This window comes from Trichomycterus rosablanca, chromosome 14 (assembly GCF_030014385.1).
Source record: "Trichomycterus rosablanca isolate fTriRos1 chromosome 14, fTriRos1.hap1, whole genome shotgun sequence".
In the NCBI taxonomy this organism is placed as follows: Eukaryota; Metazoa; Chordata; class Actinopteri; order Siluriformes; family Trichomycteridae; genus Trichomycterus; species Trichomycterus rosablanca.
This window is the reverse complement of record NC_086001.1, coordinates 34,334,531-34,478,709: the sequence shown is the minus strand read 5'-3', so window position 1 is coordinate 34,478,709 and position 144,179 is coordinate 34,334,531. Positions and strand designations below refer to the sequence as shown.

The window sequence follows — 144,179 nt, the reverse complement described above, 5'->3', positions numbered from 1 at the left end:
TCCTGTATGTCCTTAATTCAAAATGATATGTGTGGATTAAATCTAATAAAACCTAAAAACACCATATATACTGTAAAATGTGCTGGTGGTAGCATACTGTTACAGAATTTCTTTTGAGTGTCAGGAAACAGCAGCCTGGCCAGGACTGGGAAATTCAATGTAGTGATCTTCTCAAGTCTTTACCAGAAAGCTTATACAGTCATTTATGTTTAAGCATCTTGATTCAAAGCAACAATCTATAATCTTCTTGGGTGGCTCAGTCAAAGTCCTAATCTGATCTTATCACCCTTATAATTATCACAACCTCAGAATTGTTGTACAGCATCAATCAAAAACTAACCAGGCAGAATTTATAGATTTTTTTAAATTCATGAACAAAAATGCTCCATCACTTGCAAAGTTACCTGAGATATAAAATATCTCATTTTTAATGGAGATTGGTTTAATGGAGGAGAGTCGGACTGATCCTGAGAGCTTTTTTGTTTATAAAACTTACCTTGTGAGACTCCACAGCGTTTATCAGCTCACAAAGTTCCTTCTCTCTGTTCTGGATTTTCTCCTGGAATTTTCTCTGGATCTTGAGCAGCTCCTTCTACACAGAATAACAATTTTGAATTTACTTGTATTGTGAATGAGCACCACATAAACAATGTCATTGTAAATGCTAATCTGCAGCTGGGCCACCACCCAAAAATTGCAGTGAGGGGAAACAAGTAAATAACACTTTCATTTTTGTTATTTGTTTTATTAAAGGCTAAATCGGAAAAATCCACAGATCATTTATTTATGGTGTCTTGTTTTGTTTTGCTATCATTTTACTGTCAAACAATACTTGACCATGACTTGACAGCACATTCCAACGTGAAATAATTTATTTAATACTCTTGTTATTTATGTGTGGCTTAAATACCTGAACTTCATTAGGACAGATGTCCACATACTTTTGGCCATATAGTGGTTATGTTTGGGGGTGGAAACATCATGCTTTGGGGCTGTTTTTCTGCAAAGGGGACAGGACAACTGATCCGTGTTAAGGGAAGAATGAACGGGGCCATGTATCGTGAGATTTTAAGCCAAAACCTCCATCAGTGAGAGCATTGAAGATGGAACGTGGCTGGGTCTTCCAGCATGACAATGATCCCAAACACACCGCTCGGGCAACGAAGGAGTGGCTCCGTAAAAAGCATTTCAAGGTCCTGGAGTGGCCTAGCCAGTCTCCAGACCTCAACCCCATAGAAAATTTGTGGAGTCCGTGTTGCCCAGTGACAGCCCCAAAACATCACTGCTCTAGAGGAGATCTGCATGGAGGAATGGGCCAAAATACCAGCTACAGTGTGTGCAAACCTGGTGAAGACTTACAGGAAACGTTTGACCTCTGTCATTGCCAACAAAGGTTATGTTACAAAGTATTGAGTTGAACTTTTGTTATTGACCAAATACTTATTTTCCACCATAATTTACAAATAAATTCTTTACAAATCCTACAATGTGATTTCCTGGATTTTTTTTTCTCATTTTGTCTCTCATAGTTGAAGTGTACCTATGATGAAAATTACAGACCTCTCTCATCTTTCTAAGTAGGAGAACTTGCACAATCAGTGGCTGACTAAATACCTTTTGGCCCCACTGTATGTACAAAATATAAAGATATGTATAAAATATAAACAGAACTAATAAGTTGTTACTTGTTAAAGAGAGCTGTATAATATTTTTTACCTGTTTCTCTGTTCTTTCTGCTGCAGCTGATATTGTATCATGTCCCTTATGATCATCCATGGTACACAACACACAGATACACTGCTGATCAGTACGACAGTAAACCTCCAGAAGTTTATTATGCTGAGAGCAGATCTGATCCTGGATTCGCCTGGAGGCTTTAACCAGCTTGTGAGTCTTATAAACAGGAATTTGATAATGAGGCTGAAGATGAGTTTCACAGAAAGAGGCCAAACACACCAGACAGGATTTTACTGCTTTGTATTTTTTCCCAGTGCAGAAATCACACTCCACATCTTCAAGTCCAGAAGGAAATGAACCATGGGCTTCTCTCTTCTTCAGGTCCTCTACAACTTTTGCCAGAATAATGTTTTTCCTCACAACAGGTCTTGGAGTGAAGGTTTGTCTACACTGTGGACAGCTGTATGTTCCCTTATCATTCTCCTGATCCCAGCAGTTATTTATACACACCATACAGAAACTGTGTCCACATGATGTAGTTACTGGATCCTTCAGTGTTTCCAGACAGACTGAACAGCTGAACTCATCCTGAGTTACTGAAATTTTGGACTCAGCCATTTTTCTACGAAAAATCAACTTAAATTATCAACAAAACTACAAACACAGACACGGAACAGATCCACACTCGAACAGAACAGGATCAGATCAGTTTCACTTTTGCTGAACTAAAGGAGAGAGAGAGAGAGAGAGAGAGAGAGAGAGAGAGAGAGAGAGAGAGAGAGAGAGAGAGAGAGAGAGAGAGAGAGAGAGAGAGAGAGAGAGAGAGAGAGAGAGAGAGAGAGAGAGAGAGAGAGAGAGAGAGAGAGAGAGAGAGAGAGAGAGAGAGAGAGAGAGAGAGAGAGAGAGAGAGAGAGAGAGAGAGAGAGAGAGAGAGAGAGAGAGAGAGAATATTTTATTGTGACATCATCTTTTCAGTAAATGTTACAAAAGTATACATATCTCTCCATATATACACTTATTTACAAATAAATAAATAAATAATTAGATGTATAAGAGTCAAGTGATACTTAAATAAAAATAAATACAAATATTTTATAAAAGATTCTTAAGAACATCATATGGAAATTAAGCAAACTCTGCTGCAAAGAAAACTTCACCCTCTTATACTGAGCACACCACCTCCCCATGACACCACACTTGTTTAGAACAGTCCAGGTCATTCATGCTTTTATAGAATTTAAAGTCTATCATTATTCTTGTTTTTACTAGCCGTGCAAAGATTCTTTTTGCATCATAGTCTGTGTTTTGAGTTATTTCGTTCATTCGACTAATGTATATTGCAAATTTTGCTTGACCAAGGATGAAATTAATCAGCTGGCACTTGAACCTTTGGCCTCGACTGTATTTAAAACCGAGGATAAAAACCTGTGGTGTAAAAATAACATTAAAATGTGTAAACAAGCTCCGTAAAATTTCAAAAAGAGGATGTAACCTAAAACAATGGTTAAAAGCATGGAACACTGTTTCTCTTTGCTGGCAGAATGGGCACTTGTGTGAAATCTCAGGATTTAAAACAGATATAAAACAAATTCCCAGAAACAATACCATACAGGATTCGCCACTGAAGGTCAGTAATTTTTTTTGGCCAGTGGTGGTTTGTAAAGAACCCTGCACTCTGGTTTTATATTTTCATTTAACCCCAGCTCAGTGCGCCATGGAGTGTCAACTTTTCCACCCAGTCTTTTTTTTATTGAGGGCCTTTACACAAGCTCTATACAAGAGCTTACCACTTACTCTTAGGTCACTTAGGTTTGGGGTGATGGCACATTTAGGGAATGAGTCTCCATCCCTGGGTTCGGTATCTTCTGCCTCATGGTCCTTCAGTAGTGTTAGTCTGTGAGTGATGATCTCCAATTTCTCAAGAGCTGTTGTGTTACATGTAGCGACCTCATTCCCAGTCGTGCTGCCAAATTCTCTCCATTAGTGAGTTCAGGTCCTGCAAGGCCCACCGGTGTAAGACACCGCCATCCGCCCACCGCTAGGGGGCGATCGCGCGCTACACCTAGGGCGAGTCAAGCTAATTGACATCACCTGGGCAGCACTTCTTAAAAGGGCTTTTGTTGCCAGACCTCGCCGGTAATTTTCTGTGGGTTTTCGTCGTAAAAGACATTTCCTCTTCTCTCTCTCGGGGAAAAGTTTCCCCAAAACCCTTTCTCTGTTCCCTTCCTTAACGCCATTCAGGGTGTCCACGTTAGACGTTGAATGTTATTCCTTTTAAAAACCCTCACACCAGCGTTGAGGTTCCTTTTAGTTCCGGCCAAACTACCCGACGGCCAGCGGGTAGTTTGTTAGTTTTCTTTTCCTGGGTTTGCGCTCCTTTGTTTGTTTCTCTGAGTTTCCTTTGTTTCGCTTCCCGCCTGTTTGTAGGCGACTCCCTCGTCAAGCGATTCAGGTCGCGGTTTTCTCAGTTCGTTCCGCAGCATAGCGGTTAGAGTGACAGGCCCTCGCCCCGACGTCCGGGGATCGAGACTGCACGTCTTGTGTTTTCCTTTCTCAGATCGTGCTCGCCACCGATCTCATTTACTTTATCCCGTTTTTGTTTCTCTTCTTTTATCACACACTCAGTCCTCGTGTGTATATTCATATCCCGCAATATCTCAGTATCCGCCGCCTAGCGGACCTTCGCTTCATAAACGCTCAGTCACAAGCACTCATTACTCCTCCATAGCGCACGGGGATAAGCGCTGCGCATCCACGCCAGCGATCCCGGTTCAAACCCCGCTAACTGCGAAACTTATGATCTGCTTTTGAGTCCACCCAGTCGGTTGGTATAACAGCTGGGAATACAAAACTACACGAGATCACCGTGTCTCGTAACAACCGGTTTTCGGAGCATTGTAATTTCTGAAGATATCAGCTTTCAGGACAGAACGTGGGTGGTTTGAGTAACAATATTTATTCGAGCTCCATTGATGATTGGTTCTTAAGGAAGCCAGTAGTATAATGAACAGCTTTCTCTTTGCAAGTTAAAAAAATTTCATATTTTAAAGAAACCTGCATAAAATGCTGGTAATCCAGAAAAGTCTATTTTTTTTTACTATCCATTAAAAACAAAGTCCTGTCTATTCCTAGTCCCCTCACTGATTTTAAAATTCTGCATACAACAGTTCTCCACGTGATGTTCTCAGGGCTAGTGAGCAGTCTTTGGATGAATTGGATGAAATACATTTTTACTGTAGGAATTTAAAATAATGGGATGGCAAACTTATCTAAAGTGTAAATTAGGTTGTGTTTAGATCAAATTTAAAGATTAATAAAATTAAGAAATCAAATTGTTATCAAGTGCCACCCATACAATCATGAAGAACACTTACTCTAGTACTCATAGTGTGATTTTGAGACAATTTCACTGAAGGAATTTGAAATAATCGAATGGCAAACTTATCTAAAGTGTCAATTCGGTTGTGTTTAGAACATTTAAAGTCCAATAAATATAGCAAATCAAAAAGTTATCAAGTGCCACCCATACTTTCATAAAGAACACTTACTCTAGTACTCACCATGTGATTTTGGGGCATATTTACTGTAGGAATTTGGAATAATGTGTATAATTATAAACTAATAATAAATAATACACTTTAACAGCCTTGGACAGACACTGCCAGAAAGCCACACCCACCAGCCTTTGGTGTTTTTCATAGTTGGCTTGTTGCTCAATTTAAGTTTCTGTCATTCAGGTGTAAAGTGTATTTTCAGTTGTGTACAGACCATATTTGAAGATTAATAAAATTAACAAGTCAAATTGTTATCAAGTGCCACCCCTACATTCATGAAGAACACTAACTCTAGTACTCACCATGTGATTTTGGGACATTTTTACTGTAGGAATTTAAAATAATGGGATGGCAAACTTATCTAAAGTGTAAATTAGGTTGTGTTTAGACCAAATTTGAAGATTAATAAAATTAAAAAATCAAATTGTTATCAAGTGCCACCCATACATTCATGGAGTACACTTAGTCTAGTACTAATGTTGTGAGCTTGGGACAATGTTACTGTAGGAATTTAAAATAATGGGGTGGCAAACTTATGTAAAGTGTCTATTCGGTTGTGTACACGTTTGAAGATCAATAAAATTAACAAATCAAATTGTTATCAAGTGCCACCAATACATTAATGAAAAACTTTGGTTTGGACTTCCAGGTCTTTACAAAACCATTTATGCAATGTTGTGATGCCATTACTCCAAATTTCAGCAGTAAAATTGTCTTCAAATCAAACCATGAGGGGGGGGGGGGGGGGGGGCGCTCGAGATCCCGAGGATGTAGGACGCTTTTCCCGGTCACTCCGTGTAGTTTTAATATAATTCGTACATTAATGCAGTATTTTATTTTTTTATTCGGCAAATGTTATTAAAGTGAAATATTTTACGTATTGCGGGTATATTTTGCGAGTTTGGGTCAACCATGTCGGGTGCTAAACCGAAAGCAGACGTGACTCGCGCAGGCCGCAACAAAGTTTTGCAAGCCACCAAAGCTGCTTCATCGGCAGCTCCGAATCTGGGTCAACTTCGGGATATGCTGGATTCATTAAAACATGACATTTGTGGAAGGATTGATTTTTTGGCGTCGGATCTCCGTGAAGAGGTTGCTTCGGTTCGAAATGAACTGAGGAGTGCAATTGAGCCCCTAAAACTCAAGATCAGCGCGCATGAACAATCTATTAAGGACCTGGAGCATGCATGCTCGGACCATAGTGGCAAGCTTACTGAAATCGAGGCTATGGTCAACACTTTGAAATCACAAATGGGTGTGTTAATGGACAAATGCGAGGACTTGGAGGGAAGATCTAGAAGAAATAACATCCGTCTAGTTGGATTACCAGAGGGCTTGGAAGGCCAACGCCCAACTAACTTCGTTGCACAGTTGTTAACGGATCTTCTTGGCCTAGACGAGGTGCCATTACTAGACAGAGCACACCGCATTTTGCGCCCAAAACCTAAAGTCGGTGACACACCACATCCTATTGTGATTAGGGTGCACTTTTTTCATATCCGAAATGAGATTCTACGGAGAGCCAGTGAAACCTCCCGTTCAACACCGTTACGGTACCAGAACAAAAATCTTTTCATTTTTCCTGACTATACTACTTCCATTGCTAAGAAACGGGCCACTTTTGGAGCAGTGAAACGGCAGCTGCACACATGTTCCGGCATCAAATTCGGATTATTGTATCCAGCTATTCTGAAGATTACTACATCAAATGGTACTTCACACATGTTTGATGACCCAAATGCTGCTATGGCCTTTGTCAATACCAACTTAAAAAGTACTGATCCGACATAGTGGAGGACGAAATGGCCAACTAGTCAGCTCAGGTACACTAAATGTACGTCATGATGCGGACCTGAACACACTAAGCCCTACTGTGAGTAAGAACTGCAATGTGTGATATATCTTCTGACTAAAGATTATTGAGATTATAATGTATGGTCTCAATATTATGAGTGATAGTGGTTATTATTGTTATTATTATAACCTTCGATATCACTTTACTTGTATTCCTAAACATGTTGTAAACCTAAGTTAAAATTTTACTGTATTGGTGAAACATACAGTATATGGTATGTTAAATATACTACATGTGAGTTTCTTTAGTTTTCAATGTTTAAGAAGTTAGACTTTTTCAGTATTAGATTAGGCGCGCGTCTCGTTTGGGGAGACGCTTCAGCACAGACTTGGGGGGGTAAGTTTATCGTTGTTATGTTTTTCTTGTTGTTTATTAAGTTTAACCCAGGCCACCACGTTTTAGGCTGTTTACATTGTTATGGTATTTTTGTTATTCCACACCCAGTGTATGACACTCATTACATCATATTTAGTGTCCAATAATGACTCATAGTGTATCTTCCTCCTCAGGAGGTGAGCTTAAATTCTGTAGTTGGAATTGTAGAGGACTAAATCACCCAATTAAAAGGAGTAAGGTGCTCTACCATCTACACCATTTAAGGGCTCAAATTGTTTATCTTCAAGAGACACACTTAAAACCATCTGACCATGCTAGGTTGAGAACAAGATGGATTGGGCAGGTATTTTACTCCTATTTTCAGGGGAAGTCGAGGGGGGTTACAATCCTGATCCACAAATCAATTAGTTTTACCTGTACTGATATTATAAGCGACCCAAATGGACGCTATATCTTTGTTATAGGACAGCTTTGTGGCACTCTGGTAATTCTGGCGAATATTTACGGGCCAAATTGGGACGATGACAATTTTTTCCAATTAGTCTTTTCTAAATTACCCATGCTTTCAACTCATTTTCTTATTTTAGGGGGGGATTTTACTTGTTGGCTTAATCCTACTTTAGACCGTTCTTCCACCAAGCACAGAGACCCGTTAATGTCAGCTAAAACCATACAATCTTTTATGAAGGAGTTCTCTGTTTCAGACCCCTGGCGCTTCCTTAATCCATTTGCAAAAGAATATTCTTTCTTCTCCCCAGTTCATCACAGCTTCACCCGTATCGACTATTTTCTGATAGATAATCGTCTAATCCCATCAGTACACTCTTGTTCATAAAATGCAATAGTCATATCAGATCATGCCCCAGTACTGATGGACTTACATTTTTTAAAACATAAATACACCCGCCCTCCCTGGCGTTTAAATGTACGTTTATTGTCTGACGAAAACTTTGTCAATTTTGTGTCCAAACAAACTGACGATTTTCTTGCTTTTAATAGAACTGATGGGATCTCCCCATCACTATTATGGGAGTCATTGAAAGCATATTTAAGGGGGCAGATTATCTCATATTAAGCTAATGAGCAGAAACAAAGGAAACAAAAATTATCAGTATTGGTCGAAGAAATTAGACAATTTGATGAAATTTACGCTTCCTCCCCATCCTCAGATACATATAAAAAACGCCTTTCTCTACAGCTGAATTTAATTTACTTTCCTCTCAGCAGGAGGAAGATCTTCTTTTAAAATCCAAATATACTCATTATGAACATGGAGACAAGGCAAGCAGGTTATTAGCTTATCAGTTGCGACAAGCGTCAGTGGCTTATCAGATCCCTCAAATACATACCGAATTAGGTGTTACGTCAGACCCCCAAAAAATAAATGATCAGTTTAGGGATTTTTATGCTTCTTTATACAAGTCGGAATTGGTAGCCGATTCATCATTCTTTGATAGATTTTTTAGTTCAATTGAAGTACCAAATGTGGATCACGGATTATCCAAAAAAATGGGGGAGCCAGTTACTATAGATGAGTTACGCCAAGCAGTTAATCTAATGCAGTCAGGCAAATGCCCAGGGCCGGACGGATATCCCGTTGAATTCTATAAGAAGCTCTTTAATAAATTAGGTAATATTCTGGTCGATGTATATAATGAATCTTTTCATTCATCTAAATTGCCCCCAACATTTTACATGGCCACTATTTCGTTAATCTTAAAATAAAACAAAGACCCTCTCTCCTGTGCTAGCTACCGCCCAATCAGCCTATTGCCTGTTGATTTCAAGCTACTGTCCAAACTTTTAGCCCTACGCCTTGAACCCGTGCTTCCCTCAATAATTTCCCCAGATCAGACTGGATTTATTCAAAATAGGCAGTACTTTTCTAATATTCATCGTCTTCTTAATGTGGTATATAATCCCCCTTCTGTAAAACTGCAAGAGGCTGTTATCTCGTTAGATGCAAAGAAAGCTTTTGATCGGGTGGAGTGGTTGCACCACGTGTTTTTTTACACATTAAAAAAGTTTGGTTTGGGCAAAAATTTTATTTCCTGGGTGAGACTGCTTTATGCTTCCCCATCGGCTTCAGTTAGAACTAACAATATATACTCAAAGCAGTTCCCCCTGCACCGTTCTACCCGACAGGGTTGCAATTTGAGTCCCTTGTTATTTGCCATTGTTATTGCACCCCTAGCCATAGCAATTCGGTCAGACCCTTACATAACAGGTATAATAAGAGAAGGGGTGGAGCAGAGAACTTCTTTATATGCAGATGACCTCCTCCATTTTTGGTTGCATCACATACCTGGGCATTCAGATTACATCAGAATTTGGGGATCTTTACAAGGCCAACTTTGAACCTTTGATTGGACGGCTGCGGGAAGATTTTAATCGTTGGTCATTACTACCTCTGTCCCTTGCAGCCAGGATCAATTCAGTTAAAATGCATTCCCTCCCAAAATTCCTTTATGTCTTCCAGTGCTTGCCTATCTTTCTTCCTCAATCCTTTTTTCAAAAAATTGACAGTCTTATTTTAGAATTTATCTGGAATAAGAAGACTTCTAGAATTGGCAAAAATATTTTGCAAAAATCCAAGTCTCAAGGAGGCCTAGCTCTGCCTAATTTCATGTTTTATTATTGGGCTGCCAATATTAGAATAATACAGTGTTGGCTACAGTTGGAGAAGTCACAACACTGTCCCACATGGATAACTTTGGAAGCAAATTCTTGTAGACCTGCTTCCCTGGCAGCACTCATTCATGCACCTATTAATTTTTCCTCTTTGCCTTTTACTAAAAAATATAACTGTTAAGTCTACTCTAAAAATTTGGAAACAATTTAAACGGTATTTTGGTTTGCAGACCTCTTCTTTTTTAGCTCCTGTATCTTCCAACCCATCATTTATTCCCTCTTTGATGGATGAAGTGTTCTCCTCCTGGTCCGCCCTGGGTATTAACATGCTAAAAGACCTATTTATTGAGGATATCTTTGCGTACTTCCAACAATTGTCAGAGAAATATTGTCTACCTACACAGCACTTCTTTAGGTATCTTCAGATTCGCAGCGATGTCCGTAGTATAAACTCAGTGTTTCCAAATCTCCCAGCAGCGGCCCCTATTGATTCTTTCCTGAAACCATTTTCGACCTTGTTCATTCATTATGCCCAACTTCATTATTAAAAACTAAAACTCTCTGGGAGGAGGATCTGGAATGTGTGATCTTAGAGGACATGTGGCAAAACATCCTAACTCGAGTTCACACTTCGTCTATTTGTGCAAAACTTGGACTGATTCAATGTAAAATTCTTTATCGTGCTCACATAACTAAGGTTAGACAATCCAAATTTGATCGTAATATTGACCCTACTTGTGACAGATGCAAACAGGCACCAGCCTCATATATACACATGTTTTGGACATGTCCCGCCTTACATGAATTCTGGTCTGAAATTTTTAACACCTTTTCCGGAACCATTGGGATTATTTTTGAACCTTCTGCTCTTACAGCTCTTTTTGGAATTCCTTCTCCCCCTTTACAGTTGACAAAATGTGAGGCTGATTTGGTTGCCTTTACAACTCTTTTGGCTAGGTGGCTTATTCTGTTGTGGTGGAAGCGGCCTACCTCACCCTCGTTTTCTTTGTGAATTAGGGAGATTTTTCATTTTGTTAAATTGGTACAAATTGGTCTCAAGTACAGTGAGAGGTTCTCTTTCTAGATTTAGGAACACTTGGGAGCCCTTTCTCAGATATGTGGAGCACCTGCAGTCTGTTAATTATCCAGAGTGACTTCCTAGTCCTCTGGTTTTAGCTAGTCTCTATCATGTAGTCATTTATTAGGATCTTTGTTTGGGATAATATACTGGTGTGGCACTAATATGAAACAGGCCAGGGTTTTGCTTTGTTTTTTGTTTTGTTTGTTTTGTTTAGTTTTTTCCTGTGTGTACCTAGTTATCTCACGTTTAATTGTGTAATTCTCAGGAAAACAGAGTCATATTGCATATTTATATTTATGCTTAACCGTTTCTTATTGTACAACACAATTTAAATTGCTGTAATATGTAATCTGAATAATTTCCTTTGTATCGTGTGAAAAAGCGAATGAATAAAACTGAGAAAAAAAAAAATCAAACCATGAGTACTAAAATACTAGTAAGTGTTCTTCATGAATGTAAGGGTGGTATTTAATAACAATTTGATTTGCATATTGTATTGTACTTAAAAATGTGGTGTTAACACAACCAAACATACACTTTACATAAATTTGCCATACGTTTACTCCAAATTCCTACAGTAAAATTATCTCAAAATCAACACGAGCACTACAGTAAGTGTTCATTATGGTTGTAGGAGTGTACTTTGATAACAATTTGATTTTATTGATCTTTCAAAAGTGGTCTGTACACAATAAAAAAACACTACATATGTTTACCATCCTATTACTCCAAATTCCCTAAGTAAAATTGTCTTAAAATTACATCATTAGTACTAGAGTAGGTGTTCTTCATGGTCATAGTGGTAGCATTTGATAATAATTTGATTGTCTTTTTTTATTGATTTTTAAATAGTGGTCTTAAAAACAACCAAATTGACACTTCACATAAGGTTGGCATCTGATTACTTAAAAATTCTACAATAAAAATGTGTTAAAATCACAAGATAAGTACTAAAGTAATTGTTCTTCATGATAAAAGGGGTGGCATTTGATAACAATTTGATTTATTGTCTTTATTGATCTGCAAAAAGCAATCTAAAAACTAATTTACACAAGTTTAGCATCCTATTATTTCAAATTCCTACAGTAAAATTGTCCCAAAATCACACAATGTGTGTGTTTGAAAACCTAGTGAGCTGCCTTGCTGTCTAACTGCCTACATAGGCAGCTGCCTCAGTAGAGAGGATTCTAATAAGTCAATGACTTATAAGTCAGGTTATTCGAACACACTACTTCGAAAACGGTTACATTCGCTGACAAGCCCAAACTTGCAAATAAAAACACGTGTGCAAGTTTATACAACTTTAAAATCAATAATAATTAATTTACATTTGAAAATAACTCAATTTGTTTCTCCGTTTTTATTATTTTTCTGTGAGAGAAGAGCTGCCACACTGAATGCTTGGATTGCCTTGATCACTAAGGACGCTTCCAATGCTCACTCGTTCTTGAGTCAAATTAAAATTGAAATTTTTAAAGCTTATTAAGGCATCTAGGATTTCGAACAGCTCATTCATGGGAGTGTGCGTAGGATGACGTAAAATGCTGCCTATGTAGAACACACCCAATGAGTAATAGTTTAAGTATTCTTCATTACTGTATGAGTGGCACTTTATAACCATTTTTTTTTTATTGATCTTCAAAAAATGGTCTAAACACAACCAAATGGTCTAAACACAACCAAATGGTCTAAACACAACCAAATACTAAATACCAAATACTTGGCACTTGATAACAATTTGATTTGCTAATTTTATTGGAGTTTAAATGTAGTGTAAACACAACCGAATCGACATTTTACATAAGTTTGCCATTCCATTATTTCAAATTACTACAGTAAAATTGTCCCAAAATCACAGGATAAGTACTAGAGTAAGTGTACTTTAGAACTCTAGGGGTGGCACTTGATAACAATTTGATTTTAATTTTTATTGGTCTTCAAAATGGGATCTAAACACAACTGAATAGACAGTTTACACAAGTGTACCATCCCATTATTTTAAATTCCTACAGGAAAATTGTTCCAAACTCACAACATTAGTACTAGAGTAAGTGTTTTTATGAATGTATGGGTGGCACTTGATAACAATTTGATTTGCTAATTTTATTAGACTTTTAAATGTGGTCTAAACACAACCGAATAGACACTTTACACAAGTTTAAGATCCGATTACAACAAATTCCCACAGTAAAAACATCTGTAATGTATTTCATTAATAACAGAAGCAATGCTCTTCTTTAATGTAGTGGATTTTGTCAATACAGTAGATAATGTTTATTAAACTGTAAACAGCTTTACAACAATTTGAACTACATAAAGTAACAATACACAGAAGTACAGAAGTGTGGAAATGTATAAACTCACCTGCGTTCATCAACTTCAATTATCAACACAACTACAAACACAGACAGAGAACAGATCCGCACTCAAACAGAACAGGTTATACTTGTGTACGTTACATAACAGTTACATGACGGGTACCGTCCCAACATAACTTGAGAGCACACCTTAAGTGAACTAATTCTAAACTAGCACTTACGTTAACACATCCAACTTGCTCTCATGTTACATGAATCACATATTTCAACATGTTACATTCCAAAAAAAAACTCTAAACTTTTGTAACTTCACCTTTGTTTTGTTAATTAACCTTTAATAAATAAATAAAATGAACAAGCTTGTTCTGTGAACCTTGTTTCCTTTATTTTACATCTCCTGTTTTTAATCCCTACATTACAATGAATATGCTAATGACCTTTAGTGGCAGTTATCAATCATGTCAAATACTTGAATATCAGTACATCCCCTTTTCTTTGTAGATATTGAACTAAACATTTCAACAATGTGTTAATGAATGCAATAATAAAAGAACAGATTGTAACAACATCCTTATCACATGACAATGCTACATTTTTCTTCTTGTAACAGTTAAACATTAACATCAATTGTTGTCTGAATTAACATCATGACACTAGAATCTTATTTCACACTTACAAATATAACTTATCAGGTTTTTTTAAGGTTCTTGTGGAGTGTCTTTCTGTGTTTCATATCTAATGTGAGAGTCAGTGTCTGTGCTGAAACTGTTGAGTTCAGATGATGTTGGGTATAACTCGACTCAGCATCATTAGTTTCTGTAAAAGTTTCATGTGTTTTTAGAATATAAGATAAGATAACACTTTATTGATCCCAAAGGAAATTGCAGTGTCACAGTACTTTACAAATTACACAAGGGACAGAGATTAGTCAACACAATTAGACATAACAGAACATAGGCAAAAGACAAGACATGGGCAAAAACAGCAGCATATGTAATTATTTCACTAAAGAGAAATATATACAGTGGGGGAAATAAGTATTTGATCCCCTGCTGATTTTGTAAGTTTACCCCCTTACAAAGACTTGAACAGTCTATAATTTTTATGGAAGGTTTATTTTAACAGAGAGAGACAGAATATCAACAAAAAATCCAGAAAAAAAACATTAAATAAAAGTTATAAATTAATTTGTATTTAATTAAGGGAAATAAGTATTTGATCCCCTACCAACCAGCAAGAATTCTGACCCCCACAGACGGGTTATGTGCCCATGAGGCACACAAATTAGTCTTGTCCCTGTATAAAAGACTCCTGTCACAGAATCAGTTTCTTCCGTTCAAATCTCTCGACCACCATGGGCAAGACCAAAGAGCTATCAAAGGACGTCAGGGACAAGATTGTAGACCTGCACAAGGCTGGAATGGGCTACAAGACCATCAGCAAGAAGCTTGGTGAGAAAGAGACCACTGTTGGTACGATAATTCGAAAATGGAAGAAATACAAAATCATAGTCAATCACCCTCACTCTGGAGCTCCATGCAAGATCTCACCTGGTGGGGTAAGAATGATTCTGAGAAAGGTGAGGTCAGTCCAGAATTACACGGGAGGAGTAATTGATCTCAAGGGAGCTCAAGGCCCGTTTGTCAGTCGGAGCATAGGTCCTCATAACTGGTACAACTGCGGCCCCTGCTGGTTGACTGACGGCGCCTGCACAGGGCTGAGGAATAACATTGAGGGGGGTGTGACCCTCCGTGCGCAGTGTCTCTCTGTGTATGAACTCGGCTCGTGCAGGTGAAAAATGCAGGCTGTACTGATTGCGTGCCAGAGGGGGCGCAAGTCAGTTGAGTGGCGGCAAAGGGTCGAACCAGTATAGAGGACACAATCAGGGTAATTGGACACGACTACAATAGGGACAAAAAATTGGGGGAAAAAAGTGGGAAAAAATATATAATTAAAAAAAAAAAATCAGTCAACACTGTTCGGGCGGCAGAAGATCCGTAGTGTTCCTGGAATAAGGAGAGTCATTGTAAAGTCTTACTGCAGTGGGAAGAAAAGATCTCCACTGTAGTGTGGAGGGATGTGATGTATTGTCCATTATGGTAAGCAGCTTATTGAGTGTCCGTTTTTCTGCCACTTCCTCCAGACAATCCAGTTTGACTTCTACAACAGAGCCAGCCTTCTTAATTAGTTTGTTTATTTAGTTTATTGCACTTTTATTGCTGCTGTTGCCCCAGCACACAACAGCATAGAATATGGCACTAGCAACAACAGACCGGTAGAATGTCCATAGGAGTTTAGTGCACACTCCAAAGGACCTTAGTTTCCTCAGAAAGTACACACGACTCTGTTCTTTTCATGAACACTGCACAGGTGTTAAAACTCCAGGCCAGTTTGTTGTCCAAGTGCACACCCAGGTACTTGTGTCAACCACCTCCACTTCCGCTCCATTGATAGTGACTGGTAACAGGGGAGGTCTGAGTTTCCTGAAGTCCACCACCATCTCCTTCGTCTTATTGATGTTGAGCTGCAGTTTGTTCAGTGTACACCAGTCAACAAAGTCTGAAACCAGCTTCCTGTATTCAGCCTCCTGCCCATTCCTGATACACCCCACGATGGCCGTGTCATCCGAGTATTTCTGCAGATGGCATGTGCCAGAGTTGTATCTGAAATACGAGGTGTAGATGTTAAACAGGAATGGTGCTAATACAGTCCCCTGGGGAGCCCCCGTACTGCACATGGCCATGTCTGAAACGCAGCCCTGCAATCGCACAAACTGGGGTCGACCAGTCAGGTAGTCCATTACCCATGAGATGATAGACCCATCCACCTTCATCTGCCGAAGTTTCTCCCCAAGTAAGACAGGCTGTAAGGTGTTGAACGCACTGGAGAAATCAAAAAACATAATCCTCACAGTGCTGCCTGTAGTGGCCAGATGGGAGTACATTCTGTCCAGCAGATAGATAACAGCATCATCCACTCCAATGCAACGATTTCATCTGAGAAGTTGTCCTTCCTCAGTTTTAACAATGTATGACCTTAGAGTCACTTCCTGAAGAACAGTGGCTTTTTTTGTCCCAAGTCTCAGGACCTTTAATCCTGACTATGTCATTTATTGATAGTGGCTGAAGACATTTTGCAGACCAATCATAAGCTGTTTTCTGCTTGTATTTTAGTTGCTTGAGTTTTTGCTGTAACTCTGCACTTTGTTGTCTTTCTCTTGAGAAGAATAGTAGTGTGGTACTCTATAGCTGAGAGGTGAAGCTCTATAGCTGAGCAGCACAAGATATGGGTCAGAGTTGCTATCAGCAGCCTTCTTGAGGAGTTGTTTGAGAATATGAACACCTTTTTTCTGCTTTGCCATTAGATTGGGCATACAAAGGGCTTGATGTGACATGCTGAAAGTCATAATGAATTGAAAACTCGTGCTACTCTTTGGAACTGAAGCATGGACTACTGTCACTTATTTGGAATCCCATGTCTTGCAAAGATGGATTTCACTTGTATAATGACAGAACCTGCTGTTGTGCTTGAAAGAAGTGCCATTTCAGGAAAGTTTGAATAATAATCAATGACAACTAGATAATCTTTTCCTTTCAGATGAACTAGATCCATTCCTACCTTCTCCTATGGTGCTGTTGGTAAGTCAGCTACCAGCATGGGCTCTTTTGTTTGTTTGTATCTGTGTTTTTAACATGTTTCACATTTGCTAATAAGCCTTTCAACATCCTGATTGATTACAGGCCAGTAAACAGTGTCTCTTGCTCGTCTCTTGCACTTCTCAACACCTACTGTAGATGACCTTCATGAATTCTCTTCAGCAAGTCATTCCACAAGCTTTGTGGTATTTCTGTTCAGTTTTGTCCATTTATTTACATTTTACATTTACATTTCCAGCATTTAGCAGACGCTCTTATCCAGAGCGACTTACAGAAGTGCTTCTATAGTGAACATTTCATTTCTCAAGTTTAGGTAAACAACAGTCGAAGAACACAAATCTGCTAAAACCTGTTAGAACCAAAGTGCTTTTTTTTTTTTTTTTTGAAATGGAAAAGAATGGAACAAAATGTTAGTAAATAAGTACAAGTAAGCCTAAGTGTTTAGTAAAAAGGTGGGTTTTTAATCGTTTTTTAAAGACAGCAAGAGACTCAGATGTTCGGACAGAGGAAGTTCATTCCACCACTTCGGCGCTAGAACAGAGAACAGCCTTGATGCTTGTCTTCCTTTAGTCCTGGATGGAGGCTCAAGTCGAGCGAGACTAGAGGCTCGGAGGTTGCGTGGTACAGAGCGGGGTTTGATTAGGCCACGAAGGTAGCTTGGGGCTGGTCCTTTTTTGGCTTTGTAGGCGAGCGTCAGTGTTTTAAACTGAATGCGTGCAGCTACAGGAAGCCAGTGAAGAGAACGTAGCAGTGGGGTGATGTGGCAGTGTTTGGGTTGGTTAAAAACCAGACGTGCAGCTGCATTTTGAATGAGCTGTAAGGGTTTAATCGTGGACATGGGAGCTCCTGCCAGGAGGGAGTTGCAGTAGTCCAACCGTGAGATTACAAGTGATTGCACCAGAATCTGGGTAGCTTCCCTGGAGAGAAATGGACGAATCTTCCTGATGTTGTACAGGAGGAACCGACACGCTCTATACCGACACGTTGGCTATATGAGGAGAGAATGTCAGCTGGTTATCAAGGACAACACCAAGACTTCTTACCTTATCAGATGGTCTGATCTGGGATTCATCCAGAGAAATTACTAGGTCCTGGGTTGGAGACTGATCTCCAGGAATGAGCAACATCTCTGTCTTGCTGGGATTAAGTTTCAGATGATGAGCCGACATCCATTGTGCGATATCTTGCAGACATGCTGAGATGCGAGCTGAGACTTGCGTGTCTGAAGGAGGAAATGACAGAACGAGCTGAGTGTCATCTGCATAGGTGTGGTAGGAGAAGCCATGGGAGGCTATGACCTTACCCAGAGAGCAGGTGTAGATAGAGAAAATAAGTGGGCCAGGTACAGAGCCCTGAGGAACACCGGTTGAGAGAGTGCATGGGGGAGATATGGATACCCTCCATGACACTTGGTAGGAGCGCCCTTCCAGGTAGGAGGCCATTCATTGCCATGCTGAACCTGTTACTCCAAGGTTGGAGAGAGTGGACAGGAGAATGCCATGATTCACTGTATTGAAGGCTGCAGAGAGGTCAAGAAGAATAAGGACAGATGACAGTTTGGCTGCTTTGGCTGCATGAAGCTTCTCAGTAACAGCTACAAGTGCTGTTTCCGTAGAATGCGCTGCCTTGAAGCCAGACTGGTACGGATCGTGGAGATCATTCTGAGTGAGAAAGGCAGATAGTTGGTTATAAACAGCACGTTCAAGAATTTTGGATAGAAAAGAGAGGAGTGAGACAGGTCTGTAGTTGTTGATGTCTGTAGTGTCTAGTGTAGGTTTCTTAAGAAGGGGAATGACCTGAGCCTTCTTAAAAGCAGTAGGGACAACACCTGATGTCAGGGAGTTGTTGATGATGGGTGTGATGAAGGGGATTAGGTCCTGTGAGATGTCTTTGAGGATGGTGGATGGTATAGGGTCGAGTGTGCATGTAGTGGGATTGCTGGATGAGAGGAGCAGTGTAACCTCATCCATGGTGAGTGGGGTGAAGCTGGTGAGTGTGTTGGTGGGTTGAGGGTCAGTTGAAAGTGGGTCAGTCAGAGAGAAGGATTGATTGATTTTGTCAATCTTGTCCTGAAAGAATGTTGAAAAGTCAGTAGCAGTGAGAGAGGCAGAAGGGGGAGGAGGAGGAGGGTTTAGAAGAGAGGAAAAGATAGCATGAAGCTTTGTAAAAAGATGTTTTTGAGGGTCACGTCAGATGAGAACCTGGACAGCAGATCGTGGTAGGAGTGGAGATCAACACTGAGTTTAGATTTCCTCCACTTTCTCTCAGCTGCCCTTAATTCTCTTCTGTTGCTGTGCAGTGCATCTGAAAGCCAAGGAGCAGGGTGAGAAGGTTTTCCTCGTTTGAGGGTAGGAGGACAGAGCTGATCGAGGGATGTTGAAAGAGAAGAGAGTAGAGTATTAGTTGCGGAGTTGAGTGGAAGGGTAGCAAGCATGTCAGGTTTAGATAGTGAAGTTAGGATGGTGGAGATCAGCAGGGAGGGAGATAAAGAGTGAAGATTGGGGCGTGTTGTAAGGGTGAAAGTGTGGTTGGAGGTAGGAAGAGTTGGGAGACAGAGAGAGAAGGACACAAAGTGATGGTCAGAGAGGTGGAGTGGGGTGACAGTGAGGTCCAGAACAGAAGCTGGACGGCTGAAGACCAGGTCCAGAAGATTGCCTCCTTTGTGTGTCGGAGGGCTGTGGTTAAAGAGGAGGTCAAAAGATGAAAGAAGAGGAAGAAGACAGGAGGACTGAAGTGTAGGGAGATTAAAGTCACCAAGAAGAGTCAGAGGAGTTCCATCTGAAGGGAAGAAACTCAGAAGAACATCCAGCTCTTCTATGAAGTCTCCCAGTGTGCCAGGTGGTCTGTAAATGACAATGATGTGAAGAGTAATCGGAAAAGTAACAGTAATAGCGTGAAATTCAAAAGATGAAATGTTAAGGTGAGAAACATTCACAGTAGTGAATTGCCATTTCCTGGTCAGGAGCAAACCTGTACCACCACCCCTGCCAGATCCTCTCGGTGTATGAGAGAAGGTGTAGGCAGAGGATAAGGCTGCTGGTGTTGCTGAGTTCTCGGTGGTGATCCATGTCTCAGTCAGTGCCAGGAAGTCAAGGCTGTGAGAAAGTGCAAAAGCTGAGATAAAGTCAGCTTTCTGGACGGCTGATTGACTGTTCCAGACCCCACCTACCACCACTGTTTGAGACTGTTGCAACAGTTGGGGGTAGATGAGGTTGCTGGCATTGCTGTTCCTATAATGTGCCCTCTGATGTCTGCAGGGTCTGTGAGATATAAGCACAGGAATGTTTGAGTAGCACATGCTGAGAAAAAAGTTTGATAGATCGAACAATGTCAGAGACTGATAGTACTTACCCAAGTTAGTTTAGATTAGTAGAAAAAAACCTAGTGATAGAGAAGAAGAGATTTAATTTTATACTAAGCTTAGCCCTGCCCCTCAATTCACAGCTAGACCTCTAACAATAGGCACCTGAAGCCACTTTAACCAATCAGCAAAACACAGATTAATGCATCAACAGACTATCTTTTAACAATAGTTAAATGCTACTTAAATGCTACTTCAATTCTAGCAATGTTAATAATCAAAGTTACAAAGATAGAGTCTAGAACAAGTTACAGCAAAAAATATTTTAACCAGAAGCTTACCTTACCCAGGAATACAAATGAACACTATAAAAGTTACAAGCACTGTGGGCCCATTTATGTAGCATAGATCACCTCTGATGTTATAATACATTGGATATGAGCTCGCAGACCATCCATTTTGCATGTTCTCAATAACAGCTTGTTCCCGCTTTATGTTTTTATTAAGATCTTTAGGATCAATGCATAGTCTTAATCTCTATTTATCTTTCTGACACAAACCATGAAGTTCACCCAGTCTGTAGGTTCTTCTGTTTTCTTTATCACTCCAAGCATAATAATTTTATCGAGTTCCTTATTTAGTTTTGTTCTCTGTAGTGCAGGATGCATTTAGAACACTGCTTACCAAATACTGGATATTGTTTTGGAAGATGCTGGGAACCACACCGTTTGCAAGTAAACATTGCTTCTTTTTGTTTTACCCCTTTGTCTGAAAAGACTGCACCGCGGGCCGCTCCCTCATTTGCACTATTAATAAGTAAACCAGGCTTGTTGAATGTCTTTACATGCTGTACTGCTAGCTTGCTTGCTTGACATATTTTAATAGCTCCCTCCAGGGTTAACTCTGTTTCCCTTAATAGACGTTCTCTTATCTTTCTGTCACTGATGCCGAAAACAATCTGTTTTGTTTTCAACAAATTGAAGAGGAAAGTGTCACTTCTACAGAAGTTGAATTGTTCCAGTCTGGTCTGGGTCACCTCAAATATACAGTATAATAATCACTAAGACAAGTTGCAAGAATTTGTACAAATGGATTTATACACATAGATCGTATCTAGGAGCAGCGTCAGACAACAAGGCATCCACTGCCCTAGGATTTTTTCTTCACTCTGTGGAGGAACATGGTGTTCCAAAAAGGTTTGTGACTCAGCCTTTATCCATTAGTCTTTAGGCTGTGACATCCTTTAAAAATATTGCACCATCCCAAAATCTCATCCTTTCCCCAGATTTGTGAGAGGTATTGTCACAGTATGAACACTGTGATTTGAATGATTTGGTTGGTGTCTGGCTGCTGTGTTAAAACAGTCGCTATAGGGGGTGTCATGTGACCCTGCAAGAAATGGCTGTCTAAACATTCAAGGAACATAATGTAATGAGGCATTACGAGACAAAACATGCTAATGCGTACAACAAGCTATCAGAAGGGCCCATCAGTCAAATGAAAAGATTACCAAAGCAAGCTACGAAGTGGCTAAACATGGCTTTTACAAAAGGTGAGTTTATTACAGACTGTGTTATGAAAATAATGAAAAAATATTTGCCCAGAGAGGAAGACAGTTTGACATGAACATAACAGAAGAGATGCTTCACCTCCAAAGCCTTAAAGGCCAAACAAGAGCAACCGAATTAGTCCTTGCTGTTTGCTCAGCTGTTGATGAAATTAAAGTACCATGGAGTAAAGTTAGTGGGATTATTACAGATGCCGCATTTGCCATGGCTGGTAAGCAAAGTGGATTGTCCATGCTGATCTGTAACAAAGTCAGCGAAGAAGGAGACATTGCTATTAAACTTTATTGCATCATTAATCAGCAGGTCTTTGCACTAAACATCTAAGATTTTATCAAACCAGTGTTGCTCAACAGGTTAACGTCCAAAAACACCAGCATATTCACACAGGAGAGAAACCCTATCACCGCTCAGAGTTTTTTGCTAATGAAAGTAATCTTAAACTACATCAGCAAACTAACATAGAAAAACTACATCACTGTTAAAAGTGTGGAAAGTATTTTTATGCATTATTTTCTCTAACAACACCAGCACATTCACACAGGAGGTAAAGCTGTATGGTTTTCTTTGTCTAGAACTGTTCTACTTCAATTATTGAATATACATCATAGAATGAGTATGAATATTAATCATTAAAAGTAATGTGGTGAAATGTACCAACCTCAGATCTGAATCTGTTTTTGTTCATTATTCAGGTTTAATCTACTTTAATAAACACAGAACAACTTTTACTTTCAAGTGGAAGAATTTTACCCTGGTCTTTATGGTGTTTGCAAGAATTCTTCATATTATGAATGCTAAGTTTTCATAAATTAAGATGTGCAACAGTACAGGTTCATCGTTGTCCTATTTTTCCTTTTAAAATTCTCCACACATTCTCTCTAGGGGGCAGGTGAGGACTGCAGGCAGGCCAGTCCAGTACTCGTACCCTCTTCTTCCACAGCCACGCTTTTGTAATGTGTGCAGCAGGTGGTTTTGCATCGTCTTTTTGAAAAATGCTGGACGTCCCTGGAAAAGACGACGTCTTAAAGGCAGCACATGTTGCTCCAAGATCTCAATGTACTTTTCTGCATTAATGCTGCATCACAGAAGTGTTAATGACCTTTGCCAAGGGCACTGACACACCCCCATACCATGACAGACCCTGGTGCTGACACGCCCCATACCACGACAGACCGTGGTACTGACACGCCCCATACCATCACAGACCCTGGTACTGACACACCCCATACCATGACAGACCCTGGTACTGACACATCCCCATACCATCACAGACCCTGGTACTGACACACCCCATACCATGACAGACCCTGGTACTGACACGCCCCATACCATCACAGACCCTGGTACTGACACACCCCATACCATCACAGACCCTGGTACTGACACGCCCCCATACCATGACAGACCCTGGTACTGACACGCCCCATACCATGACAGACCCTGGTACTGACAAACCCCCATACCACGAAAGACCCTGGTACTGACACGCCCCATACCACGACAGACCGTGGTACTGACACGCCCCATACCATCACAGACCCTGGTACTGACACACCCCCATACCATGACAGACCCTGGTACTGACACGCCCCATACCATGACAGACCCTGGTACTGACAAACCCCCATACCACGAAAGACCCTGGTACTGACACGCCCCATACCACGACAGACCGTGGTACTGACACGCCCCATACCATCACAGACCCTGGTACTGACACACCCCATACCATCACAGACCCTGGTACTGACACGCCCCATACCATCACAGACCCTGGTACTGACACACCCCATACCATCACAGACCCTGGTACTGACACGCCCCATACCATCACACACCCTGGTACTGACACGCCCCATACCATGACAGACTCTGGTACTGACACAGCCCCATACCACAACAGACCCTGGCTTTGGAGACCTGAAGTGCTGAATCATCTGACCACAATAAACGTTTCCACTGTGTGATGGTCCATCCTAGATGCCTCTGAGCCCAGAGAAGTCGACGCCGGTTCTGGACATGGTTAACATGAGGCTTCTTTTTTGCACAGTAAAGTTTTAAGTATCATTTGTGCAGTAACTCTGTATTGTAGAGCTTGATAAAGGTTTGATAAACTCCCCATGATCATCTGATCATCTTTGTTCATCAGAGACTTTCCTGGATGCTGCTTTTGTACCAAACCATGATTACAATCACCTGTTTAAAAGCACATAATTATTTAGTTTTTTCACTTCATTACTAGCCCTAAATTCCCCCTGTCCCAATTTTTTTTGGAAAGTGTTGCACGCCTAAAATGCAGGAATGGAGGTTTATTAATAAATGATATGATGTTGATCAGATAAACATGAAATATTTTATCAAATAAAAGTCAACATAAATGTAAGGAACACTGCATTTTTATTTGCATTTTCCATACTGTCCCAACTTTTTCTGATTTGGGGTTGTATTTTCTGTACCAGCATGACTGTGCCTGTGTACACAGTGAAACCGTGGTAAAGTTTTATAGTTTTATATTGGACATTCGCCTGACATTCGAGTTTCTTTCGACATGGTGGTGGTGTGTTAGTGTGTGTTGTGCTGGTATGAGTGGATCAGACACAGCAGCACTGCTGGAGTTTTTAAACACCTCACTGTCACTTTCACATCCAGCTAACAGCGCCCTGTGGGCAGCGTCCTGTGACCACTGATGTCAGTCTAGAAGATGACCAACTCAAACAGCAGCAATAGATGAGCGATCGTCTCTGACTTTACATCTACAAGGTGGACCAACTAGGTAGGAGTGTCTAATAGAGTGGACAGTGAGTGGACACGGTATTTAAAAACTCCAGCAGCGCTGCTGTGTCTTATCTACTCATGCCAGCACAACACACACGGACACACCACCACCATGTCAGAGTCACTGCAGTGCTCAGTCCTGAGTACTCTGTAGTGGTCCTGTGGGGGTTCTGTCAGTACAGTCAGTAATTGTAAAACTACAAAGTGCTTCTATATTGTAAGTGGAGCTGATAAAATGGTCAGTGAGTGTAGAAACAAGGAGGTGGTTTTAATGTTATGGCTGATTGGTGTATAACGCTTTATATTTAATGTTCCTTTGGGGGAGGGGGGTTATTGGGGGAAGGGAGTAGAAGGGGGTAGTGTTTTTATGACGCCTGCTGAAATCATACTCCCACCATGATCTCAGCACTGCAGAGTCTGAATCACACCTCATTTAATTTTACTAGCATGTCTTGGCGTGTGTTCTGAAAAGCATTTTGCCCTAGGCTCAACAGGAGGGTTTTTTGGAGGGTGGAGTAGAATTTTGGCAATGTTAATATGATGTTATTATACTCTCACTATGATTTCTGGGGTAACTGTCAGTTTCAAAGTTGTTTCGATTGTTACTAAGGAGAGTATAGTCGATGTAATCTCATCATGGTGGTAACTGAATGATAATCTTCAACTATTGTATCCTATTTCATGAAAAGCTGTACCAGCAAATTATTATCAAAGCATGTAGAATGTATTTAAATTATTTTTATTGTATAAATAAACTCAGATATAACTCAGAATAATATAATTTGGTAAAGTATTAATCTAATATATACGCCTGTCAGCCATAACATTAAAACCACCTCCTTGTTTCTACACTCACTGTCCATTTTATCAGCTCCACTTACTTATAGAAGCACGGTGGCTATGTGGGTAGCACTATCGCTTTACAGCAAGAAGGTCTTGGGTCCGATCCCCAGGTGGGGCGGTCCAGGTCCTTTCTGTGTTGAGTTTGCATGTTCTCCCTGTGTTTGCGTGGGTTTCCTCTGGGTGCTCTGGTTTCCTCCCACAGTCCAAAGACTTGCAAGTGATGTGAATTGGAGATACAAAATTTTCCATAATTGTGTCAGATATAACCTAGCAAACTGATGAATATTTTGTGGAAAAAAGGGCAAGACCTAAAACAATACTGAATACCATTTGAACTTGTACCTGTACCTCAGACTATGTGTTTCTATAGTAAAAACTGTGCCATACCAGGTGCTGTAAGCTTTTATCCACACACACACACACACACACACACACACACCCACCTTCACTCCAAACCTCCTGTTACACACTGACCCAGCGTCTTTTTCTTCATCAAAGCTACACAATGAGACAAAGATCAGCTCATACTTTCATTCTTACTACAGTAAAACACACTGAACTGACTTTTAAAGTAAAGTTCAAAATGTTGTACAGACATCGTCACCATCTAGTGGTGCTAGAAATAAATTACAGCTTGTTGCTTTGGTACAGATTTTATAATATATAAAAATTAGAGAGTGTTTATGGCTCTTCTGTCCCAAGTGTTTTTGTAACGTGTTGTAGACTGTTTTTGGTATACAGGAAAGAAAAGGACAAATGCAGGTGGAAAAGTGTTATTTGGCAACCAGCACTGTGTAAATATTGGACAGAACACACGATGGGATTTTTTAACTTGTTGGGTTGTGCAGTTTAACTATTGTGATGAGTTATTACAACAACCCAACAAAGTACACAGATCTCACACTTGTCAGAGACAATGTTTGAAGCCCAGGTCAATAGGACCTGGTAGTTAGAGAAGGCTCACTTGTTTGTTAGTTCAAGTCCAACAGTGGGTGTGGCCCGTATGGGGATCGAACTCACGACCTTGGCGTTATTAGCACAACGCTCTAACCAACTGAGCTAACCGGCCAATGTACAAGGGCAGGGCATATACCCACATACCCGATTCTACACCGACAGCCCTTCAGTTATGGAGCTGCCACACAGAAACGATGGAGAGCTTTACTGTTGTTCTCAAGTTCGTCTCGGCTGCTACTATCCTGAACAAGAATATGGAAAACCCATCCTTATGTGCTGAAGTAGATGTAGGCAGATACTGTTATCTACAATACCCGGGTCTTCTCTGTCGGACACTGAGACTCTCTCAACCTCAGCAGCCCTCCTTGACGTGTGGTCATTTTCCTGGAATAAAAATACTGTTTTTAATTTCATATTTAAAATCTGTAGTTAACAGAATGCTACAATAGCTTAAACACAGTGGCACAAATGCAGGGTTTTCCCTGGGTTGTTGGCAGGCTTACGTGGTGTGGTCACTGGGCTTGGGCTTAGGTGGTGCCCAAGTTTTATAGGGAGTAGGGAAAGAGTAGGAAAACCTGAAATGTGTGTTCATAGACATTTCCTGAATAAATCATATAAACTTTGATCAACTGCCTCAGTTTCACAGCAATAATTTAAAGCACACATATCACCCATCATTCCAAAGAAAATGCTGAACCTCCACTATTTTAGGAGCAACTTGCAGGTTAACGTTCACTTTTAATTAAGACGTGTATAAATAAGACATAAAAGGTGAATTGTCTTGTAGGAAATATTAAAAGCATTTATATTATCTGTACACTTAGAATTATAAAAAGTGATAGGTTTATTATAGTGCAGTTTAGCACTGTAACAACACTATAAACTAAGTAATTGTACCAGTCTTAACGTGTTGCAAGTATTACTACACATTTAAAAAGAGCACAATCAACTACCGTCAGATAACAGACTGTTTATACTAATGGTTTAGTAACGTCCCAAGTAACTCATTTGAAGACATAGAATCCTGAGACCTGTGTTATTTTCGGCTTTCTAATATGGCCACTTATTTTTAATAACATTTCAGGCATAGTAAATATATTATTGTGTATTATTATAAACTGTTTAAGTTAATGACTTAGCATCGAACTTCAGGGTTTAGCGCGCGCCGCTTCACCAACGTCTTTTTATCCATTTCTCACTTTCCAGATAAACAGTTTAGCCGTTGATGAGATTTTCCGTCGTCAGATTCTTGTCCTTTAATAAGTTCTGACTCAATAACACATGTAGCAGGAACTTTATCTTTAAGCAGATACACAGCGCGGACTTTAACAGACTCGTTTTTGAGAATTAAATCACTGAAACTGAGACTAAATTTGTATTTCCGCGGTTCACCTGACGCGAAGCTCGAGACGCTTGGTTGAGATAACGGTCTCAAATCAAGTGCGCATGTGCGCATGCCCAGATGTCCAGACTGACATGATGTCTGACATGATGTGTGTAGAAGAGAGGTTTGTGCAGAACAGGCAGAATAAAAGGTTATAAAGTCATCTGTCTGATGTAATATTGATGTAATGTAATATTTGTCCTGTCTGCATGAGGTTATTTGTATTTTTGTAATATTATAAATATGTAAATCTGTGCTGTATTCTTTTTTTATTGGAATATTGTTAATCATCTATTTTTTTTTAGATGTAAATAATGTCTTTTTGACATGTTTTTCATGTCATGTAATGAACTTACCCCCACACACATACATTTACACCCTTCATTCACATACATCCTTTAAATAATACATAAATATTATATACATTATTATTGTCTTGATATTTGTATATTGTCATTTACCTATATGACCATAGTTAAACTGTAAATTACTGTAAACATCAAACATTAGAAGAGGTGACTATGAACTATTCCTAGTTGAACTTTAAACTGTAAGTTGACTGAATTTCACAATTCAACAATATCATGTTTACAGTTGAACTGTAAACTTCACAGTCAATATTATTAAACACTGAAAAGGTTACCATGAACTTCGTGGTAACATGAGAGTCCACAGTTGTACTTATGGTCAAACTGTAAAAATGACAGTAGAACTGTGAACTTTTATGGTTCAACTGTAAACTTAAGTTTTACTGTAAACTTCACAGTCAATATTATTAAACACTGAAAAGGTTACCATGAACTTCATAGTGACATGAGAGTTCACAGTTGTACTCATGGTCAAACTGTAAAAGTGACAGTAGAACTGTGAACTTTTATGGTTCAACTGTAAACTTAACAGTTTTACTGTAAAACTTCACAGAACATTTTTTCCTGGGATGATTAGCGATTATATTTTGGGATGGAGCAGTCACATGTGGAACACTATAACACTACTAGTGCTATTATGATATTCAAGCTGGATGAATGGATGGAAATTAACATGTCATTTAAGGTGACTCTAAACTAGCACAAGCAATTGTGATGCTCTGTTGTACTGCACATGCGCTGAATGATACCATCCTGAAACTGCTAAAGTTTCTCAATCTTGGACCTCACACCAGGCCCCGAATAAAAGCAGTAAGGTCCCACCGAGATTTGAACTCGGATCGCTGGATTCAGAGTCCAGAGTGCTAACCATTACACCATGGAACCTTGACACCAAGAAAACTAAACGTAATGATTCACCATTTGCTGAGTAAATTAAACAAAAAAGAAAAATAAACACAACTTCAGACTTTACTTTTACATCTCAACTTATTTAAACTACATGATTGATATAATTGACTGAAATCAATAAAAAAACTGAAGTAATTTAGAAGTTTTAAACACTAAATAAAAGTAATTTTAGTTAAACATTGCCACCCAAGTATCAAAATCACAACAAAACGTTCCACTGTTGGAAAATGGCACTAAGTAAAAAATGACTTGCCACTTTTTTAGTTCTAATTTGGCATAGAGCAGTCATATGTGAAACACTATTTATTCTCTACTCAGCATTGATAACAGTGTTTTTACCTAAATAAAGCCAAGTTCCACCGAGATTTGAACTTGGATCACTGGATTCAGAATCCACAGTGCTAACCATTACACCATGGAAGCACAAAAGATAAACAATTCAGCACAAAGGTTAATAATTACACCATTAACTCCACATGTTTAACGTAGTGTTTATGGTATTTAAGCTGGATGAATAGATGGTAGTTAACATGTCAGACATCCCAAGTTGCAAAAACTCATTTCAGGGCAAAAAAAAGCTAAAACCCACTCCCACACAGCAAAGGATATGGGTGATAACCACATTTTTTGGAGCTGCTAACTGAACTGTGTACTAAAAGAAATTTAGACCGTGTAGAATAAAAGTATTAGGAAAGTATGAGGTTAAAAACATCAGCTTTTATTTATTCTTAAAAGAAAAATACATGAACCTCAGTCATCTCACACGAAGATCTGTTTTGCTCAACAACAGTAAAGCTCGCCATCTTTTCTGTGCGGCAGGTCCATAACTGAAGGGCTGTCAGTGTAGAATCGTGTTTGTGCGTACATGCCCTGTGCCTGCACCCTGGCTGGTTAGCTCAGTTGGTTTGAACGTGGTGCTAATAACGCCAAGGGCGTTGTTTAAAGCCCTGTGCGAGCCACACCCACTTTAGGACTTAAACTAACAAAGTGCTCTTCTTCTAACTAGCAGTTCCTATTGAGCGGGGCTTCAAACGTTGTCTCTGACAAGTGTGAGTTATTTTTAATGCCCCTCTCATTCAGGTCAGAAACATGTGATTATTGCAATTTGCCAAACTTAATTACCCTGCTGTAAAAGTTAGCAAGTCATGTGACCCATGTGTACCGTCCAATGAAACAGCTGTGCGCGTGTCTCTGTGGTGCAATCGGTTAGCGTGTTTGGCTGTTAACCGAAAGGTTGGTGTTTTGAGCCCACCCAGGGACGAGTGTCTTTTATTGCACAACCATGTCTTTTGATGAAACGGATATGAGACACAACAACAACGTGTAGTCCAACAGAAATATTGGAAATGAGCAACTGAAAAACATCCAGTAAACAACAGTCCTACAAGCACAAATATCCACCTGATAAGTCACCGGAGACCGGCTGTCCAAAGTGGAAGAATGACCTTTTGGTTTCTGTAGACATTAAATAAAGATACTAACCCAACTTGGGCCTTGAACCCACGACCCTGAGATTAAGAGTCTCATGCTCTACCGACTGAGCTAGCCGGGCTTAAGCAGTGTATCAGGACAGACAGCTCATCGGTCAGACCATTAGAGAGATGTAGGTTTAATTCACTAACATCACGACCAGATTAAGAACTAATTCACAGTTTACAAACAAACTAAGTTCAAAATAATCAACAGACACAGACTTAGGCTGCGTCCGAAATCGCATACTTACTGAGTACGTACTAGATTGGAGGAAGTATGCACCACTCGGCCGGTAAAGAAGTACGTACTTTCAGTACAGAAGTGTGCAGTATGCACACAACACCCGTACGTACTACGTCCGCCATCTTACCAACGTCAAGTGACCATAGTTACAGACCGCATGCTCATTTCAAGCTCCACTCGCCAAAATTTTGGGTATTTATCGTCTTTATTTGCGCCACTTACTGATTAATCTATAGTCATGTATCCCGACTCCACACTGAGACGGCAGAGAGTAGTAAATCACAGAAAAGAACTAAGAAAGTTATTGATTTTTTACCTCAGAAATAATGTAAGTACTGCTAACCTCTTTAGCAACAGTATACTACATTACCATGATTAGACTACTACAATGAAATAAATGACAAAATGATAGATCTGACACATATTAATAATTACAGTAGAATAATTTTTCGAAAATCGTCTGTGCACGACATTGTACACAAAATGAGTAGGGCTGTCAGAGGGCTCGTCAGGAGGATCATCACCCTACCAACTGGTGATGAACTAGAGTGTGTAGGAGCTGGGTTTGCCCACTTGGCCGGATCCAAATGTTTTAGAGTGGCAGTTGGTGCTACTGATGGGTGCCACATTCGAATAAAACCCCCATCTGCCAATGCACAGTGCTACCTAAACAGGAAGCTGTTCCACTAAATTCAGCTTCAAGCCATCTGTGACCACCAGGGGAAGTTCAGAGACATTTTTGTTGGTTACCCTGGGGCGATTCATGATGCAAGGGTACTAAAGAACAGCCCTGTGTAAGAGGGCTAATACCCACCTGCAGGATGATACATTCTTGGGGATAAGGGTTATCCCTGCATTAATACACCCATCCGACTCCTGACCCCCTATCGAGAGCCTGTGCAGAACCCTGTACAGGCTCGTTTTAACAGCAAACTGTCCAAGGCCAGGAATGTGGTGGTAAAGGATTTTGGAATGATGAAGACAAGATGGCGTTACATTTTCTTTAAAGCCTTTTCTTGAGGTGAGCCCTGTCTTCGCCCCGGAGGTTGTTGCATGCTGTGCGGTGCTCCACAACCTCTGTATCACTCATGGAGACATCATTGAGCCAGAATTAACAGAGGTACATGTTGACCAACCAGAGCCTGTAATTAATGACATTACATCAGGTGAAGATGCAAGAAAGCATCTGGCTGCAGCTGTGTCAGCACCACAGCACAGCATACCAGCTCTTTATGAGCATGATTATGTTTAGAAAAATGTTTTGTTAATAGGTTCATGTTGTTTGTTTTTACGTTTTGTTCTACAGTTCTTGATTGACTCTTGACATTAACAGTTTATGCATTATTTAAAAGTAAAACTTTCTTAGCAAAATTTTCAATTTCTTGAATATTTTTTTAATTACAATTTCCAATTTTTACACTTTTTCAATTTTTAATTAAGGTTAAATGAAAAAGAAAATCCTTTATTTCCATTATTTGCCAACACATTTTCTTTCTCACAACATACAATAATACTACAACACTTTTTGATTTTCAACTATTTATTTTTTCATTAGAATCTCTAGGATTTTAATAAACCTTTCCTCTCTCACTCTTGCCTCCCTATCTCTCCTTTCCTCCCTCATTCTTGCTTCCTGGTCTCTCCTCTCCTCTCTCTCTCGCGTCTCTCACTCTTGCTTTTCCTCTCTTTGGCGCGCCTCTTGCTCTCTCTTCTCTCATTCTATTATTTCCCTTTCTCTTCTTTCCTCCCTCTCCTCAGCCTCTCTCCATCTTCTCTCCTCGTTCTCTGCTGCTTCTATCTCCCTCTCATTTTCCCTTTCTTCCATCTCCCTCAGATACTCTACTAAATCTTTCTCCCCTCGTCTCTTTTTGGCTGGGGTTTCCATGCTTCTCGAGGATGGTGAAGCTTCAGCAGTATCCTGGCCAGATGAGGAAATAAGGGTCGCTGGGCTAATTGATGGTCTCCCACCTATTGCCTCATCCATATCCACATACCATTTCCAGGATGCTGCTGTTGCTTCACCACCCTCTGTACTTACCCCAGTAGGTGGACACTTAAGTTCCTACAAGATTCCTAAACACAGTACAAGGACCTTAACTTGTATTACAAATCTTTTCTGATATTTTTACTGAAGATCTTACCAACAAACGAAGCTTACTTTGTATTTTTGTTTGAGGTTCTCTCACTTCTTCTTTACATAAGTGGGAGTCACCTTCCCCTGCAGTTGGTTCTCCAACACAAAGGCTCTACAATATAATGCACATAACAGTTATTAATGTATATAGCATACACTGCTTCAAAAAAAGTTTGGTCATTAAAAGTTTTGAATGCTTTGAAAAAGTTTGCAAAACGTAAATACTAAAACTTGTCTTTATACCACCCTTTGTAATTAAAATTATGCATAAGATGTAACACAAATTTTGTTACGTCAAACAAACAGTTACTTACTCAAACCCTCGAACCGCTGCATTCTGTTTTCCAGTGAAGAGAGCCTGGTTGGCCACTCTCCACCGGATAAGATTTTTAGTGTCTTCATCAGACCCTGCAATATCAAACATTAGTTTTAAAAGGGATTTCTAATGTGACTGTGTAGCAACATTACAACAATCATGAATATTTAGCCTCAACAACCCCAAAGCTAGATATATCTACCTTCCTAAAGATAGTTTAGGATAGCCCATCACTAGCATTACAGATAAAATTAAATGAATCTATAGATAGATCATTTATTACAGCAGCTCAATATATATTAATGCAAAGTATTATAGTAAGCAAGTATTAAAGTATGCAAGTATTCAAATTTGAAAGTATTAAAATACAAAAGTATTAAGTACACATGGAATGTTGTACAACACTATGTAGTTAAATACATTGAATACAAAGTAGTATATCGCTTTTATTGTCCTACCAGAATGACAACATTTGAAGCCCAGGTCAATAGGACCTGCTAGTTAGAGAAGGCTCACTTGTTTGTTAGTTTAAGTCCAAAAGGGGGTGTGGCCCGTATGGGGATCGAACCCACGACCTTGGCGTTATTAGCACCACGCTCTAACCAACTGAGCTAACCGGCCGACGTACAAAAGCAGGTCATATACCCACATACCCGATTCTACACTGACAGCCCTTCAGTTATGGACCTGCCACACAGAAACGATGGAGAGCTTTACTGTTGTTGAGCAGAACAGATCTTCGTGTGAGATGTGAAATGAAGCCAGAATTAAAGATGGTAGAAGAACAGGGTGATATTCTTACTTTCAGTGATTAAATTACTCAGGTTAGAAAGTCCTGATACACAGAACATGCTCACCTGACTTTCTCTCAGCCATGCTACCTTTAATCATTAAAAGGGGTGTGGCCCGTACGGGGAACGAACCCGCAATCTTGGCGTTATTAGCATCAAGCTCTAACCAACTGAGCTAACCGGCCAGTTCATCTGTTCTCTGTTTAGATCTTTGAACATAATTCTACACTAACCCCATTCAACCAGCGGCACAAAAACCATTTGAGATTCTGCACACTTTCAGTGAAGATCTGCAGAAATGAGCAGCTCCTAAACTGAATTTGTTTGTTATTGCACCAGAAATGCAGCAGTTTCATGTTATTTTAATGATCCGAGATCTCAGTCCTACTTCAGACATCTCTGTCTAGTCATTTCTTATGTTCAGACTTTCTTAATACACATCTAATAGGTTTTGTAGGTTCTTATATGTGTGAACTATCTAAACTATACTGTATTGTGGTACATTCATTCAGCCTTCATCAGTTTATCTCTGCTCATTCAGCCTACAGCAGTTTAGACCCGCCCACTTAACCACCAATTTGCCTCCACAGTGAGCCTGTATAGAGAGAGAGATTTTATTTTTACAACGTGCAAATAAACAAATTACTTTAAAAAAAACAAAAACAATTTTGTACAGGAAACAAATATAACAGTAACATAAAAAAGTAAAGTGCAAATCATTCCCGATTAAAGTGCATAATGCTTTTCTACAACACCATGTTTTTACATTATTTTACCATGTTATGTCCTTATGTTGTCAAAATATAAAAAAAGTCTACTTTGGTCAACTTTTTTTGCTGAACAAAAACTGTAATAATGCATTGAAAACAAAACAAGACAGTAAAGATAAAGTCATATATCCACCATAAACCAAATATTTACGAATATCTTCTTCCCAAGATGATGCAAAATAAATCCAAAAAAAGTTGACCAAAGTAGACTTTGTAGGGTTCAAAGCTTATACGTCCACTTCAACTGAATCAGAGTTATTCCGTATAATGCAGTCCTTATCCATACCTTAGTTAGTCCTTATTAAAGTTGAATGTCCTTTTTCAAAATCCATCAGTTAATAATGTGTAGTTGATTCCCGAACAAACTCCTTTTCTACAGAAGTAGTAATATTAATGCATTAGCAATGTAAATATACAAAGGAAATTAGCATATAGCATTAGCATCTACTTTCCATAATATTTCCAAAAAGAGAAATTATCCCAAGAATAATGATAATCAAAACGCAGTTTGCAGTACAGTAATCCCTCGCTATATCGCGCTTCGACTTTTGCGGCTTCACTCTATCGCGGATTTTATTTGCAAGCATGTCTAAATATAATTTGCGGATTCTTCGCTGGTTTGTGGATTTCTGCAGACAAGGGGTGTGTTCGAAAAGCTAGTGAGCTCTCTACATAGACGCATTTTACGTCATCCTGTGCGCGCTCCCGATTAGGTGGCTGTTCCAAATCTTAGATGCCTTAATATCCTCACTTCTTAACATTTCAACGTTATTTTCACTCAAGAATGAGTGAGCATCCGACGCTGCCTTAGTGATCAAGGCAATCCCAGAATTGATTGCGGGTCAGGCGCTCTTCTCTCACAGAAAAATAAACATGGCTGACTGTGCGGACAAACGAATGGAGTTCTTTTCAAACGTAAATAAAATATTACTGATTTTTAACTTGTATAAACTTTTACCGAGTGTTTTTATTTGCAAATTCGAGCTTGTCAGGAAATGTAACCGTTATCGTTACATGAAGGGAGATGTTATATTGATGTTAGCATGCTGTGCTACCTCAATCCATTGGTTTTAATGACAAGATGCTAAATGCTAAACCCGATGGAATCGGGTTATAAAAATAACCATATAAACACATGGTTTTTACTTCGCGGATTTTCACCTTTCGCGGAGGGTTCTGGAACGCAACCCCCGCGATCGAGGAGGGATTACTGTACTTACATCTAGGCATAAAACATCAAAGTTTCCTAGGAAAGGAGTCTTTAAATCTTCAAAAAGATAAAAAATGCAAAGCAGCACACCAAGTAGCAAACCGCTTTTGCTTCCATCAGGAAAATGCTGTGTCTACTTCTTTTCACAAAAGAAAACATGGGTAATTCCCTCTCTATTGCCCCCTAAGGGAGACCATGGGAACTGACCAAATGTAACTCTATGGTGTTAGCCACCATGCCTGTTACAGTATTATACTGTTTATTAGCCTGACTTAAGCAAGTCATGTGACCCTGACAGCTGTGCATGTGTCTCTGTGGCGCAATCGGTTAGCGCGTTCGGCTGTTAACCGAAAGGTTGGTGGTTCGAGCCCACCCAGGGACGAGTGCCTTTTATTGCACAACCATGTCTGATGATCAGACGATTAAACCTCAGTGTATATTATCTCATATAGAAATATGCTTTACATATGCTTTGCTTGATGGTAATAACTCTTAGTGAAGTCTTAATGAACAGTTAAAACATCAATTCAGGTTTAGTTCAATTGGGGGAAAATATTAACAGTAGCTCAACACGTACAAATCCTACAATCATTCCACAAAGTTCACAAACATGATTCAATGAGTGAAAACTTGAGGTTTGGAGCCTCTCTGGTGTGCAGACTGGTACTGTGTATCAGCACTACTTACTGTGTGCAGGACCTGAGTCGTATCTGCTCCAGTCACTGGTTGGCGGCATTTAGCTCAGTCAAGTGTAGATTTATGTAAAATAATGTAAAAACATGGTGTTGTAGAAAAGCATTATGCACTTTAATCGGGAATGTTTTGCACTTTACTTTTTTATGTTACTGTTATATTTGTTTCCTGTACAAAATTGTTTTTGTTTTTTTTAAAGTAATTTGTTTATTTGCACGTTGTAAAAATAAAATCTCTCTCTCTATACAGGCTCACTGTGGAGGCAAATTGGTGGTTAAGTGGGCGGGTCTAAACTGCTGTAGGCTGAATGAGCAGAGATAAACTGATGAAGGCTGAATGAATGTACCACAATACAGTATAGTTTAGATAGTTCACACATATAAGAACCTACAAAACCTATTAGATGTGTATTAAGAAAGTCTGAACATAAGAAATGACTAGACAGAGATGTCTGAAGTAGGACTGAGATCTCGGATCATTAAAATAACATGAAACTGCTGCATTTCTGGTGCAATAACAACCAAATTCAGTTTAGGAGTCACTCATTTTTACAGATCTTCACTGAAAGTGTGCAGAATCTCAAATGGTTTTTGTGCTGCTGGTTAAATGGGGTTAGTGTAGAATTATGTACAAAGATCTAAACAGAGAACAGATGAACTGGCCGGTTAGCTCAGTTGGTTAGAGCGTGGTGCTAATAACGCCAAGGTCACGGGTTCGATCCCCGTACGGGCCACACCCTCTTTAATGATTAAAGGTAGCATGGCTGAGAGAGAGTCAGGTGAGCATGTTCTGTGTATCAGGACTTTCTAACCTGAGTAATTTAATAACTGAAAGTAAGAATATCACCCTGTTCTTCTACCATCTTTAATTCTGGCTTCATTTCACATCTCACACGAAGATCTGTTCTGCTCAACAACAGTAAAGCTCTCCATCGTTTCTGTGTGGCAGCTCCATAACTGAAGGGCTGTCAGTGTAGAATCGGGTATGTGGGTATATGACCTGCCCTTGTACATCGGCTGGTTAGCTCAGTTGGTTAGAGTGTGGTGCTAATAATGCCAAGGTCATGGGTTTGATCCCCGTACGAGCCACACCCACTTTTGGACATAAACAAGTGATCCTATTCTAACTAGCAGGTCCTATTGACCTGGACTTCAAACGTTGTCTCGGACAAGTGTGAGATCTTTTTACTGCCCCTCTCATTCAGGTCAGAAACATGCCATTATTTCAATCTGCCAAACTTAATGACCCTTCTGTAAATGGTTTAATGTGCACACTGCTGCTACTGGCTTGTTCTTCTTTTCTACAATGTAAGTTCACACCTTCAAGTTCATGTTATTTGAGATCTCTACATAGATTTCTTCCTCATGTGCATAAAGACGCAGTTCAGTTTGAGTCGATTCACTAAGTTGATAGTACTCAGCAATGTGCCTTTAGAAGCTGAAGGAGTCGATTATTTTTGATGAAGTCAACATTTTATATGTTATACAAAATACTTAAAAGAGTCGGATCACTATCGTTAGCTGTCATTTAAAAAAAATTAATCGCAGGTCAATACAGAGACAAACCATCTCATCTAATACAAAATAGAATAAATAATGTATAACAGTTTAATGATGCACCATACATACAGTGAAGCAAAACACAAAACCCCTAAACTTGTAAAAAGCTTCACTTAAATAATAATAAAATGTCAAAAATACATCAAATCACCTAAATATTATCTACATAACACATACAGCAAAAACATGTGAATGTGGAAGCATGTGTGTGTATTGTGTATGTGTGTGTGTATGCTTATGAATATTAACAGAATTGATATGTATGTTAGACACGTATAGATACGTGAAGTGATGTAGACACACATATTAACTTCTTAGCAATAGTAATGATACACTATTTGGCAAAAATTATTTGGACATCTTACCATGAGGTTGTTGGACATCTCATTTTAAAAACAAACAGTTTTAAAATCAAGTGACTTCTGTCTGATCATTAGTGACTTGTGATCTGCTGAACAGGTGCACAAACATCAAATCATCTGCTTCAGAGCGACAAGGAGGGACGGGCCAACTGCATCCTGAACTTAGTGCAGTTTTCCAACAGTGGAACGTTTTGTTGTGATTTTGATACTTGGGTGGCGATGTTTAACTAAAATTACTTTTATTTAGTGTTTAAAACTTCTAAATTACCTCAGTTTTGTCAATTGATTTCAGTCAATTATATCAATCACATAAGTTTAAATCATTTGAGATGTAAAAGTAAACTCTGAAGTTGTGTATTTTTGCTTTATTTACTCAGCAAATGGTGAATCGTTACGTTTAGTTCTTGCAGTGTCAGGGTTCCATGGTGTAATGGTTAGAACTCTGGACTCTGAATCCAGCAATCCAAGTTCAAATCTCGGTGGGACCTTACTGCTTTTATTTGGGGGTCCAAGATCATTTGTGAGGTCCAAGATTGAGAAACATTAGCAGTTTCAGGATGGTAGCATTCAGCACATGTGCAGTACAACAGAGCATCACAATTGCTTGTGCTAGTTTAGAGTCACCTTAAATGACATGTTCATTTCCATCCATTCATCCAGCTTGAATATCATAATACCACTAGTAGTGTTATAGTGTTCCACATGTGACTGCTCCATCCCAAAATATAATCGCAAATCATTGTTTACAGCGCCATCTAACAGCCAACTTGCTCTTAAATAAATAATTATTAACTTTTTGGCTTTATTTACTCAGCAAATGGCAAGTTTCATTTGGGAGCCGGTGTGAGTTCCAAGGTTTAGAAACTTTAGCAGTATCAGGATGGTAGCATTCAGCGCATGTGCAAGTACAACAGAGCACTTGTGGGGTGTAGACCACGATTACTTGTGCTAGTTGTGTCGACCAAGCAGATCACCATTCAGGAAGGTATATCAGTGCCAAAATACGAGCCAGTTTGTTCAGTAAAACTTTATAAGCCAACAGCAGCAAATAAACTTAAGAGTCACCTTAGATTACATGTTAACTTCCATCTATCCATCCAGCTTAAATACCATAAACACTACGTACAAAACATGTGGAGCTATTCTTACTACAGTAAAACACACTGAACTGACTTTTAAAGTGAAGTTCAAAATGTTGTACAGAGATCGTTCCCATCTAGTGGTGCTAGATAAATTACAGCTTGTTGCTTGGGTACAGATTTGTGACATTATTATTAAATTGTTGTTGTTGTTGTTGTGTTATTTTTTAACTGTTCATGTTTTTAAATGTAAAACCATAAGCAGCACCGTCTATAAATAAATGAATCTTGTGCTTCCAACTGAGATTTTTGTTTACATGAACAATGTCTGAAATCTGACGAGCCTGATTAGTTTGTAATATTTAAGATGATGAATGAACCTAAACACTTGCTTTTAAATTTTAAGTTTTTATTTATTTATTTTAGTTTCAATACAACGTGACACCGACAAGATAAAAAAAAAGTAAAAATAAAGTGTTCCAATCTTATCAGGTGGATATTTGTGCTTGTAGGACTGTTGTTTACTGGAAGTTTTCAGTTACTTATTTCCACTATTCTGTGGAGTTACACATTGTTGTTGTGTCTCATATCCATTTGATCAACAGGCAGATTGTGCAATAAAAGACACTCACCCCTGGGTTGGCTCGAACCACCAACCTTTTCGGGAAAACAGCCAAACGTGCTAACCGATTGCGCCACAGAGACACACAAAAAGAGACATTTCATTGGATGGTACACACAAGTCACATGACTTGCTAACTTTTACAGCAGGGCATTTAATTTTGGCAAATTAAAATAATCACATGTTTGTGACCTGAATGAGAGGGGCATTAAAAAGACCCCAGGTCAATAGGACCTGCTAGATAGAGAAGGATCACTTGTTTGTTAGTTTAAATACAAAGGTGGGTGTGGCCAGTACAGGGACCGAACCTGCGACCTTGGCGTTATTAGCACCACACTCTAACCAACTGAGCTAACTGGCCTATGTACAAGGGCAGGGCATATACCCACATACCCGATTCTACACTGACAGCCTTTCAGTTAAGGACCTGCCACACAGAAACGATGGAGAGCTTTACTGTTGGTCTCAAGTTCGTCTCGGCTGTAGTAGAGGAGACTTAATGAATGAATTCAGTTTAAATATTAATTTAAAAAAACCTTTCCAGTCGTACCTCCACACTAACCAAAACACTCAATCTGTAAAAGAAAGATACGTGCATGAAAGTGATGAGGTTCTAAAATTTTCTAATGTTGCGCTCACTATTAAAAGTTAAAAGTATTGGGGTGTACCAGTACTAGGGTGTGTCATGGTATGGGGTGTGTCAGTACCAGTACCAGGGTGTGTCATGGAATGGGGTGTGTCAGTACAAGTACCAGGGTGTGTCATGGTATGGGGGTGTGTCAGTACCAGTACCAGGGTGTGTCATGGTATGGGGTGTGTCAGTACAAGTACCAGGGTGTGTCATGGAATGGGGTGTGTCAGTACAAGTACCAGGGTGTGTCATGGTATGGGGGTGTGTCAGTACCAGTACCAGGGTGTGTCATGGTATGGGGTATGTCAGTACCAGTACCAGGGTGTGTATGGGGTGTGTCAGTACAAGTACCAGGGTGTGTCATGGTATGGGGGTGTGTCAGTAACAGTACCAGGGTGTGTCATGGTATGGGGTGTGTCAGTACAAGTACCAGGGTGTGTCATGGTATGGGGTGTGTCAGTACCAGTACCAGGGTGTGTCATGGTATGGGGGTGTGTCAGTACCAGGGTGTATCATGGTATGGGGGTGTGTCAGTGTGACGCTGCCTCGCCGAACCCTAGGTGTAGGGACACGAAGTCAGCGGGTAGCAATGACCGTTTGGCAAGGAAGCAGGGTAGACACAGCAGGTAGGTTTTTAGTGAGCATTTTATTTACTGTGCGTGAAAACCAATACAAACAAAAAAACTGTACAAAACGGAACTCAAACATGGTTTTAAACAAAATCCTGACTAATGCAGTTCAGGTTCTTTACAGACTGACTAGACACCAACCTCAATATCAGGTGGGTCCTCTCGCAGCCAGCCCCCCTCTCCCGTATACCTTTCCCCCTCACCTTTTAGCAGTTAAACTCCTCCCCCCTTCTAATGGAATAAACCATTTCTCCTTTAACTAGGGGGAGAACAACTAAAACAACAAAAAAAAACTAATGTTACACCAAACAATAACAAACATACAAAACAAAACTTAAACAAATGTCGACATTACATGTTAATTGCACAATAATTAATTAATAAAAATATCCTTTTACTTTCCCCAGCCTTACCCATATCACCACCTCCCACCCTGAGGTAGCTGAGGGCCCTTCAGCTCTCCCCAGAGCACACTTACACTCCCGCTGGTACATGGATTAAGGTAAGTATAACAGGTAAGTATGATAGGTATGTAGGACAGGTAAGCATAAAAGGTAAGTATGACAGGTAAGTATAACTGGGGATGAAGACAACAGCTGTCTTCATCACCCCCCCCCCCATAACATCGTCACTACTCGCCGTGACGAGACAGAAAGTCCGCAGTGGTGTTCTGAGATCCCTTACGATATCGCACCTCAAATTTAAACTGTTGCAAGGACAAATACCACCGTGTAATTCTGGCGTTCGTGTCTCTCATGTTCGCTATCCACTGCAGTGATCTGTGGTCAGTCTCTAAAACAAACTCAGTCCCTATCAGGTAGTACCTGAGCGAATCCAATGCCCACTTTATAGCCAACGCTTCCTTCTCCACAGTGGAGTAATTCAACTCCCTCGGAAACAACTTCCGACTAATGTAGAGAATGGGCTTAAGATCACCGTCCTTCTTCTGCAGCAACACTGCCCCAAGTCCGCGTCCTGATGCATCAGTTTGCACCACAAATTGTTTACTGAAGTCAGGGCTGTGCAAAACCGATTCACTACACAAACAGTCTTTCAAGTACTGGAACGCTGCCTCACATTCTGCAGTCCACTTGGTTTTTTGTGGCATATCCTTCTTGATCAAGTCTGTTAAAACTGCTGCTCTTTTGGAGAAATTAGGGATAAAACGGCGGTACCATTCTGCGAGACCCAAGAAGGATCTAACCCTTCTTTTCGTGGTCGGTGCCGGACACCTCTTCACTGCTTCCACCTTGTCAACCTGAGGCCGGACGACCCCACCTCCCAGGACATATCCCAGGTAGGAAACTGTCCCTTTCGCCAGGTGACACTTGCTGGAATTCACAGTGAGACCTGCCTTGCTAATGTGCTGGAGTACCTCTCCGACATGTTGCACATGCTGATCCCATGACTCGCTGAAAATGACCACATCGTCAATGTAAGCTGCCGCAAAGTCTTCCGTGCCCTTCAGGAAACCGTCCATCAGTCTTTGAAAAGTTGCCGCTGCCCCATGGAGACCAAACGGCATAACCAAAAAATGGTATAGTCCTGAAGGAACTCGAAAGGCTGTAAGTTTCCTAACTTCTGGACTCAGTGGAACTTGCCAGTAGCCTTTACAGAGGTCTAGTGTGGTTAAAAACTCAGCCTTTCCCAGCCTTTCAATTAGCTCATCAGCTCTGGGCATCGGGTACGGATCAAAGGCTGAAACTGCATTCAGTTTTGAAAAGTCTATACAAAATCTAAGTCCTCCATCCTTTTTTGGAACGAGAACCACGGGACTACACCATTCACTAGATGAAGGTTCAATCACCCCCATCTGAAGCATAGCCTCCACCTCTTTTTTTAGATCCGGGACCAGACGTGCAGGAACTCGACAGTTAGTCTGACGAATTGGTTCATTTTTCAGCAGCCTGATGTTATGCTGGACTTTGTCTGTTCTGCCAGGGTCTGCCCTGAAAAGACCTGACGGGATGACTGTAGCTAACTCCTCACACTGCCTCCAGTTAAGATGAGTCAGATCGGGTGCTGTGTTTGTACTACTGACCGTGGGGAAGTACTGCTCTGAGTTCTCTTCCTCTTCGCGCACAGCTCGCACCCATAGCTGCTCAGACATGTCTCCGTTCCGTTCTTTCCATGCCTTTAGCATGTTAATATGGAAAGTCTGTTTCTTCTTTTTCCTGTCTGGAAGTGACAGTTCATAGGTCGTCTTGTCGACCCTTCTTAGCACGTCATATGGCCCATGCCACTTGGCCAAGAGACTGGTGTCTGATGTGGGTAGAAGAACAAGGGCTTTCTCTCCAGGCCTGAGCTCTCTGTCCTTTGCCCTCCGGTCGTACCAAGTCTTTTGTCGGTGCTGTGCCTTTATCACGTTCTCCCGAACCAATTCTGTGGTCTTTGCCATGGTTTCTCTCATTTTATGCACATGAGAGAGAACATTGAGTCCTTGCCCAATACTGTCGCCTTCCCAGGCTTCTTTGAGGACATCTAGTGGCCCTCTAACGTCTCTGCCATACAGAAGATGGAAAGGTGAGAATCCAGTGGATGCCTGCGGAACTTCTCTATATGCAAACAGAACATATGGTAACCATATGTCCCAGTCAGTTCCCACCTCACAGACGAAACGGCGCAGCATGGACTTCAGGGTTTGGATAAAGCGCTCGGTGAGGCCGTCAGTTTGTGGATGGTATGGCGTGGTTGTAATGCCCCTCACCCCTAAAAGCTTAAAAACCTCCTTGAGCTGCTTAGATGTAAAATTAGATCCCTGATCGGTTAAAACCTCCTTCGGTATCCCTACCCTGGATATGAGCTGAATCAAAGCGTTGACAACTTGCCTTGTCTTCACCTTTCTCAAAGCAAAAGCCTCTGGATACCTCGTAGCATAGTCACAAATAATTAAAATGTAGCGGTTGCCACTACGGCTCCTAGGAAGAGGACCTGCTACATCCATAGCAATGCGAGAAAATGGAACATCTACAATGGGTAGGCTAATCAAAGGGACCTTGCTTGCATTTTTCGCTGGGGCCGTAAGCTGACATTCTGGACAGGAGCTACAATACTTCACCACATCTTGGTACTGACCTGGCCAGTAAAATCTGCTAACGATTCTATTCAATGTTTTAGCTATACCCAAATGCCCAGCCCATGGCTCTGAGTGCCCAAGCTTTAGCACCTGCTGCCGTAAATTTTGGGTACCACTAGCTGTTCATGGCTTCCCTTAACCCTGTACAGGATGTTGTCTTTAATAAAGAAATGTGTGTCACCTCTATCAGTGCCATTAGTGCACTTTGAAAATGCAGTTTTAAGTGTGGGGTCACTAGTCTGCTGCTCTGCTATGTCAGACACCGGCTGCTGTAAATCCAGATCCACTGGAGCAATATTCTCCACCAAAGGTGTACCCTTAACCTTCTCCTGTCTCCTAATGGCCTTGGGTTTGCTCTTTTTAGAGACTTCACAGAAAGGGAGTTCCCTCAGCAATGCCACCTTATCCTGCACCACTTGTTTGGATTGCGCTCGAGTCATTACCAATACTTCAGCCTCAGTCTGCTTCTGCATTAGGAGATCTACCAGTATAGGAATATCTCTGCCCAAGATTACTGCATAGGGAGCCTTTTGCATGATGCCTACCTTAAGCAGGTAAGGTTGACCATTAACCTCCAAGCTAACCTCCGCTGTAGGATAAATCTGCTCATCCCCATGTATGCATTTAACTCTAAGCTCACCGGAATACTCAACCGGTATATCAGAAAGACATTCTGCCAATACCAGAGTCTGACTAGCACCTGTGTCAAGCAAAGCTTTACACGTCCTGCCTCCAACCTTGACTGATAGAACCACGTCCTTGCTGTCATTTTTAGATTTAAAACTTTCTGCCTTTTCAGGGGAATAGCACAGTTGGTTAATGCTACTACGCAGCTTAGGACAAGCATTAGCTTTATGACCAGTCTGGTTGCAATTGTAACACCTGATAACTTTGTCTATACTACGGTTAGCATTGCCAGGTTTAGCCTTAATGTCTGTACTATGCCAGCGACTCTGAGTAGATGATCTAAAAACCTGGGGTCTCAAACCACTGCCATAACAATCCACAAACTTACCCTGTTCGCCACTGGACCGAGGCTTGCTCTGCTCTCCCAGCTTGAAACTGCCTTCCGACTGTCTGGCTGCAACATACGCTTCTGCTAGGGTGATGGCTTGGTCAGCTGAAGCAGGGCTGCGTTCAATAATCCAGCTGCGGAGTTCAGGATTTACCATCTTGAGGTATTGTTCTAAGATAATGGTGTCCCCAATCTGCTCTTTGGTCTTTTCTCGAGGAACCACCCACTTCTGGTACAGTCCCTTCAATCTGGTGTACAATTCCCTTGGCGTTTCATCAATTTCCACAGCAACGTCTCGGAAACGCTGTCTATAAGTCTCTTTGTTAATTTCGTACTTTCTCAGTACTGCACTTTTAATTTTTTGATAGTCACAAGCATCATCAGCGTCCATAGCAACATATGCAGCTCTAGCTTTACCTTCCAGAAGAGGGATCAGATGAAAAGCCCAACTTCCTTCAGGCCACTGCGCCGTTTGTGCTTAACGTTCAAAAGTAGTCAGGAAATGTTCAATGTCGTCCGTTTCCTTTAATACTGGCAGTCTGGGAGCAGGCCAAACCAACTGTGAAAGCTCTCCGTCATCTCGCACCAACTTGATGCTCTCCGACGCTGACTGTGAGCTCCGCAGAATCCTTGCCTGCGATTGACCACTCGGCTGCACCATCCCAGTGTATTCGGACGCCGCCGCAGGATGACTCCTCTGCATCTGCCCCTGCAATAGTCCGAACTGGTGTTGAAGAGACCGCCATCGCTGGTCCTGACGCGCTGCATGAGCTCATCTTTGCTGCGCTGCTCCGTGATGAACCCCCGGGGTAGCTCATACACTTGCTCCAAGCTCGCCGGTGTGCTCCCCACGGTAAATTCATCCGCTGCCGCAGAAGACTGGCTCGGTTCACTCGTGCTGTCCCTCTGTACTTCCGTGAGTGAAGTTGCTGCTTTTTTCGGAGGCATATTTCCAGCAGTCCAATGCCTCCAATGCCTCTGCCGCTTTTTGTTACAGTTATTTCAGCTCATGGGCGCAGCCATCTTTGTTTAAGGCCGCCGCACGCTCTGTACCATCGCTCCGTGTGGCTCACACTGACGTCGCCATCTTTGTTTTGCCCACCGTTCGTTACACGTGCGCCATCCGCTCACCGCCAAACACCGCCGTTGCCTCTTTTACGCCGTCTCCTTGGCGCTTAACAAACGCTGTCGAGGTAAAACTCCGCTGCCACCATTTTGTGACGCTGCCTCGCCGAACCCTAGGTGTAGGGACACGAAGTCAGCGGGTAGCAATGACCGTGTGGCAAGGAAGCAGGGTAGACACAGCAGGTAGGTTTTTAGTGAGCGTTTTATTTACTGTGCGTGAAAACCAATACAAACAAAAAAACTGTACAAAACGGAAATCAAACGTGGTTTTAAACAAAATCCTGACTAATGCAGTTCAGGTTCTTTACAGACTGACTAGACGCCAACCTCAATATCAGGTGGGTCCTCTCGCAGCCAGCCCCCCTCTCCCGTATACCTTTCCCCCTCACCTTTTAGCAGTTAAACTCCTCCCCCCTTCTAATGGAATAAACCATTTCTCCTTTAACTAGGGGGAGAACAACTAAAACAACAAAAAAAAACTAATGTTACACCAAACAATAACAAACATACAAAACAAAACTTAAACAAATGTCGACATTACATTTTAAGCAATTGCACAATAATTAATTAATAAAAATATCCTTTTACTTTCCCCAGCCTTACCCATATCACCACCTCCCACCCTGAGGTAGCTGAGGGCCCTTCAGCTCTCCCCAGAGCACACTTACACTCCCGCTGGTACATGGATTAAGGTAAGTATAACAGGTAAGTATGATAGGTATGTAGGACAGGTAAGCATAAAAGGTAAGTATGACAGGTAAGTATAACTGGGGATGAAGACAACAGCTGTCTTCATCACAGTCAGTACCAGGGTGTGTCATGGTATGGGGGTGTGTCAGTACCAGGGTGTATCATGGTATGGGGGTGTGTCAGTACCAGGGTGTGTCATGGTATGGGGTGTGTCAGTACCAGTACCAGAGTGTGTCATGGTATGAGGTGTGTCAGTACCAGGGTGTGTCACACACACACTTATACCTAGGGTACCCCATTATCCCGAGGACATGGGGAGAACATGCAAACTTCACCCGGGAATCGAACCCAGTCGTACCTCCACACAAACCAAAACACTCAATCTGTAAAAGAAAGATACGTGCATGAAAGTGATGAGGTTCTAAAATTTTCTAATGTTGCGCTCACTATTAAAAGTTAAAAGTATTGGGGTGTACCAGTACTAGGGTGTGTCATGGTATGGGGTGTGTCAGTACTAGTACCAGGGTGTGTCATGGAATGGGGTGTGTCAGTACAAGTACCAGGGTGTGTCATGGTATGGGGTGTGTCAGTACAAGTACCAGGGTGTGTCATGGTATGGGGGTGTGTCAGTAACAGTACCAGGGTGTGTCATGGTATGGGGGTGTGTCAGTAACAGTACCAGGGTGTGTCATGGTATGGGGGTGTGTCAGTACCAGTACCAGGGTGTGTCATGGTATGGGGGTGTGTCAGTACCAGTGTGTATCATGGTATGGGGGTGTGTCAGTACCAGGGTGTGTCATGGTATGGGGGTGTGTCAGTACCATGGTGTGTCATGGTATGGGGGTGTGTCAATACGAGGGTGTATCATGGTATGGGGGTGTGTCAGTACCAGGGTGTGTCATGGTATGGGGGTGTGTCAGTACCATGGTGTGTCATGGTATGGGGGTGTGTCAATACGAGGGTGTATCATGGTATGAGGGTGTGTCAGTACCAGTACCATGGTGTGTCATGGTATGGGGGTGTGTCAATACGAGGGTGTATCATGATATGGGGGTGTGTCAGTACCAGGGTGTGTCATGGTATGGGGGTGTGTCAATACGAGGGTGTGTCATGGTCCACATGTTTTATCTAATTATAGGCCAATTTCAAACCTTCCTTTTGTCTCAAAGATATTAGAAAAAGTCGTTTCCAAACAGCTATGTTCTTATTTGAATGAAAATTGTATTCATGAAAAATTTCAATCAGGATTTAGACCCAACCATAGTACCGAAACTGCATTAATTAGAGTAGTTAACGAGTTGTTAATGTCTTCTGATAATGGATGTGTCTCTTTTCTTGTTCTATTAGATCCTAGTGCAGCGTTTGATACGGTCGATCATAACATTTTACTAGAGAGGCTAGAAAATACAGTAGGTGTTAAAGGACTCGCACTCTCTTGGTTTCAATCATATCTGACTGACCGCTCTCAATTCGTTTATGTAAATAATAAATGCTCGGAAACTACAAAAGTAAACTGTGGTGTTCCACAGCGGTCGGTACTGGGACCCCTATTATTTACACTCTATATGCTTCCGCTAGGTGAAATTATTCATAAACATGGCATAAAATTTCACTGCTATGCGGATGACACACAGCTGTATATATCAGCCAAACCAAATGATACCGACACAATCAGTAAAATAGAAGATTGTGTAAACGACATAAAAAACTGGATGTCGTGTAATTTTCTTTTACTTAATTCAGATAAAACTGAGGTTTTACTTGTTGGCTCTAAAGCTGCAAGAGACAAGTTGTCTAACCTGGTGCTAAACCTAAACACTTTCTCTGTTACTCCCAGCCCAGATGTAAAAAACTTAGGTGTCACAATTGATTCAGATCTCTCCTTTGATGCACACGTTAATAATATTACTAGAGTTGCTTTCTATCATTTGCGTAATATCTCTAAAATAAGAAATATACTATCTGTTAATGACGCCGAAAAACTGATCCATGCGTTTATAACTTCTCGGTTAGATTATTGTAATGCTCTTCTAATTGGATGCTCTGGTAGATCCATAAACAAACTCCAGTTAGTTCAAAATGCAGCAGCTCGAGTGCTAACTAGAACTAGAAAATTTGATCATATTACTCCTGTTCTATCGTCTCTACACTGGCTGCCAGTTAAATTCCGCATTGAATACAAAATACTTTTACTAACCTATAAAGCGCTAGATGGTCTGGCTCCACAGTATCTGAGTGAACTTATTAATCACTACAATCCAGCGCGTCCACTTCGCTCACAAGATGCAGGGTTACTTATAGTTCCTAAAATTAAAAAGACCACAGCTGGTGGAAGAGCATTTTCTTACAAAGCTCCACAACTTTGGAATAATCTTCCTGCCTCTGTTAGGGATTCGGACACAGTCTCAATGTTTAAGTCTAGACTGAAAACATATTTATTTTCTCAGGCTTTTGATTAATATAGACAAAGGTGCAGAGCTTGGGGGTTCTTGGTCATAGAAACTTGTGGTGATCAGGGATGTTGGGTTGCTGTCGTTCTGCCTCTCCTGTCCGATCACTCCGGTTTGGGTAGGAGAGGTGGGCGCTGACGTCCTGTGAAAGCCTTCATGACCTTGTTACCTGCTCGCTCTCCCTTTTAGTTATGCTGTAATAATTAGGGCTGCCGGAGTCTAAAACTCTCTGTAAAACTGTTTTACTCAACTAGCATTGTACATTATTAACTACATTCTTTGTTGTTTTACTCCAAGGGCATTCTGATGGAAACATGTTTACCCGCCGAGGTTAAGGATTAAAGTCGAGACTGAGAACTGGGCTAGACCTGTCCGAGGGTATTCTAGTGGGAACCTGTTTACATGCCAAGTTTAAGGATTAAAGTCGAGACTGCCATGGCGACGACACTGTTCCTGCCAGATGTGACGGGTCTGGAGTAATTTCCACCAAGAATGACAAGAAATCACTACAGACTTTATTGAAGACTAGAGCGAATAACAACTATTATTTAATTATTTATTTATCTATTTATTACCAGTTATAACTTTTAGTTCATTTAATTCTGTGTTTATATGCTTTGTGTAAATTATGTATTTATTTAAAGTTTCCTCCAGACCACCCAAGAAGGATGGGCCCTGTTGAGTCTGGTTCCTCTCAAGGTTTCTTCCTGTAATTTTCAGGGAGTTTTTCCTTGCCACAGTCGCCCTCGGCTTGCTCAACAGGGGTTTTTGTATCTATTGGTCATGGATTTTGTAAAGTTGCTTTGTGACAATGTCTATTGTAAAAAGCGCTATATAAATAAATTTGACTTGACTTGACTTGACTCATGGTATGAGGGTGTGTCAGTACCAGTACCAGGGTGTGTCATGGTATGGGGGTGTGTCAGTACCAGGGTGTGTCATGGTATGGGGGTGTGTCAGTACCAGGGTGTGTCATGGTATGGGGGTGTGTCAATACGAGGGTGTGTCATGGTATGAGGTGTGTCAGTACCAGGGTGTGTCACACACACACTTATACCTAGGGTACCCCATTATCCCCAGGACATGGGGAGAACATGCAAACTTCACCCGGGAATCGAACCCAGGACCCTCCAGAAGCCGTCCCACAGTGGAAATCAAGTCAGTATATGTGCAGTCACATGAATCCAGTCATGCCCATATATGGTAAAGGTAAATTCACTCTGCTCCCTCGGAACGCTGTGACATCACAATGTGGACCTGTGCTCTTCAGCAGCAGCATTTTGATTTTCTCCTCATTTACGATGGCTGCTTCTCTGAGACAGAGGTTTCTGCGTGTGCTGTGTTGCGGGGAGCCTCCCCGGGCGTCCTCCAGGGGCGACCCGGGTCACGGGGGTGGCACAGGGGCCCAGGAAGCGCTCCTGATGGAGGGGTTTCTGTTTAAGAGGACCAGGAGTGTGTTTAAAACCTGGAACAGGTCTGTACACTGATGCTTATGTATCTATTAGGAATTCTATATATATATTAGGAATAATTATCAATATTATGTATAAACAATATTATATATATACACTCAATATTATATATACTGTATATATATATATGATGTGTTTGATCTCTGCAGGCGGTGGTTCATCATACAAAACGATCAGCTTCTCTACAAGAAGAGGTTTAAGGTAGGTCACGACTTTACATGATCTAAATCAGCTCTCTCCTGGACTCTGTGAAATACCCATAATGCACTGCAGTCTTACGCCCCTCATAATTCAGGTGCATCACAGCAGAGGTCAACTTCTGTGCCGGGATGCGCCCCTAATCACCCCCGTCGTGTTTAAGTCTGGGACGATTTCACCGGCGTTTATATCATCGACTGTATAAATAAAAAGGTTTTATGTTCTATTCCCCCAGCGTGACTTCACGGTGCTGGCGGAAGACCTGCAGCGCTGTTCGGTCCAGAGCTGCGAGGACGCCGGGCGACGCTTCTGCTTCCGGGTGGTCACGCCCACAAGGTAAGTCCAGATCTATAATGATCAGAGATAGACAGACAGACAGACAGACAGACAGATGATCAATAGACAGACAGACATGGTCAATAGACAGATAGATAGGCAGACGGACAGATAGACAGACAGATAGATGATCAGTAGACAGACACACATATTAGACAAATAGATAGTCAGACAGACAGATAGAAAGACAGACAGGCAGATAGATAGATGATCAATAGACAGACAATAGATAGATAGACAAGATTATTGATAGACAGACAGACAGATAGATGATCAATAGACAGATAGACACGCTAGATAGACATATGGATAGACAGACAAACAAATATTAGACAGACAAATGGATAGTCAGACAGAAAGATAGATGATCAATAGACAGACATACAGATTATCAATAAACAGACAGACAGATGCTAGATAGACAGATAGACAAGAAGACAGATTATAGATGAATAGATAATCAATAGACAGACAATTGATAGACAGGATGATTGAAAGTAAAATAGATAGACAGACTGCAAGATAGATGATCAATAGACATACAGACAGATGATCAATAAGCAGACAGACAGATAGATGCTAGATAGACAGAAAGATAGATTATAGATAAGTAGATAACTGATAGACAGACAGATAGATGATCAATAGACAGATCAATAGACATACTATTTATTTATGTGTCTATCCATCTGTCTGTCTGAATGTCTGTCTATCTATCTGTTTATTTATCTACTCAATCTGTCTATCTGCATCCTATATAATCTGTATCTATCCCCGTGTGTGTACAGGAGCTGTACGTTCCAGGCCGACTGTGAGGCAGGTAGACGGGCGTGGATCAGCGCCATTCAGAACCTGACTGAGAGAGAAGAAGAAACAGTCGAGAGCGAGGTGAATTATCATCACCACTATAATCCGGGAGGGGAGGGGAGGGGTTCGGTTCTCGTCTCTGTAACACCAGTTTAATGTGTCTGAATCAGAAGGGGTACGAGGACGATTCGAAATCAGACTCCAGTGAGACGTTATTGGACAGGGAGATTCAGTTGGAGGACTCACAGGAACCGCGGGCGTCTTCTGAAGCTCCAGGTAACCTTAACACCACCACATTCGAGTCCCACACTATTGAACTCTAGTGACTATATATTTAACCCTTGGGGTTCGTAGGTGGGATCAGTTGTGAAATCGTCTGTGATGCTCCCAATAACAAGGGTGAGTACGCCGAACCTTTATTTGGACCCTTATTTTTGGTCCACATGACACATGAAGCATCATTGGTGATACTTGGGTTAAAGATGCTGAAGAAGAACCCACTGAAGGAGACCCCGGTAAAGGAGAAACTGATAAAGGAGAAACCACTAAAGGAGAACCCACTGAAGGAGACCCAGCTAAAGAAGAAACTGCTAAAGGAGAACCCACTGAAGGAGACCCCGCTAAAGAAGAAACTGCTAAAGGAGAACCCACTGAAGGAGAACCCGCTAAAGAAGAAACTGCTAAAGGAGAACCCACAGAAGGAGACCCCGCTGAAGAAGAAACTGCTAAAGGACAACCCGCTGAAGGAGAACCCACTGAAAGAGAACCCGGTGAAGGAGAAACCGCTAAAGGAGAAACCGCCGATGGAGGACGTGAAGAGGAGAAGACGACTGACACGAACCCGGACAGCTTTGAGAGCCGATACACCGTCGGAGAGTTGCTGGGAAAGGGAGGCTGCGGTTCGGTCTACGAAGGCGTCCGTAAGGTGGACGGGAACCAGGTGAGTGTCAGTTTGTTGTGTTGATCCTCCCCTGGGTCCTCCTATGGCTCCAGATACCTGTGATGACCTTCCAGGACCTTATAGGTTCACGTAGACTTTCGAGTAACACCCTGGCCCCCTGAATTCCCTTTGTTCCCAATCTATGGATCCTCCCCAGGATCCTCCCTACAACCTACCGCGACATTATTAAGACAAACCCGGGATGCACACTAAGAAGGTCTGAGTCCCTGGTGATACCGGATACCACAGGATGCCTTCGAATGTCTCGTGGAGTCCACGTGTCGGCGGTCAGAGTTACTCCTGAAGAAGGTCTTGTTTTGTGATCTGGCTTCCCAGACTTGAACCCTGTGGAGCGCCTCGAGCAAGTGCAGTCAGCACGGCTCCAGACACCCGTGGAGACCTACCAGGACCTTCTCGAGTCTCTTCCAACCCTTGCATTAAAAATCCACTAATGATCGTTTACTTGTATTTGTTTAGGTTGCCATGAAATACGTGGTGAAGGATGAGCACCTCAGATTTACCAGGATTGTAAGTGACTTTACCTTTCAGATGAAGTAAATACCGTATAGACTGGATACACATTAAATCATTTGTTCTTGTCTCTTCTACCATCAGCCCGGCGAGACAGAGTTGCTCCCCGTCGAGGTGGCCCTGATGCGCATGGTGTCCAGGCCGCCCGCCAGCCCGTACGTGCTGAAGCTCCTGGAGTGGTTCGACACGCCCGAGCGCTGCATCCTGATCCTGGAGCGGCCCGTCCCCTGCGTAGACCTCTACCAGCTGATGCTCAAGACGGGCAGGCTGAGGATGCAGTTCGCCCGGCATGTAATGCGGCAGGTTGTCCTGGCGGTGCTCCACTGCCGGGATCGCGGTGTCTTGCACAGGGACATTAAGCGCCAGAATGTCCTTCTGAACACGGAGACGCTGGAGGTGAAGCTGATCGACTTCGGATGCGGCGACCTGTTGAAGGACACTCCGTACTACACGTATTCAGGTAACTGTGCACCAATGAGGGACGGGTACTTTGGTTTGGACTTTGGGTACTAGTTTGTCCTCTTTGTTCGTGTAGGCACGTGGGAATACTCACCACCCGAGTGGATAACCAAGCAGAAGTACTATGGCTGCCCTGCGACCGTCTGGAGTCTGGGCGTACTGCTGTTTTTCTTGGTTTGTGGACGCCTGCCATTTCGGTCTAAGAAGGAGATCACCAAAGGGCGTCTAGTGTTCAAACCTGGTGTTTCTGATGGTAAGGAAATACATACATTAAGACCTGCACATATGCTAACTAGGCATAACATTATGACCACTGACAGGTGAAGTGACTCTATCAAGGAGCGAATCGTGATGGATAGATGACTGGGTCAGAGCATCTCCAAATCTGCAGCTCTTGTGGGGTGGTCCAGGGAGGGTAGAGTGGTAAACCAGCGACAGGGTCATGGGCAGCCAAGGCTCGCTGATGCATGTGTGGCCCGATCCAACAGACAAGCTCCTGTAGCTCAAAGGTAGCAGCAGACCAGTCAGGAAGCCCATGGTGACCCCTGTCCACGTTGCTTACCTGGGGGAACACATGGCACCAGGATGCACTATGGGAAGAAGTTCTGCCAACATTCTGCTGGGAAACTGGGTTGGGTCACTCTGACACGTAGCTCCTACCTAAGCATTTGAGGACCACATCCACCCTTCCATGGATTCCCCAGATCTCGATTCAACCGAGCGTCCGTAAGATGTGCTGGACAAATGAGTCCGATCAATGGAGGCCACGTTATTAGGAAGGTGGTCATAATGTTATGCCTAATCGGTGTATTTTCTTCAGATCTAAACACTGTATGATTTGAATCTGCATTGTCGCACTCGCCAGCCTGCTGCCATCTGATCGAACAATGCCTCAAGAAGAAGCCCAGCAAGCGCCTCACCATTGGGCAGATCCTTCTGCACAGGTGGTTTGATGAGTAACCCGAAGACTAGGTCCAGACGGTGTAGATCTTTAACCGTACAGGTTTCTGAAGGCTTCTGCTAATGGTAAAAACAATCAAACCTTTTACGATTTGAGCTTTTTTCCAGGACTAAGAAGGTTCGAGATCTCTGGGAGGTCTTTCTGGGTGAGTAGGAGATGATGAAGGTTTGAAATCTATGCCAGGGTTAAGTCTCTATTCACAGGACCTCACCGGACCTCCATGAATTCATGATAGTGTAACGGTAGACCTCTATAAATTAACATCTCCAACCTTTCAGGGCTGGATTGTGTCTAATTGCATTTCTTGCTTGTTTTCTCGGCGCAGGTCAATGAGCATCTCGATCCGGAAGACGAGGAGATTCTTCTTACAGTTACCAGCAGCTTCTTTGTTTATTAAACAAGTAAATTGTTCAATAAAGACGTGAACTGTACCGTCGTCTGTGTGTCTGTGTGTTATTAGCATGTTTTTAGGCATCTGTGTGCACACACTTTGATAGGACACCCAAAGGACAGGTATGATACCGCTTGAGATGCGTCTTCAATTGGATTAAGTGGACATGATTGGGGATCCCAGACACCGGATTATACGGGTCCCACAGTCCACAGTGGCCATAAGGTCAAAGGAATCGTCTGCAGACCTCGGAGGCATAGATCTGGGCAAGGGTACGGACCACCAACATCCATAAATGGAAAAAGTCTGGCCTGGCCAGGAGGTGAGCAGGAACCTCCGGCGTATCCTGATGGAGACATGAGAACTTCACCCAGAAGATCACCTAGAGGTCTCTCGGACCACGAGAAACAAGTCACTTCTGGAGGAGACCAGGCACCCGGCTAATGCCGCACCTACTGTGAAGCATGGTGGTGGCAGTCCTGATAGAGGGGAAGATGAATGCAGCTGATCCGTCCTGCGGTGCTTATATATTTTATGTATTTGTATTAAACAGCACTGAAACACACTCATGTTAGGACGACCTTTTGAGGTTTTCAGTGTATTTCACTGTGCACATTTTTTGAAAGTAAAATTGTTTTATTCCATTTATTTTTGTTGATTTAAAATAACACTATTAAACCTACATCTCTCTGATGGTCTGACCGATGAGCTGTCTGTTCTGACATGCTGCGTAAGCCTGGCTAGCTCAGTCGGTAGAGCATGAGACTCTTAATCTCAGGGTCATGCATTCGAGCCCCACGTGGGGTGAGTATGTTCATTTAACAGCTCCAGAAACCAAAAGAACGTTCTTCCACTTTGAAGTTTGACAAATTGAATTAATGGCATGTTTCTGACTTGAATGAGAGGGGCATTAAAAAGATCTCACACTTGTCAGAGACAACGTATGAAGCCCAGGTTAATAGGACCTGCTAGTTAGAGAAGGATCACTTGTTTGTTAGTTTAAGTACAAAAGTGATAGTGGCCTGAACGGGGATGTGTGTATTTTGTGGCGCAATCGGTTAGCGCGCTCGGCTGTTAACCAAAAGGTTGGTGGTTCGAGCCCACCCAGGGACGAGTGTCTTTTATTGCACAACCTGCCTGTTGGTCAAACGGATATGAGACACAACAATGTGTAGTCCAACAGAACAGTGGAAATAAGTAACTGAAAAACTTTCAGTAAACAACAGTCCTACAAGCACAAACATCCACCTGATAAGTCACCGGAGACCGGCTGTACAAAGTGGAAGAACGTACTTTTGGTTTCTGTAGATGTTAAATGAAGATACCCACCCAACATGAGGCTTGAACCCATGACCCATGAGCTAGCCAGGCTTAAGCCTCTTTTCAGAACAGACAGCTCATCGATCAGACCATCAGAGAGATGTAGGTTTAATTCACTAACATCACGACCAGATTAAGAACTAATCCACAGTTTACAAACAAACACAATTCAGAATAAGCAACAGAAACAGACACAGACTTACTGTCACTTTTAAACTACTACACAATTACTGAACCCGTTCCATTATGCTTTAAACCTCAGTGTATATAATCTGGAAACAGATGTCGTATCTGCTCCAGTCGCTGGTTGGTGGCATTAAGCTCAGTCAAGAACTTTAAAAAATATATAGTTTAGATAGTTCACACATATAAGAACCCACAAAACCTCTTAGATGTGTATTATGAAAGTCTGTTTCAGCTGGTTGAATGGGGTCAGTGTAGAATTATGTATAAAGATCTAAAGAACAAGCAGGAGAACTGGCCGGTTAGCTCAGTTGGTTAGCGCGTGGTGCTAATAACGGCAAGGTTGCGGGTTTGATCCCTGTATGGGCCACACCCACTTTTGGACATAAACTAACAAACAAGTGATGCTTCTCTAACTAACTGGTCCTATTGATCTGGGTTTCAAACGTTGTCTCTAACAAGTGTGAGATCTGTTTTACTGCCCCTCTCATTCAAGTCAGAAACATGCCATTATTTCTATTAGCCAAACTTAATGACCCTTCTGTAAATGGTTTAATGTGCACACTGCTGCTACTGGCTTGTTTTTCTTTTCTACAATGTAACTTCATACCTTCAGGTTCATGTTATTTGAGATCTCTACATAGATTTCTTCCTCATGTGCAGAAAGACGCAGTTCAGTTTGAGTCGATTCACTAAGTTGATAGTACTCAGCAATGGAAGCTGAGGGAGTCGATTATTTTTGATGAAGTCAACATTTTATATGTTATACAAAATACTTAAAAGAGTCGGATCACTATCGTTAGCTGTCATTTAAAAATGAATCGGGGGTCAATACAGAGACAAACTATCTCATCTAATACAAAATAGAATTAAATAATGTATAACAGTTTAATGATGCACCATACATACAGTGAAGCAAAACACAAAACCCCTGAACTTGTAAAAAGCTTCACTTAAATAATAATAAAATGTCAAAAATACATCAAATCACCTAAATATTATCTACATAACACATACAGCAAAAACAAGTGAATGTGGAAGCATGTGTGTGTATTGTGTATGTGTGTGTGTGTGTGTGTGCATGTTTATGAATATTAACAGAATTGATACGTATGTTAGACACATATAGATACATGAAGTGATGTAGACACACATAACTCCTCAGCAATAATAATGATACACTATGTGGCAAAACCATGAGCTTGTTGGACATCTCATTTCAAAAACAAACAGTATTAAAATCAAGTGACTTCTGTGTGATCATTAGTGACTTGTGATCTGCTGAACAGGTGCACAAACATCAAATCATCTGCTTCAGAGCGACAAGCAGGGACGGGCCAACTGCATCCTGAACTTAATGTAATTTTCCAACAGTGGAACTTTTTGTTGTGATTTTGATACTTGGGTGGCAATGTTTAACTAAAATTACTTTTATTTAGTGTTTAAAACTTCTAAATTACCTCAGTTTTGTCAATTGATTTCAGTCAATTATATCAATCACATAAGTTTAAATCACTTGAGATGTTAAAGTAAAGTCTGAAGTTGTGTATTTTGACTTTATTTACTCAGCAAATGGCGAATCATTACGTTTAGTTTTTGTGGTGTCAGGGATCCATGGTGTAATGGTTAGCACTCTGGACTCTGAATCCAGTGATCTGAGTTCAAATCTCGGTGGGACCTTACTACTTTTATTTGGGGTGTGAGGTCCAAGATTGAGAAACATTAGCAGTTTCAAGATGGTAGCATTCAGCGCATGTACAGTACAACAGAGCATCACAATTGCTTGTGCTAGTTTAGAGTCACCTTAAATGACATGTTAATTTCCATCCATTCATCCAGCTTGAATATCATAATAGCACTAGTAGTGTTATAGTGTTCCACATGTAACTGCTCCATCCCAAAATATAATCGCAAATCATTGATTACAGCGCCATCTAACAGCTAACTTGCTCTTAAATAAATAATTATTAACTTTTTGGCTTTATTTACTCAGCAAATGGCAAGTTTCATTTGGGAGCCGGTGTGAGTTCCAAGGTTTAGAAACTTTAGCAGTTTCAGGATGGTAGCGTTCAGCACATGCACAAGTACAACAGAGCGCTTGTGGGGTGTAGACCACGATTACTTGTGCTAGTTGTGTAAACCAAGCAGATCACCATTCAGGAAGGTATATCAGTGCCAAAATACGAGCCAGTTTGTTCAGTAACCTTTATAAGCCAACAGCAGCGAATAAACTTAAGTCACCTTAGATTACATGTTAACTTCCATCTATCCATCCAGCTTAAATACCATAAACACTACGTACAAAACATGTGGAGCTATTCTTACTACAGTAAAACACACTGAACTAACTTTTAAAGTGAAGTTCAAAATGTTGTACAGAGATCGTTCCCATCTAGTGGTGCTAGATAAATGACAGTTTGTTGCTTGGGTACATTATTATTAAATTGTTGTTGTTGTCTTTGTTGTTATTTTTTAACTGTTCATGTTTTAAAGTGTAAAACCATAAGCAGCACCGTCTATAAATAAATGAATCTTGTGCTTCCACTTGAGATTTTTGTTTACGTGAACAATGTCTGAAATTTGACGAGCTTGATTAGTTTGTAATATGTGTTAAGATGATGAATGAACCTAAACACTTGCTTTTTAATTTTAAGTTTTTATTTATTTATTTTAGTTTTAATACAACGTGACACCGGCAAGATTAAGAAAGCAAAAATAAAGTGTCCCAAGTGTTTTTGTAACATGTTGTAGACCTGCAATGGTGACTGTTTTTGGTACACAGGAAAGAAAAGGCCGAATGCAAGTGAAAAGGTGTTATCTGGCAACCCAGCACTGTGTAAATATTGGACAGAACACGCGATGGGTTATTTTAACTTGTTGGGTTGTGCAGTTTAACCATTGTGCTGGATTAAATACGTGTAAGAAAATACAGCATTAAAGCATAATCTCAATAAAATATGCTACAATTTAACACTATAATACAATACAATACAGCGACAGTAAGTCTGTGTCTGTTTCTGTTACTTATTCTGAATTGTGTTTGTTTGTAAACTGTGAATTAGTTATGTTGTGTCGTGGATCTTTTGTTAGAATCTATCCGAATTTATCCGGAGGCAAGGTGACGATCTTTAAAAGTTTTATTCAGAAAAGGTTGGTTCGTCCTCCAGGTCACAGCAGCTGCGTTCTGGAGCCTCTCCGTGAAGAAATGCAACAGACCACGAGTAGAGTGTGCAGCTGTTATTTATAGTTTACCACCACCCCCTAGTGGCCAGGTGTAGTACTACTCCATTTAAGGTATGCCTTTTGTTCCAGGCTTCCACTCAGTAAGTTCTAACTGGTTTTATGCCACGTGGCGGTTTGGAACAACTCCAATCACATTCCTTGAATACCAAAATGTTTTAGACCAATATTGTAATGCCCAATAATAATTTATATTATAACAGTTCTTAATCTGGTCGTGATGTTAGTGAATTAAACCTACATCTCTCTGATGATCTGACCGATAAGCTGTCTGTTCTGACATGCTGCTTAAGCCTGGCTAGCTCAGTCTTAATCTCAGGGTCGTGGGTTCGAGCCCCACGTTGGGTGACTATCTTCATTTGATGTCTATGGACAGCTGGTCTTTGGTGACTTATCAGGTGGATATTTGTGCTTGTAGGACTGTTGTTTACTGGCTGTTTTCAGTTACTTATTTCCACTATTCTGTGGGACTACACATTCTTGTGGTGTCTCATATCCGTTTGATCAACAGGCAGGTTGTGCAATAAAAGACACTCGTCCCTGGGTGGGCTCGAACCACCAACCTTTCGGTTAACAGCCGAACGCGCTAACCAATTGCACCACAGAGACACAGACACAGCTTTTTTATTGGACACACGAGTCACATGACTTGCTAACGTTTACAGAAGGTTAATTAAGCTTGGCAAATTGAAATAATGGCATGTTTCTGACTTGAATGAGAGGGGCCTTAATAAAAAGATCTCACACTTGTCAGAGACAACGTTTGAAGCCCAGGTCAACATGATCTGCTAGTTAGAGAAGGCTCACTTGTTTGTTAGTTTAAGTCCAAAACTGGGTGTGGCCCGTACGGGGATCTAACCCCCGACCTTGGCGTTATTAGCACCACGCTCTAACCAACTGAGCTAACCGTCCGATGTCCCAGGGCAGGGCATATACCCACATACCCGATTCTACACTGACAGCCCTTCAGTTATGGACCTGCCACACAGAAACGATGGAGAGCTTTACTGTTGTTGAGCAGAACAGATCTTCGTGTGAGATGACTGAGGTTCATGCATTTTTCTTTTAAGAATAAATAAAAGCTGATGCTTTTAACCTCATACTTTTATAATACTTTTATTTTACACCATCTAAATTTGATGACAAGCATTTACAAAGGTCATGCCACGTTCATTAGGTGAAATTAAGCCAGAATTAAAGATGGTAGAAGAACAGGGTGGTATTCTTACTTACAGTGATTAAATTATTCAGGTTAGAAAGTCCTGATACACAGCACATGCTCACCTGACTCTCTCATCCATGCTACCATCAATCATTAAAGAGAGTGTGGCCCGCACAGGGATCGAACCCGCGACCTTGGCGTTATTAGCACCACGCTCTAACCAACTGAGCTTACCGGCCATTCATCTATTCACTTTAGATCTTTGTACATAATTCTACACTAACTCCGTTCAACCAGCTGCATGGCAGCACAAAAACCATTAGAGATTCTGCACACTTACAGTGAAGATCTGCAGAAATGAGCAGCTCCTAAACTGAATTTGGTTGTTACTGCACCAGAAATGCAGCAGTTTCATGTTATTTTAATTATCCAAGATCTTAGTCCTGCTTCAGACATCACTGTCTAGTCATTTCTTATGTTCAGACTTTCTTAATACACATCTAAGAGGTTTTGTGGGTTCTTATATGTGTGTTCTGTTTAAACAGCCAATGAGAACACAAGATACGGTGTGAGGGGAAACGCAGGGGAGGAGTGTAAAAAGGTGGAACAGGGGCGTAATATAGTTTATATCAGAATACATCAGCACACACACAAGTTTTAAAGTATTTCTGACCTTATTGTTCTCTACAAAACACCCATGCTGCATTGCAAAAAATATTTTTTAACCTCCAACTCACTATAGAACAATCCAAGCAAAATCCACTCAGATTCATTCATTTTTTCTTTTTGATTTTACGCTGCACATCAGCGCACAAACTTTGATCTCTCGCTACTTGTTGATGTGTATTTTTGGACGTGGTATCATTAAACCCCTCGTCACATCTCACGTTTGTTTTTGTGACAAAATGTAGTTTGGGAGAGCAGAGAAGCTCACCTGCGATTCCAGTTGGTGATAGGTGGTGTAGTGTGTGACCCCCTATCACAGATCAGTCGTGTAGTGTGAAATACACACAGACTTGAAATACTCCCAATTACAAGAGATCCAGTCATGTAGTGTGAACTGTACAGCAACCTGAACAACTGGAAAGTCATGTAGTGTAAGCTTGGCATAAGTAGGTAGCACTGTTTCCTCACAGCAAGAGGATCCTGAAATAAACAGTAGCAAGTCATGTGACTCGTGTGTATGAAATAGCCATGCACGTGTCTCTGTGGCGCAATCGGTTAGCGCGTTCGGCTGTTAAACGAAAGGTTGGTGGTTCGAACCCACCCAGAGATGTGTTCCTTTTATTGCACAACCTGCCTGTTGATCAAACGGATATGAGACACAACAACAATGTGTAGTACTACAGAATAGTGGGAATAAGTAACTGAAAACAGCCAGTAAACAACAGTCCTACCAGCACAAATATCCACCTGATAAGTCACCGGAGACCGACTGTCTGAAGTGGAAGAACGTTCTTTTGGTTTCAGCAGATGTTAGATGAAGACACTCGCCCAATGTGGGGCTCGAAACCACGACCCTGAGATTAAGAGTCTCATGCTCTACCGACTGAGCTAGTAGGGCTTAAGCAGCATGTCAGAACAGACAGCTCATCGATCAGACCATCAGAGAGATGTAGGTTTAATTCACTAACATCACGACCAGATTAAGAACTAATTCACAGTTTACAAACAAACACAATTCTAAATATAACAATAAGAACTAAATGTAAAAGTGTAAGTTAGTCGTATGGAGCTAATTTAGTGCCAAAACTTCGCAAATAAACAGAACGTGTTCTGTAAATATGATACGATTTGCAAACAAACACAACACGATCTACAAATAAAAAACACTATTTGTAAACAAACACAACACGATCTACAAATAAAAAGCACGACTATCTAACGCACACAATGTGATTTACAAATACAAACGCTGTTCCGCAAATGTCGTTCGTGAATCACGTGACTTTTGGCTGCACTGTTCTGGCGCTTGTGTCACTTTTGTCAGATTTTCTCACAAATACATCCCGACTCGTACAAATGCATCGCACCTGAGCAGTAGGGGCCGCGGTGGGTCCACGTTACAACATGTGAATGAGCGAGAAGAAGCCACTGTTCATTTATCCGAGCATTTGTCTATAATTCTGTGCTACTTTTGCCTGCTTTATTTCTGCTAGCGGTTAGTTAGTTTAAATTTTTATGGTTATAGTTAAAGTGTTTTTCATACAACTAGGGAAGCCAATCGTTTTTAAATAGCTATCTGTGACCCTAACATTACGGAACATTGCAGTTAAGTAGAAGGTTGGGTCTAATAAAGTTCATTACTGACTAAATGTGTTGAGCATTTTTTACGTTATCTTGTACTTAACTGTTTTTATAAGTAAAACAATTTTTGTTGCTGCTCCCTTGCCAGTTCTGTTCTAATTATTTTTCCTTATTCCATGTTCTATCTATCTATCTATCTATCTGTCTGTCTGTCTCTCTCTCTCTCTCTATATATATATATATATATATATACAGTGTATCACGAAAGTGAGTACACCCCTCACATTTCTGCAAATATTTCATTATATCTTTTCATGGGACAACACTATAGACATGAAACTTGGATATAACTTAGAGTAGTCAGTGTACAGCTTGTATAGCAGTGTAGATTTACTGTCTTCTGAAAATAACTCAACACACAGCCATTAATGTCTAAATAGCTGGCAACATAAGTGAGTACACCCCACAGTGAACATGTCCAAATTGTGCCCAAATGTGTCGTTGTCCCTCCCTGGTGTCATGTGTCAAGGTCCCAGGTGTAAATGGGGAGCAGGGCTGTTAAATTTGGTGTTTTGGGTACAATTCTCTCATACTGGCCACTGGATATTCAACATGGCACCTCATGGCAAAGAACTCTCTGAGGATGTGAGAAATAGAATTGTTGCTCTCCACAAAGATGGCCTGGGCTATAAGAAGATTGCTAACACCCTGAAACTGAGCTACAGCATGGTGGCCAAGGTCATACAGCGGTTTTCCAGGACAGGTTCCACTCGGAAGAGGCTTCGCCAGGGTCGACCAAAGAAGTTGAGTCCACGTGTTCGGCGACATATCTAGAGGTTGGCTTTAAAAAATAGACACATGAGTGCTGCCAGCATTGCTGCAGAGGTTGAAGACGTGGGAGGTCAGCCTGTCAGTGCTCAGACCATACACCGCACACTGCATCAACTCGGTCTGCATGGTCGTCATCCCAGAAGGAAGCTGACGTACAAGAAAGCCAGCAAACAGTTTGCTGAAAACAAGCAGTCCAAGAACATGGATTACTGGAATGCCCTGTGGTCTGACGAGACCAAGATAAACTTGTTTGGCTCAGATGGTGTCCAGCATGTGTGGCGGCGCCCTGGTGAGAAGTACCAAGACAACTGTATCTTGCCTACAGTCAAGCATGGTGGTGGTAGCATCATGGTCTTGGGCTGCATGAGTGTTGCTGGCACTGGGGAGCTGCAGTTCATTGAGGGAAACATGAATTCCAACATGTACTGTGACATTCTGAAACAGAGCATGATCCCCTCCCTTCGAAAACTGGGCCTCATGGCAGTTTTCCAACAGGATAACGACCCCAAACACAACCTCCAAGATGACAACTGCCTTGCTGAGGAAGCTGAAGGTAAAGGTGATGGACTAAACCCAACTGAGCACCTGTGGCGCATCCTCAAGTGGAAGGTGGAGGAGTTCAAGGTGTCTAACATCCACCAGCTCCGTGATGTCATCATGGAGGAGTGGAAGAGGATTCCAGTAGCAACCTGTGCAGCTCTGGTGAATTCCATGCCCAGGAGGGTTAAGGCAGTGATAATAATGGTGGTCACACAAAATATTGACACTTTAGGCACAATTTGGACATGTTCACTGTGGGGTGTACTCACTTATGTTGCCAGCTATTTAGACATTAATGGCTGTGTGTTGAGTTATTTTCAGAAGACAGTAAATCTACACTGCTATACAAGTTGTACACTGACTACTCTAAGTTATATCCAAGTTTCATGTCTATAGTGTCGTCCCATGAAAAGATATAATAAAATATTTGCAGAAATGTGAGGGGTGTACTCACTTTTGTGATACACTGTATATATATAGTTTAAGTTATTATGTCCACATTGAAACTGTGACAGTGTGGCCAAATATTTTAGCTGTGTTTATGGTCTTATTTAAGTCTAATTTACTATAAAATATGTTTAAGATTATCATGATGTTGAAAAAACAGTAACACTTGTTGACCCAGTCAGGAATTAAGAACATAACAAGCGAAAAATAGCTAGAATTTTGCGCTAAATTGTGCTAAATTATAGTTGCTAAACTATGCCTATGTGTTCATGAATTAATATGAATTTTTGTAAAGACAAGGGAACCTTATGACAGCAGGGCTGAGTGGTAATTTAGGACAATGCAGAGAATTTAATCTCATTGTAACTTTATTATTATAACGTTATTGTGGACATTATTTACTGATTTTTTTTTTTAAAAGAGTGTTACCCGTGTGACCTCTGCAGTAGATGGGTACATTTTAATGTGCAGAATGTACACCGAAACTACATATGTTAAAATGTAGACACGTCCTCCAGAGACTCAGGATGTGTTGTTAATAAATCAGTAAATGGACGGGAATGTATTGACACGCGTGGGTTTCCTCCTGGAGCTTCCGTTTCCTCCTACAGTCCAAAGACGTGTAAGTGAGGTGAACTGGAGACACTAAATTGTCCATGACTGTGTTTGATATTAAACTTGTAAACTGTTAAACCTCGTGTAATGAGTAACTACCGTTCCTGTTATTAATGTAACCAAAGTTTAAAACATGACGGTAAAATCCTAATAAATAAATAAACTTGAGATATATGACTGAGATACAGATCAGTGGCTCTATCGAGATGCGCGACCTATAGTATAAAATAATCATTCATTCAAAAAGGCAAAGCGCTGCATCCACCTAGACTCACAAGCCGGCTGGAGTGGCTTCTTCTCGCTCATTCACATGTTGTAACGTGTACCACAGCGCCCCTACTGCTCAGGTGTGATGCATTTGTACGAGTCGGGATGTATTTGTGAGAAAATCTGACAAAAGTGACACAAGCGCCAGAACAGTGCAGCCAAAAGTCACGTGATTCACAAACGGCATTTGCGGAACAGCGTTTGTATTTGTAAATCACATTGTGTGCGTTAGATAGTCGTGCTTTTTATTTGTAGATCGTGTTGTGTTTGTTTGCAAATAGTGTTTTTTATTTGTAGATCGTGTTGTGTTTGCAAATAGTGTTTTTTATTTGTAGATTGTGTTGTGTTTGTTTGCAAATAGTGTTTTTTATTTGTAGATCGTGTTGTGTTTGTTTGCAAATCGTATCATATTTACAGAATACGTTCTGTTTATTTGCGAAGTTTTGGCAATAAATTAGCTCCATAGTTTCTGCTTTAAAACATACACGCATGAACCAATCAGATTTAACATCATTAAACGAGTTTATTCCTTAATTATTTGTCCTTATACCAGTGGTTCTTAAACTTTTTCTGTCACGCCCCCCTTTGGAAGATGAAAATCTGTCATGCCCACCCCCCTTCCAAAAAACTGCTCCTTCAATCAGTCTGCTATTTCAGAAATTAAATAAAATTTGCAAACACTTACAGATAACAAAGTTGAATATGTGCCAAAAAACTAATTTGTGAGAGTTTAAGTCTTATCAGTGTATTAGTGGCTGTTTTTCTTTTTATCCCCGTCAAATACCTCTCTGTTCTGTAAATCTAGATCAGGGGTTTACACACTTTCAAGGCTTGAGATCTACTGTTTCAGTCTACAGGTCATCATGATCTACTTTTTAAGGTCGGACTCATTATTTTTTTTTTTTTAAAGCTTTGAAGCTTTTAAAATGCGCTTCAGTTCCTGTATTGATATTCAGCTTTACAGAGCAAGTGACTGAATCACACTGACCTTATTCTGATGATTTGCTCAGGAGCCACTGATGCTCAAGCAGTTTTTCAGGTGTTCATCAGTAAGGATGGACCCATATTTAGACTCCATTATTTTCATGTGGGAAGTAGGTTGATGCGAAAAAGCTGTCAAATATGTGGCAGTCAAATATGTGGAAGTTCCAAATTGTCCAGCAGGGACCCTTGACTTCATATGAATAAAGGTTAAAAATTTCTCCATCAGAAAATGTTGAACAGGGTGGGCCATAAGTTTCCATACATAGAAAAAATAAACATTGTTTATATATATATATATATATATATATGGGTCATTCTATAATTTGGGGTACATTTCACATCACCAAAAAAGTACAAAAACAGTGTTCTCTCTCAATAAAACAATCAGTGGTTCAAGTTAATATATTCCTTTAGTGTAACATATCCACTATTTGCAAAGCTTAAACATTAATTTTTTTTAATTTTTATTTTAAAGGGACAGTAGATGTAGACTACTAGGTAACTTAGTTGACAGGTAACATAGTTGACAATTTCCCTATTTTGCCTGGCTGACCACATGTCATTTCTTGAACAGAATAATGTCTAATTTGAACATACATTTGAATTAAAATTATAAAAAAAATTGTAACCATAACAATGTATGTAACATAGTTGACGGTCAATTAATATACTCATTAACAATGTTCTATTATAGATAAAATATTTTAAAAAATAAGAGAACATTCACCACAGTTTGTTCAATATACCCTCCACAGAGATTAATGATATCATGTAATGCTGGTCACATAGTTTTAGAACAAACCATTTTTGAGTTGCTGAGTGGAGTTCTGTTAGTAACATAGTTGACAGAACTTTTGCGGACATTAATGAATAAAGATATTTAAATTATTTAAAAGAGAAACTCAATTTAAAAAATATTATTTTTCTTTGGTATTTAAACTTTTAAAATAATTTAAAAAATAGATGTTGTTGCCCTTAATGATTTTATTCATTATTTTAAAACCAAGGTACCCTCAACTTAAAAAACAGACACAGCAAAAACTGTTCATTTAGGAACATCATGACAAATTTCAAGTTAAATGAAGCATAGGATGCACATAATGTTTTTGTGATATTACAACATGTTTTCCATTAATAGGTAAAATATGACATTTTTAAAGAAAATAGTTAGAATAAATATAATTATTATCATTGGACATGGAATGTACCCCAAATTATAGAATGACCCATATATATATATATATATATATATATATACAGTGTATCACAAAAGTGAGTACACCCCTCACATTTCTGCAAATATTTTATTATATCTTTTCATGGGACAACACTATAGAAATAAAACTTGGATATAACTTAGAGTAGTCAGTGTACAACTTGTATAGCAGTGTAGATTTACTGTCTTCTGAAAATAACTCAACACACAGCCATTAATGTCTAAATAGCTGGCAACATAAGTGAGTACACCCCACAGTGAACATGTCCAAATTGTGCCCAAAGTGTCAATATTTTGTGTGACCACCATTATTATCCAGCACTGCCTTAACCCTCCTGGGCATGGAATTCACCAGAGCTGCACAGGTTGCTACTGGAATCCTCTTCCACTCCTCCATGATGACATCACGGAGCTGGTGGATGTTAGACACCTTGAACTCCTCCACCTTCCACTTGAGGATGCGCCACAGGTGCTCAATTGGGTTTAGTCCATCACCTTTACCTTCAGCTTCCTCAGCAAGGCAGTTGTCATCTTGGAGGTTGTGTTTGGGGTCGTTATCCTGTTGGAAAACTGCCATGAGGCCCAGTTTTCGAAGGGAGGGGATCATGCTCTGTTTCAGAATGTCACAGTACATGTTGGAATTCATGTTTCCCTCAATGAACTGCAGCTCCCCAGTGCCAGCAACACTCATGCAGCCCAAGACCATGATGCTACCACCACCATGCTTGACTGTAGGCAAGATACAGTTGTATTGGTACTTCTCACCAGGGCGCCGCCACACATGCTGGATACCATCTGAGCCAAACAAGTTTATCTTGGTCTCGTCAGACCACAGGGCATTCCAGTAATCCATGTTCTTGGACTGCTTGTCTTCAGCAAACTGTTTGCGGGCTTTCTTGTGCGTCAGCTTCCTTCTTGGATGACGACCATGCAGACCGAGTTGATGCAGTGTGCGGCGTATGGTCTGAGCACTGACAGGCTGACCTCCCACGTCTTCAACCTGTGCAGCAATGCTGGCAGCACTCATGTGTCTATTTTTTAAAGCCAACCTCTGGATATGACGCCGAACACGTGGACTCAACTTCTTTGGTCGACCCTGGCGAAGCCTGTTCCGAGTGGAACCTGTCCTGGAAAACCGCTGTATGACCTTGGCCACCATGCTGTAGCTCAGTTTCAGGGTGTTAGCAATCTTCTTATAGCCCAGGCCATCTTTGTGGAGAGTAACAATTCTATTTCTCACATCCTCAGAGAGTTCTTTGCCATGAGGTGCCATGTTGAATATCCAGTGGCCAGTATGAGAGAATTGTACCCAAAACACCAAATTTAACAGCCCTGCTCCCCATTTACACCTGGGACCTTGACACATGACACCAGGGAGGGACAACGACACATTTGGGCACGATTTGGACATGTTCACTGTGGGGTGTACTTACTTATGTTGCCAGCTATTTAGACATTAATGGCTGTGTGTTGAGTTATTTTCAGAAGACAGTAAATCTACACTGCTATACAAGCTGTACACTGACTACTCTAAGTTATATCCAAGTTTCATGTCTATAGTGTTGTCCCATGAAAAGATATAATGAAATATTTGCAGAAATGTGAGGGGTATACTCACTTTTGTGATACAGTATCACAAAAGTGAGTACACCCCTCACATTTCTGCAAATATTTCATTTTCAACTATAGTGTTGTCCCATGAAAAGATATAATGAAATATTTGCAGAAATGTGAGGGGTGTACTCACTTTTGTGATAGTGTATCACAAAAGTGAGTACACCCCTCACATTTCTGCAAATATTTCATTATATCTTTTCATGGGACAACACTATAGACATGAAACTTGGATATAACTTAGAGTAGTCAGTGTACAGCTTGTATAGCAGTGTAGATTTACTGTCTTCTGAAAATAACTCAACACACAGCCATTAATGTCTAAATAGCTGGCAACATAAGTGAGTACACCCCACAGTGAACATGTTCAAATTGTGCCCAAATGTGTCGTTGTCCCTCCCTGGTGTCATGTGTCAAGGTCCCAGGTGTAAATGGGGAGCAGGGCTGTTAAATTTGGTGTTTTGGGTACAATTCTCTCATACTGGCCACTGGATATTCAACATGGCACCTCATGGCACCTCATGGCAAAGAACTCTCTGAGGATGTGAGAAATAGAATTGTTGCTCTCCACAAAGATGGCCTGGGCTATAAGAAGATTGCTAACACCCTGAAACTGAGCTACAGCATGGTGGCCAAGGCCATACAGCGGTTTTCCAGGACAGGTTCCACTCGGAACAGGCTTCGCCAGGGTCGACCAAAGAAGTTGAGTCCACGTGTTCGGCGTCATATCCAGAGGTTAGCTTTAAAAAATAGACACATGAGTGCTGCCAGCATTGCTGCAGAGGTTGAAGATGTGGGAGGTCAGCCTGTCAGTGCTCAGACCATACGCCGCACACTGCATCAACTCGGTCTGCATGGTCGTCATCCCAGAAGGAAGCTGACGCACAAGAAAGCCCGCAAACAGTTTGCTGAAGACAAGCAGTCCAAGAACATGGATTACTGGAATGCCCTGTGGTCTGACGAGACCAAGATAAACTTGTTTGGCTCAGATGGTGTCCAGCATGTGTGGCGGCGCCCTGGTGAGAAGTACCAAGACAACTGTATCTTGCCTACAGTCAAGCATGGTGGTGGTAGCATCATGGTCTTGGGCTGCATGAGTGTTGCTGGCACTGGGGAGCTGCAGTTCATTGAGGGAAACATGAATTACAACATGTACTGTGACATTCTGAAACAGAGCATGATCCCCTCCCTTCGAAAACTGGGCCTCATGGCAGTTTTCCAACAGGATAACGACCCCAAACACAACCTCCAAGATGACAACTGCCTTGCTGAGGAAGCTGAAGGTAAAGGTGATGGACTAAACCCAATTGAGCACCTGTGGCGCATCCTCAAGTGGAAGGTGGAGGAGTTCAAGGTGTCTAACATCCACCAGCTCCGTGATGTCATCATGGAGGAGTGGAAGAGGATTCCAGTAGCAACCTGTGCAGCTCTGGTGAATTCCATGCCCAGGAGGGTTAAGGCAGTGCTGGATAATAATGGTGGTCACACAAAATATTGACACTTTGGGCACAATTTGGACATGTTCACTGTGGGGTGTACTCACTTATGTTGCCAGCTATTTAGACATTAATGGCTGTGTGTTGAGTTATTTTCAGAAGACAGTAAATCTACACTGCTATACAAGTTGTACACTGACTACTCTAAGTTATATCTAAGTTTTATTTCTATAATGTTGTCCCATGAAAAGATATAATAAAATATTTGCAGAAATGTGAGGGGTGTACTCACTTTTGTGATACACTGTATATATATATATATATAAACATTTTCATTTATATAATGTGCTCTACATGACTGCCATTGTTTTGAAAACACATTTCAATTCGTTGCTCTTTATTTAAACTCATTTTTAGGGTATCTGAAATACAGGGTGGGCCATAAGTTTCCATACATATGCTTTTTTTTTTAAACATTTTATTTTTTATATTTCAGATACCATAAAAAATGCGTTTGAATAAAGAGCAACGAATTGAAATGTGTTTTCAAAGCGATGGCAGTCATGTAGAGCATATTATATGAATAAAAATGTTTTTTATAAATATATATATATATTTTTATGTATGGAAGCTTATGACCCACCCTGTAGATTAGCGGTGCTTTAGGTGGGCTGAGGCGTAGTCATGGTAACAAAAAATAAACAGTGGCCACATGTCATGTCAGTCCCGCTGTGCTGTGTGTATGAGCAGCGCTGTACCAGCGTGTACTGTGTGTGATCGAGCGCTCCTGATCTAGACTCTCTGTTAGAATGAATACTGACACACCTGAAAACACAGTTTGTTTATAGTCCACCGTAAAAAATATTCAGACGCTAGAACATTGGTTCCGCGCTTAATTTCAGTCGGGCGTGACCCCCTTGACATGCCTCTGCGCCCCCCAGGGGGGGCGCGCCCCACACTTTGAGAAACACTGCCTTATACTAAAGGAGCGACTCGGTTCTTTTAGTTCATTTCAAAGAGTCGTTCAGTAGAATCGGTTCGTTCGGGAACGACTCATCCCTCATCACAGTAACTGTAATGTCATTACAAATATGTAACTGTAACGCGTTACATGACTTCGTTACAGATAAAAAGTAATCACGTGACTGTACCGCGTTCCCCCCAACACTGTAGCTGAGAGATACAGGGCTAATGGAGATGTTTTACTGCTAAGCTGCTGTTCAACTCCAGTCCAGTTGGTGGCGCTGGTGCGTCTTAAGTTGTTCTGCCAACCGCCATTAAACATCATAAGAAGAACAAGAAGCTGCTGTGTTTGTACTGTAGAGCCTCATCTGTAAGTAAAATATGTATTTAATTATAACCCTTATATTTAATTATAACCACATTCTAATTAATAATAAAACTAGAGTTCATAATAAAACATCACTGTGAGGATTTGAGGAGCTTTAACTCCAGTTGTATTTAAACACACAAACTATTAGCTGCTCCGCTAACTGTTAGCATCACACATGATTCAGTACTGATGAACCGATTCATTGAACCGATGAATCAGTGGATTGTAACGGATTCAGAGTTTATTCATTATTAAATCTAACATTTTGATATAAACGCGTCACATTTTCAGCTTTGTTTACAGTGTTTAATGTTTGATAGAAACAGCGAGTTCTTGTAGCTTTGTTTACAGGTTGTTTTACAGGTTTATAGTAAAAGTTAAAAGTATTAGTACAGCACTGTTATTGGGAGTGGATGAGAAACTAGATGTAAAGAACATCAGACTTAATCATTTCACTTTGGGCCACAAAACCACTTCCACCAAACTCAAAGGGTTGTTTCCCAGACAGGGATTAAGGCTTATAGTCCAGGACTACATTTAGCTTTAAATAGAGAATCTCCATTCAAAATGCTGTGTAGTCTAGGACTAGGCTTAATCCCTGTCTGTGAAACCAACCCAAAACGTTCTATTAGAAGTCTTTTCTGTCTGATGCTGCTCAGTCCCACAATAGTTTCAACATTTTCACTCTGTTTACAGCCTCACAGCATTAAAAATAAACAGTTAAAACAGTCTGAAAGAGTATTCCTGGATTTCTCTTTAATAGAGAATAAAGTACATTTGTCTATCTGTCTGTCTGTCTGTCTGTCAGATCTTTTAATAATGCAGTCAGCAGAAGAGGGACACGTCACCCCCATAGATCTACAAAATGAAGGATTCCAAGAGAAACTAATAAAGAAGGAGGAGGAAGAAGATGGAAGTTACTTCTGTAAGTAAATGTGGAGCAATTTGCCATGTTAGTACAGTACAGTGTGGTTAATATAGTAGAAATAATAAGAAAATGTGGATAGTGGGATTAGAACCTGTACTGTACCGTACTGTCCTGTGTAGAAGTGCTGATACTTCCAGTCTGGATTAAATCTAAGTAGTATTTATTTGTGGTAACTAAACCCACAACCTTCAGTTTCCTCCAGTTGTTGAGTTTCTTCTTCACATATTGATGAATTTCAGGTGAAGGATCTTTAATCCCTGTGGAACACGTCACCTCTGAGGAACACCTCACCCCAGAGGACCAACAGTGTGGAGGTTTCCAGATGAAGCCTGTGAAGAAGGAAGAACCTGAAGATAAAGATGAACTCAGTAAGATATTTTTTATCTTGTGTAAAAATTTTTTAAAATGTATTTGATTATTTATGTTATAAATGTATTTCATTTATTTATAATGTTATAAATGTATTTGATTATTTATAATGTTATAAATGTATTTGATTATATATGTTATAAATGTTTTTCATTTATTTATAATGTTATAAATGTATTTGATTATTTATAATGTTATAAATGTGTTTATTATTTATAATGTTATAAATGTATTTGATTATTTATAATGTTATAAATGTATTTGATTATTTATAATGTTATAAATGTATTTGATTATTTATAATGTTATAAATGTATTTGATTATTTATAATGTTATAAATGTATTTGATTATATATGTTATAAATGTTTTTCATTTATTTATAATGTTATAAATGTATTTGATTATTTATAATGTTATAAATGTGTTTATTATTTATAATGTTATAAATGTATTTGATTATTTATAATGTTATAAATGTATTTGATTATTTATAATGTTATAAATGTATTTGATTATTTATAATGTTATAAATGTATTTGATTATTTATAATGTTATAAATGTATTTGATTATTTATAATGTTATAAATGTTTTTGATTATTTATAATGTTATAAATGTATTTGATTATTTTCTGCTTCAGAACTGAACAAGGATTTCTGCTGCTCCTCGTGTCCACGTTCCTCTACAACCCAAAATCAGCTCCACAATCACATCAAGAGCTGTAACCATGATAAATATGAGACTCTGGTGAAGATTAAGACTGAACATGAGGATCTGACACCCACCAGAAGCTCCAGTAATCAGCAAACGTCCTCTGGTACTGTCAGCATTAACACCTCTCTCAGTCCCACACAGGAAGAAGGAAATGTCTGCTCACAGTGTGGGAAGAGCTTCAGGCACCAGAGTGCTCTCAAAATACACCAGCGCATTCACACTGGAGAAAAACCATATCAGTGCTCACAGTGTGGAAAGAGTTTTAATGGACAGAGCCATCTTAAAATACACCAGCACATTCACACTGGAGAGAAACCGTATCAGTGCTCACAGTGTGGAAAGAGTTTTAATGTACAGAGTAATCTCAAAAAACACCAGCGCATTCACACTGGAGAGAAACCGTATCAGTGCTCACAGTGTGGAAAGAGTTTTAATCAACAGAGTGCTCTCAAAATACACCAGCGCATTCACACTGGAGAGAAACCGTATCAGTGCTCACAGTGTGGAAAGAGTTTTAATGGACAAAGTAATCTCAAAAACCACCAGCGCATTCACACTGGAGAGAAACCATATCAGTGCTCAGAGTGTGGAAAGAGTTTTAATGGACAGAGTGATCTTCAAATACACCAGCGCATTCACACTGGAGAGAAACCGTATCAGTGCTCACAGTGTGGAAAGAGTTTTAATGGGCAGAGTAATCTCAAAAAACACCAGCGCATTCACACTGGAGAGAAACCATATCAGTGCTCACAGTGTGGGAAGAGTTTTAATGGACAGAGTGCTCTCAAAATACACCAGCGCATTCACACTGGAGAGAAACCATATCAGTGCTCACAGTGTGGAAAGAGTTTTAATGGACAGAGTGATCTGAAAATACACCAGCGCATTCACACTGGAGAGAAACCATATCAGTGCTCACAGTGTGGAAAGAGTTTTAATATACAGAGTAATCTCAAAAAACACCAGTGCATTCACATTTTACAGAAATGATGCTCACAGTGTTGGGGAGAAATGTTTAGCAATGAATGAATTATACTGTGTAATTAATAGGTAATTAATTACACAGTTAACATTAATAAGTAAATACTAATAATAAAAGTATAAATCTGTAGGTTAAACTTTTGCTGGGAAATAATGTGATTGTCTATAGTGGAGTGAATGGTGGGTAGAACCAAGAGGTTTAGAGCCTGATGTAAGTGAAGGCTATCAGTTAATAGTGGAAGTGAATTGAAAATAAAATGTATTGGATCGGCTAGCATATATTGGTCTTAGTGATACTGTGCTTGATTGGTTTTCTTCATACATTTCTAGATGTGTACAGTATGTTCACAGTAACTCCTGTTACTAGTGGTGTCCCTCAGGGCTCTCTCTTGGGGCCTCTACTATTTATAATTTACCTGCTTCCCATTAAACGTATCTTTAGGAAATACAACATTAAATTATATTGTTATGCAGACGACACCGAGCTATACCTGTCCACTGTGCTCACGACTACTCTTCTTCCTCCATCTCTCTCTGATTGTGTAATAGAATTAAGAACACGGTTCTCTTACAATTTTCTCACATTAAATGCTGATAAAACTGAAATTCTTCTTATAGGTAGAAAATCTCCTCTCTCTAAATCTAACAAATTCTCAGTGATGATGAAGAACTCAGTCGTCTCTCCTTCCACTCACAATCTTTCATTTCATGCACATATTAACAATATCACACGATCTGCTTATTTCCATTTACGTAACATAAATCATCTACGTCCATTCCTTTCTCCTAGAAGTGCTGCTGTTCTTGTTCATGCCCTGGTCACATCTCGAATTAATTATTGTAACTCTTTTCTTTCTGGTCTACCTCATATGGGAGCTAGAGCTTTTAGCTACTCTGCCCCACATCTCTGGAACTCTCTCCCTCCTGACATTCGCACCATTGATTAATTCCCTAGTTTCAAAACATGCCTTAAGACGTATTTATTTAACCACGCCTACCCTTAATCTGTGTAATTAATTACGTACTGATGTTTTGTATTGTAAGGTGTCCTTGAGTGTTTTGAATGGCGCCCATAAATAAAATGTATTATTTTTTTTATATGTTGGCACATATGTTACTTATACTTGTTTTTCACACATTTTCATAGTTTGGCTTATACAGAGGTGGAAAATAACGAATTACATTTAGTCGTGTTACTGTAATTGAGTAGTTTTTTGTGTACTTGTACTTTTTAAAGTCGATTTTATAACCTGTAATTTTACTTTTATTTAAGCATGTTTTGTATTAAGAATTGCTACATTTTAAATGACTTTCATTACTGAGTTAAAAAATTAAATAAAAAAGTCGACATCAAACCCACGTTGCAGTTGTAGTCGCAATTTAACTGTTACGGGACACGTTTTGTTCCGTATTTTTATCAGTGGGAGAGAAATGCTGCAGATTAGACTGAGACAGGGTGATGTGTATGAAACAGAAGGAAACTGCTGCGACCGTGGGAATTAGAAAGTGTTTAGTTATTATTTTAAGTAGTGTTCACTTTTAATCTTGGTGACGCCGTGTGCGCAGGTTTATCAGCATAACAACCTGTTTATTACTCCGCTGTTTGAGTAGCGCAGTGGGCAGAGCGTGTATTTTTCTGCCCTAGATTCGAGTCCAGCTTAGGGCGAAACTAAAGCAACTGGGGTGGGCATTGCTCCCCCTGGATTTTCTCACTGCCCGCCTAAGCAACACAGCCAGAACCGGGGCTGCATATCAGTGTGTCAGTGTCACTGGATCATTAAGCTCCACTTGGCTACAACTATTAAGATTCTGGAGTGTATATGTGGGAATATGAGTTCCTTTCAATCAACTTTTCTTCATGTAAAACAGGAAAGGGCCTTCCCTAAACTGTTGCGCTTTGTTTAAATCGTTGATTCACTACACCTGGGAGAGTCATGACACTTACAGTACAGGTATGTCCGGGTGGTGTATTTTAGAAAGTGGTGCAACAGCGACATCTAGAGTTTACATGCGGTACCGCTCAGAAATATAAAGGACCATCGCTCTGTTAATAACAGTGCTGCTGGGTCCTAGTGCCGTATAGTTTATCTTAAAATAAATGCTAATTACAACCACCGATAAAATAAAAACATTAGTTTAGCATTACGTGCAAAATGAAGAAAGCTTTAAAAAACACAAATGAGGGGATAAAAAGGCGTGTGAGGATAAAAAAGCGTGTGAGGAATACATGAGAGAAACAGCATGTCCACAATGCAAAAAAGGTTTGTTCAGAGCATTTATTTCTTTAGCTAACTTTGCCAGTTCGTTCAGTCTGCCACTTTGAGTAGAGACTATCGGCCTCGTCTCAAATGACGCCCCCTCCCTACTTAAGGCACTACTTAAAATAAACATTGTACTGAACAGTTACGTTAAATATAATTTTTTATTGCTGAGTAAAAACTTCACCACCTTAATTCAATTAAAATAATTTAGCAGGAGAAATAACTCACATCAACATTGCATAAAGGCTTTCACAAAGCATGAACAAATTGAGACGCACTTCACTGTAAGTGTGCAGACTCTCTAATGGTTTTTGTGCTGCCATGCAGCTGGTTGAATGGGATTAGTGTAGAATTATGTACAAAGATCTATAAAGAGACTAGATGAACTGGCCAGTTAGCCCAGTTGGTTAGAATGTGGTGCCAAGGTCACAGGTTCGATCCCCGTACGAGCCACGCCCACTTTTGGACTTAATTTAACAAACAAGTGATCCTTCTCTAACTAGCAGGTCCTGTTGACCTGGGCTTCAAACGTTGTCTCTGACAAGTGTGAGATCTGTGTACTTTGGTCAGTGGAAGTAGTTTTATAGCTTTATAAAAACATTGTACTTACTTACTATTTCCATTCTTGCAGGAGTGTGGGTTTACCTTCCACTTCAATAGTGAGGCGTGTCCAGCCCTGCTACACAAACTGTCATTTTTGTCCCTGTTAAAAACTTTAGCTTAGTTAAAGCAAATAAAGACACATTTAAAATGTTCATCTTTTATTACATGTTTAAAGTTGCACAAAACAAATGTTTGTACAAATAATATAAAACCAAAGTACAAAATAAACATTTCACTTATTTTAATTATCTCACAAATCACTTCTCAGTTTTAAAGGTCAAAAGCAGCAGCATCTTTTAGATCAGAACAGCAATTAACATTAAATATCACTAAAGTGGAAATCCTGAAGACAGCAATGTAAACCTTTCATTTAAATACAAGCTGCAGTAGTTACATAGTAATAATAATAATTACAAGTTACATAGTTGATCCATGGTAAAAAAAAAAAAAAAGAACCTCCCTAACAGTTGGGTTGTTGTAATAACTCAGCACAATGGTTAAACTGCACAACCCAACAAGTTAAAATAGCCCATCATGTGTTCTGTCCAATATTTACACAGTGCTGGGTTGCCAAATAACACTTTTTCAGCTGCATTTAGCCTTTTCTCTCCTGTACATTTACATTTACATTTTCAGCATTTAGCAGACGCTCTTATCCAGAGCGACTTACAGAAGTGCTTCCACAGTGAACATTTCATTCCTTAAGTTTAGATAGACAACAGTCGAAGAACACAACTCTGCTAAAACCTGTTAGAACAAAAGTGCCTTTTTTTTTTTTTTTTTTTTTTTTTAATGGAAAAGATTGGAATAAAGTGTTAGTAAATAAGTACAAATCAGCCTAAGTGTTTAGTAAAAAGGTGGGTTTTTAATCGTTTTTTAAAGACAGCAAGAGACTCAGCTGTTCGGACAGACAGAGGAAGTTCGTTCCACAATTTGGGCGCTAGAACAGAGAACAGCCTTGATGCTTGTCTTCCTTTAGTCCTGGATGGAGGCTCAAGTCGAGCTAGACTAGAGGCTCGGAGCTTGCGTGGTACAGAGCGGGGTTTGATTAGACCCCGAAGGTAGCTTGGGGCTGGTCCATTTTTGGCTTTGTAGGCGAGCGTCAGTGTTTTAAACTGAATGCGTTCAGCTACAGGAAGCCAGTGAAGAGAACGCAGCAGTGGGGTGATGTGGCAGTGTTTAGGTTGGTTAAAGACCAGACGGGCAGCTGCATTTTGAATGAGCTGTAAGGGTTTAATAGTGGCCATGGGAGCTCCTGCCAGGAGGGAGTTGCAGCAGTCCAACCGAGAGATTACAAGTGATTGCACCAGAATCTGGGTAGCTTCTCTGGAGAGAAATGGCCGAATCTTCCTGATGTTGTACAGGAGGAACCGGCACGATCTCGTCATGTTGGCTATATAAGGAGAAAAGGTCAGCTGGTTATCCAGCACAACACCAAGACTTCTTACTTTATCAGATGGTCTAATCTGGAAGTCATCCAGAGAAATGACTAGGTCCTGGGTTGGAGACAGATCTCCAGGAATGAGCAACATCTCTGTCTTGCTGGGATTAAGTTTTAGATGATGAGCTGACATCCATTGTGAGACATGCTGAGATGCGAGCTGAGACTTGTGTGTCTGAAGAAGGAAATGACAGAACAAGCTGAGTGTCATCTGCATAGGAGTGGTAGGAGAAGCCATGGGAGGCTATGACCTTACCCAGAGAGCGGGTGTAGATAGAGAAGAGAAGTGGGCCAAGTACAGAGCCCTGAGGAACACCGGTTGAGAGAGTGCATGGGGTAGATATGGATCCCCTCCATGACTCTTGGTAGGAGCGCCCTTCCAGGTAGGAGGCCATCCATTGCCATGCTGAACCTGTTACTCCAAGGTTGGAGAGAGTGGTCAGGAGAATGCCGTGATTCACTGTGTCGAAGGCTGCAGAAAGGTATACCAAAAATAGTCGCCATTGCAGGATTACAAAAACACTTGGGACAGAAACACTTTCTAATTTTTATATATTATACAAATGAAATAATAATGTCACAAATCTGTACCCAAGCAACAAGCTGTAATTTATTTATATCACCACTAGATGGCGACGATGTCTGTACAACATGTTGAACTTCACTTTAAAAGTCAGTTGAAAGTGTTTTACTGTCGTAAGAATGAAAGTATGAGCTGATCTTTGTCTCATTGTGTAGCTTTGATGAAGAAAAAGCCGCTGGGTCAGTGTGTAACAGGAGGTTTGGAGTGAAGGTGGGTGTGAGTGGATTAAAGCTTCCAGCACCTGGTATTCCCAGGCGGTCTCCCATCCAAGTACTAACCAGGCCCGACCCTGCTTAGCTTCCGAGATCTGACGAGATTTAGATAAATATTCAAGAAAAGAAGAAATCAGGATAGGGGGCAAATACTTTTTCACAGCTCTGAATAAATGGTGGTTAATACATTGAAAAAGAAAATCTTCATAACTGTATTCTGTTTTCTTTCATGTAAATTTTACATTCAATATTTAAATCTGACAGTTTCACTTTTGATCCTGAATCAACCCAAAACCCCGGGTAGAGGAGCTGAGTGAACGTGGTCTGAACTCTGTGGAGGAGCTTCATTGTATCAGAGACGCTGTAGAAGGACAGAGTTCCTGCTTCATAATCCACATACACTCCTATTCTAGAGGAACTCGGTATTATGGGAATTTTAGTCTCTTTGTTATTGTGCCAGAATGAAAAGCTGAATGAAGAACAAAACAAACTCCAGGACTGATCATTCCATCCAAACCCACACTCACCACCACGTCCCTTCCTGCTGATGCTTTTATATGACACTGCTATATAAACCCACTCATCCCCACTCCACTCAACCTCCCAGTAACAGCGTCCACTCACACTCTTTCTACACAGAACCTGAGAGTGATAATCAAATCTATCTGGATGATCAGGATACGACTGTAATGTTTCACTCCGGGTCACCACTTTGTTCTCCTCAGACAGACAGAGGTTTTTATTTACTGTGTTTGGATCCAGTGTGAACCAACAAACATCTGGAGAGGAAACACGAAATAAACCAATTAACTTAGAAGAGAGAGAGAGAGAGAGAGTGTGTGTGTCCTTGTTGTTAGATGTAAAATGTTCATGTTGGTGGATTTGATTGTTTTGTTTGATGTTTGAGTACCGAAGCATTTTGGAGACAATGGAACACTGAGGGCTTGAACTCACCTTCATCTGGTATCTTCTCACACTGCTCTTTCCAGAATTCTTCTACTTTCTCTCTCAGCTGAGATACAGACTTTGTAACATCATCAAATGAGAGGAAATGACTGATTGTGATGGCAGCTGATTCTGCAGATCCAGCAGGAGCCGAGAGAGACTGAAAATTCAAGACGATGATGAATTACAAATGATGGATGACAGACATGAAGCACAGAGCGATGTTTCTCCAAATAACATTAACTGTATTTAATGATCTTTTGGGAAAGCTGATTCTGAGGTTTAAAGCATAATGGAGCGGGTTCATTAATTGTGTAGTAGTTTAAAAGTGACAGCAAGTCTGTGTCTGTTTCTGTTGCTTATTCTGATTTTTTTTCATTTGTAAACTGTGAATTAGTTCTTAATCTGGTCGTGATGTTAGTGAATCAAGATGCTGTTTAAGTCTGGATAGCTCAGTCGGTAGAGCATGAGACGCTTATTCTCAAGGGTTGTGGGTTCGAGCCCCACGTTTTTGCGGGTATCTTAATTTAACATCTACTGAAACCAAAAGGACGTTCTTCCACTTTGGACAGCCGGTCTCCGGTGACTTATCAGGTGGGTATTTGTGCTTGTAGGACTGTTGTTTACTGGATGTTTTCAGTTACTTATTTCCACTATTCTGTGGAGCTACACATTGTTGTTGTGTCTCATATCTGGTTGATTAACAGGCTAATGTGGTTGTGCAATAAAAGACACTCGTCCCTGGGTGGGCTCGAACCACCAACCTTTCGATTAACAGCCGAACGCGCTAACCAATTGCGCCACAGAGACACACGCACAGTGCTTTCATTAGACAATATACATGGGTTTACAGAAGGGTAATTAAGTTTGGCAAATTGAAATAATGGCATGTTTCTGACTTGAATGAGAGGGGCCATAAAAAGATCTCACACTTGTCAAAGACAACTTTTGAAGCCCAGGACAATAGTACCTGCTAATTAGAGAAGGTTCACTTGTTTGTGCAAGTGCCCATGCAGGGATCAAACTCGAGACCTTGGCGTTATTAGCACCACGCTCTAACCAACTGAGCTAACCAGCCAGTGGTCAAAGGTTGGGCAGAACAGATCTTCGTGTAAGATGACTGAGGTTCATATATTTTTCTTTTAAGAATAAATAAAAGCTGATGCTTTTAACCTCATACTTTCCTAATACTTTTATTCTACACATTTCTTTTAGTCTTCTGCCAAGTGCAGTACAAGAATTCACTAAATTACACAGCAGTTCTCTTAATTTATTTATTTATTTTGCCATTGATTAAATTGATTTTAAGCATTTATAAAGATCATGCCATGTTCATTAGGTGAAATGAAGCCATAATTAAAGATGGCAGAAGAACAGGGTGGTATTTTTACTTTCATTGATTAAATTACTCAGATTTGAAAGTCCTGATATGCAGCACATGCTCACCTGACTCTCTCTCAGCCATGCTACACTTAATCATTAAAGTGGGTGTGGCCAGTACGGGGATCGAACCCGCGACCTTGGCGTTATTAGCATCACGCTCTAACCAACTGAGCTAACCGGCCAGTTAATCAATTCTCTTTAGATCTTTGAACATAATTCTACACTCAGTGGTGTATAGTAAGTTTTTTTTTGAGTATTTGTACTTTACTGGAGTATAAACATTTTCGGCAACTTTTACTTTTACTCCGATACATTTGCCTTACGCAGATTCTTCACTCGAAAAATAAAACGGCAAGTTTTTTTAAGCTAAATGATGTAAGATGTGTGACAAACTGCAAACTGGTGTAAATTAGATCGTTGGTTAAGCACATTAATGCGCAGGTACAAACAAGTTCAGTCCAGATCCAACAAAGTTAGACATGTCAGATACAAGCATCATTATTCCACTTTACGACAAGTTGACAATAAACAACACCCTTGGCCTATTTAAAAGAAATTCTTTTTTTTATGTTGGAGAGAAAGATTCATCGTACCAGATGAAGTGCCTCTTGTGCTCACCTTAAGAAATGGAAATGTCAGCGTTTAAGGGCAGCTGTAGCCTAGTGGTTAAGATACTAGACTAGTGATCAGAGGGTTGCTGGTTCAAGCCTCACTTCTGCCAGGTTGCAACTGTTGGGCCTTTGAGCAAGGCCCCTAACCTGTAATTGCTTAGACTGTATACTGTCACAACTGTAAGGGGTGGGGGTATTGCAACTTGGGATGTATTCAGTTCACTGTGTTCTTCAGTTGTTTTGTTGTTTTTGCACCCCCTTTCTGTAAATAGAAGCTTAGTAACTTTACAATGGAGAGAGTAAATGTCAGACAGTACGGAACCATGCGATCAGCTGACATGGCGTTTTCCAGGGTGTGGGCGGTACACAAAATATGCACAAGGGAATCCCCAATCGCAACCATCTGACGCAATTTGGGAACTACTCCGTTGTAAACCACAACGTTGACTGCAGGGGGGCCCGAAATTATTTTTTGCACTGGGGCCCATGAGCTTCTAGTTACGCCACTGAACTGTTGTCTTGCGTTTTGTACTGATTTTATGAAAACTATACATGGGGGCCCACAACCAGCCGTAGCCCCTGGGTCCACAGGCAGGGTAAATCGGCTCTGGTTATAGGTTATTGTGATTTATCTTTGACTTGAATGTACAACAAGTTGGGGCAGTATAGAAAATGCAAATAAAACAGACACAGAGTTTCTTATATTTACACTGACTCTTATTCCACTGCAAATATAAACTCAAGATATTTCATGTTTTCTCTGGTCAACTTCATTTCAACTGTTAATATACATATACATTCCAAAAAGTTGGGACGGGGCAATGTACCTGTACTGTTGTGCACTTTGTGAAAACATGCACAAAGGGGAACATTATATATTGGTAAATGCTTTACCGTACACCACCTTTAAAAATATGAGCTGACATGAGCTGAGAAAAAGAGTTTCGGAGACTCTCTCCACTAGCAGACAGACCAAATTAGTGAACACATGGACTGTCTCAGAGGTCTATTAACAAAGCTGTCATAAAGTGTGTGGTTCAAGGTCTCCAGCTATTCTGTGTCATTAAACAAGGACCATTTAAAGATTTTGTGAAGGAACTGATGCCTAATGCAAAACTTTTGTCACTAGTGACCATAATGAACTCAAAGGAAATGAAGAAAGCAGTGACCAGTGGCGGCTGGTGCTAAAAAAATTGAGGGGGGGGCGCAAACAAAACAACAAATTAAAAACAAAACAATAAAAAAACAAGCCTTTAAAAGTAGCACTATTTAAACATGAATTTTGCCCTCCTTTCCTTCTGTCTTGCAAATTTCTCAATGAAATTATGGTTAAAGTCAGTAATCTCAGTCACTAGTCTCTTCTCTATTGACAACATGGCCAATGCATTCAGCCTGTCCTGGGTCATAGAGTTTCTCAGAAAAGTTTTAATTCTTTTCAAGGTTGAGAAGCACCTTTCAGCTTCTGCTGTGGTCATGGGTGTGGTGATGAGGATCTTCAGGAGAGTGACTCTGAAGAGTCTCTGAAAATACTTCTTCAAGATTATTTTCCATAAACATCTGGAATAGGCCCACAGCACCACAACAGGCTTTGAACTCTTCCCTGCTGTAGATAAGACTAAGCTATGTCTTCAGCTTACCTTGATTGAGCACTGGATAGGCTTTTAAGGTGTTGCTCAGTGCATCTTCAGGAAATGATGTCTTGTATTGTTCAAACCTGTCCCCCTGCAAGAGTGTGGCACTAACAAGGTGGTTTGTGAAGGAAAAGCGCTCACTGGTGTGTATGATATCACAGACCTAGAGAAGGATAAACATGAAAATTATGAAGTGATCATAATTTATTTATTTCACATCTAAATAGTTATTTTTCTATCACTGTTGAAATTTAGTCATAGATCAAGTCATAGAAATGAGTTTGCTGCCATTTTCAAGACAAAATGTGTTAAAATGTGTTAAAGCATTTTTGGAACAGAATTTTTGTGGGACAGGTTTATAGAAAATTCAGGAACCAAATGTTATGAGAATTTGTTTTATTCCATATTACCCATATATTGCAGTACAGCAAGAATAATAACATATATTGCTGACAAGCATTACACCAACATACACTGATCATTCATGCATAGCATAGAAACAGCTCTAAACAAATCTAATTGGACTGTGACTTCCACAACTCACCTCTGCAGCAATCCTTTCATGGTCTTCTACACTGAGTGTCCAACGCTTCTTTACTGGCTGACCGCTACCTTCACTGCTTTGTCCAACCATAGAATGGAGAGAATTTCTGCAAAGGAAAAAAATTACAATAACAATAATAATAACAATAATACTAATAAACAAAAGAGGAAAATGTACAACTATTACCTGATCTTTTGAATGTCCTGCTGGAACTGCTGAATGCTCTCCTTGATATAAACTGAATCTATGACCTTCTTCTGGAGTTTGGAATAGAGGAGGTCCACATGAGGCATGATATGGTGAAAAAGCTGCAGAAAGAACTTAAAATCCTGATCCTCCAGTAACATGGCAAACGCACCTGCCTCTCTGACAGTAATGGGGTCAAAGTCACCAGAGTCTCGTATGCTTTCAAAACAGCGAATGAGGTCCTCTCTGTGTTCAAACACAGTATTGATGGTACGGCTGTGAAAGTTCCATCTGATATTGCTGGATGCTGGTAGTCTGTGCGCCACAACTTTATCAAGAAAACTTGTGCGCTTGGGTGATCTGGAAAAAAACCTGGCAAATCCACCAAGGTTAGAAAAAAAAATTCTCACTTTGGTTATGTGAGAAGTAGCCTGCTGCATTATCAGATTGAGCTGATGTGCGTAGCAGTGGATGTAGTGTGCATTTGGGTACATGTCTTGTATCTTCTTCTGAACACCTGCAGTGGCACCCCTCATCACGCTGGCTCCATCATATGCCTGGCAGATGAGCTTACCCTTTTGATTCTCAGGAAGGATAGTTGCAAGACGTTCTTTTAGGGCTGTAGCAATGGAATCAGCAGTGGCCGACTGCAAAGGGATGAACTCAAAAAATCTTTCCTGCACATTGTTTTTAGCATCAATATAGCGTAGTACAAGAACAAGCTGGCACTGCGTGGCAATATCCATTGTCTCATCTGCCTGGATTGAAAGAAAATCGCTGCCCTGGGCTTCTTTGATTATATGTTCCTTCAGAACAGACAACATACAGTCCAGTAGCTCATTCTGCACAGTTTTTGAAGTTCCCTTAAACACAGTGGCATTCTCAATGTGCTCTTTCAGCACTCCATCAAGAGAAGCAACAAAATCCACCAACCCTCGAAAAATTCCGGGATTATCTGAGCTCTTACTTTCATCATGGCCACGCAAGGCCAGCTCAAAGGCTCCACAAAATTTCACACAGTCTATTATTCTAGACAGGATGTGCCGATTTTTTGTCACCTCTTCATTGTGCCTTCTAACAGCAATCCTGTAACCTTCATCTAGCTGTTGAGCAATGCTAAGTTTCCCAAAAAAACTTAGCTTCATAGCATTGTCTAGATGGCTGCGGCTGTTTTTGTGCCGTTTGCATTTTTCTGAAAGATGTTTTAAATCTCGTACCCCGGTCGTTATCCACAACGCCTCCGTGCAAGGACTTTGAAATAGCAAACAGGGAAAGCAGTAAAAGGCATTACTTACGTTGCATCCAGCTAGCCAATTCTGTTTGTCATAACAAGAGCTGGAAAAGGCTCGGGTGTAGTCTCGTCCTCGATCACTTGCCTGTTGCTGAATTTGTAAATTGGGACGATCCGGTCCAAGCTTCTTGGTCCTTTTTTTTTGTTCCAGTGAACGCTTTGTGAAAGTGTTTCTTTGTAAAGACAAGACTGAATTATCTTTCATTATGGAAGAAATGCTGCTCCAATCTGCAACTAACTGTTTAACGTGAACCAAGCTGATGAACTGCAGCTGATTGATCAGTCAATAGGCTTGTTCGAGATGAACTGCGCCTCGCCTTGGTGGTCAGTGAGAGCTGCCGGTTGCAGTTGGGGGAGGAGGTTAAAAGAAAGCCGTCAAGTCGGACAGTCGCCACCTGCAACCCACGTGAGCTACAGCGGATCTCGCGGCGTTTGCCTTCTTCGTGGCTGATGAAGTGGATGCAGTAGAAATCGCTCTGCTTTTGCGTGAAATCGAACTAAACATTCTTGATCACTGAGCAGGTTAAACCCAGCGTTTGTTTTCCAAATCCATAGTGGTGAATATAGATGATGGTCAGCTATATTCACCACTATGGATTTGGAAAACAAACGCTGGGTTTAAAGTGTCAAACTAAGTTTCCGTAATCTGTAAATAAATATAGTTTTACTCATCATTCATTTATCTTGTAGATTGGTGAAAAAGAAAAGTTCTAACAAGCATGTTATCAAACACATATTTATGTTATTGAATAGATTTAAATATTTGTCTACAACAATTTAAATGAATAGACCTAAACTATGTAGCCTATTTTTCAAGACTGTCTATTGAGACATTTCACATGAAAACGTGTGAATACATAATTCCAAATATACGGTTTGTTCAAGGTAGAATTAGTGAATATGATAAACAATGTATATAAAAGTGTTCAAGAAATAATTAAATGGAAATGATAAAGTGCACTCAATCAGACCTTAATCATTATGGTTGTGTATATGGTAAATAGACTGCAATTATATTGTGTCAAAGTGGCTTAATTATCCAAACTGTCTAATTATATTGTCTACGTAAGGACTTAATCACATTTACCCTTCTTTAGGCTTGTTCCAAAAATACAACATTTTGTAGAGGATGTTGTCCCCCTCTATAGTCTTTCAGAATTTAGAGGTCATTTCAGACTCTCCAAAGGACAAGTGCAGGTACGATATGATAACCTTCTTTTCTCTCACTTACTATGTAGGATCTTATAAGCACCATTGGCCCCGTCTATATGAATCCACAGCAGACAAAATTGCCACTGACAAAGAGTGTCCTAGCCTGTCTCGAACCAGGAGTCATATATATAGGGGTATTTCAGACAGATTCAATATCACAAAATCCACTCTTGCCAAACATCTCCATGAGTTTTGTACTCACATGGCACACCACATTTCCTGGCCTTTAGGACAAACCCTGCACAATTCTTTGTTAGGCTTTCAAGCAGCTGGATTTACAAACACTATCTGTGCAGTAGATAGATGCCACATTCATATTCAGAAGCCACACTGCGACAACCCCCTGGCATATTTTAACAGAAAACAGTTCTATTCTATCATTCTCACTGGATTTTGTGACAGTCACCGGCAGTTCACCCACATCAGCGTGGGTCATCCTGGTAGCTGGCATGATGCCAAAGCCTTTCGCCTCACAGAGGTTGCTTGTCTTTTAGAAGAAGATCCCCTGTCTGTCCCTGGTCCCACAAGGGATGTATATAATTGGGGATTTAGCCTACCCTCTATTGCCCCAACTGATGAGGCCTTACAGAGACAATGGGCACTTGACAGCTAGGCAGAAGCGCTTTAATAGAAAACTAAACACTGGCCGTGTGGTCATTGAGCATGCCTTCGGCAAAGTTTAGGAGACTCCGATGCCTGCACATGAGGAATGTCCAGTCCATCAGCTCAGCAGTGTCTGTTGCATTCTACACAGTGTTTGCTTGGAGCCAGGAGACCATGGTGATGATGTGCAGGATAAAGAGGAGGATGAACAGCATTCACTACAACCTCACAACCAAGATGCAATTCATTATAGAGACATAATAAAAAAAATGTTTTTGTGTCATCTTTAACTTTATGCCTTTTGGAGATAATTTTATCTTTAACTTGCTTAACTGTTCACAGTAACAGTAATTTTGACCGGGGTGCCCAAATGTTCGCATGCCACTGTATTTTATAGATGCATTGTTAAACAGTAAACTTCAGTATGCTCACCGATGTGCCCAGTATGAGTCACTAATGAATAATGTGGTTAATAAGTACATTGTACAATCGTGTAGAAGTTTGTGCTTCTTCGAGCACTGACAAATCAGTTATTTAGGCATTGATGATGAATAGTGGCTGTGGTTTATTGAAGATGAATCTCTTAACACAATCATCATCTGAACAAGATTGTTTTGTTCTTCCAGAACAGCTTATCTTCTGGCCTTGGTTCTTGTAAAGAAACATGACACCATGCTCATCCACACATTTTTATTTATGTAGCATATTTTAAAATGTTTACAAAGTTTACAGAGAAGAATGAAAAATAAATCAAAGTGTAATAGTGATCGTGGTATTAAAACAGTTAAGATATAAAATATTAAAGCAATTTAGATTGCCTTATATTAATAAAATTAGAAGACAAGAACCATCAGAAGTTCTAGAAAAACATCAAGATAAAAAGATCTGTTACATTAAAGAAATATCAGGTAGCTTACTCGAGTCTTTTCATGATATGGAATGATAATTATAAAATATGTTGAAATTTGTACGAAAATAAACTGTCATGCTACTAGAAAGCATGATAGTATTTCGCACATATCAGGTCTTTAAGACAAATAAACTGAGATTCACATTTTAGAATGAAACGAAACAACCGCCAGAGGATTCAGCGGAGCTTCTAACCAATGAGGATTAAGCTCTGTCGTCATCAAGCTGTCTCTCAGGCAGCGCAGCCCGTGGAGAGCAACTGCAGCGACCGGTTCCGCCGCCTGAAGCCGCCCCGCTCTCACGAGATTATAACCAGTCTGTCATCGTGACGCGCCAGTGGCGCCGACGCAAGTCGGACAAAAACAACTAACCGGCATGCACCGTACCGAGCCAGGCGGCGATCGGTCTGCACAGCGCCGGGTTACGTCGAACAAGCCTACTCTCCACGGGCTGCGCTGCCTGAGACACGGCTTGATGACGACAGAGCTTAATCCTCATTGGTTAGAAGCTCCGCTGAATCCTCTGGCGGTTGTTTCGTTTCATTCTAAAATGTGAATCTCAGTTTATTTGTCTTAAAGACCTGATATGTGCGAAATACTATCATGCTTTCTAGTAGCATGACAGTTTATTTTCGTACAAATTGCAACATATTTTATAATTATCATTCCATATCATGAAAAGACTCGAGTAGGCTACCTGATATTTCTTTAATGTAACAGATATTTTTATCTTGATGTTTTTCTAGAACTTCTGATGGTTCTTGTCTTCTAATTTTATTAATATAAAGCAATCTAAATTGCTTTAATATTTTATATCTTAACTGTTTTAATACCACTATCACTATTACACTTTGATTTATTTTTCATTCTTCTCTGTAAACTTTGTAAACATTTTAAAATATGCTACATAAATAAAGCTGTGTGGATGAGCATGGTGTCATGTTTCTTTACAAGAACCAAGGCCAGAAGATAAGCTGTTCTGGAAGAACAAAACAATCTTGTTCAGAAGATGATTGTGTTAAGAGATTCATCTTCAATAAACCACAGCCACTATTCATCATCAATGCCTAAATAACTGATTTGTCAGTGCTTGAAGAAGCACAAACTTCTACACAATTGTACAAATGTACATATTAACCACATTATTCATTAGTGATTCATACTGGGCACATCGGTAAGCGTACTGAAGTATACCGTTTTAGTATAACAATGCATCTATAAAATACAGTGGTGTGCGAACATTTGGGCACCCCGGTCACAATTACTGTTACTGTGAACAGTTAAGCAAGTTGAAGATAAAATTATCAATTTTCAAAATAGCAAAAATATGAAAAGGGCCCAAAGCAAAAGTTTGGGTACCCTGCATGGTTAGTACCTAGTAGCACCCCCTTTGGCAAGTATCACAGCAGAGTCTTTCAATTCTTGTTTGAGGGATTTTCATCCATTCTTCCTTGCAAAATCTTCCAGTTATGTGATATTCCTGGGCCATCTTGCATGCACTGCTCTTTTGAGATCCATCTACAGATTTTTAATGATGTTCGGATCAGGGGACTGTGAGGGCCATGGTAAAACTGGGTTATTAAGAAACTGCCATTTCTTAATTACATTTCAAAATGCTTTTTTCCAGTTGTGAACAAGCCATAACCCTAACAGGCTAATTAAGGTCTGAGACCTTGATTAAAGTTATCTGAGTGCTCAAATCTCCTAGGACCCATACTTTTGCAACATACTCCTTTCCTTTTTTCCACTCTAAAATAGTGAAATAAATTAATAAATAATACACTGATATTGCTTAAAATGTTGAAAAGTGTGTTTCATCTTTAACTTTATGCCTTTTGGAGATCATTTCATCTTCAACTTGCTTAACTGTTTACAGTAACAGTAATTTCGACCAGGGGTGCCCAAACTTTCGCATGCCATGGTAACATCCAATATTTCCCCGTTGCATGTTGTGTTTAGTCATAAAAGGTTAGTTTTTTCTCCCAGCAATTATCAAACTAATTTCATCACTAATGCGGATAATTTATAAATATATTCACTTTTTTTTAAACTGCAGTCTATACACACCACGGCTGCACAATGGCATTCACCGCTAATTGAAATGTGTTCATTTTGTGTAGGCTAAAGACCACTCACTAAATCTAAAAAGCAATTAATACTTAATGGAAAGATGTGTTTTGAGAGGCAATTTGGCATATTGGCACCAATACAAATTCATTGGAATAACGATCTACACCTTTGGAACAGGTGTGCACTATTTATCCATTAATCCTTTTGGTATATAAGGCCATTGTTTCATGTTACATGTGCTATAATGTCACAACATGGACAACGTCCTCATCAATTTAAAGGACAGCCAAGGGAATATCACCCTATGTGTACCAAAAACTGTTGCAGAAAGGCTGAAGCATGGTGAGTAAACAAAAAATGCATGATACAACTGTAATGGTTTTAGGAATACTTTATTTACTTTGATATACTTTTGCAGATAAAGAGTATTTCGCTAACACAATGACTCAAATAAGAACTGCAGGGAATACAAAAAACTACACCAAGAATTTCAACTAAAAGGTTACAATTTGTCAGCTGAAAAAATACGAAAAAAGCTGGGAAACATGCTTACCACATACAAGAGGGCCAAAGACCGACGCCGGGCAACTGGTGAGGCAAAAGTCACCTGGGAATATTACACAGTAAGTATATGATTAATTTTACAAGAAGTCTTAGACACTTATTTTACTACCAACATTTCACTTATGAGCATTCCTTGAGTTGTGTCCAAACCTTATGTCCTGATGTATATTTAAATATAATATAAGTAATAATAAGTATAAAATAATAATATAAGTACTGTATAATATTAGTGGATAAAAATGAATCAAAGCAAGTCACAGCAAAACCTTAAAACATTTACCAACTAATAAACTCTTTTTCTTTAACAGCAAATGGAAGACCTGTTTGGGACATCAGGGGTAGGTAGTGCACCACCAGGCACTCTCTACTCAACAAGTTTATTCCCAGACAAGACCTCGTCCAACCTGCCCTTATCCACTGAAAGGGAGCAGCCTTGCCCCTCTCATGCACAACCTAACAGTCCTGTCAGTGAGGAGCAGCCTGGTCCTTCGGCTAGCACAGAGAACCGGGCAACAAGCAGGAGAAGGTCAACCAGTCAACCTTCTTTTTATGAGACCTATGAGGCCCATGCAGAAAGAAGGACTGTTGCACTGGAGTCCCTGGTGCGGCCAGACCTGGAAAGGTGGAGGAGGCTGAAAGAGAGGAGGAGAAGAGGCTTTGAAAAAAAAATGTTAACGTACCTTGGACAAATTGTTGAACAATTAAAAGATATTTCAAGACAACAAGAAACTATTGTCAAGCTACTGGAAAGCAATGCTCCAACACAATAAATTATTTTGCAGACTAACTGCATTTTTCTTGCAACCTCATAACATAAAATAATGCATTGCATTTAAATATTCACCACAAATCTTTGTCCCCACAACAGGGCAGTGGTTGGCTGGTCACAATCCAAATTAATGTGACTGCACCTCTGGGGACCACTGGTACTCCGAGATCCCCTGCTGAATTAGCCTGGGTGCTAGTCACCCAGTTTCCATGAGCTGCCACGTGGAGGCACAGCAGGAGTCTTGATGATGGAGAGGCACTTAAAAATTGAATGACCTAAATGTCTATTAGTCTAGCCATAATAGAAGTGTGTAACATCTATGCTACATTTTATGGTGGATAAAAAGTGCTTCACATCACCCTGTGGTATAATTCCCACCAGCTCACAAAAGTAAAAAGAAAAGTGGGGTAAATGAAAAAGAAAAATATGGCGATGAATATTTAGATATGTGAACAAATCATGTCTCTATAATGAACTGCATCTTGGTTGTGAGGTTGAAGTGAATGCTGTTCATCATCCTCTTCATCCTGCACATCATCACCTTGGTCTCCTGGCTCCAAGCAAACATTGTGTAGAATGCAACAAGCTGACACTGCTGAGCTGATGGATTGGACATTCCTCATGTGCAGGCATTGGAGTCTCCTAAACTTTGCCTTTAGAATGCCAAATGCATGCTCAATGACCACGCGGGCAGTGTTTAGTTTTCTATTAAAGCGCTTCTGCCTAGCTGTCAAGTGCCCATTGTCTCTGTAAGGCCTCATCAGTTGGGGCAATAGAGGGTAGGCTGAATCCCCAATTATATACATCCCTTGTGGGACCAGGGACAGGGGATCTTCTTCCAAAAGATGAGCAACCTCTGTGAGGCGAAAGGCTCTGGCATCATGCCCGCTACCAGGATGACCCACGCTGATGTGGGTGATCCGCCGGCGACTGTCACAAAATCCAGTGAGAACAATAGAATAGAACTGTTTCCTATTAAAATATGCCAGGGGGTTGTCACAGTGTGGCTTCTGAATATGAATGTGGCATCCATCTACTGCACAAATAGTGTTTGGAAATCCAGCTGCTTGAAAGCCTAACAAAGAATTGTGCAGGGTTTGTCCTAAAGGCCAGGAAATGTGGTGTGCCATGTGCGTATTTACCAGAGTACAAAACTCATGGAGATGTTTGGCAAGAGTGGATTTTGTGATATTGAATCGGTCTGAAATACCCCTATATGACTCCTGGTTTGACAGTGTCCATAGACAGGCTAGGACACTCTTTGTCAGTGGCAATTTTGTCTGCTGTGGATTCATATAGACGGGGCCAAGGGTGTTTATAAGATCCTAAATAGTAAGTGAGAGAAAAGAAGGGTATCATAATAACATTAAAACCATCTGGATGATTATGTGGCTTCCACATACTTTATGTACCTCCACTTGTCCTTTGGAGAGTCTGAAATGAGAGGGGGACAACATCTACAAAATGTTGTATTTTTGGAACACGCCTAAAGAAAGGTAAATGTGATTAAGTCCTTGTGATGAAGTAACGGTAACTTACCCATCACGATGACATATGTTGATGTTTAACTTACCTGGGTAACACCATCCTCTGTTAAGGGGGGAGAAAGACCAGGAAGGGGGAGAAAGACCAGGAAGAGAGAGTAAAGTGCACTTAAATGAAATGTAAATAATTGTATGTAGGTGTAAGTACCATGGCCATCCATGTGATTTAATATAAGTGTGGATATTGATGTATTTACTAATGTTTAGCAGTGTAATGTGTGTATATTGTTACCTAGGTACCCTATAAATATATAGGACACACAGGTAGACAATAGGGGGTTCAGTCTACCATTGTAGAAGGAGACCACAACAGTGTGTGTGACTTTGTAGTCATGTGAGTTGTGAGTGAAAATTGTCAGAGTGTTAGTTTATGTTTGTGAACTTTTCGTTTTGTTTTGTCCAGTTGTACATTTGTAAATAGCGTCGTGTTTATATGTGTGCAGGGCCGGAGTTGGGCCCCTTTTTCAGCCCGGGAGTTTCATGCCCAAACCCATGGAGGAGCAATTTGAATAAATGAAACAGCAGCTAGCTCTTACAATGCCTTTTTATTGGGTATAAGTTCAGGTATATGTTGGAAAGTTAACAGAAAACACTTCACTTAAACATGTTTAATTCACATTTAAATCAGATAAAGATTTAAAAGGTAAAAAAATGTAATAAAGATGAAAACGTATTTACATTTGTACAGGAGCAATAAGTTGAAATAAAAATAATTTCAAATTAAAATTGCATTTGTCTTCCCCACAGAGAGGTGCTCTATTGTTAGGTTTACACTCTTAAATAGCTTCACTACACGCATATTTAGTAGGCTATAGACATAAGACATGGCTTATCTGCTGCTCTGAGGCTAAACAAACAACATTTCATTAAGGGTTAGCCTATTTTGCTGAATAACATAACATGCTTGAAGTTTTTTTTTTTTTTCTTTTACAATTTAGCCTATATTATGATGGTGTAAAATTGATAGTGATTTAGGCTATTTGTCTCCATTTGTTAAAATAAATTAGGCTATCGTGCTGACATCTTTCTAAATGTCTGAACAATTTAACATATATCATGTATATTCTCTACGTTATATTTTACATTACAAATAACTATCTTAGTTTAAATAACTCTGTTATACTATCCTCAGTACAGTAGCGTTGGAACGAAAACATTCCATTAATGAGTTAGGCTATTTAATATATTACACTTCAAATTAAGTTAATTATTTTCAGCTTCAAACTGGATATTTCTGGTTAATGGTGTGCATTGGGTTCTACAAAATAAACTACGCTAAGTTGACATTGCAAATGTTGTGCAATAGCCTTACAGTGACAATACAAAATTATTTCCATATCTCTCTTTACCGGCTGCAACTGGGGTCTGTCCTCTGGAAAACAGGTCTGTTAGTTTGGCAGCATCTTCTTCCAACGCCTTTCTTTTTTTTAACCTGGCCTTTTCGGCTCCACCTGGCCTCTTCCTGCCCTCCATCACCACCGACTGATGGTTTGCGCTGTTCTGTTGATATTTTTACTTTTACCGGTGCTCCAGAAAAGACGTATCGTGGGCCAAACCAACTTAAACATCTGGGAGGGGAGAATTCCCTCAGATGGTAGAACCCATCTACTGCGATGTAGGGCTGCGCTGTCAGATGAATGGAGAATTAAATGCAAAAAGAAGATTAGATAAGTGACAGATAAGTGTCAAAATTATGTTTCCCATCCAACCGGCCCAAACTCGAGATGGACATGAGCCGGCCCATCGGGAATCCTCCCGAATCTCCCGATTAGCCACTCCGGGCTTGTATGTGTGTAAATAAAGAAGGCGGACAAAGGAAGTAAACCTGAGTTCTCAACTTTTATTCCTGGTCCCAGACCAATCGCCCGACACTACCCACGGGGTTCGCCCCGTCACAGTCCTTACGTAGACAAAATAATTATGTAGACAGTTTGGACTTTAAGCCACTTTGACACAATATAATTGCAGTCTATTTACCATATACACAACCATAATGATTAAGGTCTGATTGAGTGCACTTTATAATTTCCATCTAATTATTTTTGGAACACTTTTATATACATTGTCCATCAAAATCATGGAGCCTGTCTCTCAGAAGAGGAGTTAAAAATGACAGCACCAGCTTCGTCATAGGGGGAGAGAAAGTCCCACTCCTATGCAAACTACCCATTAAAAGCTTGGGGAGGCAGTACACGGCAGAGCTTTCAGACAAACAGATGGGAAAAACCGTGGTGGAACAACTTTCAGAAGACCTGTCAAAGATTGATCAAAGCCAACTACCAGGAAAATACAAGGTCTGGTGTTACCAATTCACGCTCTATAGGAGGGTGATGTGGCCACTGAAAATGAGCGAGATCCCCTCATCCACCGCAAGTAAGATGGATGGAAAGCCAACTCATTCATCCGAAAGTGGTTGGGGCTGCCACGGTGCCTCTCTGAAACAGGCCTCTTTGGAAGGAACACCCTCCAGCTGCCCCTCCAATCTATCAGTTTGGGCTACAAGCAGGAAAAGACCAGGCTTGTGCTCGAGTTGAGAGAGTCCACTGACCAGACTGTAAGGAACGCGAAAGCCAAGATTCTGACAGGCCAGAGGCCAATTTGAGGTCGACCAAGCCGTCAGTCACCTGCAACACCAAGAAATTGTTGGCAGAGTCCAGACAGGAAGAGCAGGGCTAGGGTGGGGAGATGCGCCACGGTTCTGGTCCAAGGCCATCCGCAAAGAGAGGAAGGAGATGGTGGTGGCGGAGGTGACCAGAATGGAGGAAGAGCGCTATAAGATCAAGGCCGTATCGCAGGGCCGACAAGGAAGCTGGACAACCTGGGAGGGAGTTGCCAACCGAAACATCACCTGGGCAGACCTGTGGAAGATCCCGCAGGCAAGGCTTAGCTTCCTCATCCGCTCAACCTATGACACGCTCCCCTGTCCTCGGAATCTTCACCAATGGTTCGGGAGGGAAGAATGCTGCACTCTCTGCAGTACCCCTAATGCAAGCCTCCAGCACATATTGACAGGCTGTAAGATTGCGCTCTCTCAGGGACGCTACAGGTGGCGCCACGACCAGGTCCTGAGAAAGCTAGCTGAAGTACTAGAGGGGTGTCGGCAGGGCAGCAAAGGGCTACTACCAGCAAGAAACCACAACCACATCAGCTTTGTTATGGAAGGTGGGGGGAGAAAAAGCATCAAGCCGAAAGAAACACCTAGGCCCTTTTCTCCCGATCAGAAGTGGAACATGATAGTCAACCTCGACAGGCAGCTCCATTTCCCGGTCGAAATCATCGCTACATCTCTCCGCCCTGACATAGTGGTATGATCCACCAAGGCAAAAGCCGTGCTCCTTATTGAGCTCACAATACCAGCGGAGGAGGGGATGGAGGCTGCCCAAGAACGCAAGAAGGCCAAGTACTCAGAGCATGCTGCTGAGTGCCGGGAGGCTGGCTGGATCACTACCATCTACCCAGTAGAGGTGGGATGCCGAGGCTATGTGGGGCTGTTAACTATACGCCTCATGAGGGATGCAGGAGTGACCGGAGGGAACCTAAAGAAGGCAACTAAAGAGCTAGCAGAGGAGGCTGAGAAGGGGAGCTTTTGGCTTTGGCTGAGGAGCAGAGACAAGTGCTGGGGAAAGAACAACTAACCCCAACAACAAGCGCAGCAGGTAACACCTATCAGCTGCAGGGGGTGTCAGGGAGACGTCCCTGTCACCACTCCGCCACCAGGAGATGTTCCAGTATTAAAGGAGCGAAACGTCAATGAATAAGTGGTTCCTGGCTGATGACCCTGCAGCGGAAAACTACATGGGCGACCGGCAGTAATACCCAGCAGGCGTTCCATCGTCCTGTATATTTACTTTATCATATTCACTGATTCTACCTTGAACAAACCGTATATTTGGAATTATGTATGCACACGTTTTCATGTGAAATGTTTCAATAGACAGTCTTAAAAAATAGGCTACTTAGTTTAGGTCTATTCATTTAAATTGTTGTAGACTAATATTTAAATCTATTCATTAACATACATATGTTTGATAACATGTTTAATAGAACTTTTCTTTTTCACCAATCTACAAGATAAATGAATGATATATTTATTTACAGATTTTACAGAAACTTAGTTTGACACTTTATGGTCATCTATAGTCACCACTGTGGATTTGGAAAACATACGCTGGGCTTAACCTGCTCAATGATCAAGAATGTTTAGTTTGATTTTACGCAAAAGCAGAGGGATTTCTACTGCATCCACTTCATCAGCCACGTAGAACGCAAACGCCGCGAGATCCGCCATAGCTCACGTGGGTTGCAGGTGGCGACTGTCCAACTTGATAGCTTTCTTTTAACCTCCTCCCCCAACTGCAACCGGCTGCTCTCGCTGACCACCAGGGCGAGGCACAGTTCATCTCGAACAAGCCTATTGTCTACACTAAAAGTTTTAGTAAGCATCTAAACCCCGTTTTACGGTACAGGTCACATGGTCTACACTAAAAGTTTTAGTAAGCATCTAAACCCCGTTTTACGGTACAGGTCACAGGGTCTACACTAAAAGTTTTAGTAAGCATCTAAACCCTGTTTTACGGTACTGGTCACATGGTCTACAATAAAAGTTTTAGTGCACATCTAAATCCTGTTTTACAGTACTGGTCAGTACTGGTCACATTGTCTACACTATTGTAAACCCCGTTTTACGGTACAGGTCACAGGGTCTACACTAAACGTTTAAGTGTGCATCTAAACCCTGTTTCATGGTACTGATCACATTGTCTACACTTTAAGGTTTTGTGTGCATCTAAACCATGTTTTCCGGTACCGGTCACATCGTCTACACTTTAAGTTTAAGTGCGCATCTAAACAATGGTATAATATTATAAAAAATCCGAAAATAACATACAAAAATGATTAATGACATAGAAATACATCAAATAATCTAAATAATATCAGCATAATGCATGAAGCAAAAACATGTAAATGTGTAAGCATGTGTGTGTGGCCAAAAGTATTTGGACACTTGACCATGAGCTTTTTAGACATCTCATTAAAAAACAATGGTATTATAATTATGTGATCATTTGTGAGTTTGTGCCCTTTCAGTCAAAAGAGCATTTTTATGGGTGGTCAATGACGTTGCTCAAGAAAGTCTCAGTTATGTTCCAGTTCATTCCAGAATGGTTCAGTGGAGCTGAGGTCAGGGCTCTGTGAAGGCCACTAGAGTTTATTTAAACCAAGCTTTTGAAAGTTAAATATGTGGAATGATCTAATATAAGTTTGAGATTGAGTAACACCATCTCACTCCATAAGGTGTTTAGCACACATCTGACTGTTTGAACCAATTTTGGCAGGGTCTAGAAAATACCCACATTATAAAAAGAATCTACCTATTGTCTAATAATGGTGTCAGGAGCTCATTTTAGCCCAAACTGTAGCAGCAACCAGTGTGACAGCTTAGTTTTATTTAGCAATTCCAACTTTGTCAGGAGTATCTAGTGCAGTTCTTTACCCTTACTGTCCTAACTCTCTTAGATCCTTCTGGCATTCCCACATGTTAGGTTTTTTTGTTTCACAGCTCACAAACTCTGGAACTCCCTTCCACAATATCTTGCCTTATTCTTTTAAAATAATATTTAGAAGAAACTTTTGGTGACATGAGATTAGAGCCTCTGGTTTAGGTAAAGTTTACTTTAGTGCTTTAGGTGAAGTCTGGTTTCCTTGAATGTTGTTGGGAAATGTGTATATTTTAAAGGGTAGATAATTTTCTATAGGAGCTGTACACATACATTCTCACTTATACAGAACTACAGCTGCAAGAAAAAAGTAATTCCAAACTTGTTTATCTGCATTTCTGCATCAATTATTCATAAAAATGTGCTCTTCTGTGGTATTCAAGTCATAAAGTGAGTAAAGAAAAAAACACACCAATAAAAATATATCATTACAGTCCAGCCTGGAACATGAATCTCCTAGTTTTATTAAGGGTCAGGTGATGGAGCACTGCAGTAACATCATCAGGTCCTGGAGAAGGAAAGCAACTTAAAACATGATGATTCCTTTACTACGCTTAAAAGTTTAAAAGACATTTTATTGGTTGTTTGTAAGGACTTTGTTTCATCTTTTGTCTCATATACCACTACAGAGAAGGTCAAAGTGCTTTCAGAACAAAAGGGACAGATGACAGACGAGGTTGTTGACCTGTAGATAGTAGGGACACAAAATAATATACTGACAGTTAAATTACCATCATAAACAATCAAGGCACAATAAAAACGTGTTAGAATTCTTTTGCAGAATTCATTTACAGTCACCCACTCTAGATTGTTGTGGTGGCTCAATGGCGTTTTAGGGCTGTTTTGCTTTTCCTGCCAGGTATCAAGGTGCTCAAGTCCAAATCTGGTTGCTTCTGCCAGTAGGTTAGACTTGTTCATTGATGAGGCTTTCTATAAAACAATTACCCAAACCATACACCCATATCAATCATTAGTGTAAAATTCATATTTTAAAAAGAACAGCTTAGTCTTCAGATTGGAAACATGTTTGAAGAAAAGTAATGTGATCTACTACTACTACTACTTGCATAGTAGGAGAACACCTCAAACAGGATGTTAGTCGATCACATGGCAGCATACAGTCTCATACAATCAACAAAATGTTTAAGGGTGAAAAACAAACTCAAGGATCGAACCAAGGTCCTCAGAAGCATGCAGCACTAACACTACATTTTCTTTTTTTACAATATGGATACAAATACAGGCTGATCAATCTCGGATGTCAGTAAAGATGCAGACAAGTGAGCAACAATGCTTACAGGGGTTGGACAAAATAACTGAAACACCTGGTTTTAGACCACAATAATTTATTAGTATGGTGTAGGGCCTCCTTTTGCGGCCAATACAGCGTCAATTTGTCTTGGAAATGACATATACAAGTCCTGCACAGTGGTCAGAGGGATTTTAAGCCATTCTTCTTGCAGGATAGTGGCCAGGTCACTACGTGATGCTGGTGGAGGAAAACGTTTCATGACTCGCTTCTCCAAAACACCCCAAAGTGGCTCAATAATATTTAGATCTGGTGACTGTGCAGGCCATGGGAGATGTTCAACTTCACTTTCATGTTCATCAAACCAATCTTTCACCAGTCTTGCTGTCTGTATTGGTGCATTGTCATCCTGATACACGGCACCGCCATTGGATGCACATGGTCCTCCAGAATGGTTCGGTAGTCCTTGGCAGTGACGCGCCCATCTAGCACAAGTATTAAGCCAAGGGAATGCCATGATATGGCAGCCCAAACCATCACTGATCCACCCCCATGCTTCACTCTGGGCATGCAACAGTCTGGGTGGTACGCTTCTTTGGGGCTTCTCCACACCGTAACTCTCCCGGATGTGGGGAAAACCGTAAAGGTGGACTCATCAGAGAACAATACATGTTTCACATTGTCCACAGCCCAAGATTTGCGCTCCTTGCACCATTGAAACCGACGTTTGGCATTGGCACGAGTGACCAAAGGTTTGGCTATAGCAGCCCGGCCGTGTATATTGACCCTGTGGAGCTCCCGACGGACAGTTCTGGTGGAAACAGGAGAGTTGAGGTGCACATTTAATTCTGCCGTGATTTGGACAGCCGTGGTTTTATGTTTTTTGGATACAATCCGGGTTAACACCCGAACATCCCTTTCAGACAGCTTCCTCTTGCGTCCACAGTTAATCCTGTTGGATGTGGTTTGTCCTTCTTGGTGGTATGCTGACATTACCCTGGATATCGTGGCTCTTGATACATCACAAAGACTTGCTGTCTTGGTCACAGATGCGCCAGCAAGACGTGCACCAACAATTTGTCCTCTTTTGAACTCTGGTATGTCACCCATAATGTTGTGTGCATTGCAATATTTTGAGCAAAACTGTGCTCTTACCCTGCTAATTGAATCTTCACACTCTGCTCTTACTGGTGCAATGTGCAATTAATGAAGATTGGCCACCAGACTGGTCCAATTTAGCCATGAAACCTCCCACACTAAAATGACAGGTGTTTCAGTTATTTTGTCCAACCCCTGTGTTAGGGTGCCTGCGAGGTCTGGTGAACAGACCACCAGTTCCCAGCCTCGCAGGCGTTACAGAACAAAGGGCAGCGTGGCCTCAAATAGGAGGCCAGCTGATTAGGGCGAACGACCTGCAGGTGCGAGCCTCCTATTTAAGGGGGTGTCGCCACACTGCAGGTGTCGCACCTTTTGTTCTCTTTTTGTCCATGGCTGCATCGCATCAGTCCTTTTCTTTCATAGGGTTAGTTCGGTTCCCCAGGCACTGTATAGTGGTTGGGTGTGTAGGTCGTAAGGCCGAGGTATTTTTAGGGCTTAGATCTCTTTAATAAGAAAAGCTGGTGCGAGTCCGTGCAGCCCTCGCGCTGCGGTTTGTTTTGATTTCGCTACTTCCCCCGCTTGCATGGTTAGCAGCGGGCTAATGCTAGCGCATTAGTCATACGACCGCAGTCTTGTTAAGGCGCTGTCAGATTCTTGGAATCATTGGCGCTGGTTTGGCTGAGTGGTGTAAGCTCAGCACTGGCAGTGGAGCAACCCCGGTTCGAATCCACGTCTCTCTTCTTTATCCCGAGACCCGGGTTCGCGCCTCGCGTCCGCCAATTTGTTCCTTTGTGTTTTCTTTCTCTTTTTCAGTTGCCAGTGACGTCGGAGGCTCGATCGGGATTCCCCGATTTGTTTTCTGTTCTCCTTTTCCCTTTTTGTTTTGACGGTATTTTATTATTTATTGTTAAATAAAAAGAAACCTTTTACTCTGCATCTTTGGGTCCGACCTCTCTCTTCATAACAGAAAGGTGCGACCCTAGATGGACCCAGCAGAGTTTCCTCCCGTGGCTGACGTCCTTCGTCACCAGGGGGTCGCACTGGGGAGACACGAGCTGGCGCTGTCGGAGCTGACACAGCGAGTGATTGAAATCGCCCAGCTGTTGCCGACTCCGGCAGTCGGTTCGAGTAACCCCAGTCACCCTTCCGTCCCTCCAGCGCCTCCTGTAGGAGTCGAAACCTCCATTCCGCCCCCCGAGCGTTTTTCAGGGGAGGCGAAGAAATGTCGAGGCTTCCTCCTACAATGCTCCCTCACGTTCGAGCTACAGCCCTCCCGCTTCCCTTCGGAGCGTTCCAAGGTGGCATTTATTATATCTTTGCTTACCGGCAAGGCTTTGGAATGGGCTACCGCCCTGTGGGAGCAGAACGCCTCAGAGTGTTCTTCGGAGTCTTCTTTTAAGGAGGCTCTGAGGGACACTTTCTTTCATCCCACAGGGGGGAGGGAAGCGGGCCCACGCTTGCTCGAGCTGTCCCAAGGGGGGCGCTCAGTCGCCGATTACGTCATCGAGTTTCGCACGCTGGCGGCTGAGTGCGGTTGGGACGAGGGGGCATTAGTGGCCATTTTCCACCGTGGTCTAGGAGAGAGAATTAAAGATGAGCTGGCCACTCGAGAACTTCCCACTTCTCTCAAGGCCTTCTATCTCCTAGCCACCTCTATCGACACCCGACTCCGACAACGAACCCGGGAGCGAGGGTCTCACCCACCCTATTGTTGGCCCCAAGGCCAGCCCCGGCCCGTGTCAGGAGATCAGGACCCAGAGCCCATGCAGCTGGGATCGACTCGGGGGGTCGCCCCACGACCATCCGACTCCGCCTCGAGGGCCCGATCTCGGTTAAACGAGTAGGCCGCTCTCGTGGCAGGGAGTCGAGGGCGAGCCGTTCCACCATCCCTGAGCAGGGTCTCTTCCTATGCGCGTCGTTGCGCTGGGAATCTGGGAACACTGACCTCCAAGTCTGTGTCGATTCCGGTGCGGTGGAAAATTTCATCGATCGCCATTTGGTACACGGGTTGGGGATTGACCTTCAACCATTACGAGTCCCCATAACGGTTCACGCCGTGGACGACCGGGCGGTGGCCGGAAGTCCAATCACGCATCAAACGTCTCCTCTCACGATGCGTTTGGGGAGTCATGAGGAGCGGATCACATTTTTAGTGACCCAAGTTCCACAACTCCAAGTGGTACTGGGGCACTCGTGGTTGAAGAGACACAATCCCCAAATTGACTGGCAAACCGGGTCAATCTTTGCCTGGGGAACTCGGTGCCAAGATGCATGCCTGCTGCCAGCAAGCATGTCATCGGCGCCACCATCGCTCGATGCGATGACCCCTGATTTGGCCCGGGTACCCCCCGTGTACCATGACCTACAAGAGGTGTTTAGCAATTCCCGGGCGCGAGACTTGCCCCCACACAGACCTTTTGATTGTGCGATCAACTTGCTTCCTGGCACTTCTCCTCCTAGGGGGCGCCTCTTCTCCCTGTCGGGACCGGAGAGGATCGCCATGGAGGAGTATGTCAAGGAGGCACTCGATCAGGGGTTCATCCGACCATCGTCCTCCCCAGCTGGGGCAGGATTCTTCTTTGTGGGTAAGAAGGATGGAACCTTGCGCCCCTGTATCGATTATCGAGGTCTGAACGCAATAACGGTTAAGGATCGTTATCCGCTGCCGCTGATGGCCACGGCTTTTGAAGCCCTTCAGCGAGCTTCAATTTTTACGAAGCTCGATTTGCGCAGCGCGTATAACTTGATCCGTATCCGGCGAGGGGATGAATGGAAGACTGCGTTCATTACGCCCACGGGACACTATGAGTATCTAGTGATGCCCTTTGGGTTAATGAATGCCCCCGCGGTTTTCCAACGCTTTATCAATGAGGCTTTGCGGGAAGCCCTTGACCGATACGTCTATGTCTACTTAGACGATATCTTAATTTTTAGCCGGTCCATCGAAGAACACGTGAGGCACGTCCGTCGGGTTCTTCAGCTTTTGCTCGACCATCATTTGTTCGTCAAGCTGGAGAAGTCCGTTTTCCATACCCCATCAGTTTCTTTTTTGGGGTTTATAATCTCACAGGGTGCCCTCCGAATGGATCCGGCTAAAACCAAGTCTGTGGAGGACTGGCCAACTCCTTGTTCCGTACGCCTAGTGCAAAGATTTCTGGGTTTTGCAAACTTTTTCAGGCGGTTCATTCGGAACTTCTGTTCGGTCGCCGCTCCTTTGACGGCCCTTACGGGTAAGGGTCCGTTTAAATGGACGGTGCAGGCCCAACAAGCCTTCAATAGGCTTAAGGCTCTCTTAACAACTGCTCCTGTATTGCAGTTGCCCGATCCAGAGGAAGCTTTCATAGTGGAAGTGGACGCCTCTGATGTCGGGGTTGGGGCGGTATTGTCCCAGAGAGTGGGTCCGGAAAAGAAGCTCCACCCATGTGCTTTCTTTTCGCACCGTCTAACTCCTGCCGAGCGTAACTACCCGGTAGGAGATAAGGAGCTTTTGGCCATCAAGCTGGCGCTTGATGAGTGGCGACATTGGCTCGAGGGGGCAAAACATCCCTTCCTTGTTTGGACAGACCACAAGAATTTGTCGTTTATCCAACAGGCGAAGCGGATGAATTCCCGTCAGGCTCGGTGGTCATTTTTTTTTGGTCGGTTTCGTTTCACCCTGTCTTATAGACCAGGGTCGAAAAACGTCAAACCTGATGCCTTGTCCAGGCAGTGGGAACCGACCAGACCTGAGACTGAGCCTGATCCTATCATCCCCCAGAGCCAAATTGCTGCCCCGGTAACGTGGGGCATATTTAAGACAGTTCAGGACGCTCAAGCGGTTGAGCCCGACCCAGGTGGAGGTCCACCTGACCGGCTGTTTGTACCATCAACAGTCCGTCGTCAGGTGTTTGAATGGGCTCACGCGTCCTCATTTGCGGCTCACCCAGGAGTTTCTAAGACCCTGGTGTTGTTGCGCCGAAGGTTTTGGTGGCCGGGGATGGAGAGTCAGGTCAAGGACTTTGTCCGTGCCTGCGCTGTCTGTGCAACTAACAAAAGCACAAGAGAGCGTCCTCGTGGACTTCTCCACCCGTTGCCAGTACCTTCAAGACCGTGGTCCCACCTGGCACTGGATTTTGTCACGGGGTTGCCTAAATCCAGGGGATTCACGGTGGTACTGGTGATTGTTGACCGGTTCACTAAATCTTGCCTTTTCGTTCCGATGCCCAAGCTCCCATCCGCCATGGCCACCGCACAGGCGGTTCTGCAACATGTGGTGAGAGCACATGGGGTCCCGTCTGACATTGTGTCGGATCGGGGTCCGCAGTTCATTAGCCAGTGCTGGCGAGCCTTTTGCCAACTTCTTGGCGCGACGGCCAGCTTATCCTCGGGATATCACCCCGAGTCCAACGGGCAATCGGAACGGGTAATTCAGGATCTGGGCAAGATGCTTCGGTGCCTCACTGCAGGAAATCCAGCCACTTGGGCGGATAAGTTGATGTGGGCTGAATTTGCCCACAATACCCTGCACCATGCCGCATTGGGTATGTCACCATTTGAGGCACAGTTCGGCTATCCCCCTCCGCTGTTTCCTGAGCAGGAACAAGAGGTTGCGGTGCCGACTGTGCAGCAACACATCCGTCGCTGCCGCGCCACCTGGAGGAAAGCAAGACAGGCCCTTTTGGCCTCTCAGCACTCCATGAAGCGCAATGCTGACCGTAGGCGGCAGCCGGCTCTAACTTTCCGACCAGGCCAACGTGTCCTCTTATCGACGAGGGATCTCCCCGTCAAAGGTACCACTCACAAGCTGGCACCGAGGTACATTGGTCCGTTCAAGGTAGTTAGACGGATAAACCCGGTGACATATAGGTTGGAGCTGCCTCCCTGGATGAAGGCGCATCCAACCTTCCATGTCTCCCAACTCCGCCCATTCGTGGGCGGGGGAGCTTTACCCCCCCCCCCCACAACCTCCCGCCCCTCGTATCATCCAGGGTGCCCCTGCATTTACGGTTCGCCGCCTCCTGGATAGCAGGAAAGTGCAGGGTAGCACCCAATACCTGGTGGATTGGGAAGGTTACGGCCCCGAGGAACGTTCATGGGTACCGGCTCGACGCATCCTGGACCCTGAACTGATCCGTGAGTACCGAAGGAACCGGTCCGCGGGTCTTGGGACCTCGGGAGCTGTCCCTAGAGGGGGGGGTCCTGTTAGGGTGCCTGCGAGGTCTGGTGAACAGACCACCAGTTCCCAGCCTCGCAGGCGTTACAGAACAAAGGGCAGCGTGGCCTCAAATAGGAGGCCAGCTGATTAGGGCGAACGACCTGCAGGTGCGAGCCTCCTATTTAAGCGGGTGTCGCCACACTGCAGGTGTCGCACCTTTTGTTCTCTTTTTGTCCATGGCTGCATCGCATCAGTCCTTTTCTTTCATAGGGTTAGTTCGGTTCCCCAGGCACTGTATAGTGGTTGGGTGTGTAGGTCGTAAGGCCGAGGTATTTTTAGGGCTTAGATCTCTTTAATAAGAAAAGCTGGTGCGAGTCCGTGCAGCCCTCGCGCTGCGGTTTGTTTTGATTTCGCTACTTCCCCCGCTTGCATGGTTAGCAGCGGGCTAATGCTAGCGCATTAGTCATACGATTAGTCAGCCGGTTTGGCTGAGTGGTGTAAGCTCAGCACTGGCAGTGGAGCAACCCCGGTTCGAATCCACGTCTCTCTTCTTTATCCCTTTTTCAAATAGGCTTCCTCCCAGCAATCCCGTGCTGGTGACAGTGCCGGTCTGGTTTCTCTAAAAAGCCCGCTTTTATGGGGCTTTGTGTTGCTCACGGATTAATATCCGGAGATCCCCTTCTCATTATACTCCTTATAACCCTAAGGAGCTGTTGTGCTTTCAGCCACACCGTAGAGCTGTTGGATAGGCGGTTGGTCCGCGAGTGAGCGACCCGGGTTCGCGCCTCGCGTCCGCCAATTTGTTCCTTTGTGTTTTCTTTCTCTTTTTCAGTTGCCAGTGACGTCGGAGGCTCGATCGGGATTCCCCGATTTGTTTTCTATTCTCCTTTTCCCTTTTTGTTTTGACGGTATTTTATTATTTATTGTTAAATAAAAAGAAACCTTTTACTCTGCATCTTTGGGTCCGACCTCTCTCTTCATAACACCCTGTAGGTGTATGGCATACACCAAGAGAACGAAACAGGACTGAATGCTTAATCATTAGAGTAAGAAGGTTGTGATTAGGTTTATACTTTTGTTCTGTTAACACCACAGCTTAATAATTAGGAAAAGTGTTCACATACTTTTGGTCATATAGTGTACGATGAACACACATGACAGGGTTGAAAACATCAAAGTAAACACTAACTGTGGCTGTGGAAATTATACACCAATCAGGCATAACATTATGACCACCCTCCTAATATTGTGTTTGCCCCCCTTTTGCTGCCAAAACAGCCTTGACCCGTCGAGGCATGGACTCCACTAGACTCCTGAAGGTGTGCTGTGGTATCTGGCACCAAGATGTTAGCAGAAGATCCTTTAAATCCTGTAAGTTGTGAGGTGGGGCCTCCATGGATCGGACTTGTTTGTCCAGCATGTCCCACAGATGCTCGCTTGGATTGGGGAATTTGGAGGAATTTGAAGTCAACACCTAAAAAACTTGTTGTTGTGCTCCTTAAACCGTTCCTGAAGCATGTTTGCTTTGTGGCAGGGCACATTATATTGTGTATATACTTTTGAGTGTCACTACATCCTAAATTTTGATACTGTTGGCATGTCTTGATTGAACCCTCATCCTCACATTCTGTAAGGTGCTGGGTGGATGTACACAGTGGGGGGTAAAGGGTTTTGTACTATTGTACAAAGGTTGCGGTTACTGTGTTTTATGATCATGGTTTTTGTTTGTTTCCTTTCTTATAGCATCAACAGTTCAACTTAATATATAAATACTGAAGCAATGAGGAGTTCCAGTGGTTACTAGGAGATCCACTCAATCTTTACTACACACGGTTATTAAGACTGAACAACATTTTGCAAAATGCGACTGCTGTTTTAAAGCGTAAAACCATAAACAGCACCGTCTATAAATAAATGAATCTTGTGCTTCCACTTGAGATTTTTGTTTATGTGAACAATGTCTGAAATTTGACGATCTTGATTAGTTTGTAATATGCGTTAAAATGATGAATGAACCTAAACACTTGCTTTTTAAACCTTTAATTAGTTATTTATATATTTATTTCTATATTTATATATTGTTTCAATACAACACGAGGTCAGCAAGAAAAAAAAAAATAAAAGTAAGAGAGGCTCTTCTGTCCAAAGTGTTTTTGTAATGTGTTTCAGGCAGCAGTGATGACTTTTCTTGCACATACCCAGAGTCTTTTTCTTCATCAAATCAATACAATAAGACAAAGGTCAGTAAAACACATACCCATCCTGATTGTATGACAGGAAATTATACTGTAAAAATAACTTTGGTTAACTGCCTTGGACATTCCAAAGTCTGCTTGGATTGCATTTATCGTTAACATAAAAAACAATACAACAACAGCAAAAAGAAATAAATGAAATAAATAATAGTAAAAATAATAATACTATTAATAACAACTTACAGTAAAAGATAAAAAAGTTATTATTATTTATTTGTAATATTTACATTATAATTTCCTGTAGTACGAGCAGGACGAGTAAGTGTAGCATCTCTCCTATAAAATATTTCTTTAAATAAAAAGACATGTGAAACAGTTGCAGGATGAGACATAAAAAGTATATGTGTGTATTATTTAAAACTAAACTGAATAATAATTGGTTACCTTCAAATAATTGTGCAGCATGTGTTCCTGATTTACATTCAGTGTTAACAAGTAAAGAAGGACCCATCGTGACCCTGACCAGGTTCCATATCTCTCTCTCTCTCTCTCTCTCTCTCTCTCTCTCTCTCCTTTAGTTCAGCAGAAGTGAAACTGATCTGATGCTGTTCTGTTCGAGTGCGGATCTGTTCCGTGTCTGTGTTTGTAGTTTTGTTGATAATTGAAGTTGATGAACGCAGGTGAGTTTATACATTTCCACACTTCTGTATATTACTGTGTATTGTTACTTTATGTAGTTCAGATTGTTGATTTGATTTAAACACACTTGTTTTGAACATGATGCACACTAACTAAACCAGGAAGTCTGAGCTGCTGTAAATAACTTGCTGTGTTTACTGGTGTTTCTGTTTACGTGTAGAAAAATGGCCGAGTCTAAAATTTCAGTAACTCAGGACGAGTTCAGCTGTTCAGTCTGTCTGGAAACACTGAAGGATCCAGTAACTACATCATGTGGACACAGTTTCTGTATGGTGTGTATTAATAACTGCTGGGATCAGGAGGATGATAAGGGAACATACAGCTGTCCACAGTGTAGAAAAACCTTCACTCCAAGACCTGTTGTGAGGAGAAACATTATGCTGGCTGGAGTTGTGGAGAAACTGAAGAAAACAGAACTTCAAGCTCCACATCCTGGTCACTGTTCTGCTGGACCTGAAGATGTGGAGTGTGATTCCTGCACTGGGAAAAAATCCAAAGCAGTAAAATCCTGTCTGGTGTGTTTGGCCTCTTTCTGTGAAATTCACCTTCAGCCTCATTATCGAATTCCTTCTTATAAGAATCACAAGCTGGTTGAAGCTTCCAGACGACTCCAGGATCAGATCTGCTCTCAGCATCATAAACTGCTGGAGGTTTACTGTCGTACTGATCAGCAGTGTATCTGCATGATGTGTATCATGGATGATCATAAAGGACATGATACAATATCAGCTGCAGCAGAACGAACTGAGAAACAGGTAAAATATTATACAGCTCTCTTTAACAAGTAACAACTCATTAGCATTTACACTGATGTTGTTTGTGTGGTGCTTGTACACAATACAAGTAAATTCTGAATTGCTATTCTGTGTAGAAGCAGCTGCTGGCGATCCAGAGGAAATTCCATGAGAAAATCCAGAACAGAGGGAAGGAACTTTGTGAGCTGATAAACGTTGTGAAGTCTCACAAGGTAAGTTTTATAAACAAAAAGCTCTCAGGATCAGTCCGACTCTCCTCCATTAAACCAATCTCCATTAAAAATGAGATATTCTGCCTGGTTATTTGGTGATTGATGCTGTACAGCAATTCTGAGGTTGTGCTAATAATTATAAGGGTGATAAAATCAGATTAGGACTTTGAGCCACTTAAAAAAATGATTGATTGTTGCTCTGTATCTAGATGCTTAAACATAAATTACTGTATAAGACTTGTAAAGATCACTACATTGAATTTTAAATGGACAAATATCTGAGTGAGAAACGTTTCCTCTTTCTGAATCTTCTAACAGTGTTCTGCACAGACAGCAGTGAAGAACATTGAGATGATCTGTACTGAACTAATCAACTCAATTAACAGAAGATGCTCTGAGTTAAAAGATCTGATCAGAGATCGAGAGACAGCAGAAGTAAGTAAAGCTGTAAGAGTCCTGGATCAGTTGGTGCAGGAGATTTTAGAGCTGAAGAGGAAAGATGCTGAACTGGAACAGCTTTCACACACAGAGGATCCCGTCCATTTCCTCCAGGTAACAGCACTAAAATAATTATATTATTGCCGCACCAGTCCAAGTAATAAATTACAGCGGTACCTAGTAACTTGACGTCCCCTAAACTTAAAATTTTTGAAACTTGATGCATTTCATCAAGAAATGAGTTCCCTTAAACTTGATTATTGTTAGCATTCTTTCAAACATGTTGGGAAGAGCCAGAAACGCAACAGAAAACCCATCACAAGCAAAGCATCCTCTCCTGTCTTCTTAGAGGTCTCCTTTTTATATGCGTTTCCCCCTGGTGGTAGCTTTGCGTATTTTTTTACATTCTGCACAAGTCTGTAACATAGGGAAAACCCCCCCACACAAAACACATTATGACTCATAAAGTCGTAACACTCGGGTTTCTGAGAAATTGTGAGAATCAGAATCAGCTTGTCCAAGAGATCATGAAATACTGTTAATGTTATTAGGAGAAACATCACTCTGTGCTTCATGTCTGTCATCCATCATTTGTGATTCATCATCTTGTTGTTTCTCTGTGAACATTATCTGTCTGGATGTAGAATTTTCAGTCTCTCTCGGCTCCTGCTGGATCTGCAGAATCGGCCGCCATCACAGTCAGTCCTTTCCTCTCATTTGATGAGGTTACAAAGTCTGTATCTCAGCTGAGAGAGAAAGTAGAAGAATTCTGGAAAGAGCAGTGTGAGAAGATACCAGATGAAGGTGAGTTCAAGCCCTCAGTGTTCCATTGTCTCCAAAATATCAAACAAAACAATCAAATCCACATTTTGTTCATTCTTTCTGCAGTGAAGAAAGTCCGGATTACTTCACCTCCTAAAGGTGAAATCAGAGAAGATTTTCTACACTGTAAGTTTCTCACAAGCACACAAACATACACAGTGCAGTGAAAAAGTATTTGCACCCCCCAGTTATCTTTATTTTTACAGATTTGTCACACGTTACTAGTTTAGATGCTACAGCAGCTCAGTTTGGTTCAAGTCAAAATTTGATGAAGTCTAAAACCTAAACTTTATTTCCTCAGATTTATTTAAACAAAGATCTGCTCTTGTTATTTGGAATTGTTGTGTTTTTGTATTACACGTTCTTCTTTAGCCCTGAAACACCATCACACAACCACCACCATGACTGACTGTTAGTAAGATGTTTTTATTGTAAAATGCTGTTTTAGCTTTATTGCACGTATAAGAATTCTGACTCATCAGTTCACAGAAAATCATCACCAAAAAGCTTGAGGGTCATTAAGGTTCTTATATTGGTAAATGAGAGACGAGGCTTTATGTTCCTCTTAGTTAACAGTGATTTTACCTTGTGACTCTCCCATGGATTTTATTTGTGCTCAGTTTCCTTCTAATACTGGAATCATTAAATCAGATCTAAATTGAGGCCAGCAGGTCCTGCGGTTTCCTAAATGTTTGTTTGGGTTCTTGTATGTTTTCCTTGATGAGACATTGATGAGCTCTTAAAGCAATCTTAACTGTTCCAAGTGTCATTTGGAGATCATGGCTCTTACTGTGGTTTGCTAAAGTCCTAAAACATTAGAATTGGCTTTGTCTTAATCTAAAACTAACAACTGTGAAAAAATAAAAAATAAACTCAATCAGAAAGGCATTTTGTATTCACAGCACTTTTATTACAGCCAAAAGTTCACAGACACTTAAAAGAAACATGTCACCTCAGTCCTTGGATTCTGATAATTTCTTCTCTTTTTTTTTTCAATTAAATCACAATTTGTAATCTATATTTGGATTTGACAGGTCTGGCATTGATCGTGACTTGGATTAGGGACATTTTAGATATTTGGGTCATGAAGTTAAAACAAGTAAAACAATCATTTAAACTGCTGTCTGTATATTTTTGATCCAGGAGATTTTATGAGTCTCAATCATTCAGTCATAGAAACCACTGAAATACACACACACACACACACACACACACACACACGCACACACACATTTACACAGACACAGTTACAGAGACACACACTCTCATACATGCTTATACTCTTACACACATTCACACTCACACATACACATTAACACATCACACACACTTAAATACACACACAATTTAAAGAGCTTTACTAGCATGACTGTGTGTTTGCTGTTAGATTGTGTGTTGCTGGTGTTTGTTTGTGTATGTGTAGTGTTTGTGTAGCATTTGTGTGATTGTGTAGTGTGTGTATGTTTAGGGTTTGTGTGTGTTTGTGTAGTGTGTGTGCGTGTGTCTGTGCAGTAGTTGTCCACGTGTGTAGTGTTCTTGTGTGTTTTAGTGGTATCTCTGTGTGTTTGTATGTCTTTGCAGTGTGTGAGTGTTTGTGTGTTTGGTGTTGAGTAGTGTTGCTCTGTATCTTTGGTTGTATTGTGTTTCTGTGTATTTGTGTGTGTGTGTGTGTGTGTGTTTGTGTGTGTGTTTGTCTAGTGTCACACTCTCACATGCACACACTGTACACACACACACTGTACGCACAGACACACACACACTGTACACACACACACTGTACACACAGACACACACACACTGTACACACACACACTGTACACACAGACACACACACACTGTACACACACACACTGTACACACACACACACACACACTGTACACTCTCTCTCTCTCTCTTCTATGTTAATTGGTTTATTTTGTGTTTCCTCTCCAGATGTTTGTCGGTTCACACTGGATCCAAACACAGTAAATAAAATCCTCCGTCTGTCTGAGGAGAACAAAGTGGCGACCTGGAGTAGAACATTACAGTCGTATCCTGATCATCCAGATAGATTTGACCGGTACCAGGTTCTGTGTAGAGAGAGTGTGAGTGGACGCTGTTACTGGGAGGTTGAGTTGAGTGGGAATCATGGGGTTTGTATAGCAGTGTCATATAAAAGCATCAGCAGGAAGGGACGTGGTTATGAGTGTTTGTTTGGAGGTAATGATCAGTCCTGGAGTTTCTTGTGTTCTTCATCCAGATTTTTATTCTGCCACAATAAGAAAAAGTCTGAAATTCCAATAATGCCGAGTTCCTCTAGAATAGGAGTGTATGTGGATTATGAAGCAGGAACTCTGTCCTTCTACAGCGTCTCTGATACAACGAAGCTCCTCCACAGGGTTCAGACCACGTTCACTCAGCCCCTCTACCCGGGGTTTAATGTTTGTTACAGATCAAAAGTGAAACTGTCAGATTTAACAAATTAAATGTAAAATTTACACGAAAGTGTAACATTAAACTGTTTGATTGATTTTAGAATCTGTGAGGCAGTGATACATTTATGAAGATTTTCTTTTTCAACTTATTAACCACCATTTATTCAGTGCTGTGAAAAAGTATTTACCCCCTTTCCTGATTTCTTCTTTTCTTGAATATTTATCATCTAAATGGATTCAAATATTAAAACTAAATTAAATAAAAGACAAACATAAAAGCCACATAAGGTGTTTTAGACTCTCCTGGAGAAGCTGATTCTCACCTGATTTCTCCTGAGCTGTAAAACACAAGTTTAAAAGTGAAACCAGCACATGGTGAGGAATAATACAGCAGAACTTAGATACATGTGGATGGTTTCAGAGGGGATTTGATTCTTTCACATAAATAGTTATTTGTATTGTGGTACGTTCATTCAGATTTTATCAGTTTATCTCTGCTCATTTAGCCTACAGCAGTTTAGACCCGCCCACTTATCCACCAATTTGCTTCCACAGTGAGCCTGTATAGAGAGAGATTTTAAAATTACATTTTATTATGATGTAATGTTTATTTTCTCCAGAAGATATTTTTCACTTTATACCATACAAATGTGGTATGTTTGAGAACAACCCAGACTTTCATCCAATGTCTGTTTCTTGATTCTTTTAGCAAGACCACCGCTACAGAGTCTGTATTATTACATTATGAATTGAGTTACAATAATATTTGAGTAACAATTCTATTGTTTCCATTTTTTTAGTACTTTTATTTCAGGTTCATCATTTTCTTCCTCTGTTTTATTCTCTTTAATTTCCTTTATCCATTTAAAAGATATTGCTATTTTATTTTTGATATTGTTTTTTAATTTCCATTTTATTTTTTATTTTTACTTCTTTTTTTCTTTCTTTAAGTCAGTGCATGCCTGTGTGTCTTTTAGTTGTTGATTTTTTTGCTCCTTTTAATTTTAATCTTATGGCTGGGTTCAGAAATAGGGCTTGGTTAAGGATCTGGTTCCTTTCTTTTGAAGTAAAAACAGTAAAATCCATAAAATCTTTAAGGATCTTTTTTACCCACCGCCATCAGACTCTACAACGAGTCTCTTCACAGTCGAGGCAGCCAGATCTAATGTTGCTGGACTGATTAGGGCTGTTTTTCCTTGATCGTAAACCACTTATTCACTGAAGTCACTTTATTTTCTAGACCCCAAATTTGCTGTCACATTTTGTTATTGTCATTATTATTATTGTTATTAATAATCTAGTGATAGTAATGGTAATAATGTTGATAATAGTGGTGATAATGGTAGTGGTAATTATAATGGTAATAATAAATGTGTACTTAGATACTTTATACTTAGATACTGTTTTTTTTCTATATTCTATAGTTGTGTAATCTGTGTAGAATTATGTGTTGAGTTCTGTGTTTTGCTGCTGTAACGAAACAATTTCAATCAGGATTAATAAAGTTCTATCTTATCTATCTATATCATATTATTTTTATTTAACAATTCTCCAATTTTGCATAGTAAAAAATAACATATTACAGAAATAACAGCTGAAGTACAATTTCAGGTGCTGAAACTTCAATGTACAACTGAATACAACTGAACAGTAACAAATATTTAAGAATGCAGTATGTGGTGTGGGACTGCAATCATTATACAACAGATAAATGGGTTATACAGCTGACAGTAGTAGTAACACAATATTCCCAACAAAACAACTTACAATAATAAATCAGATAGAATCTAAAGCAACTGAGTTATTGACACCATATAAACACCTCAGAAAACAGTCTAAAATGTTTAGTTAATATCAATATATGTTCATAATACACACCACATCTTTACAAGTGAAATCATCTTAAATCTAGTCCATATAGGTCATATCATTTCATGATTGTTTTAACTAGTTTTAAGTAATTTTACCTAATGAAAGTGTCTGGTTCCTATGAAAGATAGTCGTGCTTGATTTAAGCATTGTTACTTGGTTAATGCATTTTTTTAAAGGAATAAAACTTTCTCTAGATAAAATGACCTAATACAAGTACAACACGTCTAATCAGAAGTTAATCTAATACAACTAATGTCAAAAGTTTTGAATTTCACAACAACAGACAAACTGTCTTAATTTAACTCAAAATAAACAAATGCTGGATGGATCAGGGACACAAAACAGGGTGGGTAGTAAAGACAAAGGGCTTTCTGTATCCAAAAACAGCACCTCCAGTCCATTCCTTCCCTTCCTTTATAAAGCCTTCGACTTGGACCTGATACGACATTTGTTGATAACGGCTTTCTTCAGTTTGGCTTTCTCCACTGGTTCCCATCTATGCAGTTTACCACAGATCATGGTATAAGCTGCAGTAGAAAATAAAATGAAAGTATGTACAGTGATTGGCTTTATAAATGAGTAGAGTCTACAGCACATCTATCCACAGCACTGCTATACTGGTTATACTGACCACAATGTAATGACCGCTACCCACACTGTGTACATCTAAGGTTGCTTCAGTATAAAATGAGAAAGCTAAAAGATACTTACTTAGTATTCCATTCACTTTGGATTTATCCAGCCTCTTCTTCCCCTCTGAAACTTTGCCATGCTTTCCAAATGTAACAGAGTTGATGCACTCCTCACGTCCTCAAGTCCTTTTTTGCCTTCTGTTGAATTGCTGCCAGTCTGGTCCACTGTTTGGGTATAACTCATGTTGGTCCGGACTACTCTTTGGGATTGGAAGTCCACTCTCGAGTTCTTCGTGTTCCTTAACTTGGTCTAAGACGTCCCCGACTGCCTGCAACTGCTCAATATCTAGAATAAAGCAAACATAGATAGATAATTGTGATTATATTTTATTCTCAATCTGTCTTCTAGCAAACAACTAAATAGGAAATGTGAAACACATACAGTTCTGTGCAAGCGTCTACTTTTTACTGTATTTATGATTATTTGTACTTATTCTAATTGTATAACTTCATATATAATCTTAGGAGTCTAAGACTGTTGTGTAGTCTGTATTTCCTGTTCAAAACTGTCAACATATCAGTAAAAAACTTGTGGTCATGATGTGATACTCTGTGTTTGCCTTCAATATTCAGCAAACAATGAAACATATGGAAGCCATGTTCCTCAAAAACAAATCATTCCTTGCTCTTCCTGCTTGCAATCATCACCTGGTTCCCATGGTCTGTCTTTATCTGATTCAGGTGTGGCTGTAAGCTGTAGCTTAGTATGTGGTAGCTTTAGGTTGTACCTTCACTTTTCCTAGTAAATGTTTATAGAAAGGTTTAGTTTGCATTGTTCAAATTCTATTGTTTTCATTTTTATTTCAGGTTCATCATTTTCTTCTCTATTTATTTCATCCATTCAAAGGGGTTTGTTTAATATTGTTTTTTAATTCAATTTTATTTATGTTTACAACCGATCACCGCCCATTGCATAACAATGGAACCGGTGATCAGGTCCATATGCAATTCTCAATGACCATTAATGACAATGGCCATGTGTGTCTTTTACACATGATTGGGGAAAAAGACACACATTTACCCCAATTGTGAATTGCATATGGACCTGATCACCGGTTCCATTGTTATGCAATGGCGGGTGATCAGTCATTATGGAAATCAACTGCATATAAGGTTGGGGCAGTCACTGCTGGAGGTAAACAGACCGAGTACAAGTACAGTCCGTGTTCTTTTAGTTATGAACTGCTCTAATTCTCAGCTGTTTTAACAGGATTTGAACGGAAGGTAAATCTCTTACTTTCAGGTTTTTATTTCCTTCTCTTTATTAATATGTATGTTTCCTCAGTGAGCTCATATCACTGCTCAGAATGTAGAAAGTGCTTAAAATATTTCTTTTATATATATATATATATATACAGTGTATCACAAAAGTGAGTACACCCCTCACATTTCTGCAAATATTTTATTATATCTTTTCATGGGACAACACTATAGAAATAAAACTTGGATATAACTTAGAGTAGTCAGTGTACAACTTGTATAGCAGTGTAGATTTACTGTCTTCTGAAAATAACTCAACACACAGCCATTAATGTCTAAATGGCTGGCAACATAAGTGAGTACACCCCACAGTGAACATGTCCAAATTGTGCCCAAAGTGTCAATATTTTGTATGACCACCATTATTATCCAGCACTGCCTTAACCCTTCTGGGCATGGAATTCACCAGAGCTGCACAGGTTGCTACTGGAATCCTCTTCCACTCCTCCATGATGACATCACGGAGCTGGTGGATGTTAGACACCTTGAACTCCTCCACCTTCCACTTGAGGATGCGCCACACGTGCTCAATTGGGTTTAGTCCATCACCTTTACCTTCAGCTTCCTCAGCAAGGCAGTTGTCATCTTGGAGGTTGTGTTTGGGGTCGTTATCCTGTTGGAAAACTGCCATGAGGCCCAGTTTTCGAAGGGAGGGGATCATGCTCTGTTTCAGAATGTCACAGTACATGTTGGAATTCATGTTTCCCTCAATGAACTGCAGCTCCCCAGTGCCAGCAACACTCATGCAGCCCAAGACCATGATGCTACCACCACCATGCTTGACTGTAGGCAAGATACAGTTGTCTTGGTACTTCTCACCAGGGCGCCGCCACACATGCTGGACACCATCTGAGCCAAACAAGTTTATCTTGGTCTCATCAGACCACAGGGCATTCCAGTAATCCATGTTCTTGGACTGCTTGTCTTCAGCAAACTGTTTGCTGGCTTTCTTGTGCGTCAGCTTCCTTCTGGGATGACGACCATGCAGACCGAGTTGATGCAGTGTGCGGCGTATGGTCTGAGCACTGACAGGCTGACCTCCCACGTCTTCAACCTCTGCAGCAATGCTGGCAGCACTCATGTGTCTATTTTTTAAAGCCAACCTCTGGATATGACGCCGAACACGTGGACTCAACTTCTTTGGTCGACCCTGGCGAAGCCTGTTCCGAGTGGAACCTGTCCTGGAAAACCGCTGTATGACCTTGGCCACCATGCTGTAGCTCAGTTTCAAGGTGTAAGCAATCTTCTTATAGCCCAGGCCATCTTTGTGGAGAGCAACAATTCTATTTCTCACATCCTCAGAGAGTTCTTTGCCATGAGGTGCCATGTTGAATATCCAGTGGCCAGTATGAGAGAATTGTACCCAAAACACCAAATTTAACAGCCCTGCTCCCCATTTACACCTGGGACCTTGACACATGACACCAGGGAGGGACAACGACACATTTGGGCACAATTTGGACATGTTCACTGTGGGGTGTACTCACTTATGTTGCCAGCTATTTAGACATTAATGGCTGTGTGTTGAGTTATTTTCAGAAGACAGTAAATCGACACTGCTATACAAGCTGTACACTGACTACTCTAAGTTATATCCAAGTTTCATGTCTACAGTGTTGTCCCATGAAAAGATATAATGAAATATTTACAGAAATGTGAGGGGTGTACTCACTTTTGTGATACACTGTATGTGTGTGTGTATATATATATATATGTATATATATATATATATATATATATATATATACGTATATATATATATATATATATATATATATATATATATATATATATATACAGTGTATCACAAAAGTGAGTACACCCCTCACATTTCTGCAGATATTTAAGTATATCTTTTCATGGGACAACACTGACAAAATGACACTTTGACACAATGAAAAGTAGTCTGTGTGCAGCTTATATAACAGTGTAAATTTATTCTTCCCTCAAAATAACTCAATATACAGCCATTAATGTCTAAACCACCGGCAACAAAAGTGAGTACACCCCTTAGTGAAAGTTCCTGAAGTGTCAATATTTTGTGTGGCCACCATTATTTCCCAGAACTGCCTTAACTCTTAACTTCACAGGTTGCCACTGGAATGCTTTTCCACTCCTCCATGATGACATCACGGAGCTGGCGGATATTCGAGACTTTGCACTCCTCCACCTTTCGCTTGAGGATGCCCCAAAGATGTTCTATTGGGTTTAGGTCTGGAGACATGCTTGGCCAGTCCATCACCTTTACCCTCAGCCTCTTCAATAAAGCAGTGGTCGTCTTAGAGGTGTGTTTGGGGTCATTATCATGCTGGAACACTGCCCTGCGACCCAGTTTCCGGAGGGAGGGGATCATGCTCTGCTTCAGTATTTCACAGTACATATTGGAGTTCATGTGTCCCTCAATGAAATGTAACTCCCCAACACCTGCTGCACTCATGCAGCCCCAGACCATGGCATTCCCACCACCATGCTTGACTGTAGGCATGACACACTTATCTTTGTACTCCTCACCTGATTGCCGCCACACATGCTTGAGACCATCTGAACCAAACAAATTAATCTTGGTCTCATCAGACCATAGGACATGGTTCCAGTAATCCATGTCCTTTGTTGACATGTCTTCAGCAAACTGTTTGCGGGCTTTCTTGTGTAGAGACTTCAGAAGAGGCTTCCTTCTGGGGTGACAGCCATGCAGACCAATTTGATGTAGTGTGTGGCGTATGGTCTGAGCACTGACAGGCTGACCCCCCACCTTTTCAATCTCTGCAGCAATGCTGACAGCACTCCTGCGCCTATCTTTCAAAGACAGCAGTTGGATGTGACGCTGAGCACGTGCACTCAGCTTCTTTGGACGACCAACGCGAGGTCGTTTCTGAGTGGACCCTGCTCTTTTAAAACGCTGGATGATCTTGGCCACTGTGCTGCAGCTCAGTTTCAGGGTGTTGGCAATCTTCTTGTAGCCTTGGCCATCTTCATGTAGCGCAACAATTCGTCTTTTAAGATCCTCAGAGAGTTCTTTGCCATGAGGTGCCATGTTGGAACTTTCAGTGACCAGTATAAGAGAGTGTGAGAGCTGTACTACTAAATTGAACACACCTGCTCCCTATGCACACCTGAGACCTAGTAACACTAACAAGTCACATGACATTTTTGAGGGAAAATGACAAGCAGTGCTCAATTTGGACATTTAGGGGTGTAGTCTCTTAGGGGTGTACTCACTTTTGTTGCCGGTGGTTTAGACATTAATGGCTGTATATTGAGTTATTTTGAGGGAAGAATAAATTTACACTGTTATATAAGCTGCACACAGACTGCTTTTCATTGTGTCAAAGTGTCATTTTGTCAGTGTTGTCCCATGAAAAGATATACTTAAATATCTGCAGAAATGTGAGGGGTGTACTCACTTTTGTGATACACTGTATATATATATATACAGTGTATCACAAAAGTGAGTACACCCCTCACATTTCTGCAGATATTTAAGTATATCTTTTCATTTGACAACACTAACAAAATGACACTTTGACACAATGAAAAGTAGTCTGTGTGCAGCTTATATAACAGTGTAAATTTATTCTTCCCTCAAAATAACTCAATATACAGCCATTAATGTCTAAACCACCGGCAACAAAAGTGAGTACACCCCTTAGTGAAAGTTCCTGAAGTGTCAATATTTTGTGTGGCCACCATTATTTCCCAGAACTGCCTTAACTCTCCTGGGCATGGAGTTTACCAGAGCTTCACAGGTTGCCACTGGAATGCTTTTTCACTCCTCCATGACGACATCACGGAGCTGGCGGATATTCGAGACTTTGCGCTCCTCCACCTTCCGCTTGAGGATGCCCCAAAGATGTTCTATTGGGTTTAGGTCTGGAGACATGCTTGGCCAGTCCATCACCTTTACCCTCAGCCTCTTCAATAAAGCAGTGGTCGTCTTAGAGGTGTGTTTGGAGTCATTATCATGCTGGAACACTGCCCTGCGACCCAGTTTCTGGAGGGAGGGGATCATGCTCTGCTCAGTATTTCACAGTACATATTGGAGTTCATGTGTCCCTCAATGAAATGTAACTCCCCAACACTTGCTGCACTCATGCATCCCCAGACCATGGCATTCCCACCACCATGCTTGACTGTAGGCATGACACACTTATCTTTGTACTCCTCACCTGATTGCCGCCACACATGCTTGAGACCATCTGAACCAAACAAATTAATATTGGTCTCATCAGACCATAGTACATGGTTCCAGTAATCCATGTCCTTTGTTGACATGTCTTCAGCAAACTGTTTGCGGGCTTTCTTGTGTAGAGACTTCAGAAGAGGCTTCCTTCTGGGGTGACAGCCATGCAGACCAATTTGATGTAGTGTGCGGCGTATGGTCTGAGCACTGACAGGCTGACCCCCCACCTTTTCAATCTCTGCAGCAATGCTGACAGCACTCCTGCACCTATCTTTCAAAGACAGCAGTTGGATGTGACGCTGAGCACGTGCACTCAGCTTCTTTGGACGACCAACGCGAGGTCTGTTCTGAGTGGACCCTGCTCTTTTAAAATGCTGGATGATCTTGGCCACTGTGCTGCAGCTCAGTTTCAGGGTGTTGGCAATCTTCTTGTAGCCTTGGCCATCTTCATGTAGCGCAACAATTCGTCTTTTAAGATCCTCAGAGAGTTCTTTGCCATGAGGTGCCATGTTGGAACTTTCAGTGACCAGTATGAGAGAGTGTGAGAGCTGTACTACTAAATTGAACACACCTGCTCCCTATGCACACCTGAGACCTAGTAACACTAACAAATCACATGACATTTTGGAGGGAAAATGACAAGCAGTGCTCAATTTGGACATTTAGGGGTGTAGTCTCTTAGGGGTGTACTCACTTTTGTTGCCGGTGGTTTAGACATTAATGGCTGTATATTGAGTTATTTTGAGGGAAGAATAAATTTACACTGTTATATAAGCTGCACACAGACTACTTTTCATTGTCTCAAAGTGTCATTTTGTCAGTGTTGTCCCATGAAAAGATATACTTAAATATCTGCAGAAATGTGAGGGGTGTACTCACTTTTGTGATACACTGTATATATATATATATATATATATATATATGTAAAACTGAATATATTAATAATACTTAATATTTCTACATCATAAATACAGATAAAATCTGTTTTCTGTTATAGTTTTCTTATTGTTCCTCATATACAGTAGAAACTAATTCACACAAATATACATACAGCATTTTACATGACTTAGATTCTTATCATAAAAGCTTTATCTAAGTTCATGTCATTTCACTTTACAGAATAGCCTTTCAATTCCTTGTTTGTGTTTAGGATTAAATGTAAATAACTTCTCTGCTCAGATAAATAGGTGTAGTTTGACTTCACCCATCATGCTTTGTGGCTCCATCTAGTTCATTTGCACACGTTCCATAGATAATGAGCTAGTACTTCACACAAGAAGGTGTAAATGGTTGGCTGATGATTGACCAATGCAGAGTTTTGAACTCGTCTTGGGTCTTTGTCCTCAGCTTTATTTAAGGACTAAACTCTAGACTTGTAGCTGAGTCACTTGGTAAGAAGGATCTTCTGCACGTTCTTCATTAGAAACGACCTGCTGGAGACACCAGCTTTGTTAAAGTAGCTGCCAGGATTCTAACAGGAAGGTAAAGGGTTTTCTTGTTTGTTTCTTTTACATTTATGTTGCATTTGTTGTTCTTTTTATTGTATGATGTTATTTAATATTATCAGGTTATTATATTCAGACAGTTTAAAATAGCTTTATGCTCATAATTGTGGTGTTTTATGAAGCCTTTTTTACTCCCAGCACACCAAAGATTTACACTTGTGAGCTAATTATTACTCCTGTCATGAACTGGATTAGATTTGCTTGGTGCAGGACTGATGTTGAGAAAGTCAGATCTCTTATATCTTTATTTATATCAAGTTATTTATAGTTATTTAATTATTAATATCTGCAGTATTTATAAGTATTTTATCCTGATGTTCCTTGAATTCAGATTCTCACTTAGACATGAAGTGAATTTCTTGTTTTTATTACTAGGTGATGAGTTTAATATTATTGTGGTATTAATGTAGTAAAAGTAATTCTAATTAATCGACTTGTTTCTTTGTTTCTGTTGCTTTCCAAGGAAACAGTTTGTACAGTCTTATCAAAGCATAAACATGAAGAACTTTCATCACTGCTCAGAGTGTGGGAAGAGTTTTATTAAGCAGAGTAATCTCCAACGACACCAGCGCGTTCATACAGGAGAGAAGCCATATCACTGCTCAGAGTGTGGAAAGAGTTTTATTAAGCAGTGTAATCTCCAACAACACCAGCGCATTCATACAGGAGAAAAGCCATATCACTGCTCAGAGTGTGGAAGCAGTTTTTCTCGCCAGAGTACGCTCCAAAGACACCAGCACATTCACACAGGAGAGAAGCCATATCACTGCTCAGAGTGTGGAAACAGTTTTGCTGAACATAGTACCCTTCAAAAACACCAGCGTATTCACACAGGAGAGAAACCGTATAACTGCACTGAGTGTGGAAACAGTTTTGCTGAACATAGTACCCTTCAAAAACACCAGCGTATTCACACAGGAGAGAAACCGTATAACTGCACTGAGTGTGGAAAGAGTTTTAGTCAAAGTAGTGCCCTTAAAGTACACCAGCGTGTTCACACTGGAGAGAAGCCGTATCACTGCTCAGAGTGTGGAACGATTTTTGCTCATGAAAATAGTCTCAAACGGCATCAGCGTATTCACATAGAAAAACGATGTCACTGTTAAGAGTGTGGAAAGTATTTTATTGCATATTATGTTCTCCAACAACACCAGCGCATTCACACAGGAAAGAAGTCATATCACCGTTCACTGTCTGAAACGAACTTTAGTGAAAGGAATATCCTTTAAGTACACCACACCAGCGCATTCACATAAGAGGATGACTCATACTGCTGCTTATAGTGCGGATGAAGTTTTACTGGAAGCAGCATTTGTGACTGGTCATCTTGAAAAACACCAGTGCATTCAGAGGAGAAAATAAAATTATACTTAATGCATGTACAGAAAAAGTTATGTGTACTTTCTTTTTCCACTAATATACACTAGAACTGTTCCACTTCAATTATCAAATGTTCATGATTATTAATCATCAAATGTAATGTGGTGTAATGTACCAACCTCAGATCTGAATCTGTTTTTATTCTTTATTCAAGTTTAATCTACTTTAATAAACACAGAACAACTTTTACTTTCAAGTGGAAGAAATTTACCCTGGTCTTTATGGTGTTTGCTAAGTTTTCATAAATGAATAGCCTCTTACTTTAACACTTCTAGGTCTACACTCCAAAATTCTAGTCTTTAGATGATTTCCACTTAGCAAATAATGAACCGTCCTCAACCAGAATGTACATGAGAAGGTGTGAATGGAGGGCTGTGGACTGAACAGTGTTGCATTGTTCTATCATCATGAGTCTTTGTTCTTTGTGTTTATCTATAGACCAAATTAGTGGTAGCTAAACTCCTTTGTTAAAAGAAATTCTCATATTTACATTTAATTATCCCACCATCTTCTAGTGCATAAAACCCAGTTCATATAAATCCTAATACAGATTGCACTGACATTCCATCTGAGTCCTCTGTGTGATTGAGAGTTTGGTTTTGAATCTGATGTCAGCAAATGTGTCAAGTAAGAGTTTATTTGCTCAGAAAAAACTAATGTTAGAATAAAAACCACCAATATTAATACAGTAAGTCGTGCTTTTCTGTATGTGAATGTATAGTTTAATATTATTTGTGGTTATCATCCAATACCTAGTTTGGTTAATCAACACTTCATTATTTCAAATTAAGTGTGCTGGTGATTTAACAAATTCATGCAATCAAGGAGAACATCTGGAAACAAACTTTGTTTTTCACACCAGCACACATACATCTACTTTTTACTTTTTACTGTACTTATGATTATTTGTACTTATTCTAATTTTATTAACTTCATACATAATCTTAGTAGTCTAAGACCTTCCTGTTCAAAACTGTCAACATATCAGTAAAAAACTTGTGGTCATGATGTGATATTCTGTGTTTGCCTTCAATATTCAGCAAACAATGAAATATATTATACAACACAAAAAAAGAGCGACTTTTTTTGTGTTGTGTCCTTTAGTTCATTTCAAAGAGTTGTTCAATAGAATCGGTTCGTTCGCGAACAACTCATCCCTCATCACAGTAACTGTAATGTCATTACTGTAAAATATTGTAAATAATTAAACAGTCCAAACAATTGAGTCGGATTAAACACGAACGTTACTTTTAATCCACACCAGCTCAGAGTAAAATATGACAACTCAAGCACAGCCGGAAACGGTCAATTCACTCACGTTCACTACACACTCGCTCCCTCGTACACTCTTAAAGGGCCAGTCAACATCTATGTAAATCGCATTACATGACATCTTCCCTTTTTTTTTTTTTTACCGAACTTGCAGAACTTGCTCTCATATTCTCATGTTCACAAAACTAGACATGGAAATTGAACAACAAAGTTATTTTGGTTACTTTGAGAACAAGTTTAGAGGTTTAGTCTGTCCACAGGCCTACATAGCCTACCAGACCGAGTGAAAAGAAGACCCTTTTGTGTCTCTGTTGTTGTTATGCAAGGGGTTTGTACATTAGTATCAGAGTTGGTTGCCGGCACAGGATCTTGCACAACTGTGCTGTGTTGCTGTCCCTCAGCTACCACACTGTCTCTGATTCCAGAAGACACAGGAATCTGCTATAGATGACGACGATTGCGTCGCAATGTGGTCCCCTGTTGGGTTTCAATGACATTTGATCGTGGTGTTATACTGTCCTTTGACACCACAGCAGGTGTTTCCCATACTTTCTGGTGGTCCAATTTTGTGAGGACAGTATCGCCTGGATGCAGTGGTGGAAGGGGCTTTGCTCCATGGCGACGATTGTAATAGAAAGCTTGTTTCTGTTTTTCCATGGCATCTTTGCTTTGGATGTCTTTCAGGTTTGGCCAACGGGGTTGCAGATTTGCCTGAAGTGTAGGAAGTGTAGTTTTAATCCTACGGCCCATGAGGAGCTCGGCTGGACTTACTCCCGTGGTGGAACATGGTGTAGCCCTGTAACACATAAGTGCAAGCAGTGGATCCTTTTGCTTTAGAATTCTCTTTGCTATCTGAACTCCTCGTTCCGCCTGCCCGTTGCCTTGGGGATTATGTGGACTGGAGGTGATGTGCTGAAAATCAAATTATTTTGCAAACTCCAAGAAGTCCACACTTGCAAACTGGGGCTTGTTATCTGAAACCACCTCGTCTGGGCACCCAAATCTCACGAACAGTGCTTTCATTTTTACAATAACTTGTGAGGCAGTTGTAGTTGTTAGGTGAACTATTTCTAGAAACCTTGAAAAGTAATCGGACACAACGAGGTAGTTGTTTTTGTTATGTTCACATAAATCTACTGCCAGTCTCTTCCATGGCCTATCTGGCAGTGCCGTTGAAATAAGAGGTTCCCTTGTCTGTGTGCGTTTTACCTCTTGGCAGAACTGACAGGACTCAACTCTCTGTTTTATCGCTGCTGAGATTCCAGGCCACCATACCGATGTGTTGGCCCGCTCTCGGCATTTGGTTAGACCCTGGTGTCCATCATGTATTCTTTCTAGAACTTCTGCTTTCAAAGTCTCCGGAATACACATACGGTTGCCTCTGGTAACGATACTACTATGCTCTGACAGTTCATTCTGAATTGGAAAGAAGTCCCTGATAGCTGCTGGAACATCTCTTATGTGTGCTGGCCACCCAGTCTGGATGTACTTCTGGACCATTTGCAGGTTGTTGTCAGACGCAGTAGCTTTTCTGATTGTTTCCAGCCTTTGGGGTGTTGCTGGCATGCCATCCATGATTGCTGCAATGTAGCAATGCACATCAGAGTGAGTTTCTGTTTTCCCGTCCATGTTTGGAAGAGGGTTTCGGGACAGGGTGTCCGCAACGACCATGGTTTTGCCTGGAGCATATTCAGCAGTTGGCTTGAATCTCATGAGCCTCATGAGAAGTCGCTGGCACCTCAGAGGAACATTATCCAAGTCCTTTTTATTAATCAAGGGCACTAAAGGCTTGTGGTCAGTGACCAATTTGAAAGTGTCTAAACCAACCAGGTATTTCTAAACTTTTCACAAGCCCAAACGCTCGCAAGACATTCTTTTTCGATTTGGGCATACCTGGTCTCTGCATCAGACAGACGACGTGAACAATATGACACTGGTTTCCACTCTTTATCATGCAGCTGCAACAGTACTCCACCTAGTCCAAAACTTGGCATCAGCTGACACTGCAGTAGGTCTCTTTACATCATAGAATTTCAGGACTGGAGCAGTGGACAGCAGCTCTTTGATGTTTTGAAAAGCTACCTGATGTGGATGGTCCCATGTCCAAACAGTCTTAGACTTGAGTAGTTCATGCAATGATTGGCACACTGTTGACAGATTAGGAATGTACTTCCCCAGGTACGTGAACATGCCAAGGATCCGTCTCAGTTCTTGAACATTCAGTGGCGGTGAGAGTTCACGAATGGCTCGTACTTTTTCAGGATCTGGTCTCACCCCTGACTCATCAACTACCTGGCCAAGGAAGTGTAGTTGGCTCTGTCTCATCACACACTTCTCTTTGTTAAGCTTCAAACCTGCCACTTCAATTCTCTCCAACACCTTATTAAGGCGCTGGTCATGCTGCTCCAAACTGCTGCCAAAGACAAGTACATCATCCATGAATACAGCAACTCCCTCCAAGTCCTGAAGTGTTTCAGTCATCTTCCGTTGAAAGATTTCTGGCGCACTAGTGATACCAAATGGAAGACGTTTAAAAGAATATCTTCCGAATGGCGTTATAAATGTTGTAAGCCTGCTGCTTTCTGGATGTAGAGGTATCTGCCAAAAGCCAGATGCTGCATCTAATGATGTAAACATGGTTGCACCACTCAGTTTTGCCAAGATTTCTTCAGCTGTAGGCAGGACGTACCTTTCTCTCTTTACCGCCTCATTTAGTTTCTTTAAATGCACGCAGATTCGCACACTTCCATTGCGTTTAGGAACTGGCACCATGGGTGCACACCAGTCTGTTGGTTCTGTCACCGGCTCAATTACACCGTTCTCTACCATTCGCTGCAGCTCCTCTTTTACCTTCTGCATGAGGGGTAAAGGCACTCTACGAGCTGAAGAGACAGCATAGGGTTGGACGTTTTCTCTTAACTGGATCTTCACGGGTTCAGTTTTAAGAAGCCCATGCTCACCAAAAACAGCATGTATTCTATCAATGCGTTTTACAAGTCCCATTTCTGATGCTGTGGCACGGCTCAGCAGATTGTTGCCATTTTGATTGCTTATGACATACACAGGAAATGAATATTTCTTACACTTGTAAGTGGTACTGGCCTGAAATTTACCCAAACAGTCCAGTGGGCCTCCAGGACTGCACAGTGTGATGTTTGAATGTTCTAATTGTTGTTTGGAAGTCAACATGTGGAATGTCTCTTCACACATAACATTTGTATCAGCACCTGTGTCAATTTTAAATGTCACTGGAGTTTTGCCTATTGAAATGTTAACTGTCCATTGCTCCTCATCACTGCTGGTATTTGTAACTGCACTTAAGAAGTATGGAGTCTGTGGCACTGTCTCTGTCACTTCACTAACAGATTTAGAATGGCACATCTTCTCCCAGTGACCCACCTTTTTACATTTGTTGCAGGTTGACTTTATGGCAGGACACCTTTCCTGTTGTTTATGTTTTATTTTTCCACATCTCCCGCATTTAGGATTTGTTTCATCCCTGTACTTGGGCTTTCCAAACACCCGTTTAGGTCTTGTGCTGCTTGCCAGTTTCCCTTTGGAGATTTCCTGCACTGCGGCGCACACCGCTCCCTGCTGATGAACCTGTGTGGTCACCTCCTCGGACTGTCGAACTGTCTGAACAGTTTGCGCCAACGTGAGGTCCGCCATTAACTGCAGTTTACGTGACAAGTCCTTATCAATCATTCCTACGACAATGCGGTCGCGAATGTGTTCCTCTCTATTAACCCCGAACTCACAATGTTCAGAAAGTTCAAATAAGGCTCTTATAAAGGTTTCAGCCTGTTCACCTGGCCGCTGTACTCTCGTGAATCACGTTCCGTTTGGGGTAGTAATATTCGTCGTATTTTCTTAACACAACATCGAATTTCTTATCGTCCCCTTCTGCTTCAAACGTGAACGACTTGAAGATGTTTTCAGCCTCATTGCCCATGGCATAAATCAACTAACTGACCTGCACCTCGCCGTCCTCATTGTGCAACTTTGTTGCTAAACGGAACCGTTGAAATCTCTGTTTCCAATCAGCCCATTCCTTAGGACGGCTGAAAGCGAAGTTTTCTGGAGGATTAAACTTGGCCATATTCGTTAGCAGACAGTCTTAGTCACTTCTGACACCATGTAAAATATTGTAAATAATTAAACAGTCCAAACAATTGAGTCGGGTTTAACACGAACGTTGCTTTTAATCCACACCAGCTCAGAGTAAAACATGACAACTCAAGCACAGCCGGAAACGGTCAATTCACTCCCGTTCACTGCACACTCGCTCCCTCGTACACTTTTAAAGGGCCAGACAAAATCTATGTAAATCGCTTTACATGACATCATCTAACAGCCAACTTGCTCTTAAATGACTAATTATTAACTTTTGGGCTTAAGCAAAATCTCACCGTGTGGTTCCATGGTGTAATGGTTAGCACTCTGGACTTTGAGTCCAGTGATCTGAGTTCAAATCTTGGTGGAACCTGGTTTTATTTAGGTAAAAACACTGTTATCAATGCTGAGTAGAGAATAGTATTCCACATGTGACTGCTCTATGCCGAATTGTAACACCAAAAGTCAAATCATTGTTTACAGCGCCATCTACATAAAGGTTTAGAAACATTAGCAGTATCAGGATGGAAGCGTTCAGCGCATGTGCAAGTACAACAGAGCGCTTGTGGGGTGTAGACCACGATTACTTGTGCTAGTTGTGTCGACCAAGCAGATCACCATTCAGAAAGGTACATCAGTGCCAAAATACGAGCCAGTTTGTTCAGTAAAACTTTATAAGCCAACAGCAGCGAATAAACTTAAGAGTCACCTTAGATTACATGTTAACTTACATCTATCCATCCAGCTTAAATACCATAAACACTACATACAAAACATGTGGAGCTATTCTTACTACAGTAAAACACACTGAACTGACTTTTAAAGTGAAGTTCAAAATGTTGTACAGAGATCGTTCCCATCTAGTGCTGCTAGATAAATTACAGCTTGTTGCTTGGGTACAGATTTGTGACATTATTATTAAACTGTTGTTGTCGTGTTTGTTGTTATTTTTTAACTGATTTTTGTTTACGTGAACAATGTCTGAAATTTGACGAGGTTGATTAGTTTGTAATATGTGTTAAGATGATGAATGAACCTAAACACTTGCTTTTAAATTTTAAGTTTTTATTTATTTATTTTAGTTTCAATACAACGTGACACCGGCAAGATAAAGAAAGCAAAAATAAAGTGTCCCAAGTGTTTTTGTAACGTGTTGTAGACCTGCAACGGCGACTGTTTTTGGTATACAGGAAAGAAAAGGCCGAATGCAGGTGAAAATGTGTTATTTGGCAACCAGCACTGTAAATATTGGACACATGATGGGTTATTTTAACTTGTTGGGTTGTGCAGTTTAACCATTGTGCTGGATTAAATAAATGTAAGAAAATACAGCATTAAAGCATAATCTCAATTAAATAGGCCACAATTTAACACTATAATACAATACAATACAGCGACATTAAATCTTACTGTCTTACTTACTTATTTCCACTATTCTGTGGAGCTACACATTGTTGTTGTGTCTTATATCTGATGATCAACAAGCAGGCTGTGCAATAAAAGACACTCGTCCCTGGGTGGGCTTGAACCACCAACCTTTCGGTTAACAGCCAAACACGCTAACCAATTGCGCCACAGTGACACACACACAGATGTTTCATTGGACGGTACACATGGGTCACATGACTTGCTAACTTTTACAGCAGGGCAATTAAGTTTGGCAAATTGAAATAATGGCATGTTTCTGACCTGAATGAGAGGGGCATTAAAAAGATCTCACACTTGTCAGAGATAACGTTTGAAGCCCAGGTTACCGTATTTTCCGCACTATAAGGCGCACCTAAAAGCCATAAATTTTCTCAAAAATCTGCCGTGCGCCTTATAATCCGGTGCGCCTTATGTGTGCACGGAGTTCCAAAATCTGTAAAAATGTTGTTGTGCGACTTTGGTAAGCGCTCCGCTTGATTGACTATCGCCGTGTTTCTCAACCTTTTTTCAGTCACGGCAGTCACGGCACCCTTTTCAGTCACCCCAGTCTGAAATGTATTAAGAAGCACTTACCCTCTGCATCCCTCCTCGCGCCACACACCCCTCCCCTTGGTGAAACCAACACGCGGTTGCGTATGGCGGGCGCTTCCGACACACTCCCCTCCCCTTTGCGAGCCAACGCATATGACTCGGTTCCTGTTATTCAGTTCGGATCTTTCGCAAACGACTCATCGCTGTACGCAGCAGACGCAACCCGCGTTTATTTATTTAAATAACATCAGAATGTTTTTGATGGCACCCCTGATGAAGCCAGACAGCACCCCGGTTGAGAATGGCTGGACTATCGGACCATTTCCCGCTGACACAGGGACGTAATACGTACACTACGTACGCTGGCAGCGATAAACCAATCAGAGAACATTACGTAATACGTACAGTACGTACGCTTACCTCCGCCACGCCTCCGGTAGGTATCCTTTTTTTGTAGACCGTATGTTTTAGCGCCTTATAATGCGGTGCGCCTTATGTATGGGTTAAGTACAGAAATAGATCCCGTAATTGAGACTGCGCCTTATAACCCGGTGCGCCATATAGTGCGGAAAATACGGTAATAGGACCTGCTAGTTAGAGAAGGATCACTTGTTTGTTAGTTTAAGTCCAAAAGTGGGTGTGGCCCGTACGGGGATCGAACGGACCTTGGCGTTATTAGCACCACGCTCTAACCAACTGAGCTAACCGGCCGATGTCCAAGCTCAGGGCATATACCCACATACCCGATTCTACACTGACAGCCCTTCAGTTATGGAGCTGCCACACAGAAACGATGGAGAGCTTTACTGTTGTTGAGCAGAACAGATCTTCGTGTGATGACTGAGGTTCATGTATTTTTCTTTTAAGAATAAATAAAAGCTGATGCTTTTAACCTCATACTTTCCTAATACTTTTATTCTACACTGTCTAAATTTCTTTTAGTCTTCTGCCATGTGCAGTGCAAGAATTCACAAAACTACACAGCAGCTCTCTTTTTATTTATTCACTTATTTTTTCCATTGATAAAATAGATTGTAAGCAATTATAAAGGTCATGCCATGTTCATTAGGTGAAATGAAGCCAGAATTAAAGATGGCAGAAGAACAGGGTGATATTCTTACTTTCAGTGATTAAATTACTCAGGTTAGAAAGTCCTGATACACAGCACATGCTCACCTGACTCTCTCACAACCATGCTACCTTTAATCATTAATGGGGGATCGAACACACGACCTTGGTGTTATTAGTACCACACTCTAACCAACTGAGCTAACCGGTCAGTACATCTTTAGATCTTTGTACATAATTCTACACCAGTGGCGATTTCTCTAAGACTGCAAGGGAAGCTCAGCTTCCCCTAAAATGTCAAAAATTAACTGGTCAAATATGTACAGTTGTGTTAACATTTCATTGACTACAAATGCGTTAGAACACGTTCATCTCGAAGACGAGTTCGTTCAGAATCAGCTACTTATCACAAATCGACTGACTCAAACTTCTCATACATTCCCGGAGCGCCGATGCATTTGCCCGCAGAAGCTGAGCGTCTCTGGGGGTGAATTGAGCTGTGGGCGGGTCTGGACGCTGAGCTTCTGCAAGATGATTGGAGGATCAGTGGAAATGCTGAATCCCGTTTTGATTGAAAGCTATCACTGAGCGCTTCAGTCCCATCGCGGATTTTGCGAGTGAAGTCAGAAGACAAACTGTAACCCATTTCAGGCCATTTTCTTGAAAAGGAACGGAGGGTAGAATTTATATTTAAATAAATTGACCAATTTTATGATGTAAGCCGACAATGAGCTTCCCCTCTTTGAAAGACCAGCAGCCGCCACTGTTCTACACTAACTCCATTCAACCAGCTGCATGGCAGCACAAAAACCATTTGAGATTCTGCACATTTTCAGTGAAGATCTGCAGAAATGAGCGGCTCCTAAACTGAATTTGGTTGTTTTTGCACCAGAAATGCAGCAGTTTCATGTTATTTTAATTATCCGAGATCTCAGTCCTACTTCAGACATCACTGTCTAGTCATTTCTTATGTTCAGACTTTCTTAATACACATCTAAGAGGTTTTGTGGGTTCTTATATGTGTGAACTATCTAAACTATATATAAGTTCTTGACTGAGCTTAATGCCGCCAACCAGTGACTGGACCAGATACGACTCAGGTCCTGCACACAGTTAGTAGTGCTGAGGGAATCATATAAACACTTATATGAATGGAAACATTGTAGAAATGAAAAAGAATCGTTTGTAAACATAGTTCTCGATCGCTATGTGTGAACTACTCAACAACTTGATCCGAGCGGCTCGATAAGTGCTATCGAGATTTCTAGCATGTCAGATATCTGGATCTGAGATGGCAGACTAGCAATGAGTGCTATGTTGATCAGCCAATGAGAACACAAGATACGGTGTGAGGGGAAACGCAGGGGAGGAGTGTAAAAAGGTGGGACAGTGGCGTAATATAGTTTATATCAGAATACATCAGCACACACACAAGTTTTACAGTATTTCTGACCTGATCGTTCTCTACAAAACACCCACGCTGCATTGCAAAAATATGTATTAACCTCCAACTCACTATAGAACAATCCAAGCCAAATCCATTTAGATTCATTTATTTTTCTCTTTGATTTTACGCTGCACATCAGCACACAAACTTGTATTTTTGGACGTGGTATCATTAAACCTCTTGTCACTTCTCGCGTTTGTTTTCGTGACAAAACGTAGTTTGGGAGATCAGAGAAGCTCGCCTGCGATTCCAGTTGGTGATAGATGGTGTAGTGTGTGACCCCCTATCACCGATCAGTCATGTAGTGTGAAATACAGACCGACTTGAAAGACTCCCGATTGCAAGAGATCCAGTCGTGTAGTGTGAACTTGGCATTATTCTCCAGATTGGAAGCACGTTTGAAAAAAGGGGACAAGATCTTGTGACCTTGTTGAAATAAACAATCTTTGTGATGTCCCCCTGTTGTGGCCCTTTTGTAGAATTGTAATGAAATAATATGAGTTGAGAGACGTGATATTAATGAAGTTTTAGGGTAATGATTTAAGGCTGCTCTGAGTAACTGACAGTAGGTCTGTATCTTCACTGCTGAGTTCAATGTTCTGTAACATGTTGGGAAACGTTGTGCCTTCTTTCACCTCATATTACTGACTTCATACACAAAATAATGAACAAATGTGAAAATAAACATCCATCCACCTTCATATATTCAGTGAGTTTATTTATTTATTATTTAATGTTATAAGATCTTGAGGCTTGTTGATCCTGGTCATCCATGTTCTACACTTCTCATACAGCTGTGTGGATCAACAAGGGCGGCACCTCAGTGGAGTTCCTCTAACCAGTCACACACAGATACCCAAAATGCATCGTTCTGGTAAAAGAAGAGAGAGAGAGAAGATGGGTTAGAGAGAAACATCTGCAACAATCATTGAAATGTGAAATTGAGATGTAATGTGTCCTGATTGGATGGTGCCACCATCATCCCTCCTTGTCGCACTGACGACGTCTCCTGCTAAATAAAACAAGAAGAGATGTAAGAACATTCCAGAAGCTGTAACGTTTAGACAGATGAGCATGTAGAGCAGCGTTTATCAGGTAAAATACACTGATTGTGGGAATGTTAGCTGGATTTCTTACATATCCGCTCAGCTACACACTGGACTACTGCGCTGCTTCCTTCTCAAGAGCAAAAAAAATGATGCTCTCCTCATCTACACACACAAACTCTTACACACATTCACACTTACACTTTATTGACACAGACACAATTCAAAAAGCTTTATTAGCGTGACTGTGTGTTTGTTGTTGGATTGTGTGTTGCTGGTGTTTGTCTGTGTACTGTTTATGTATGTGTATGTAGTGTTTATGCATTTGTGTAGCATTTGTGTGTGTGTGTGAGTCGTATTTGTGTGTGTGTGTGTAGGGTTTGTATGTGTTTGTGTGGTGTTTGTGTAGCATTTGTGTGTGTTTGTGTAGTATTTTGTGTGTGTGTGTGTGTGTAGCGTTTGAGTGATTGTGTAACATTCGTGTGTTTGAGTAGTTTTTATGCATATGTGCAGTGTCTGTGTGTATTTGTGCAGTATACAGTGGGGCCAAAATTTAGTCAGCCACTGATTATGCAGGTTCTCCTACTTAGAAAGATGAGGGAGGTCTGTAATTTTCATCATAGCTACACTTCAACTATGAGAGACAAAATGAGAAAAAAAATCCAGGAAATCACATTGTAGGATTTTTAAAGAATTTATTTGTAAATTATGGTGGAAAATAAGTATTTGGTCACCCACAAACAAGCAAGATTTCTGGCTCTCACAGACCTGTAACTTCTTATTTAAGAAGCTCTTCTGTCCTCCACTCGTTACCTGTATTAATGGCACCTGTTTGACCTCGTTATCTGTATAAAAGACACCTGTCCACAGCCTCAAACAGTCAGACTCCAAACTCAACCATGGCCAAGACCAAAGAGCTGTCGAAGGACACCAGGAAGAAAATTGTAGACCTGCACCAGGCTGGGAAGAGTGAATCTACAATAGGCAAGCAGGTTGGTGTGAATAAATCAACTGTGGGAGCAATTGTAAGAAAATGGGAGACATACAAGACCATTGATAATCTCCTTCAATCTGGGGCCCCATGCAAGATCTCATCCCGTGGGGTCAAAATGATCATGAGAACAGTGAGCAAAAATCCCAAAACTACACGGAGGGACCTGATGAATGACCTGCAGAGAGCTGGGACCAAAGTAAAAAAGGCTACCATCAGTAACACACTACGCCGAAAGGGACTCAAATCCTGCAGTGCCAGGCGTGTCCCCCTGCTTAAGCCAGTACATGTCCAGGCCCGTCTGAAGTTTGCCAGAGAGCATATGGATGATCCAGAAGAGGATTGGAGAATATCATGTGGTCAGATGAAACCAAAATGGAACTTTTTGGTAAAAACTCAACTCGTCGTATTTGGAGGAAGAAGAATGCTGAGTTGCATCCCAAGAACACCATACCTACTGTGAAGCATGGGGGTGGAAACATCATGCTTTGGGGCTGTTTTTCTGCAAAGGGGACAGGACGACTGATCCGTGTTAAGGGAAGAATGAACGGGGCCATGTATCGTGAGATTTTAAGCCAAAACCTCCTTCCATCAGTGAGAGCATTGAAGATGGAACGTGGCTGGGTCTTCCAGCATGACAATGATCCCAAACACACCGCTCGGGCAACGAAGGAGTGGCTCCGTAAAAAGCATTTCAAGGTCCTGGAGTGGCCTAGCCAGTCTCCAGACCTCAACCCCATAGAAAATTTGTGGAGGGAGTTGAAAGTCTGTGTTGCCCAGCGACAGTCCCAAAACATCACTGCTCTAGAGGAGATCTGCATGGAGGAATGGGCCAAAATAGCAGCTACAGTGTGTGCAAACCTGGTGAAGACTTACAGGAAATGTTTGGCCTCTGTCATTGCCAACAAAGGTTATGTTACAAAGTATTGAGTTGAACTTTTGTTATTGACCAAATACTTATTTTCCACCATAATTTACAAATAAATTCTTTAAAAATCCTACAATGTGATTTCCTGGATTTTTTTTTCTCATTTTGTCTCTCATAGTTGAAGTGTACCTATGATGAAAATTACAGACCTCTCTCATCTTTCTAAGTAGGAGAACCTGCACAATCAGTGGCTGACTAAATACTTTTTGGCCCCACTGTATGTGTAGTTTGCATGTGTTTGTCTACTGTTTGTGTATGTGTGTAGGGTTTGTGTGTATGTGTAGGGTTTGTATGCATTTTGTAGTGTTTGTGTAATGTGTGTGTTTGTGTAATGTGTGTGTGTTTTTGTGTAGTGTCTGTTTGTACATGTAGGGTTTGTATGTGTTTGAGTGTGTTGTTGGATTGTGTGTTGCTGGTGTGTGTCTGTGTACTTTTTGTGAATGTGCCGTGTTTGTGGGGTGTCTGTGTAGTATTTGTGTGTAGTGTTTGTGTAGCGTTTGTGTAGTAGTTGTGTGTGTTTGTGTAGTATTTGTGTAGTTTGTGTAGTTTGTGTAGTAGTTGTGTGTGTTTGCGTAGTATTTGTGTGTATTTGTGTAGCGTTTGTGTGTGTTTGTGTAGTAGTTGTGTGTGTTTGCGTAGTATTTGTGTGTATTTGTGTAGTGTTTGTGTAGCGTTTGTGTGTGTTTGTGTAGTAGTTGTGTGTGTTTGCGTAGTATTTGTGTAGTGTTTGTGTAGCGTTTGTGTGTGTTTGTGTAGTAGTTGTGTGTGTTTGCGTAGTATTTGTGTGTATTTGTGTAGTGTTTGTGTGTATTTGTGTAGTGTTTGTTTAGTGTTTGTGTGTTTGTGTAGTATTTGTGTGTGTTTGAGTAGTATTTATGTGTATGTGTAGTGTCTGTGTGTTTGTGCAGTGTATGTGTAATGTATGTGTGTGTTTGTGGTGTTCGTGTGTGTTTGTGTAGTATCTGTGTTTGTGTAGTATTTGTGTAGTATTTATATGTATGTGTGGTGTCTGTGTGTGTAGTATTTGTGTGTTTGAGTAGTATTTGGGTGTATGTGTAGTGTCTGTGTGTATTTGTGCAGTGTTTGTGTAATGTATGTGTATGTTTGTGTGTGTTTGTCTAGTGTCAGACTTACACACACACTTAGACATACATATAATTACACTTACACTCACACACTGTACACACAAACACTGTACACACATACACACACTGTACACACTTTGTACACACACACACACACACACACTGTACACACACACTGTACACACTTTGTATACACACACACACACACTACACACACACTGTACACACAAACACTGTACACACATACACACACTGTACACACTTTGTACACACACATACACACACACTGTACACACTTTGTACACACACATACACACACACTGTACACACTTTGTACACACACACACTGTACACACAAACTCTGTACACACAATTACTGTACACACACATACACACACTGTATATACACACACACTGCACACACTCACACACACTGTACACACGCACTCTCTCTCTCTCTTCTATGTTAATTGGTTTATTTTGTGTTTCCTTTCCAGATGTTTGTGGGTTCACACTGGATCCAAACACAGTAAATAAAAACCTCCGTCTGTCTGAGGAGAACAAAGTGGTGACCTGCAGTAGAACATCACAGTCGTATCCTGATCATCCAGATAGATTTGATCGTTGCTATCAGGTTGTGTGTAGAGAGAGTGTGAGTGGACGCTGTTACTGGGAGGTTGAGTGGAGTGGGGATGATGGGGTTTATATAGCAGTGTCATATAAAAGCATCAGCAGGAAGGGAGATGGTGATGAGTGTTTGTTTGGACGTAATGATCAGTCCTGGAGTTTGTACTGTTCTCCATCTAGCTTTTCATTCTCCCACAATAACAAAGAGACTAAAATTCCCATAATGCCAAGTTCCTCTAGAATAGGAGTGTATGTGGATTATGAAGCAGGAACTCTGTCCTTCTACAGCGTCTCTGATACAATGAAGCTCCTCCACAGAGTTCAGACCACGTTCACTCAGCTCCTCTACCCGGGGTTTTGTCTTTATTCAGGATCAGTGAAACTGTCAGATTGAACAAATTAAATGTAAAATTTACATGAAAGTGTAACATTAAACTGTTTGAGTGATTTTAGAATCTGTGAGGCAGTGATACATTTATGAAGATTTTCTTTTTCAATTTATTAACCACCATTTATTCAGTGTTGTGAAAAAGTATTTTCCCCCGTCCTGATATTTATAAATATAAATATTTATCATCTAAATGATTCAGATATTAAAAATAAATTAAATAAAAGATAAACTGAATATTTAAAAACATAAAAGAGAAAATTTGTGTACATTACAAAATGGTAAATGTGATAATTTTCACCTTAAACTTCTTTCTTCTCAAGTCTATTGCAACCCCAAATCAGAAAAAGTTGGGACAGTATGAAAAATGCAAATACTGTTAAAAAGAATAATAATTTATAAATGTATAAAAATTAATAATAATAAAGTCACAAATCTGTACCTATTCAACAAGATTTAAACAAGATTTCTAGCACCACTAGATGGGGATGATGAACTCCACATGATTATAAACTTCACTTTAAAAGTCAGTTAAACTGTAAAGATTTTCATTTGACTTTTTTCAGTTTAGTTTATAATAAATGCAGTACAAGGAGACCTTTGATTTTCAAAGGCAGTTAAACAAAGTTACTTGCTGATATTTGTGGTAATATTTTGTAATATTTATTTGTTCTTTCCTATGTACCAGAAAAGTCGTCATTGCTGCCTGCAACACCTTACAAAACAACTTTTTTCTTGCTGATGTGATGTTGTATTGAAACCAAAATGAATTAATAAATAAATTAATGCTTGTTGCTTGGGTACAGATTTGTGACATTCTTATTATTATTGTTATTATTACTTTTTTATTGTTTTAATTATTAAATGTTGATGTTGGGTTTGTTGTTATTTTTTGAAAACTGTTCATGTTCTGAAGTGTAAAACCTTAAACAGCACCGTCTATAAATAAAATAATCACCTTGTGCTTCCACTTGAGATTTTTGAATGTCTGAACTTTGACGAGCTTGATTAGTTTGTAATATGTGTTAAGATGATAAATGAACCTAAACACTTTCTTTTAAATTTTAAGCTGTTAATTACTTATTAGTTATTTTAGTTTCAATACAATGTAAACTTTCAAGATAAAGAAAGCAAAAATAAAAATGTCCCAAGTGTTTTTGCAACGTGTTGTAGACCTGATTGGTGACTGTTTTTGGTATACAGGAAAGAAAAGGCCGAATGCAGGTGAAAAGGTTTCAAGGTAGTTGTGTTGTGCAGTTGAACCATTGTGCTGAGCTGTGAGGTTCTTTTTTTATCATGGATCAACTATGTAACTTTACTGCAGCTTGTATTTAAATGAAAGGTTTACATTGCTGTCTTCAGGATTTCCTCTTTAGTGATATTTAATGTTAATAGCTGTTCTGATCTAAACGATGCTGCTGCCTTTGACCTTTAAACTGAGAAGTGATTTGTGAGATAATTAAAATAAGTGAAATGTTTATTTTGTACTTTGGTTTTATATTATTTGTGCAAACATTTGTTTTATGCAACTTTAAACCTGTAATAAAAGATGAACATTTTAAATGGGTCTTTATTTGCTTTAACTAAGCTAAAGTTTTTAACAGGGACAAAAATGAGTTTCTGTCGCAGCTTGTTTGTTAGATTAAGTCCAAAAGTGGGTGTGGCCCATACAGGGATCGAACCCGTGACCTTGGCGTTATTAGCACCACGCTCTAACCGGCCAGTGTACAAGAGCAGGGCATATACCCACATACCCGATTCTACACTGACAGCCCTTCAGTTATGGAGCTGCCACACAGATACGATGGAGAGCTTTACTGTTGTTGACTTTACATATTTACATTTAATTATCCCACCATCTTCTAGTGCATAAAACCCAGTTCAT

At 40.9% G+C, this 144,179-nt stretch overlaps 4 protein-coding genes, 10 non-coding genes and 1 pseudogene across 18 annotated transcripts; 8 read left to right on the top strand and 7 right to left on the bottom strand.

Moving 5' to 3' along the window:
- Positions 1-15,805: 15,805 nt before the first annotated feature.
- LOC134326321 (uncharacterized) lies at positions 15,806-18,643 on the bottom strand (annotated as a pseudogene).
- A 10,474-nt stretch (positions 18,644-29,117) lies between these two features.
- trnaq-cug (transfer RNA glutamine (anticodon CUG)) lies at positions 29,118-29,189 on the bottom strand. Its single transcript has one exon. It is a non-coding gene; the product is annotated as a tRNA-Gln (tRNA).
- A 4,737-nt stretch (positions 29,190-33,926) lies between these two features.
- On the bottom strand, positions 33,927-34,000 carry trnai-aau (transfer RNA isoleucine (anticodon AAU)). The gene has a single exon. It is a non-coding gene; the product is annotated as a tRNA-Ile (tRNA).
- A 2,458-nt stretch (positions 34,001-36,458) lies between these two features.
- Positions 36,459-36,532, top strand: trnan-guu (transfer RNA asparagine (anticodon GUU)). Its single transcript has one exon. It is a non-coding gene; the product is annotated as a tRNA-Asn (tRNA).
- Positions 36,533-37,502: 970 nt separating this feature from the next.
- On the top strand, positions 37,503-37,576 carry trnai-aau (transfer RNA isoleucine (anticodon AAU)). Its single transcript has one exon. It is a non-coding gene; the product is annotated as a tRNA-Ile (tRNA).
- A 3,176-nt stretch (positions 37,577-40,752) lies between these two features.
- On the bottom strand, positions 40,753-40,826 carry trnai-aau (transfer RNA isoleucine (anticodon AAU)). Its single transcript has one exon. It is a non-coding gene; the product is annotated as a tRNA-Ile (tRNA).
- Positions 40,827-54,315: 13,489 nt separating this feature from the next.
- Positions 54,316-56,216, top strand: LOC134326861 (serine/threonine-protein kinase pim-3-like). Of its 5 annotated transcripts, none has more exons than XR_010014614.1 (6): positions 54,316-54,362; positions 54,450-54,825; positions 54,901-55,077; positions 55,690-55,768; positions 55,893-56,021; positions 56,111-56,216. XR_010014614.1 is itself a non-coding variant. In XM_063008985.1 (5 exons), the coding sequence occupies exons 1-5, from the start codon at positions 54,318-54,320 to the stop codon at positions 55,936-55,938; spliced, it is 723 nt and encodes a 240-aa protein (XP_062865055.1). In that variant the 5' UTR covers positions 54,316-54,317; the 3' UTR covers positions 55,939-56,216. The 5 variants fall into 5 exon arrangements, 2 of the variants coding, with proteins under 2 accessions (XP_062865055.1, XP_062865056.1); XR_010014616.1 differs by having other exon boundaries at positions 55,690-55,805; XR_010014615.1 differs by lacking the exon at positions 55,893-56,021 and having other exon boundaries at positions 55,690-55,850.
- Positions 56,217-59,287: 3,071 nt separating this feature from the next.
- On the top strand, positions 59,288-59,359 carry trnaq-cug (transfer RNA glutamine (anticodon CUG)). Its single transcript has one exon. It is a non-coding gene; the product is annotated as a tRNA-Gln (tRNA).
- A 2,095-nt stretch (positions 59,360-61,454) lies between these two features.
- Positions 61,455-61,528, bottom strand: trnan-guu (transfer RNA asparagine (anticodon GUU)). The gene has a single exon. It is a non-coding gene; the product is annotated as a tRNA-Asn (tRNA).
- Positions 61,529-75,792: 14,264 nt separating this feature from the next.
- LOC134326860 (zinc finger protein 239-like) lies at positions 75,793-76,622 on the top strand (the record flags this gene model as incomplete). The annotated part of the gene is made up of 1 exon (XM_063008984.1): positions 75,793-76,622. A coding segment is annotated over one exon (822 nt), but the record flags the coding sequence as incomplete, so codon positions are not given.
- A 6,764-nt stretch (positions 76,623-83,386) lies between these two features.
- On the bottom strand, positions 83,387-83,460 carry trnan-guu (transfer RNA asparagine (anticodon GUU)). Its single transcript has one exon. It is a non-coding gene; the product is annotated as a tRNA-Asn (tRNA).
- A 681-nt stretch (positions 83,461-84,141) lies between these two features.
- Positions 84,142-84,215, bottom strand: trnai-aau (transfer RNA isoleucine (anticodon AAU)). The gene has a single exon. It is a non-coding gene; the product is annotated as a tRNA-Ile (tRNA).
- A 9,413-nt stretch (positions 84,216-93,628) lies between these two features.
- Positions 93,629-94,423, top strand: LOC134326320 (uncharacterized). Its single transcript, XM_063008467.1, has 2 exons — positions 93,629-93,712; positions 93,962-94,423. The coding sequence occupies exons 1-2, from the start codon at positions 93,635-93,637 to the stop codon at positions 94,421-94,423; spliced, it is 540 nt and encodes a 179-aa protein (XP_062864537.1). The 5' UTR covers positions 93,629-93,634.
- Positions 94,424-112,003: 17,580 nt separating this feature from the next.
- Positions 112,004-142,300, top strand: LOC134326318 (tripartite motif-containing protein 16-like). Its single transcript, XM_063008466.1, has 6 exons — positions 112,004-112,594; positions 112,711-112,806; positions 113,125-113,358; positions 113,889-114,048; positions 114,133-114,192; positions 141,777-142,300. Exons 1-6 carry the CDS (start codon positions 112,004-112,006, stop codon positions 142,298-142,300), a joined length of 1,665 nt encoding a protein of 554 aa, XP_062864536.1.
- trnaq-uug (transfer RNA glutamine (anticodon UUG)) lies at positions 133,057-133,128 on the top strand. The gene has a single exon. It is a non-coding gene; the product is annotated as a tRNA-Gln (tRNA).
- Positions 142,301-144,179: the final 1,879 nt, after the last annotated feature.

What these genes read in the sequence shown, in the direction of transcription:
- LOC134326861 (XM_063008985.1), top strand. Translation starts at nt 54,318, where the DNA reads ATGAAATACGTGGTGAAGGATGAGCACCTCAGATTTACCAGGATT. An exon ending in TCCGTACTACACGTATTCAG is followed by an intron (nt 54,826 to 54,900) that starts GTAACTGTGCAC and finishes TTGTTCGTGTAG; the next exon opens with GCACGTGGGAATACTCACCA. An exon ending in CAAACCTGGTGTTTCTGATG is followed by an intron (nt 55,078 to 55,689) that starts GTAAGGAAATAC and finishes CGCACTCGCCAG; the next exon opens with CCTGCTGCCATCTGATCGAA.
- LOC134326320 (XM_063008467.1), top strand. Translation starts at nt 93,635, where the DNA reads ATGCTTACCACATACAAGAGGGCCAAAGACCGACGCCGGGCAACTGGT. An exon ending in TCACCTGGGAATATTACACA is followed by an intron (nt 93,713 to 93,961) that starts GTAAGTATATGA and finishes TTTCTTTAACAG; the next exon opens with CAAATGGAAGACCTGTTTGG.
- LOC134326318 (XM_063008466.1), top strand. Translation starts at nt 112,004, where the DNA reads ATGGCCGAGTCTAAAATTTCAGTAACTCAGGACGAGTTCAGCTGTTCA. An exon ending in ACGTTGTGAAGTCTCACAAG is followed by an intron (nt 112,807 to 113,124) that starts GTAAGTTTTATA and finishes ATCTTCTAACAG; the next exon opens with TGTTCTGCACAGACAGCAGT. An exon ending in TGAGAAGATACCAGATGAAG is followed by an intron (nt 114,049 to 114,132) that starts GTGAGTTCAAGC and finishes TTCTTTCTGCAG; the next exon opens with TGAAGAAAGTCCGGATTACT.